Consider the following 130,309-nt stretch of genomic DNA (forward strand, 5'->3'; position numbering starts at 1 on the left):
GAAGGTGTCCCTGCCATGGCAGGGGGTGGAATGGGATGGGATTTGAGGACCCTTCCAACCCAAACCACTCTGGAATTCTGTGATCTTAAGCAGGCATCAGGACATGAACCACCAGGGTGGCCTTTCCCTGATCTTATCCAAATGTGGCTTTGAGATCTGCCTGAAAATTCAGGGGAAAAGAGGAAGTTTAATATCCCCATTATCCAACAGTGCAGAGGCAATGCAGCCCCTCTGTGCCATTCCCAGGGGGGAATCCCTTATTGATCTAATGAAAACAGTGCATAATGATCCCCAACAGCAAGGAGCTCCAGTCAGAGAAAAATTCCAGCTGGAAATTGTTGGTTTTCTCAGCTTTTACAGAGATGGGGCAACTCAGAGGCGTTTTAAAAGATTTTATTCCATTATCAGTCTCGATGAATAGTGAGACTCAAGAGATGCAAAACTCAGTGCCATTCCATCAGAAGCCAACCCATTTCCTGGTCACAATACCTTATAAATGTTTTTCAGCCTATTAGCTTTTGCCACACAATGTGCTAATGCTTCTAACACCAATCACCTGTATTTTTACCCCACATGGTCCTACTACAATGCATCTTTCACAGTTCTAATTCTCTAATATATCTGGTTTTTTTGCAAAACCATCTATTGAACCTTGTTGAATCTTGTTTCTAGTTCAGTCTCTCTCTCAGCAATGTCATCTCTACTCCATGGCCTTCCTAAGCCAGCACACCTCATCTCAGAGTTTGCACACAGGTGTACAAGGCTGTGTGAGCTTTCTGTCAGCTTTCGAGAATCCTTTACAAATCCATTTCCCACGGAAATGAGGTGCACATTTTCAAGGGAAGGGGATGAATCCCAAGGATGGGATGAAGGCTCTGGCAGGCAGAGCCTTGCAGCCCCACCTGGATCTCAGAGGGAGAGTCTGTGTGGAACCACCAGCTGTGCTCACACATCAAAACTGCTGCCCTGAAACCTGGGATGTGTGTTTGCCATGGGAAACCATCCTACATAGGATCACAGGTTTGGGTTGGAAGGGATCTCAAAGCTCACCCCATCCCACCCCTTTTCCATGGCAGGGACACCTCCCACTGTCCCAGGGTGCCCCAATGTCCAGCCTGGCCTTGGGCACTGCCAGGGATCCAGGGGCAGCCACAGCTGCTCTGGCAATCCCAGCCCAGCCAGGAATTCCCAATTCCCAATCTCCCATCCATCCCTGCCCTCTGGCAGTGGGAGCCATTCCCTGGCTCCTGTCCCTCCATCCCTTGTCCCCAGTCCCTCTCCAGCTCTCCTGGAGCCCCTTCAGGCCCTGCCAGGGGCTCTGAGCTCTCCCTGGAGCCTTCTCCTCTCCAGGTGAGCACCCCCAGCTCTCCCAGCCTGGCTCCAGCCCCTGGAGCCTCTGAGGGACAAATCTACACAACCATTTCTTTTTCCATATTCTATTTCCATATTCCATTTCCCTAACACTTCTCCTGGCCCCCCACAGCAGACACCAGGATGTCACCCCACACTTTGACCCATGGGTTTGTAAAGAAGGGGCTGTGTCCACCCAGCTGGGGTTCCATTGATCACTGAGCCACATCTCTGTTTGCCCAGTGACCCAAAATACCAAATTATCCCATCTTAATCCAGCAGAACACGGGCCCAGGGAATACATTTGTAACACTTTCACTTAATTTATTCACACAATCAGATTAGTACATGAATGTGTGCTGAGCCCTGTCTCTGTTACTGTCCAGGGATATTTCTCCCTGCATCTGGATGTCTGACAGTTTGTTTACATTATCACAGACATGAATAACTTAAATTATTTGGCTTAGCATCCTGAACAGCCTCTATTTTAGCCACCTGCAGTGGCAGCTCCCAGTGAATTTTAATAAGCCATTAACAATGTGTGCAGGATTTGTTGTTGTCAGCAGGAGGATGAGGGCACAGATATTTCCTGAGGGCTACAAAAGGATTAATAATTTCTTTTCCTGTAGAGCTGAGCTGCCTGGCAAGGTGGGTCATCCCCAGAGCACAGACCTTTCCCTGACTCCTGGGGGAATGTCTGGGCCAGGGGAAGTTCAGGTTGGATTTCAGGAAAGGTTCCACTATTCCAGAGGGTGCTGGCACTGCCCAGGCTCCCCAGGGAATGGGCACATTCCCAAGGCTGCCAGAGCTCCAGGGGTGTTTGGACAGCACTGCCAGGGATGCCCAGGGTAGGATTTGGGGTGCAGGGCCAGGAGCTGCCCTGGATGATCCCTGTGGGTCCCTCAGGATTTTCCCTGAGAATATCTCAGGGTGTTCTGTGGTTCCATGACCACCCTGGCAGGGTGGCAGGGGCTGTGCTGTCACCTCTCAGCTTATTCTCTTCAAGGAAACTCCTTAAAAAGAAAAGGGATCATGTGTGACAGGGGTTCTTGGATGAGGGAAGAGATGAGGATCTGACTCCATGTTTCAGAAGGCTGATTTATTATTTTATTATATATATTATATTAAAACTATACTAAAAGAATAGAAGAAAAGTTTCATCAGAAGGCCAGCTAAGAATAGAAAGGAATGATAACAAAGGTTTGTGGCTCGGACAGAGAGTCTGAGCCAGCTGAGTGTGATTGGCCGTTAATTAAAAACAACCACATGAGACCAATCCCAGATGCCCCTGTTGCATTCCACAGCAGCAGATAACCATTGGTTACATTTTGTCCCTGAGGCCTCTCAGCTTCTCAAGAGGAAAAATCCTAAGGAAAGGATTTTCCGTAAAAGATGTCTGTGACAATCATGGTCACTGCCCAGTTCTTTCCCATCCTCCTGCAGGTTCCTCTCCAGCCTTGCTCTTGTTGCCCACAATCAGCTGTCTGGAATTCCCTGGTTTGGAGCTGAAGCATCCAAGCCATCATGTGAGCGCCACTGGGGCTCTGCCAGGAACTGCATTTCCAGCAGCTCTGGGGCTCCTCAGGGCCCTGCTGCAGCCTTGGGAGCAGCTTTGTTCCAAACCCCTCTGTGCAGGAGGGTTTGTGGCCATGGGGAGCCCACATGTGCTGGTGGCTGAGTGCCCTGAGGTGTTACCTGCTCAAAAAGAGAGAAAAGCTACTCCAGGTGCTCAGGGCTGGCTTGGGACCAGGTTTGTGCTGGTCCCAAATGAAGGAAAGGCATCAGGAGCACATCCCTGTGCTCAGGATGGAGCAGAACTCCCCCTTCCCAGGCAGCTGCCTCTCCCCCAAAAGCAAAAATCATGGGCAGCTCCCACATCCTGCAGATCCTGGGACACCCAGCAGCCCCCAGCTCTGGGGGGTGAACAGGGGCCCAGCACCAATGACAGGGCAGCCCAGGCCCTCCTGCTCCCTTCCCTGCTCTGCTCTGCTCTGCTCTGCTCTGTGTGGAGCTGGAGTCAGGAGGGAAATGGCTCCAGGGTCCTCCCAGGGGGACACTGCGGAGTGACACAGCATGTGGGGGTGGTGGGAAGGGTTTTGGGAGTTTGGGTTCTTCATCCCATCTGATGGGCTCCGGGAGAAGCCACAAAAATCATCAGAGGCCCAGAGATCCTCTGCTCTGGAGCCAGGCTGGGAGAGCTGGGGGTGCTCATCTGGAGAGGAGAAGCTCCAGGGGCAGCTCAGAGCCCCTGGCAGCATTCCCTGTTCCTGAGAAACTGGGAAAGCCTCAGGCACTGGGAATATTGCTGGGAAGAGGGGAAAATCCCCACTGTGGGTGAGGAGGGTGAGGAGGTGGCAGCAGCCTTCAGCAGGGGCAGCTGCCCTGGCAGAGCACAGGAGTCCTGGCGGCTCCAGGGAGGGATGCTGCAGCTCTCTCCTCACATACAGAGCACAACATTGGAGACTTTGGGATTTTTTTCAGTTTTATTTGGGGGGGATTTTTGGTTTGGGGGTGATGAGCCAAGCAGTTGGTGTTGGGGTAAGGCCTGGGGAGCTCCAGGCTCTGGAGAGCCCTGAATTCCTGCTCTGACACCCCAAACCCTTCTTTTCTTCAAGGCAGCATCTTCCTCATCACTGGTGCCATAAAACAACCTGCTCCAAGTGTGTGCTGAGGGTCTGTGGAAATCTGGGCTGTGGGATGTGCTGCCACATCCAATGGGAGGATTTTGGGGTGTAAATGGGAGGATTTTGGGGTGTAAATGGATTCAAACTGCCAGAGGCCAAGGTTAGATGGGAGATTGGGAAGGAATTCCTGGCTCTGAGGGTGGGCAGGCCCTGGCCCAGGGTGCCCAGAGAAGCTGTGGCTGTCCCTGGATCCCTGGAACTGCCCAAGGCCAGGTTGGACAGGGCTTGGAGCAGCCTGGGACAGTGGAAGGTGTCCCTGCCATGGCAGGGGTGGCACTGGATGAGTTTTGAGGTCCCTCCCAACCCAAACCATTCCAGGATTCTACAGGCTGGGATGGCAGAATTTGTCTCATGGCCAGATCAGGCAGCAGCAGACCTGAAGGATGGGATTTCAAACAGAAAGGCATTTTTGAGAAAAAAGGGATTTTATTAGAACATTTCCCAAGGGAAGTTTTCACCAGAGCCCGGGGACTGTGACCAGCACGTGCAGAAATGGCCCCTCCAGCTCTCCCCAAGCCCAGCAGCTCCCAAAAACCTTTCACAACCAAATCCTGAACTTGAGCACAGCCAGCCCTCAACCTCACTCCTCCCACCACCCTGCTGAGCACAGAGCAGCATCCCAGCAGGAACAACACCCACCTGGGCACAGGTGGCACCCAAGGGACCCCATCCATCGTGCCAGGGGTGTGAGACACAGCCCCCCGTGGCTGTGCCAGGCTGGAGGAGAGGCAGGAGGCTCGGATGGGGCAGCTAAAACGGGATTTGCGCACTCTCTCCTATTTTTGCAGTGCTTTAGTCACAGCAACACGTCCTCCCTGGATATTTTTATCTGCTGCAGTTGGGAAGAGCATCCTCGGGAATGCGGCTCCTTACGCAACATCCCCTGCACGCTGCCAGCCCCAGCCCCTGCTGCTCTGGCTCCTCGGGTTCAGCTTTTCTGCTTTTCAGGTTCTGTGCTGCTTCAGTGTGTGGGGCTGAGGGGATATTAGGGGGTGGTGAGCTCTTTTCATAGAGTAGGGAGACAAAACAAGTCCTGCTCTAGCTGGGCACCGAGGACAAATTGTTGCGTGGTGATTTCAGGGTTTACCTCAGAACCTCGGGTCCCTCCCCTGATGATTCCATCCCAGGTGTGTCAGTCACCTCTCCTTTCCCCTCCCAGCACTGTCTGTCAGTCCTGGCATTCCAGAAGGGCACTGAGTGATTGGCAGAGTCACAGGATGCCCTCTACCCCTGGGGGGCATTGGGCCATCCAGGTGTCCTTTGTCCCTTTGTCCCTCCCCTCCTGTCCCTGCTTGGTGCCTCCCTGCCCCTTCCCTGCCCCTCTCCCCGGGGTTCAAAGGAGCAGCAGCCACGGGCTCAGGGAGCTCTGTTGGAGCTGGTGCTGCATTCAGAGGCCTGAGGGCCAGAATAAAGCTCAGGATCCAAACCCTCCATCAGAACTGACTCCTTTCCTTCACCAGCACCTTAAAGCTTCTCCACAGAGGGAAACCCCAGGAGCAGCCCCTGTTATGGGGGGAAGCTCCATCCCAGCAGCACCAGAGCTCCTGCAGGCCTGGACCTGTCCCCACGTGCTCAGCTGCAGCACCCAGGCAGGCAAAAGTGTCTGTGGGGTGAAACACCACACACCCAGGCAGGCAAAAGTGTCTGTGGGGTGAAACACCACACACCCAGGCAGGCAAAAGTGTCTGTGGGGTGAAACACCACACACCCAGCCAGGCAAAAGTGTCCCTGGGGTGAAACACCACACACCCAGGCAGCCAAAAGTGTCCCTGGGGTGAAACACCACAGTGCTGCTGTTTGGTTCAACACCAAGATAAGCTCAGGCACGTCCTCTCTGGCTATATTGGTGATATTCCAGTAATACTGTTAATATTTGTTATGAATATATACCAAGATATTGGTAATATTCATAACAAATGATCCAAATCTCAGGCCCAAGAGCACAAACAACGTGGGCTGAAGAGAGAAAAACAAGAAGGATGGAACTTGATGGGCTAAAGCTGGAATTGGACAATTGTGGTCATTAATTGTTGTGGGGGTCCCCAGGATGAGGTGAGAGATGAGAATTGACTCCAAGTTCTCAGAAGGCTGATATATTATATATTATATAATATTATATAATATTATATAATATTATATAATATTATATTATATTATATTATATTATATTATATTATATTATATTATATTATATTATATTATATTATATTATATTATATTATATTATATTATATTATATTATATTATATTATATTACATTACATTATATCATATCACATTATATTATATCATATCATATTATAATGGTATACTAAAAATACCCTAAAGAAAGAGAAAGGAGACATCAGAAGGCTAGAAAAGAAATGTTAATAAAAACCCTATGACTGACAAGAGTTCTGACACAGCTGGACGGGGATTGGTCATTAATTAAAAACAATTCACACTGAACCAATCAAAGATGCACCTGTTGGTAAGCAACCTCCAAACCACAATCCAAGCAATCAGGTAATTATTGTTTGCATTTCTTTTCTGAGGCTTCTCAGGGGCAAAATCCTGGCAAAGGAATTTTTCACAAAATATGACAGTGACAGACAATGAACTGCAAGGTGCAAATGGAGCAGAACTGATCCCAGGGAGAGACCCCGTGCCCGGCCGTGCATTTTGGGGCCATTTTGGTTCATCTTGGGTGCAGGCCTGGCTGGGCTCTGGTGCTGCCCAAGGTGGATGCATGGAGGAGATGCTTTGAATCAATCCCTGCTTTACTCTGGAACTCCATCCAGCCTCTGCTCTAGGGCAGCCTGCACAAGGCATCAGCTCCCTGTCCTGGGAGGGGATGTGGGAGCTCAGGGAGAGCCTGGGGAGAGCCAGGAGCATTTATTTTGTGGCCTCACTGCTCTGGGTCAGAGGAAGGAAACACCTTCCTGGTGTTTGTGACCTTTGGAATTTGAGCTGTTTGCCCCTGCAGAGGTGGTTTTGGAGGGGAGCTTGGCAGGAATGGCAGGACTTGGCAGGAATCAGCCTCCACACGGATGGAGAAGGAGCCACCGCTCCCTGAGAATTTCCCTGCACTTATAAAAGCCCTGGGAATGCTGGCAGAGCCACCTCTGACTTCAGCCTGACTTTGGCTTCCCCTCCTGCCCTTCCAGAGCATCCCTGGAGGTGGCACCTCCTGCTGGGCCCCTTCCCTTTCCCTGTCACCACATTTAAAAGCTTTGTTGGGAAGGGACCGGCTGAGCTGCCTCCGAGGCAGGATCAGGTTGAGCAGCCCATGGAAGTGCAAAATGTGGTTTTTAAGAATTAAAACCACCAGCAGTGGGGCCTCTGACTTATTCCTCTGCCTGGAGATTAAAGCTTCCTGGGGCTTCTTGAAATTTTGCCATGAAAAGTAATAATTTCTCCTATAAATACAATGAGTCAGTGATGCCTGGGAATTGTTGTGTGGAAGAGCTTTCTTCCAGAGTCATCCTCTATTAAAAAGGCAAATGTCTTGTTTATTCCTTACTTGGATAAAGGTTTTTCTTTACCATTTATTATTTCCTGTGAGTCAGGGCACCTTGTAAGGTTGTCTCATTCTCCAGCTGGTTATTTATATATACAAGGGGTAGATAATGCCAACCATTAATTGGGAATTAAGGAATTGTATTCAGTCCTTTCTTGCTGCACAAAGGAAGAAGCACAGCTGTAATGAGCACCAGGAGAGAAGTTCCTCACCAGGGCTATTCAGGGCTAAAGAAACATCCTTAAAAATTGAATTAATGGCCTGTTTTGAAGGCCAGTGTAAAGGTGATTGAAGCCATTTCAGGCAGAGCCTGGTGCCACACAGAGCCTTCCCAGACCTTAGAAAATATTTTCAAAATACAGATTAAAGAGAGTAACTTATGAAGCTTTTTCAAAACCATTAATCCTCTGCAGGAAGCATGGGATGTAACAAATGTCCACATCCCTGGAAGTGCCCAAGGCCAGGCTGGATGGGGCTTGGAGCAACCTGGGATGGTGGAAAGTGTCCCTGCCATGGCAGGGGGTGGGACTGTGTGGGTTTTAAGGTCCCTTCCAAACCATTTTGGGATTCTATGAAAGCTTTTCCATTTTTGCTCTGTTTAGATAAACAGTGAGGCTCCCCTTAGCTTGTAGGAATTTTTTCCACAGCCAGGCAGCATTTGCAGTATGGGGGCATCTGTCAAAAATGATTCATTCCTTCCCCTCCTCTCTCCACTGGTATTTTCCTCTCAGCCATAATAATAATAATAATACTCATTTTTCTCTCTTAATCTTCCTCACACTTCAGTGTTTGGGGTGTTCCTTGCCCCAGGGGGGGATTGGTGAGCAGAGAGAGGGGTGCCCCTCGCAGGGAGGGAGACCAAGAGCGTGGCATGGGGACATGCCTGACAGCCACCTCCTCTGCAGGGCACAGAGCCATGGAACCTTGGAATGGTTTGGGCTGGAAGGGACCTGAAATCCCATCCCACTCCACCCCTGCCATGTCAGGGACACCTTCAACCATCCCAGGCTGCTCCAAGCCCTGTCCAGCCTGGCCTTGGGCACTGCCAGGGATCCAGGGGCAGCCACAGCTGCTCTGGGCACCCTGTGCCAGTGAGGTGACACCGCCAGCCTGGCACTGCCTCCAGCTCTGTGTGACCAGGCAGGATGTCCCCAAACCAGCACAAGACCAGCACAGAGCTCCTCTGTTATTATCACCTGGACATTTACAGAAAAATGCTCTGAGAGCTGGATTTCCTCTGCTCTGGAGCCAGGCTGGGAGAGCTGGGGGTGCTCACCTGGAGAGGAGAAGGCTCCAGGGAGAGCTCAGAGCCCCTGGCAGGGCCTGAAGGGGCTCCAGGAGAGCTGGAGAGAGACTGGGGACAAGGGATGGAGGGACAGGAGCCAGGGAATGGCTCCCAGTGCCAGAGGGCAGGGATGGGTGGGAGATTGGGAATTGGGAATTCCTGGCTGGGCTGGGATTGCCAGAGCAGCTGTGGCTGCCCCTGGATCCCTGGCAGTGCCCAAGGCCAGGCTGGACAGGGCTTGGAGCAGCCTGGGATGGTGGAAGGTGCCCCTGCCATGGCAAGGGTAGGATGGGATGGACTTTAAGGTCCTTTTCCAATCCCAACCACTCCAGCTGTGGAATCCACATCCCCAGACCCCCTCAGCCATGGAGGGCTCAGGGAAGCAGCTGCTGAGCAGATATAAATAGGGAGCTTTTGGCTCCTGTTTCCAAGTGCACAAGGCAGAGCTGGCTTTGCTCCGCTCGGGCGGTGCTAAATTTTCCCGAGCTCAGTGACAGAGAAGACAATGGGGAAGAAAGATCTCAGGCGTTGGGATCCTATTCTCTGCTCATTCCCTGTGCCCACCTCCTTCTCCTCCCACCCCTGGGCACAGATGGAGCTGCAGCATCCTCCAAGGGTTGGGAGGGACAGGGAGCTGGGAATCCACTTCTCCTGCCTGCGCTGCCCTCTCGGACAGGGCACGCTCCTGTGAGAAATAGCTACTCACTTTTGTGAAAAATGCATATTTTATGATTGGCTTTTCACAAATATTCAAATGAATATTATATGTGTTGTGTTAGAAAGTGATGCTGTGTTAATTCTCTTAAGTAGTGTGTTAAATATAGTTAAGTTATAACAAAATGTTAAAATAGAAACTATGCTATGTAGGATACTTTTTTTAAAGAAAGGACTTGCAGTGAGACAGCAGCCACAGGACACCTGAATCTTTCAGAGAAAGAGAATTCATTGCTCCATTATCAGGAGAAATGAACTTCTGCCTGCTCAGGCAGGATTCAGAGGAAGAAGTTGACACTGCTCAGACAGAATCCTGTGTTTCAATGGAATTTCTGCATCATGGATGAGCTGTATGAATATGCAACAGGCTGTTGTTTTTAAGGGTTAATCCTCTGGTAACGTGGGGCCTTTTTCGGGCTTATTTTGCCCAGAAAAGGTACCCGGACTGTCCATAACTCTTTGTTTCTATTGTCTCATATTGTCCTAATCCTAATTGTCCAAATTATTATTACTCTAATTATGTTACTATTTTTATAACCATTTTATTTCTATTAAACTTTTACAATTTTAAAAACGAGCGATTGGCATTTTTCACAGGATCCATGGGGGCCATCGCTGCTGAGCTGCCCCAGCGCCGGCGCTGCTCCATCCTTGACAGGAACACTCCTGTGTCACAGACTTATTTTATGGAAAATCCTTTCATTAGGATCTTTTCTCCTGAGAAGCTGGGAAGCTTCAGCTTCTCCATGTTTTGCTGCTTTGGAATGTGATTTGGAGAATTGCTTACCCAGCATGTGAAATTGCTTTTACTTGCTGACCAATGACAGCCACCTGTGTTGAGGCTGTGAGAAGTCACAAGGTTTTATTGTCATTCCTTTCTTTTCTATTCCTTGCTAGCCTTCTGATGAAATAATTTCTTCTATTCTTTTAGTACAGTTTTAATATATCCTTTTGTTTTTATATAATATATATCATAAAATACTAAATCAGCCTTCTGAAACATGGAGTCGAGATTCTTGTCTCTTCCCTCGTTGGGGTTGCTTGCAAACTCAAAACTCCTGCTCGGCCCGGGCCCCCTTGCTTTAGGCCTTTCTTTTTCTTATAATAAATACTGAAATCACTTTAGTACCAAGGGCCTGCTCTTGTTTTTAGCAGATCCAATCCCTGAGCCACCAGAGATCACTCACTGGGAGAAGGGTCGGTGTCACTACAGGACACGAAACACAAGCGCACACGCTGCTGCTCTCAAGGTGCAAAAAAGGGGAGTTCATTTTCTGACCCCAACATTTATAGTTTTCCAAAAGTGACAGTGGATTGGAGGGTGACAGTGCCACCTCTCCAATGACACTGGACAAACCAACAGCCCATCAAATCTCTCCTCCTCCATAAAAGAATGCAAAACAAGAAGTTATTCACCCAAAGTGTGTGAGAAAGTTTGTTACAAGAATGTAAACATCAGAAGGCTTAGAAAATCTTAAAAAGTCAGAGTGACAGGGCCCTCATTCCCTTTGTGTTCATTGCTGGAGACATTCCCAGCCCAGGGTCCACTGTCAGAACCCAGGAAATTCCTCTGGCTGCCCTGGAGGGCTCGAGCCCCTGCCTGGGGGCTCAGAGACCCTGGCACAGGGCCCAAGACCCCAGTGCCTTTGATTTAGCCCTTGGAAAAAACAATTACCAACCTTTATATGAAGAATTACAAGTCAAGAGTGTTTAAGTAGAATAATAGTTTATCACAGGGTGAAAAATAGATTTTGGGGGTTTTTAGAAATGGGGTTCAGGAGGCAAGATGGAGGAATCTGGGCTTGTCCAGCCTTTCTCCTCCTCCTTCTTCTTGGCCTCCATCTTGTGGGTGATGTTGGCATTTTTGGATTGGTTTAAGGTAGAAGCTCCCTGTCTAACATAGGTGATAGGTACTGGGAAGTTATGGTAAATGATGTACACGTAGTTCTTAGTATAAAAAGCTAACACCACCCCAAGGGTGGTCACTGTGTCTCAACCTGACCTGCTGGACAGATCTCAGCAGGTCAGAGAAGGAATGGTAGAGATAAGAAATAATAAACAACCTTGAGAATGAGAACAGAAGCATCCTGACTCCTTCTTCGACAGCAGGGCTGAGAAAAGAGACTTGTACCCATCTCAGAGTCACTGTGACCAGCAGAGATTCTGAGAGCCCACCACCCCTCCATTCTTAAATGGACACTGCTGCCATTCCAGAGCATCCTTCCTCAAATCCCCAAATCCCTTCCCTTCTCCAGCCTCCCATCAGCAGCTGCTGCTCGTTTTGGTGCCCACTGCAGATGGGATCATTTGATCTCCAGATTTCTCAGTGCAGCCAAGTCGGAGCTTGCAATTTCCTTTCAGCTGAATTAAGTTCCTGCATGATTTTCAATTCACTCCTCCTTTGTGGGGGATGAATAGAGAAGGGTGTTCTCTGTCAAAGAAGGTTTATTAAAATGCAAATAAACCTCAAGCTGAAGGTCCATTTCCACTGAAAATCACTTACATCAACAGGGAATATTAAATTTGGTCACAAGAACTGGGAAGCAGAATAAGGAGGGAACAAAGCATCTCTCCCACTATGAGACTTTTATCTGTGGCTTAAGGCATCACCCCAACTCCAGGCAGCCAGAGCTGGCATTTCCCATGGCAGGTGTCCTTCCTGCCTTCTTGGAAAAGTTCAGGCCAGGTCAGCCACTTTTGAGGAAGAAATAAAAGCTGCAGGGGGGGTGGGGTGGACAAGTCCATGGGTGAGGACTCTTGGGAGAATTGCTAAATTCAAGCAGTGGCACCTTCTCCATCCATGGCTAAAGCTGCCCAGAATGGCACCCAACAGGCTGAGCAGGGTGTGAATGGCCATGGATTGCCCTCCAGGGAGACTGGAGGGAGCTGCTGGTGATGAGGAGGAGGAAAAGGGGGAGGAAGTCACCTGTGAGCTCAGAGGGGAGCAGATTCCCAGCTTTCCTCCTCCTCCCAAGTGCAGCAGCACCTCTGGCCGAGGTCACATCTCACCAGGGGCCATCAGTGATGCTCCTGGAGCAGCTCCCACCTCCCACCTCCCACCAAAGTGCCTGGAAAGGGACTGGGGACAAGAGCCTGAGGGGACAGGACACAGGGAATGGCTCCCAGTGCCAGAGGGCAGGGATGGATGGGAGATTGGGAACTGGGAATTCCTGGCTGGGAGGGTGGGCAGGCCCTGGCACAGGGTGCCCAGAGCAGCTGTGGCTGCCCCTGGATCCCAGGTTGGACAGGGCTTGGAGCAGCCTGGGACAGTGGAAGGTGTCCCTGCCATGGCAGGGGTGGCACTGGATGAGTTTTAAGATCCCTTCCAACCCAAACCACTCCATGGCTTTATGATTCTATGAATCATGGCACACAGACCCAATTCCTGCCATCCCAGGTGGGCACTGCCCAAAATAACCCCCTCAAATCTTCCCAGCACCCAGTCCTGGAGGATCCACAGGGAAGAGAGAAGGGAGCACATCCTGGGGGGGGTGAGCCCTGCTCTCTGCTGGGGATCCAGCACAATCCCTGCCTGCAGGGCATCCCCAGCTCTGCCAGACCCCAGGGACCTGTGGCACTTTTTGATTGATGTCCCTGTGGCCATCTGCAGCCAGGGAGGCCAAAGCCGTGACCAGAATCCATCCAGGTTGCCATGGCAGCAGGAACAAAAAAAAAAAATAAATAAAAACAAGAAAGGAGGAAAAAAACATGTCTTAGGTATGGGAGAAGGAATCTCCAGCAAAATAAAAAGCCAAGATGATCTCAGTGCCAGCACAGACCTGGTGGAAGCTCCTGTGGAAGAGGGAGGTGTGGTGGCACAGGGATGGATGATGGATGGATGCAGAGCAGCCGTGGGAGGAGGAGGAGGAGGAAGGAGGGTGCAGCATTACCAGTTTGTCACTCTCCTTCAGGGAGGAAAAAAAGCCCTTTAGAGCCTTATGGGATGTCTGGATCAGGTGGAGGCCCTGCCACAGCCCAGACACTCAAAAAAAAATTCCCTTTTTTACAGATAGAAATGCTGCAGTGTTTCCCTTTTCTTTCCCAATTGCTCGTGCCTCACCCTGGCTCTGGGCATCCAGTGATTGAAAGATCCCATCAAAGCAGATTTGTTCCTTACCTGGGCTTCTCCAAGGTCTAAAAGGACTAGACTGACTCATTTTAATTCCCTCCATTTTCTTTTTTTGGTTCATTTTTCCAGTTGTGTTCCCCACGCCCCTCTCTGCTCACAGCAGTTCTGCACTAAGACACAAAATCATGGAATTACAGGGAATGGTTTGGGTGGGAAGGGACCTTAAAGATCATCCCATTCCACCCCTGCCATGGGCAGGGACACCTTCCACCATCCCAGGCTGCTCCAAGCCCTGTCCAGCCTGGCCTTGGGCACTGCCAGGGATCCAGGGGCAGCCACAGCTTCTCTGGGCAAAGAAGTGCACAGACCTTTCATTTTCCTGGCATTTTAGCAGCCTTTTCACATGGACTGGTTGTGGGTGAAGTCTCCACACAAATTATGCCCTTTTTGATTTGCTGGAAAGAGCCTTTGGAGTTTCTTCCCAAAAAATCAAAGCCAAAAGCAGGGAGGAAGAATAAAAATCTTCCAAAAAGTGTCCAGCAAATCCCACAGAGCATTGACGTCCTGGTGTCCACATTTTCCTTTTTCCATGGTCCAGACCTTGCTTCCCCCTCATCTCCTTTGTGCTGGAGAGCTGCCTCAGCTCCAGCACAGCAAAGGCAGCCAGGAAAAAAAGGGAAAGGTTTTTCTGGGAGTGGGTTTGGTCCCTGGATCAGGGGACTGGCAGGTGCCATTCCCTTGGCAGTACCCCAGGGAAGGAGTCCCACAGCTCCTCTCTCCTAAAATCCTGCTGGATCCACCGTGATACAGAGAGGGTGCAGCGAGGTGATCACAGAAAATGGCCCAGAGGATGGATCCTTCATCCTTCCCACATCCTCTCCTCTTCACCTGCCCCAACATCTCCTTTCCCCATGTCTAAGCCAGATGGGATGCACCTCTTCCATCCCTGAGCCCTTTAGGATGGATGCTTCAGTGCTAGACCCCCTGCACATGCAAGGAATGTGCCTGTGGTTGGCACGAACACCCCAAAGGATTTCCCACTTTTTTTTTGGAATTAACCTTGGCATTGGGACAGCAGGAGGCAGCAGCGGTGTGTGGGAGGAGTAGCCTTGGCTATCCATGGATGGACAATGGATTCATCCCAGGATGTTTCCACTGCCACCTGGGACGAGATCAAATCACAAAACCCCGAATATCTCAATGTGCCAGTTTCTCTCTGTTTTGCCCTTTTATTGAGATTTAAAACTCTGCTGTGCCAGCCAGAGGTGAGTCTGCATGAGGAGTGGGCAGTGAGGAATGGGAACAAGCCTGGTTTGCTTCTCTCACATCTCCTCAGAGCTTCCACCACCACCCCCTTGATTCATATGAGCGTGTCACTGCAGGCAGCTGGGAACACCCACGCCAGGGATCCGTGCTGGGAACGGGGGGAGACACCTTGGGAAGCAGAGATTCCTCTGGGAAGGGTCAGGGACAGCCATCCCAGCCAGGGCTGGCGCATGGGCTCCACCTCCCCATCCCTATGGGGCAGCTGAAGGATTTGGGAAGAGTGTAAGTGCTGCTGGGCTTCCCACAGCCTGCAGGTTAGGAGCTTTTACCCAAGTCTCAAGCTGCACCAAGGGAAATACAGGCTGGATATCAGGAAAAAGTTTTTTACAGAAAGGGTGATAAAGTTCTGGAATGTTCTGCCCAGGGAGGTGGTGGAGTCCCCATCCCTGGGTGTGTTTAACAAAGCCTGGATGTGGCACTGGGTGCCAGGGCTGAGCTGTTGGGGCTGGGTTGGACTCCATGATCCTGAAGGTCTCTCCCAACCCAGTGATTCTGTCAATTCTGTCAATTTTGTGAATATAGAAGGGTTGGTCCTGTCATTGCCTCTGGCACAGTCTGGCCACCACTGTGGCTTCAGGTCAGGTCAACTTTTGTCTGCCAGGACCTCACATGTGGCCACCAGACCTGAGTGGATCTGAGGCTGTGACCCCAGGGAGAGGGATACCTCTCACAGCACCTGGCCAGGACATGCCCTCTCTTCACCCTTGTTTGCTTTTTGGTGAGAATCCTGTTCCCATGCTGGAGATCCTGGAAAAGAAATCCCAGTGGCACCAGCAGCAGGAAACCCAGGCCAGGCTGGAGCAACCTGGGCTGGTGGAAGGGCAGTGGGTTGGGACTGGATGATCTTGAAGGTCCCTTCCAACCCAAAACATTCCAGGATTCCATGAGGCTCACCTTGAGGAATGGTGGCACCTTCTGCTCTCTTGGAAGGACATTCCCAGCCTCTGGTGAAGGCTCTGCAGCAGGGGAGTGTCCTGGAGCCTGAGCATCTCCTGAAGGCCACTTGGAGCAACAGAAAAACTCACCCCATGGGAATCATCCCAACCATCTCATCCCCAGGTCACCATGAAGCCACCCACACCTGGGCAAGTCTCCCAGGCTCCCTTCCCAAGCCCCTGTCACAGAATCACAGAATTCACAGAATTCACAGAATCACAGAATTCACAGAACCACAGAATCACAGAATCACAGAATCACAGAATCACAGAATGATGAGGTTGGAAGAGACCTCTGAGATCACTGAGTCCCTCCTGTGCCCTCACACCTCAACTATAGCACCCAGTGCCATGGCCAGTCTTCTTTTAAACACATCCAGAGATGGTGATTCCACCACCTCCCAGGGAAGAACATTCCAGTACTTTATTACTCTTTCAGTGAAAAATTTCTTCCTAATATCCAACCTATCCCTTCCCTGATGCTGCTTGAGGCTGTGTCCTCTGGTTCTGTCAGAGACCAACCCCACCTGTCTGCAGCCTCCCTTCAGGAAGGTGTAGAGAGCAATAAGGGCACCCCTGAGCCTCCTTTTCTCCAGGCTGAGCACCCCCAGCTCCCTCAGGGATTCCTCACAGGGTTTGTGTTCCCAGCCCCTCTCCAGCCTCCTTGTCCCCTCTGGATGTGCTCAGTGTCCCAAGGTCCTTCCCAAGCTGAGGGCCCAGAGCTGGGCACAGCACTCAGGGTTTGGCCTCACCAGTGCCAAGGACAGGGGCACAATGACCTCCCTGCTCCTGCTGGCCACACCATTCCTGACCCAGGCCAGGAGCCATTGCCCTTCTTGGCCACCAGGGCACTCTGCTGGCTCATGTCCAGCTGGCTGTGACCAGCATCCCCAGGTCCCTTTGTGCCTGGGCACTGTCCAGCCACACCATCCCCAGCTTGTAACCTTGTAGGGGATTTTTGTGGCCAAAATGTGGAACTCAGCACTTAGATATAATAAACTTCATCCTGTTGGACTCCACCCATCCATCCCTGCCTGATTTCAGCTCTCTGATTTAGGAAGAGATGCTGGAGCCCTTGGACAGAGGCACCACTCAGGGCTGTCCCACACCTGGGAGGGAGCCCCTAAAACACTCCTGGGGTGTCCTCCCTGCGGGCTGGCTCTCCAAGCTCACCCAGAGCTGCCACCCGCACAGGCAGCTTTTCCAGAAGCCCAGATTTTGTGGATTTAGTGGTTTATTTTGTGGATGTAGTGGTTTATTTTGTGGTTATTTCGAGCAGATGGACACTGGCACCGGTTTCATGAGTCTCCCTTCACACGTAACCACAGCAGGTGCTGAACAGCTGCTCTGAGCACCTCCAGCTCATTCCCAACATAAACCCCAAAGTGCACAGGGGAAGCAGATTGACTCCCAAAGTTATGCAAAGCATCTAACCTGGAGACAATTTTCCCCTGTAATTAGAGGAATGTTAAACACCGTTACATAATGGCTGCAGATTCCAGGTCAGATCCTCCATACGTCACGGAAGCATGGAGTGTTTTGACATTTATGGGAATGCTTCTTATTTTTAGTTAGTTTGGTTGCCATGGCAGCGAGAAGAAATCTGCACCAGCCTCAGCCATACATTAGATTTGAGCCTCCCACTTGGTACATCCAAAAAAGTTTTCAGCTGCTCTCCTCCAAAGTTCTCAGCCAGAAGCTGGGAGGAGTGGAAGGAGGCTTGGAAAGAAAATATCCCACTCCATCCATTAATGGGAAAGCTGCTCCTGAAGGCCTCTCTAACATCTGGGTGACTCATCAGCAGATCCACTTTAATTGTTCTATTTAGATATAATTTAGAGTTCAGAATTTAAAACTTTATCATTTAGATTTTATTTTAAGAGATGTCTGTACTGCAGAGGTTAGGAGATCATTTTGAATGAGCAACTTTCTGCTCAAAAGAAGCAGAAATTGGCTGAAAATGGGAATATCAGAGAATCCCAGAATGGTTTAGGTTGCAAGGACCTTCAAGCTCATCTCATTCCACCCCCTGCCATGGCAGGGACACCTCCCACTATCCCAGATTTCTCCAAACCCTGTCCAACCTGACCTTGGACACTTCCAGAGCAGGTCAAACAAGCCTTGAGTTGTTTGTGAAGCCAATAAATTTTGGACAAAGCTTCTTTTTCAATGCAGAAGACACAGGGAATTTCCCACCTGCAGCACATCTGAACCACCAAGTGTTCCAGCTGAGTCTTTGGGCAGCAGGGAAAGGAGGAGACAAACTGGCTGTGGGAGGAAGGACAGATTTTTCTGGTGGGATGAATTTAATGTTGCTGTTCTCCAAAATGAGTCACAAGCTGGAGAAGTGGGGCATTAATCCCAGAGGGGATGAGTAAGTGGGCAGGCTGGTCAAAGGAGCATCACAATTTAGACTTGAAGCTCTGCTCTTCCCCTCTATTAGCAATGGATTCTGCTCTGTTTTGATAAAAATCAGAAATTTTCCACCAGCTCCTGGGAGTAAGAAAAAATAATGACTTTAAAATAAATGATGTCACCCTTGAAAGTAAGCAGCACGTTGAGATGTAGAGATTTTTTTTTCAGTACATCTCACTCTGAGGCATCATTTGAGCTTTAACTTCTCTTCCAGTCAGACATGCCCAGATCCTGGCACCTCGCCAGCCTGGCTCATATTGATGGAGCAATTTTGCCACCTTATTTTCAGAAGTGATTTCCAGAGATGTTTTTGGGCAGCATTATCCCCTACCAACGCCCACGGTCACAGCTGGAACTCCCCAGGGAAAAAACAATCTCCTCTGGCACTGGGGGTTTATCCCTACCCTGTGCTACCACTTCAGTGCTGGATTTAATAAGCAAAGTTTGTGCTTGATGCCTTGAGAAAGCTGCCCTAGAGCAGAGGCTGGATGGAGTTCCAGAATAAAGCAGGGATTGATTCAAAGCATCTCCTCCATGCATCCACCTTGGGCAGCACCAGAGCCCAGCCAGGCCTGCACCCAAGATGAACCAAAACGGCCCCAAAATGCACGGCCGGGCACGGGGTCTGTCCCTGGGATCAGTTCTGCTCCATTTGCACCTTGCAGTTCATTGTCCCATTCCAGCTTTAGCCCCTGCAGTCCCACCCTGCTTGTTTTTCTCTCTCCAGCCCACGGGGTTTGTGCTCTGGGGCTGAGGTTTGGATCATTTGTCCTTGGTGCCCAGCTGGAGCAGGAATTGTTTTGTCTCCCTGCTCTGTGCTCAGAGCTCACCATCCTCTCATATGAAGCCCAGACCCTCACACTAAAGCAGCACAGAATGTGAAAAATATAAAATCTAAAACCTGAGGCATCATGCTCAGCAATTGTAATTAAAGTCTGACAGAGGATAAAACCCTTAAATATTTCAATCAGTTCCACAGTTAATGTTGCCATTAGGGTTTCTCAGGATCCTGTGACAGAGCAAGGAGCAGCCTTGGACACCTCCACAGCTTCTTGGGAAGGGTTGGAGCAGTCATGAACCCTTTGTTGTTTCACACCCACTCCGTGTGGGTGGTGATGAACAACTCTGCTGGTGTTGCTCATCAGCCAAGCAAGCCCTGAGTGTCTGGGGAGAGAGAGAGGGAAGCAGAGAAATCCCTGAATCATGGAATGGTTTGGGTTAGAAGGGACCTTAAAGATCATCCCATCCCACCCCTTTTCCATGGCAGGGACACCTCCCACTGTCCCAGGGTGTCCCAGTGTCCAGCCTGGCCTTGGGCACTGCCAGGGATCCAGGGGCAGCCACAGCTGCTCTGGCAATCCCAGCCCAGCCAGGAATTCCCAGTTCCCAATGTCCCACCCATCCCTGCCCTCTGGCACTGGGAGCCATTCCCTGGCTCCTGTCCCTCCATCCCTTGTCCCCAGTCTCTCTCCAGCTCCCCTGGAGCCCCTTCAGGCCCTGCCAGGGGCTCTGAGCTCTCCCTGGAGCCTTCTCCTCTCCAGGTGAGCACCCCCAGCTCTCCCAGCCTGGCTCCAGAGCCCTTGGAGCAGCTCTGTGGCTCTTCTGGACTCATTCCAGCAGTTCCAGATTCTCCTTGTGCTGAGCCTCTTTGTCTTCCTCCTACACAACAGGAAAAATTCTGAGTGTTTTGCCATTGGGAAGCTTTCCTTTAACTTCCACAATCCCTCTAACCCCAGGAAACCTCAGCACTCTCCCAGGAGCTCCCTGCCAGCAGTGAGGCAGCAGAGCTGGCATTGCCTTCAGCCTGCAGCAGCCCAGAGTGGTGGGAAGGAACCTGTCCTGGGTAAAGGGAAACTGATTCTGGAGAACTGGGCATCAAAATGGTCAAAAAATGCTCAAAAACTGCAAGGTCTGGCTACAGGCACAAAGCATTTCCTGGATCCTTCATGTTTGTGACACTGACATTGGGCAAAGATGCCCAAGTCAATCATCCACAAAAATCTGGCACTTTTCCTTGCAAGGAGGAGACTCAGAAAGAAATGGGAAGGGTTTCCAGCTTTCTGAGCTCCTGAAATGGAGCTTGGAGCAAATGATGTCACCAGCAGAAGCTCTGGAGGTTGTTCTGGGAGGCAGCTCCTGCCAGAGCCCTGGGAGCCCTGGAACCTTTCCAGGCATGGTGCCAGCATTCCTGACCATGCTCTTGGCACCAGAGAGCAGAGTGACCTCAGCTCCTGTCCTGCTGCCAGGAGCTGTCCCCAGGACAGGGAAATCAGGATGTGCTGAGAGCTCTGGGTGAGCTGAGGGAGCAGGATGAGCTCAGGGATGCTGATTTCAAGGTCGTGCACACAGGGACTCACAAACGAGGATTGCTCCTGTCAGCCAAGGGCTCATCCTCTCAAAATGATGGAGGAGGAGGAGGAGGAGGGTGTATTGGTTGCTGACAGGATGAATTATGAGCTGCCAATGTCTTGGAGTCATAAAAAGGCAGCTCCAAGCTCTGGCTGCATCTGCTGAGACGTCCCCAGGGGGCACAGGGAGAGGGTTCCAGCACAAGGAGTTCTACAGGAACAGCAGAGATCCTGTGTGGGACCTCCAGGCACAAGAGGAAACACATTCCCAGTGCCTGAAGCAGGTTTCCCACGTGGCAGTGGAAGATCTGCTTGCATCAGACACCTGAGGCCTCTCTGGAAAGGTTCTGGTGCTCCCAAGCCTCTCCTCTGAGGAGCTCTGAGCCTTTGTCCACTCTCTGATTTATCTCCTCAAGGTGTTCTGGGCATGGGATGAATAAAGAGACTGCAGAGTTGTTGTCTTGGTTCATTCCTCTTTTATTTATGAGCTCTAGCCCAGCTCAGATATTTATTACCATTCACCAAGAGGATCCAACAGCACTTATAGAGTCTAAATTACTTTAATTTATCTCAGCCCAGCGGTGGCTTCCACACTCTCCAGGGCAGAGGTTGGTTACAACAGGAGATGCACCAACAGCAGGAGATGGAGGAACTTCTACAGCAGGAAAATCCAGGATAATTTTCATCAGGGAAAGGGTGGTCAAGCATTAGAAGGGACCCCTGGGGTGGTTTGGAGTCCCCATCCCTGGAGGTGTCCAAGGAATCACTGGAGGTGGCACATTGTATTTGTGGGGACCCAGATGAAGGCAGGAATGATGAATCTGACTCCATGTTCTCAGAAGGATAATTTATTATTTTATGATACAATATTATATAAAAGAATACTAAACTATACAACACTAAAGAATACAGAAAGGATACTTACAGAAGGCTAAAAAGATAACAATGAAAACTCCTGACTCTCTCCAGAGTCCTGACACAGCTTGGCCCTGATTGGCCAAAGAGTGAAAACAATTCACAGAAAAACAATGAAACAATCACCTGTTGGATAAACAATCTCCAAACACACTCCATATGTGAACACAAAACAGGAGAAGCAAATGAGATAAGAAGTTGTTTTCCTTTTTCCCTGAGGCTTCTCAGCTTCCCAGGAGAAAATCCTGGGCAAAGGGATTTTTCCAGAAAATGAGACTGCCACAGTGGCACTGAGTGCTCTGGGCTGGGGACAAGGTGGGGACCAAGGCTGGACTCGATGATCCCAAAGATCTTTTCCAACCTCACAGATTCCATGGCTCTGTGTGAAGGTGAGAGCCACAGGAGAAAAGCAGGAGCCAGCTGAGAGAACAAGACAATTTCCCCACCCTTTAACTGACCCCAGCCACATCAGACAGACAAATGCTGAAGCTGGGTCAAGTAATTATTGCAGGTCCAGAGCTGTGCAGCTCTCAGGGCAGTGACAAGTGTGACAGGGACTGTGTGACAGCTGTAAATAAAGCATAGCCAGAGTGTGAGCAGCACTCAAGCTGCAGTGCCAGGAAGAAAGCAGCTCCATGTTCATGACCAAGGGTTGCTTCCAAAGGCACTGGCTGTGCTCCTCTCTCTGCCCATTTCCATGAGCAGCAGCATCACTCCAGCAGAAACGGCAATCCCAGACCTGCCAGGGTGAAAAATGGCCACAGGAAACAAGAGGCAAACGAGGAATGATGGTTTTATTTCAGCAAAAGGGCAGCTCCAGGAGGGAGAGCAGGGGGAAAAAAAAATGAGCAGCTCAGAGCAGAGACACCAACAGGGAGCAAATGAGGAATGTTCAGCAGAGTCCAGGGGAAGCCACGGTCAATACAGAGCCTGAGGAAGCAGAAAGGGAAGAACAAAGCACACCAGAGTGGAAAAGAGAAGCTCCCAGGAAATCCTTTTCTCCTTATCACTTGTCCTCCTTGTCAGGCTGAGAAATGGTGGTGCCTTCCTCGGGCATCTGGGCTTTTGGGCTTCCCCCCTGCCTGAATATCAGTGTGGGAGCTGGGAATTGCAGGTGCTCCTGGAATGCCAGGACCTGCCTGGCCCCACTGCAGAGGGGAAGGAGCCCCTCAGAGTGCCCTGACAAGCAGGGGACTCACAGCCCTGGGTGCCCCCAGGATTTTGCCATTCTCACACCATGGAAATGGGTGCCATGGGCAGGGACACCTTCCATTATCCCAGGTGCTCCAAACCCCATCCAGCCTGGCCTGGAACACTTCCAGGGATCCAGGAGCAGCCACAGCTTCTCTGAGAATCCCATCCCAGCCCCTCCCCACCCTCACAGCCAGGAATTCCCAGTTCCCAATCTCCCATCCATCCCTGCCCTCTGGCAGTGGGAGCCATTCCCTGGCTCCTGTCCCTCCACGCTTGTCCCCAGTCCCTCTCCAGCTCTCCTGGAGCCCTTCAGGCCCTGCCAGGGGCTCTGAGCTCTCCCTGGAGCCTTCTCCTCTCCAGGTGAGCGCCCCCAGCTCTCCCAGCCTGGCTCCAGAGCCCTTGGAGCATCTCCATGGCCTTCTCTGGATTTGCTCCAGCAGCTCCAGGTCCTTCTAACATTTGGGTCCAAGAGCTGGACCCAACCCAAAGCCATCACAGAGGGCACAGAGCATCTGGGGCACCAACGGCCTGCCGAGATCTGTGCACAGCGAGAGGGAAATAGGAGATAACACAGCGGCATCCCAAGCAATCCCATTTTTCCATTGGCTGAGCAGGACCCGCTGTGCCGCTCTGTTGCCAGGAGAGTTTAAGACCTCAGCCGACCTTGGGAGCGAGCAGGGCGGAGAGGCAAAGCCCCGGGAGCTCCTCGGGGCCGCTGTCCCCGCTCTCCAGTGGCGGAGCGCGTCCCCACGGGGGCGTCCCAGGCTCAGGGACCGCGTCCCGCTGCCCACGCCGGGCATCACCGCAGGGCACCGGGCACCGCTCTGCTGCCATCCCCCGAGAGCCGCGGCACCGCCAGCGCCGCAGGGCACCGGGCACCGCTCCGCTGCCATCCCCCGGCATCACCGCAGGGCACCGGGCACCGCTCCGCTGCCATCCCCCGGCATCACCGCAGGGCACCGGGCACCGTTCCGCTGCCATCCCCGGAGAGCCGCGGCACCGCCAGCGCCGCACACGTGCGGCCACTCCAGTCAGTACAACTACACCCTCACGACCGCATCCGTCAGCGGGTCCCTTGCACTCCCAAAGTCACCTCGTGAGGGCAGAGGGGAAAGCGCAGGAGCGCCCCAGGATCCCGGGGAGGGGATGCTGCGGGCACTGCGGAGCGGGAGGGCGGGAGCCGCGGGGCTGTGGTGTCGCTTCCCGGGAGCCGGGGAAGGGAAGATGAGCGGGAAGAGCAGCGGGAAAAGCGGCGGCAGGCCCGGAACCGCCGCTCTCCCTCACGGACCCCGCAGCGGCGCCGCAGCCCCGAGCGCAGCCCCCGCAGCGGCGCCGCGGGGCGGGCCCGCTGGATGACGGACGGGAGGATCAGCCAATGGCAGCTCGCAGCGCACCCCCGCGCCGGCGGGCGGGCCAATGGCGGGGCGGGGGGGCGGGGCCCGGCGGCGCGCGCGGCGGCGGGCGGCGGGCGGGCGGCAGTCGGCGCCGAGGCGCGGTGCGGTGCGGGTCGCTCCTCGGGCTCCTGCCGCGGCCGCCGGAGCCGCGCCGCCGCCCTCCTCCTTCCCTCCCCTATGGAAGAGATGGAAGAGGAGCTGAAATGCCCGGTGTGCGGCTCCTTTTACCGGGAGCCCATCATCCTGCCCTGCTCGCACAACCTGTGCCAGGCGTGCGCCCGCAACATCCTGGTGCAGACGCCCGACTCGGAGTCTCCGCAGAGCCGCCGCGCCTCGGGCTCGGCCGTCTCCGACTATGACTACCTGGACCTGGACAAGATGAGCCTCTACAGCGAGGCGGACAGCGGCTACGGCTCCTACGGGGGCTTCGCCAGCGCTCCCACCACGCCGTGCCAGAAGTCCCCGAACGGGGTCCGCGTGTTCCCGCCGGCCGCGCCGCCTCCTCCCGCCGCGCTGGCGCCGCCGCCGCCGCCGCGCAACGCGTGCCTGACGTGCCCGCAGTGCCACCGCAGCCTGGTGCTGGACGAGCGCGGGCTGCGGGGCTTCCCCCGCAACCGCCTGCTCGAGGGCGTCATCGACCGCTACCAGCAGGGCAGGGCGGCGGCCCTGCGCTGCCAGCTCTGCGAGAAGGCGCCCAAGGAGGCGGCCGTGATGTGCGAGCAGTGCGACGTGTTCTACTGCGACCCGTGCCGCCTGCGGTGCCACCCGCCGCGGGGACCGCTGGCCAAGCACCGCCTGGTGCCGCCGGCCCAGGGCCGCGTCAGCCGCCGGCTTAGCCCCCGCAAGATCTCCACCTGCACCGACCATGAGCTGGAGAATCACAGCATGTACTGCGTGCAGTGCAAGAGCCCCGTGTGCTACCAGTGCCTGGAGGAGGGCAAGCACTCCAGCCACGAGGTCAAGGCGCTGGGAGCCATGTGGAAGCTGCACAAGGTGAGCCCCGGCTTGTGCCAGCAGCCCCAGCCGAGCCGCCTTGTGCCACAGGTTCCATCTCCCCCGGCTGGCAGGGTGGGAGCACCCTCGGCTATTCCATCCTCGGCCATTCCATCCTCGGCCATTCCATCCTCGGCCATTCCCATCCTCGGCCATCCTCATCCTCGGCCATCCCATCCTCGGCCATTCCCATCTTCAGCCATTCCCATCTTCATCCATCCCATCCTCGGCCATCCCATCCTCGGCCATCCCATCCTCGGCCATTCTCATCCTCGGCCATTCCATCCTCGGCCATTCCCATCCCCTGCCATTCCCATCCCCGGCCATTCCCATCCTCGGCCATTCCCATCCTCGGCCATTCCCATCTTCGGCCATCCTCATCCTCTCCCGTCCCGTGTTGCCCCCTTGGCATCGTGCAGATGATGCTCTCCTGATGCGGGTCCCCAAATCTGGCCGTGCCAGCTGCCCCAAAGGAGCTGGCAGCGTCCCTCGGGGGTGGCTCGGGGACATCTGCGCCGCAGGGCTGGGAAAGCAACAGGAGCGATGGTTTGGGGACGAGGAGGAGGAGGAGGGAGGCGTGAAATGCACCGTGGGAGCGGGGAGCCGCGGGGTGCCACCTCCTGCCGCACTCGGAGTCACCGGGAGGAGGAGGAGGAGGAGGAGGAGGCGGAGGAGGAGGAGGGGTGGCAGCGGGCAGCCGGGAGCTGTCCCTGAATACTGATCAGCTGCACTCGCTCCCCACGCGTCCCTGCTGGAGGAGAGGGTCCCGGAGCCTGAGGCAGGGATGTGGCCATCATCATCTTCAGCTCCATCCATCCTCTGCCTCCCGCCCTCCCTGCTCGCAGCAGGGACCGAGGGCACTGGGGCAGAAGTGAGCGGGACACGGGCGGACAGGGATGGGCGTCATTCCTTGGATGAACATCGCCGTAATTGGCCCCCGCTCCAGCAGATGGGAGCAGGTGGGGGGGACCTGTGACAAGGAGCTGGGGAGGGTGTGACCTCCCGGTGGGAGGGACTGGGCTGGGCTGCTTTCAAGAAATATTTCAGGATGCTCTGGCAGGATGCAGATCTCTGGGATGGAGCTCTGCACCCCCAGTTGGGTCAGTGGGTGCATGCAGGGACAGGGTGTCACTTGTCACAGTGCCCTTAAAAGGGGGGTAAGCACCTTGTGCTGTGGGGAGAAGGTTTGATCGTCCCTGGGAAATGGGAATGGGAATTTCCTGACCCCTTTTGCTGGGAGCAGGAGCAGCTCCTCTCTGGATTTTCAGAGCTCTTGTGCAGATGTGCCAGAGCAGTTTGGTGCCCTTGTCCCCATGCATGGGGTGCAATCCCTGATCCCAGAGTGCTGGCACTGCTGTGGGATGGTCAGGGTGGCACAGGTGACTGGGGAGCTGCTGGCAGGAGGCAGAGGATGGAGCCAGGCTCTTTGTGGAGTGGAGCAGGGGGAGGAGAAGCAACAGGCAGAGTTTGGAACTCAGGGAATTCCACCTGGAGAGCTTTACTGCTCAAGCCAGGTTGGAAAGGGCTTGGAGCAGCCTGGTCTGGTCTGGTGGGAGGTGTCTGCCCATGGCAGAGGGGTTGGAATGAAATGAGCTTTAGCTTTTCCTTCCAAATCCCTTTTCCCGGGGGAGAGCTTTAGCCAAGTGCTGTTTCATTGATGTAACTGACAGATGAGGATAATGTAACATTATTTCAAATGATGATCTTGGACGGTGGAGCCTCATCTGTCTTGAGAGCTGTGTTTCTGCAGGGGTTCACTGCTATTACCTGGTGTTAGTTTGCTTTTTAGGGGAGGGGAAGAGTCTGTGGAGTTAAATGTGGTGCTAAGGAATAATTGAAGGAGTGATTTCAGGGCTAGAGAGCTCAGATTGTTACTTGAGATGCCATCTAACAAAATCAGGGGAAAAGCTTATTTACCTTAATTTTTGTCACACACACACACAAAAAAAAACAAAACAAAAAACCCAACAAAAAACCACAAACAAACCAGAGCCAATACCCATGATTTCCAAGGCTGATCTTGGTTGGGACTGGGCATTAGGAACCCAACCACCTGTGGTTTGGAGTGGTGATCCTCTTGCAGAAGTGTCTGGTGGTGCCATTTTTTGAGAGCACAGTCGCTTGGTGGTGGGACAGATTTGCTGAAGGTGTGACTGTCCCTTTTTGCCTGAGCTATTCTCTGTGATGGGCAGTGTAATGATACCTACAGCTCACAGGAGGAAATTGTGGAATGTTTGGATTGGAAAGGGCCTTAAATCCCATCCAGCTCCATCCCCTGCTATTCACAGGGATGCTTTCACTGTCCCAGGTTGCTCCAAGCCCCATCCAGGCTGGCCTTGGACACTTTCAGGGATCCAGGGGCGGCCACAGCTGCTCTGGGCACCCTGTGCCAACCCCTCACCACCCTCACAGCCAAGAATTCCTTCCCAATATCCCACCCAAATCAACTCTCTTTTAATTAACACCCATCAGGCAGCTCCTGAGTTCTCTTGCACCATTCCAGCACCTCTTGGTGTGAATGTTCTTTGGGATGCTCTTCCCTTCTGGCCCAGGAGGGCTGGGATTGTCCCCAGAGCCTGTGGGTGCCTGGATGAGCTGTGGTTCCTGAAAGCAGCTCTGTTCATGCCCCAGTAGGTGATTGCCAGACCCAGGGCAATCAATCCCTGCTAATTGCAGCGTGCCCTCCATTGGAACCAAATCCAAAGGGTTTTGCACAGCCCTCTTTGGGAGCTGCCCCAATTTCCCCTTTCCTCCCTGGAGGTTCTCTGGGATGATCATTGACAATAATCTCTGCTGAGGCACAATCAATTGTCATTCAGGGAGCTGGGCTTTCTAAGCTGGACACAGATTGTGGCAAATCCTCTCTGCCCCTGTCTTCCTCTCACTTGTTGGGAGCAGGGTGAATATTCAGAGAAACACAGAGGGAAATGGGTTTTTAATCTGAATTGTCCCAGTTTTGCACAGATATTGCAGCTGTCTGGGTTTTTATCCTGACGAGCTGGAATGCTGCTTGGCATGCCAGGAGCAGGAGCACAAGATGGAGCTGAATCATTTATTCCTCACACATCTGAGTCCCTCTTCTGCTGGAAATGTGTGCAGAGTGCAGGCTCAGCAGCTGGATGGTGTTTTTATGGATGGATGGATGCATGGATGGATGCTTGTGTACAAATACAAACAGGCTGGGAGGGATCTCAGTAATGCCTTGTGCAGGCTGCCCTAGAGCAGAGGCTGGGTGGAGTTCCAGAATAAAGCAGGGATTGATTCAAAGCATCTCCTCCATGCATCCACCTTGGGCAGCACAAGAGCCCAGCCAGGGCTGCACCCAAGATGAACCAAAATGGCCCCAAAATGCATGGCCAGGCACGGGGTCTGTCCCTGGATCAGTTCTGCTCCATTTGCATCTTGCAGTTCATTGTCCCATTCCAGCTTTAGCCCCTGCAGTCCCACCCTGCTTGTTTTTCTCTCTCCAGCCCACGGGGTTTGTGCTCTGGGGCTGAGGTTTGGATCATTTGTCCTTGGTGCCCAGCTGGAGCAGGAATTGTTTTGTCTCCCTGCTCTGTGCACAGAGCTCAGCATCCCCTGATATGGAGCCCAGACCCACCCACTAAAGCAGCACAGAATGTGAAAAATAGAAAAGCTAAACCTGAGGCATCATCACTGTCTCCCACCGCCCTGAAATCCCAGCCAGTTGATCCAACTTGGTCCTAAAATCATTTTACTCTTTCTGGTGCAGGTTAAAAAGGTCTCCCAGAAAAAGATTCTGGTAGCAGATTTTAAGCAGGTTTGAAAGTGTTCTGTGCTGGGAAATGGAGAGACAGTGATGCAGAGCAGTTCTTCCTGCCTGTCTCTCAAATACTGAGGTGTTGCCCATCACTCTTGTGTCTGGCTCTGCTCTTGGCTCGTGGCTGGACAATCCCTGGGGGTGGCACAGGCTGGGCACCTCCCAGGGTGTGGGACACAGCTGCCAGGGGCTGCTTTTTGCTTTTTTTGCCTTTGCCATCCATGCCCCAACTGCAGCAAAGGTGAGCCTGGATTTGCCATGCGCTAAAAAGAAGCTGAAGAGGTCAGGGGTGCCATGGTGAAAAGTTTCTGCTGGTTTTGGGCAGTGCAGGAAGAAACTTCCCTCTGCTTTGGGCTGGGATCTTCTCTCTGCTCTCATCCACGTTCCTTTTGCTTTCTGCATCCAGGGAAGGGCAGCAGAGCTGGTGGAGGCTCTGGAGCACAAGTCCTGTGAGGAGTGAGGTGAAATCCCCATCCCTGGAGGGGTTTAAAATCCCTGTGGATGTGGCACTTGGGGACATGGATCAGTGGTGGCCTTGGCAGTGCTGGGGGAATGTTGGACTCATGGTCTTAAAGGGATTTTCCAACCTAAATGATTCCAAGATTCTGATTTGGGACCACTCTCTCCTTGAGGAGCTCAGGCAGCATGTCCAGGTCCTCTGGGAGAGAAGCAGAAACAAATCTTGGCTTTAGTGGAAGGAAAATGTGGCATTCACATTCCCTGAAAAAATCCCTTCACCCAGGGTTTTTCTCCTGGGAAGCTGAGAAGCCTCAGAGAAAAAGGAAAACAAATTCTTATCTCATTTGCTTCTCCTGTGTTGTGCTCACATATGGAATGTGTTTGGAGATTGTTTATCCACAGGGGATTGTCTCATTGGTTTCCTGTGAATTGTTTTTACTCTTTGGCCAATCAGTGCCAAGCTGTGTTGGGACTCAGTCACAAGTTTTCATTATTAGTTTTTTAGCATTGAGTAAATATCCTTTCTGTATTCTTTAGTATAGTATAATATAGTATTCTTTAATATAATATAGTATTACAAAATTATAATATAGTATTATAATGATATAGTTTATATTATTATAGTATTATAATAATATAATTTATATCATTATATTATTATAGTAATATAATTTATATTTCTATTATTATAGTATTATAAAATAATAAATGAGCCTTCTGAGAACATGGAGTCAGATTCATCATTCCTCCCTGCCACAGGGGACCCTGCAGGTACAAAAGGAACACAAAGCTCTCAGTTTTAATTTTACATGAGATTTAACTGCCCAGGCTGAAGACACAAACTGTCCTTGGATTGCAAATCCCTGCAGATTGCAGCAGAGCTCAGCCCTGGGAATTTCCATCCCTCACCGAGTGGGATCAGCAGTGATGCTCAGCAGGCACAGGTGACACCTCATTGGCACAGGTGACACCTGGGCTCAGCTCCTCCTGCCCCAGCACAGATGCAATGAGGGATGCAGGTGATTCCTATTAAGAGCCAAAAATCCCACACTGGGACTTAATTCCTGCTGGTTTGGGTATATGGGGAGAAGCAGGGGTGGGAAACACTGCAAGGGCCCCTCAGTTTGTGCCCAGGGGCCACCAGAGCCAGAACAGGGATGAGCAGAGAGGATTTTTCCTTTTTTCACTTGCCAGGGCTCTGTGTTGGCTGCCAGAGGAACTTTGGAGGGGAGATTTGGACACTGGGAATGTGCTGCCCTTGTGTCCATGGCAATTCCTGCTCCCACAGCACTTGGGGAAGTATGCAGGGAGTTGCTGCAGGACCAAGATCTGTTTGCACTTGCAAAGTAAAATATTTGCTGTTTAAAGAGAAGCAGGGAAAATCCTTAATGCTTCCCAAGCCTTGGTGTGGTGGCCTTCCTATCCCACCACCCTTTTTTCCATCTGCAGCAGCAGGATCCATCCTCTCCTTCTCCAGCAGTGCCCAAATGCCCTTCCCACCTCCTCTATCCTCCTGTGGCCAAATCCAGATGGTGCCAAACTGCCTGAGAGGCTTTGAAGTCAGAAAAAGCCAAGAAATGCCAGGATCTGGAGCAAAAATGTGATGAGGAGAGGCTGAGGGAGCTGGGCAGGGGCTGAGCCTGCAGCAAAGGAGGCTCAGGGGCCCTTGTGGCTCTGCACAGCTCCTGCCAGGAGGGCACAGCCGGGGGGGTCGGGCTCTGCTCCAGGGAACAGGGACAGGACAGCAGAAACTGTCACAGACACATTTTCTGGAAAATCCTTTTGCTAGGATCTTTTCTCCTGAGAAGCTGGGAAGCTTTGGCTTCTCCATGTTTTGCTGTTTTGGAGTGTGATTTGGAGAGTTGCTTACCCAGCATGTGAAATTGTTTTTACTTGCTGACCAACGACAGCCACCTGTGTTGAGGCTGTGAGCAGTCACAAGATTTTATTATTCATTCTTTTTTAGCCTTCTGATGTCTCTTTTCTCTATTCTTTAATATAGTTTTACTATGTCATTTTCTTTTAATATGTATCATAAAATACTAAATCAGCCTTCTGAAACATGGAATCGAGATTCTCATCTCTTCCCTTGTTGGGTTGACTACAAATTCCACAGGAAACCCTCTTAGGCTGCTCCAGGGCAGGTTCAGGTTGGATATTTGGGAATATTTCCTCATGGAAAGGGTGGTTAGGCACTGGATAAAGCTTCCCAAGGGAGTGCTGGAGTCCCCATCCCTGGAGGGACTTAAAAGCTGTGTGGGTGTGACACTTGGGGACATGGGGGCTTATTCATGATTTAAAAGTCTTTTCCAGCCTGAATGATGCTGTGATTTCCACCAGCCTGTGCCTGCCCAGCATCCAGAGGTGGTGCTGGTGATCCTGTTCATTTATTTGGATAAAAGCTTTCTTTTATATATATAATATATAAGAGTCAGGTGGCTCTTGGCTTAGCACTCCCTGCAGTTGATGGAGTCAGGAGCAGCCCCAGAGCCCCTGTAAATCAAAGGTGGTGTGGTACAGCAAGTTCTCCAGGGGTTTGTGGAGCCCAGGAGACAGGAGGTGACTTCTGGGTTATCTGCAGATGGAAATGGGCCCAGGGTCATCTCAGAGTGAGTGGAAATCACCGCAGCTTTTATTCCCTTCCAGTGGGAAGGTTAGATTAGAATATGAGGAACAAATTGTTCCCTGGGAGGGCAGTGAGGCCCTGGCACAGGGTGCCCAGAGCAGCTGTGGCTGCCCCTGGATCCCTGGAGGTGTCCAAGGCCAGGCTGGACAGGGCTTGGAGGCACCTGGGACAGTGGGAGGTGTCCCTGCCATGGAAAAGGGGTGGAATGAGATGGTCTTTGAGTTTCCTTCCAACCCAAACCACTCCATGATTCTGTGTCCAAAAATACACAGATCTGACAGAGCAGAGCTCTGTTCCACCATCTGCCTCAGGCTCTCCACAGGCTCTGAACCACCTCCATGAGCAGATTGAGCTCTGGTGGGGTCCATCTTCATCTGTAAATATCCAACCTTTTCCTTTCTCTCCCATCTTTTTTCTTCTCTTGGCCAATTGATGAATGAAGGACCCTCCTGGCTGGATTTTTCTGCATTTACTGTAGGAGCACCTCAGCTGAGATGGGGGAAATTAACCCAGGGACTGGTTCTTGTCTCTCTTTCAAGGAAATTTCTGCAGTATCCATACCCAGAAATTCCCCTGTTAAGGTTTTTATTGACTCAGAGATGGGGTAACTGAGAGGTGCTTTAAAAATTTTTATTCCATTTTCAGTCTCATGTGAAGGGTGAGACAATACAGATGTTATAATTACCACCATTATAATTAGAAGCTCTTTTCTAATTACAATGCATTATAAGTGTTTCTTGGCTTACATTACTTGAGAAGTAAAATATATAAGGAAACTTTAACCAAAAAGCAGCTAAACAAGAACAAGTTTGTATACAATTGCATACTATGTCAGCCTCCTATCAAGCTTTAAGAACTCTCTACAAATTCATTTCCCACAACCACATCCCTAGCCTGGAAAAACAGAATGAGGAAGCAGAGCAAACACTGTGCCTGGTGTTAAATAAATCACTCGAGAGTGTGGAAAGGCTTTGCTGTTCATTAATCAGGTTTCACAGGATGCTTTCCAGGAGCTGGCATTGCTGCATGGTGGATTTTTGTTGGGAAAATGTTCTCCAGAGGCTTTGGGGCTGCTCTGCATTGCTCATTCCTGCTCCTCTAAATAATCCAGCACCCAGAAGTTTTGGCTTTTAAAGGGAAAACTTTGCTTGGTGTCACAGAATTCCAAAATGGGTTGGGTTGGAAGGGACCTTCAGGATCATCCCATCCCAAATTCTGCCATGGCAGGGACACCTCCCACTGTCCCAGGGTGCTTCAAGCTCTGTCCATCCTGGCCTGGGACACTGCCAGGGGCAGCCACAGCTTCTCTGGGTACCCTCTGGGCTTCCCCACCCTCCCAGCTAAGAATTCCTATCCCATCTAAATCTTTCCTGGTTTTTCTTCTTGCCACAACCCTTTTCCCTATGACCACAAATTCATTTTTGGAGTCCTGCTGTGCACTTTCTAGCAATCCAGCACATAGCACTGGGAGATATTTCCCTTTCCTGAACTTGGAAGGAACTTCCAGCAGCCTTTGATTAACTCGTGTTGCTCACACAAATTCATTTATTTCAGAGTGCCTTCAAATTGCATTGCTCTTCTCAGCTCTATGAAAGAGTAATTAAAGAAAAATGTGCCTGAAACATAACAACTCTCAAAGCTGCTCTTTTGTCAGCCTTGGTCTTTGTTTTGTTTGTTCTTGGGATGAGGCATTTTACCTGGTAAATTGGCTTATAAATGTCAGCTCATTCCCTGTTCATTCAGCTCGTCCTGCTGGCATGAATTGGATAAATTTCTATTTAGAGCAGGCACATGAGGCACAGAGAGCTGGGGTTATAAATCTCTGGTGACCCTGGCTCAGGTGAAGTCCTGGAAGGAGAGGCAGAGGCTGTGGTGGAATTGCTGTGAGGAGTAAAAGCTCTCAGGGTGAGTCTCTCCAATCCAGTTGTAGCTGGAAAGAGCAGGGATGGTTTGGGGTCTGGGACCACCACTGAGGGTCACAAATGGGAAATGTACTAAACTCTTCAAAAGGGAGACAAATAAACAGAAATGAAGCCCAGCTCTCGCCCATTCCAGTGGCACCTCCCTGATTAATGCAGGAAGGAGAGCAGAGCTGAGAACAGCAGGGCAGAGAATTCACCTTGCCTCTGTTGAAAGGAAAATTTTGTTTGCAGCCTGAACCAGCTCATATTTTGCTTTCATAGTTGGATTCAGCTTTGGGGACAGCCTGACCTGGAGCTGGCTGGAAAAGCTCAGCAGAGGCTCTGATCAGGGCAGAATTTCTGAGCAGAAAAAACAAGACCCAAGTTCAGCTGGAAATTTTCTTGAGCAGCAGAGGGGTGGCTGTGAGGGTGATGCCAACCTCAAACACCATATGCACAGCATGGATTGAGGTTAGGGCCACGTTTTTATATTTAATTAGCCATTAAATTCCCCATGTCACAGAAATAGAGGGCTGTTAACAGGAGCCTGCTCCGTTCTGTAGCAGCAGAAATTGCCCTGGGAGGGATCTGGCAGTTGAGGGATTTCCCATCAGTGTTAATTACCCTTTCCCCTTTACTACCCTTATAGGAATTGATGGGTTTAGGGGAAAAAAAAAAAAAAGCTGGAATTGGATGTGAATAAGGCATGCATGGATGCTGCCTGGAGGGCTGAGGGCTGGAGCCACAGTTGCCATTCCCAAGGGGAGTGGGTTGGATCTGCAGCTGGCATGGATGAAGGGAGCACAGATCCATGGAAGCAGCTGCAGCAGCCACTGGAGTGGAAGATCACATTTGTGACTTCCAGTGCCTCCTGAAAATCCCAGGAGATCTCCTGTGGAGATGCCAGCCTGGCTGCCCACACTGGGGCTGCTGCTTCCTGCTTGGTGTAAAGCCAAAATACGTGGGAAATATCAGTTAAATTATTTGCACCAGCCCCAAAAATTTGTGAAATATCTTTCAACCAGTGATCCTTTTTTTTTCTTTTTGGTCTCCAAATGTACAAATTTAATTTGTATTAAATTCTGTCGTTTTTCCCTTGCTCCTGGCCTCTCTGGATTTGCATGGTCAGTTCAGTTCCCTTCTTGTTGCAGTTCCCTGTGGCAGGATTGGGGTGTTCCTGTGTGAATTAATACTGGGTTATGGCCTTGCCTTCAGCTCAGTGCTGCTTCCATGGCATCATTCCTGACAGCCTGTGCTGTGGAGCTGCTTCCCACCTGCAGCTCTTGAGGTTTTCCCTGGTGAAATCCCTCTGTTTTCCCAGATAACCACTGTCCCTCCAGTCAAGATGTATTAATTCACTGGCTCTGTTAACTTCACCATGTTCCTTCTCCCTGCTTCCTTTTCCTGGAAGTGCCCAAGGCCAGGTTGGACAGCGCTTGGAGCAGCCTGGTCCAGGGGAAGGTGTCCTTGCCCATGGCAGGGGGTGGAACAAGATGGGATTTAAGGTCCTTTCCAACCCAAACAATCTGGATTCTGTGATTCCCTGGGTCTCTGCTGTGCCTGTGGGATTCCTGCTTGGGAAGGACCTTTCTGCCTGCAGAGGCAAACTCAGAGATCTGAATTTGATCCCCCTTTCAGAGCAGATTTCTGTGATTCTGTGCTTTGCTTTCTCTGTCAGGGGATGCAAAGCTGGCAGAAGGGGGGTGGGTTGTGTCAAGCTTTGAAATGGATTTTTCCTAACAAGGCACATTTATTGATTTCCAGACACAGACTCTGCTTTGGGAGCAGAGTTCCCTCTGTTCCCTCTCTGGCAGGGCTGTTTCACCCACATCACCCAGGGATCCAGGCTGGAGCAGGGGAGGACAGGCAGGGAATTGTGGCAGCATTTCCCTGAGGATGCTGGAAAGGGAAGGGCTGGGCTGGAGATCAGCAAATCCCAAAGGATTTGCTTTGTCCTCCTGGGCAAATAATTGCACAAACCCCCTGTGTGTTGTCTCCCAGGAAATGTGTGTTTGGCACCAGTGCCATTCCTCCAACCCAGCAGCAATTATGGTGGGAATTCATAACAGAACATGTGGAGATAAAGTGGGAATTTCCAAAATTGTGAGAGCTCGGTGAAATCCCATCAAGGACACAGCGGGAGCATCAGCCTCCCTCCCTCCCTCCCTGGGAAAGCACTTCCAGCCTTGCTCAGACAAGGATTGAAGTCACAGAGATTTGAGGGCATGACTGAAATGCTTTCTCATGTTGGGACGTCTGAGATGATAAATTGGGAGAGCCCTTGATGTGCAAACAATGCTGGATTAACGAGGTGCTGGGTGAGGCTGGTGCTGTCCCTTGGCTTGGTGACAGATGCCACCATTCCCTGGGTGGCACAGCACTCATTCTTTGGCAGGGTACAATGTTATCATGGGGATTTGTACTAAGTGAAAGAATTTACTCATTTTCTGGAAAAGGGGGGAACGAGACATGGGGTTAGACATTAACTTGGGGTAGAAATCAATTTGAGATTTAGATGAGGTGTGCTGGTTTCACTTGTTTAGTCTATGGCTTGCTCACATTGGTGCCTTGTGCAGGCTGCCCTAGAGCAGAGGCTGGATGGAGTTCCAGAATAAAGCAGGGATTGATTCAAAGCATCTCCTCCATGCATCCACCTTGGGCAGCACCAGAGCCCAGCCAGGCCTGCACCCAAGATGAACCAAAATGGCCCCAAAATGCACGGCCGGGCACGGGGTCTGTCCCTGGGATCAGTTCTGCTCCATTTGCACCTTGCAGTTCATTGTCCCATTCCAGCTTTAGCCTCTGCAGTCCCACCCTGCTTGTTTTTCTCTCTCCAGCCCACGGGGTTTGTGCTCTTGGGCTGAGATTTGGATCATTTGTCCTTGGTGCCCAGCTGGAGCAGGAATTGTTTTGTCTCCCTGCTCTGTGCACAGAGCTCAGCATCCCCTGACATGGAGCCCAGACCCACCCACTAAAGCAGCACAGAATGTGAAAAATAGAAAAGCTAAACCTGAGGCATCAGCACAGATGAAGTGTGCTGTGTGTTTAACTTTAGTCTGTGAGCTTGCTGTGCAGAAGCAGAGGTGTAGAACAAGCTTCAGCCTCCACAGCACACGCTCTGCAGCTCAGCCCTGCTGTGTGAGGGAGCAGTGACAGCACCTCTGATTGTCCCCATGTCCCTTCCCTGCTGCTCCTTTGTAGCTCAGCCAGCTCCTTCTTTCTTGTGCCATTTCTGCTCTTTGTGGGGCTGTTCCCTCGGAGGAGCAACTGTGCTGTGTTGCTGTCATACTTCTTGAAAAATCTCTTCGCTAGGATTTTGTCTCTTGGGAGGCTGAGAAGCTTTAGAGAAAAATGAAAACAATAATAATCTGATTTGGGTTTTTTTGTGTTTTGTTTTTTTGGAATGTAGTTTGGACATTGTTTACTAACTGGTCATTGTTTCATTAGTTTCATGTAATTTGTTTTAACTTAATGACCAATCACAGTCCAGCTGTGTCGGGACTCGAGAAGGAGTCATGAGTTTCATTATTATCTTTGTGGGCTTCTATCTGTATCCTTTCTCTATTCTTTAGTATGGTTTTAGTATAATATAATATAATATAATATATAATATAATCAAAAAATAATAAATTAACCTTCTAAGAACACGAAGTCAGATTCATCTTTCCTTCCAACAACAGAAACCCCAGAAAACACCACAGTGGTGGCTCCTGTCACGCTGTCACACCAAACCCACACAGCCCAGGCGTGGCTGAGCCTGTGCTGCCTCCATCCTGCACCAACACCTCTCCCATCCTGACGTTCTGTTCCCAGGAAATGAGGACCTCAGAGGGCATTTGCTGAGGTCTGTGCTGCCAGCAGCCCACACCTTGGTGAATCAGAGAGCTTAGACACAGTTTCTCACCTCTGAGATGATTTCTCACGTCCCACGGAGCACAGCAGTTAGAATTCATGAATATATGATTTTTTTTTTTCATTTGTCTTGGTTTGGAAAGCCAGGTGCCTGCTAAGGAAGGCAGGAGCCTCCTCTGAAATGGAAAATGTGAACCCCCCCCCAATGCCCCCAATTATTATAGATTTGAAATTAAGGGGCTCTCAGGCAAAAATATGGAAGCAGGAATAACAGTTCTTTAATAGGGAAGAAAATAAAAGGATAAAATAAACAATGCAGTGAACTAAACCAACACTGCCAGAGTCAGAACCCAGCCTGACACCCTGTGGGTCAGGGTGCTGGCAGCAGCCCCACTGGAATTGTGGCTCAGCCCTCCTGCAGTGCCAGGGGTGGCTCTGCTGGAGCAGGGATCCTGGAGAAGGGTGGAGTCTTCCTCTGCAGATCCAGGGGAAGGAGAGGCAGCTGCTGTTCCTCTGGGCAATCCAGTGCAGAAGCCGTGCTGGTGTTCCAGAATCTCCAGATTATATCCAGGCAGGAATGCTTGGCTCCTCCCTCTGGGCTCACATCTCCCAATGGGATGCTGTAGTTCTTATCAGCCATGCAGGGACATTCCATGGCTGTTATCAGCAGGTGTCTCCCTGTGGAAAAGATAAGGAAAAACTGCCCAATGGACAGAGGACAACTGCCACACAGATGGCAAATAGAAAACAATTTGCTTGGCAATCCAGGACACCATTTTAAATGCTGCCCTCTGGCAGTGGATGCTGTACCTTCCCCCTGCCCTGAGGACAGATGGAGGGATGGAGGGGCAGAGAAGGATGGACAGCCCAGATGGAGGGACAGGGAGGTCACATCTGCTGGGCTTGGTGCTGGGAGCCTTGCTGTGCTCCTGGAGCTGTGGCCAGATAATCCATCTGTGGTTTGGGCTCTGCACTGATCTCCTGCCATGGTGCCAGGCTGTCAGATGGACAAGGACAGGCCACAGGCAGCTCCAGAGAGGATCTTGGCTCCATTCCTGCCTGGCAGGTGCTTTGCCTATGTCTCTACCAAGCTGCCAGCTGAGCACTGCCTGTTGCAGGGGGTTTCTGGCTCCTCTTGCCATGCTGTGCTGTTGGATGGTGGCTGGTTGGCCTGGGATGGGATTCCTGGATGAGCTGGGAGTGCTAGAAAGGTGCCAGGAGAAAAGAGGAGGCTCAGGGGGGACCTTGTGGCTCTGCACAGCTCCTGCCAGGAGGGCACAGCCGGGGGGGTCGGGCTCTGCTCCAGGGAACAGGGACAGGAGCAGAGGGAAGGGCCTCAGGCTGGGCCAGGGCAGGTTTAAATTGGATATTTGGGAAAATTTCTTCATGGAAAGTGTGGTCAGGTGTGAGAAACACTCACATCAGGTATTGGAAGGAGCCGCCTGGGGAGGTTTGGGTTCCCCACCTCTGGAGGCGCCCAAGGAATTCCTGGAGGTGGCGCTCAGAGCTCTGGGCTGGGGACAAGGTGGGGATCAGGCGCAGCTTGGACTCCATGGGCTGGGAGATCTTCTCCAGCCTCAGGGATTCTGGGATCCTCTGGGATGTCTCATCATGGTGGGAAGCCTGAAGGAACTGCAAGGTGGAAAGGTGGGAGAAGGAAAGGGCAAAGGAAATGGGATCCTACCCCATTCGCCATCCCCACCTCGCAGGGCTCCAGCACCTGCAGAGGCTTCAGGGGCAGAGATTCTGCTCAGTTTGTTCCAAACTGGGCTGGACTGGGCTTGGAGCAACCTGCTCTGGTGGAAGGTGGCCTCAGTCATGAGCTCTGAGCTGGGGAGCACCTCCTGCCATTGTGGGATGGTTCTGCAGCTGAGGGGGAAAACTGGGATTGCTTTTATGGTGTGGTGGTGTTTGCAGGAGTCTCAGGATGAGGGAAGAGATGAGAAATCTTGACTCCATGTTTCAGAAGGCTGATTTATTGTTTTATGATAAATATTATATTAAAAGAAAATGATATATTAAAACTGTACTAAAGAATGGAAGAAAGGATTTCATCAGAAGGTTAGAAAGGAAAGGAATGGAATGATAATAAAATCTTCTGACTGACCAGAGTCTGAGACAGCTGGACTGTGATTGGTAATCAAGGAGAAACAACTCAAACAGACCAATCACAGATGCCCCTGTTGCATTCCACAGTATTGATTTCCTATTCCTCTGAGGCTTCTCAGCTTCTCAGGAGAAAAAAATCTTGTCCAAAAGATTTTTCATAAAATATGTCTGTAGCATTATGGAGCTGTTGCAGTTCCTGGGATGGTCTGGGGTCTGACAGAGGCAGTGACAGGAGGGTGGTGCTGCACCAGGTCATTAGTGGCAATTAGCACAGATTGCCTCCCAGGGACCTTGTGCACTCAGCATTTGGCACCTGGGTTTATCTCCTGCTACATCTAAAGGAGAGACAAGGAATAATTGATGGCAGGGCTGTATGTGGTGGCTAAACCCCTTCCTGCCATATGCCAGATTTGGCTTCAGCAAGGCTGAAATTGTGGAATTCTCATGAATCACAGCAGGTCCCAGAGCTCTGGCGTTCACCAGCCTGACAGTGACCCCGGGAGGGACGGACAGACTCTGTGACAGGGCCTGTTGTGATGGTTTTAAACTAAAAGAGGATTGATTCAACTTAATTTAAGGACAAAATTATTTCTTGTGAGGGTGGTGAGGCACTGGAGCAAAGAAGCTGTGGCTGCCCCATCCCTGGAAGTGTCCAAGGCCAGGCTGGACAGGGCTTGGAGCAACCTGGGATGGTGGGAAGAGTCCCTGCCATGGCAGGGGTGGGATGGGATGAGCTTCAAAGCCCCTTCCCACCCAAACCATTCTGGGATTTATTCAGAGTTAACATCAGGTAGGTCATGGCTCAGTTCCCTCCCAGCAGTGTGTTACACACAAGAAAATAAGTGTAACTTAAACCAGCCAGTGGGGTTTGTATTTATGCAGTGGGATTTGTATTTATGCAGCCCTTCCTGAAGGGGTCACATCCCAGCAGGGCTCCTGATCCCAGGAAAAAGCTACTTTCCTTGTACATGCCCCAAAATACAGCTATTTAAAATTAAATATATTACCTTATTAAAGTATTAGAATTAATTATATCTAATATTATTATATAAGAAATATTTTATAATATATAATAACATATAATATAAATATGTAATAATATATCAGAATATAATAATTAATTATATTCTGATATATTATACATTATGTTATATAATTATAGAATAATAAATATTTTACAGTATGTAGTATTATATAACATGTTCTATAATATGTAATATATAACATAACATGTTCTATAATATAACATTCATATAAATATATAATTATATATAATATATAATATGATTATAATATATTATTATTATATTATAATATTATATACATTTTATGTTATATTATAATTATATAACATATTATATATTGCATGAAATATAATAATAATTGTGTAATTATTATATTATTTATAATATATTTTTTACTTTTTATTTTATTTTTATTTTATTTTTTAATTTTTAATTTAATATAACAAAGCTTATGGGGCCAACACCATCACCTGGTGATGGCACGTGCTGCATGTGGAGTTCAGGGGGGCTGTGCTGCTTTAGCCTGATTCCAGCTCCACTATAAAACATGACCAGTTCCTAAATGTACTTCCTAGGGATCCAGAGCAGTGTTTTGTGCCTAATCTCCATCTCTGGGAAAAGCTTTTAACCTTGGTGAAACACTGATGAAATCAGTAATTCTTATTTTATTGCAGCCATTTGGTTTAAGCAGATTACTTGGTTTGGGGTCTCCGGGTTGATTTGCAGTTCCAGTTTGAAGGAGCCAGGAGATCTCTTGAGTACAAATAAAGTCACAAATGGGTGTCCAGGGTGGGATTTAAGGCCTGATTCTGCCTCCTGCATTTCTCCTGGCTGTCAGGAATATCTGTGGCAACTTGAAGTGATTGATTCCTTCAGCATGAGGTTGGTGGAGTTGGACTCTGAGCATTTCTGTGGGGTTGGGAGGTAATTTATGTAACACTTTATGTAACAGCTTGCTGCCTTCACCACTTTGCATGTGCACAAATCCATCAGCCAAGCTCTTCCTGGAGGAGAATATTTCAAAAGCAGGTGGTCTTGGTGGCTGCACAGCCCTGCAGCAAAAAATAGGTGTTTATTCTGAGGCAGGGGTGATGTAGAGATGCTGATTTTGGATGCCTGTGTTCCCACTGGTAGATATTATGGTCTGGAGTGAAATACATGAGACGTTGCTGGCACTAGAGGGGATATGGAGATAATCCAAGGCTGGGAGAGCTGGGAATGTTCCCCTGGAGAGGAGAAGACTCCAGGGAGAGCTCAGAGAGCCTAAAGGGGCTCCAGGAGAGCTGGAGAGGTTTGGTATTTTCAGGGTCCCCAGGATGAAAGAGGAATTGAGAATCTGACTCTGTGTTCTCAGAAGGCTTATATTATATTATATTATATTATTATATTATATTATATTATATTATATTATATTATATTATATTATATTATATTATATACTAAAGAATAGAGAAAGGACACATCAGAAGGCTTAATAAGATAATAATTAAAAACTCATGACTGACCCCTCAGAGTCCTGACACAGCTGGACTGTGATTGGTCATTAAGTAAAAACAATTCACATGAAACCAATCAAACAATGACCTGTTAGATAAACAATCTCCAAACCACATTCCAAAGCAGCAGAACACAGGAGATGAAAATGAGATAATGTTGTTATTCATTTTTCTCTGAGGCTTCTCATCTTCCCAGGAGTTGAAATCCTGGCCAAGGGATTTTTCCAGAAAATGTGACAGTGACAGAGAGGGACTGGGGACAAGGCATGGAGGGACAGGAGCCAGGGAATGGCTCCCACTGCCAGAGGGCAGGGATGGATGGGAGATTGGGAACTGGGAATTCCTGGCTGGGAGGGTGGTGGGGCCCTGGCAGAGGCTGCACAGAGAATCCCTGGCTGTCCCTGGATCCCTGGAAGTGTCCAAGGCCTCTGTAGGGCAGGAAGGTCCCTCCTTGGTGGCTCTCCACGCTGGAAGTGACAGTGACAGCTCAGAACTCATGGAGCTCTTGGCTCCTGGTGCTGCTCCCCGTGCAGGGAATGGTTTTGGTGCTGTGCTGGGAGCCCCTGCCCTGGGCTTGAGAGAAAGATGGGAAGGACAGGCCTGGGCAAGCCTTGCTTAACGAGCTGCTTCTCCTTTGTGCGTTCAAAACTGGCTGTAAGTTTAATTGGAAACATCTTTTATTTAAAGCAAAGCCTCCAAGGGAAATGAACAGGCTCTGGCACTTCTGGGATTCAGCCCTCACCTTGGAAAAGCCAAATAGAAAAAGGAAAAAGCCACTGGAATCTTGGGATTTTTGCTAGTCAGAATGACTTTGAGATACGTACAAGTCTCTTTCCTCAGCTTGGCAGCTGAAGAAGCAGTCAGGATTCTTCTGTTCTTTTTCTCAAGGTTGTTTATTATTTCTTATCTATAACATCCTTTCTTTGACTTGCTGAGGTCTGTCTGGCAGGTCGGGTTGGGGCACACTGATCACCCTTGGGGTGGTGTTGGCTTTTTATACTAAAAACTGCGTGTACATTTTTTATAATAACTTCTCAATACTTATGACTTATGTTCGACAGTGAGCTTCTACCTTAAACTAATCTAAAAGTGCCAGCATCACTCAGAAGATGGAGGCTAGGAAGAAGAAAGAAGGAGGACAGGGTACGCTTAAATTCTTCTATTTTGGGACTTTGAGCTTCTATTCTAAAAACTTCAAAAATCTATTTTTCACTTTGTGACTAACTATTAAAACTAACTATTATTCTACTTAAACTCTTTTAACTTGTAATTTTTCATATAAAGTTGGTAGTTTGCTGTATGGGTCAAAATCAAAGTCTCGGGCATCTTGGGCTCTGTGCCAAGGTCTCTGAGCCCCTTGGAAGGGGCTCGAGCTATCTGGGACAGGTAGAGAGATGTCTTGGCTTCTGACACTGGAAAAAGCCCAAACTTCACATTTTGGGGTTAAATTGAGAGCCCTGGTTCTCTGTGAGATTTGTGTGCAGACCCTTTGTCCCTGTGAGGAGCCAGCAGAGCCTCCTGGCAGTGCCAGCGCTCCCAGGCTGGAGGCGAAGGCACAAGGGCTGGGTGGGACAGACAGGACAAAGGGCACCCATGGGACAAACCCAGGCTTGTCCTGTGCCTCTGGAGTGTCACTGCAGTGGGTCATGGCAGGGACACTCAGGCTGACCACCTGGGAGCTAATTAAAATCAGGGCTAATGAGCTCAGGCTCACTGGGCTAATCCTCCTGTGCAGTGGACATCCCACACAAGGGACAAGAGGAAACAGCCTCCAAATGCACCAGGAGAGGTTTAGGCTGGATAATAGGAGAAATTTTTACCCAAAAAGGGCTGTTCAGTCACAGCACAGCTGCCCAGGGCAGTGCTGGAGTCCCCATCCCTGGAGGGATTTAAAAGCCACGTGGATGTGGCACTTGGGGACATGGAGCAGTGGTGGCCTTGGCATCCTCAGCACTGTGAAAAATGCCAATCACTTGGTTTTCAAATTTTAAAAGTTTAATAATAATGAAATGGTTATAAAAATAGCAATATAATAAGAGTAATAATAATTTGGACAATTTGGATTAGGACAATATGAGACAACAGAAACAAAGAGTTACAGACAGTCCGGGTGCCTTTTCTGGGCAAAATAAGCCCAAAAAAGGACCCACATTAGCAGAGGATTAACCCTTAAAAACAACAGCCTGTTGCATATTCGTACAGCTCATCCATGATGCATAAATTCCATTCCAACACAGGATTCTGTCTGGGCAGTGTCAGCTTCTTCCTCTGAATCCTGATAGTGTCTCCAATCCTGAGCAGGCAGAAGAAGTTCATTTCTCCTGATAATGGAGCAATAAATTCTCTTTCTCTGAAAGATTCAGGTGTCCTGTAGCTGCTGTCTCGCTGCCAGTCCTTTCTTTAAAAAAGTATCCTACATAGCATAGTTTCTATTTTAATATTATGTTATAACCTAAAACTATATTTAACACACTACTTAAGAGAATTAATACAGCATCACTTTCTAACATAACACATATAATATTCATTTGAATATTTGCAAAGAGCCAATCATAAAATATGCCTTTTTCACAAGCACCATGTTGTCTTAGACCTGTATCTGTGGCTTCTTTCCTCCTTAGCCTGGTTTTTCTTTCTTTTTTTTCTTGAAAGCACTTTCCCCTAAAAAAACCCCACACCTATTACTGAGGTAAATGTGAATTATCCCCCTGCTCCCATCCCCTGGTATTTCCTGAGTTCTTCATTTCTCCATAAATGCTCATGAATGATTCAGTGAGCCCAGCACTGGCTTCCCTGGTGACACCAGGGTGGATTTCTCTGCTCCAGCGGTTCAGATTCCCTCCAGTTGTGGGGATGGAACCCCCTCACTCCTCTGTAGAAACACTGACAAGTTATTCATTACTTCCTAATTAGCCAGACATCCCCTCTTATTAAAGATTAATTTTTTTAAAGGCAGTCATTATCTGAGCTCTTCCAAGGGTTATTGATTTATTCTTCTTCCTTTTTTATTAATGGATCTACAACCTCCTCATCATCCATCCAGTGCAATGGTTCCCCTGCCTCTCATCCTCCTTTCCCTACACCATTAATGTAGGAAATAGATTTGTAGAAAATTTTAAAAGTTTGATAGAAGGTTTATATAGTATGTATTTGTATGTAAATTTTGAGATAAGAAATGGTAACTTAGAAATGATACGGAATAGGATAGACATTGTTGAGAGAAATTGAATTAGAAATAAGTTTGAAAAGGTGGTTTTAAAAAAAAGATTATATATTTTGGAGAAATAGAATTATGAAAGATGTATTGTAGTAGGACTTAGGAAAAGTAATTTTAGATAATTAACTTTAAAGCATTTACAACATAGTGTAGCTAAAGCTTATGGGCCAAGAAATGCTTATAGTATATTATAATTGGGAAATAGTTGGTTTCTGATAGTAATAACATAAATTATAACATCTGTATTATCTCAGCCTTCACATGAGACTGAAAATGGAATAAAAGTTTTTAAACACCTCTCAGTTACCCCATCTGTGGGTCAGAACAGGGAATAATCCAACACATTCCCAGTCGCCTGCTGCCTTCAGTGCTTTTCTCACTCAGAGCCTCTCTCTGGGCTTTATTTTCCTTGGGAATCTCAGTTTGGGTTCCCAAGGGGCCACTTCCAAACATCTGCTGAGCTTGAGGGAGTGGGATTTCCAAAGAGAACTTGGGTTTGTTTTCCTGTGGCCATTCTGGGGGAGGAAAAGGTTGTGAAATTCCTCCTGTGCCCAGTCTGCTCCCTGTCTCAGGTGGGATTTCTGTTTATTCTCAGTCTGGGAATGAGATGCTTTCCCACCTCTGTAAATCCAGCTCTCTCCATGTTTTGGAGCCCCTGTAACCCAGGCTGCCTTTTTGGGTATCTGCAGCACCAAATCTGCAATCTGGTTGCTGTCACATTTTGGGATTAATCCCAAATTCAGCCCTTTCCAACCTGGGATGCTGGCATCCAGCTGCAGGGGCTCAGAGCCCAGTGCCTGGAGGAAGGAGTTAACAGAGAAGAAAAGCTGAATTACTGTGTTTTTCCTGTGGTTTCCTGCATTTGAGGGGAGATCTGAGCTTCCTAGGTGTGTTTTCCTGGCAGCATCCACCCAACCCAGCCATGGTGAGTGGTGCATTCCCAGTGCTCCAGTATCCATGGTGATGGGAAGGATTTCTGAAGAGCTGCTCTAAAGGAAATGTGAAATCTGCTCCTTGGACCTTCCCTTCAGTCTCTTGCAGAGCAGGACTGTGTGAAGCCCAAGGGCTCTGGGTTGTCCTGCTCAGCTTTGTCCCCTCTGAAACCACAGTGGGTGACAAGGTGGGAGCAGCTCTGCTCAGGCAAAAATGTTCCTGGCAGGAAAAACCTCTTTCTTTTTTTCAGTCACACAGCTTTGGTCATAAAAAACTTCACATTAGGAGGGACCTCAGAGCTCAACCTTCTGCCCAGAAGCAGCAGCAGTAATTGAAGGAGAGTTTTCCAGAGTGATTTGGGTTGGAAGGGACCTCAGATCCCATCCATTCCCACCCCAGCCATGGCAGGGACACCTCCCACCATCCCAGGCTGCTCAAAACCCCAGTGTCCAACCTGGCCTTGGGCACTGCCAGGGATCCAGGGGCAGCCACAGCTGCTCTGGCAATTCCATCCCAGCCAGGAATTCCCAATGTCCCATCCATCCCTGCCCTCTGGCAGTGGGAGCCATTCCCTGTGTCCTGTCAACTCTGCTGCTGAGATCTCCACATCTTTCAGGCTGCCTGGAATCTTCCAGACTGCATTTGTCCTTGCTGAAAGCACAGATCCAAGGTGATGCTCTCCAGGGAGCATTTCCCATCCTGTTGGAAGGGGAAGAAATGCAGCAGAAAGACCAGGTGATCCATATTTTCCTCCTCCTTCCTGCTGCTGTGTGAATCCAGCATTGTGATTAAAAGCAGCATCAAATTGGTGATAATTAGCTGATGAGCAGAGCAGAGATGCTGCAGTGGCTGTGAGTCAGGTGGGCAGAGCTGCTGGTTCCTGGAGATGTGAGGGTGAGCTCAGGGATGCTGCTGGGGATGCTCAGGTCCCTTAAATGTGTTTTGCTGTTGGCTCTGGGCATCCTGGTTACAGCAAGAGTTTGAATGAGAGGTGTGGGATTTTAGGCAGCTCTTCAAAATGCAATTTATTACATCTAAGACATTACAGCAGTCCAGGGTTGTGAGTGGCAGAGCCTGTGCCCACAGCTGTCAGCTCCAGCTGCAGGCAGGCCTGCAGTCCTGCATCCCTCATTCAGGCTCTTACTAATGGCACCCCATGTTGGGCGCCACAGCAAGAGCCTGAATGAGGGACATGGGACTCCAGGGGCTCTCCAAAATGCAGTTTATTGTATCCAAGGTGTCACAGCAGCCCAGGGTCGTGGGTGACAGAGCTGTGCCCACAGCTGTCAGCTCCAGCTGCAGGCAGGCCTGCAGTCCTGCATCCCTCATTCAGGCTCTTACTAATGGCACCCCACGTTGGGCGCCACAGCAAGAGCCTGAATGAGGGACATGGGACTCCAGGGGCTCTCCCAAATGCAGTTTATTTATTCCATCCAAGGTGTCACAGCAGCCCAGGGTCGTGGGTGACAGAGCTGTGCCCACAGCTGTCAGCTCCAGCTGCAGGCAGGCCTGGACACCCTTAGTTTAGGTTATAAATGCTTTTTTTTTTTTTTACTGAGAATCTTAATACAGTAGAACCAATCTATCCTTTAACTTTTATTTATAGCCCATCATAACTACTGTAATAACCATATTCATGTTACTGTTCTCCAGTCACTAAAAGTTAGTACATTACAGTTTAAGCTAAAAGTTGTTTTTCAGTTTTTTTGCAGTGGAAAATTCTGAAACCCTTTTTCTACTTGCAACATCAGCAAGCTTGTTTGCTTGTGTTATTTTTCTGCTTAGTAAAAACATCTTGTTTGGGGTGGGTTTATCCTTTGCTCTAATTCATAAAAACCCCTTCTAACTAACAGACCCTTTGCCTCCTTGGTTATCCAGTGAGACTGGCTCGGCAATTCTTTTTTTCTATATCAAAACTTGCTTCTATCTCTATTCCTTCTTCAGATTTTACATTCAAAAATTCTTCTGCTAGGCACACATATCTGTGAGACTTTCTTGTCAAACTTTCATCCTTCCCAACAGGTCACCCAGAACATCTCAGGAGGTTTAAGGTGTCACTTCTGTGCTCCTCAGGCACTCACCATGGAGCACCAGAGCTTTAAAGCGGTGGCCAGAGCAATGTTGAGTGAAACACCAAAAATGATGTTTTAAGAGAACCCACATGCTCCTAAAAATGTGTCAGACAAGCAGAGGGAGGGGCTTGCTGTGTGTTTGGAGGTCAGGGACACCTTCCACTATCCCAGGTGGCTCCAAGCCCTGTCCAGCCTGGTCCTGGACACTTCCAGGGATCTGGGCACCCTCTGCCAGGGCTTCCCCACCCTCCCAGGGGAAAATTTCTTCCATGTATCGAACGTAAATCTCTCTTCTTTCAGCTGAAATCCATTCTACCTTGTCCTGTCCCTCCATCCCTTGTCCCCAGTCCCTCTCCAGCTCTTTTGGAGCCCCTTCAGGCCCTGGAGAGGGCTCTGAGGTTTCCCTGGAGCCCTCTCCAGCCTGGACACCCCCAGCTCTCCCAGCCTTCATGGTCACCACCCAGCCACTCACAGCCAGGGGATGTGTTCCTTCCCCTTCTTGCCACAGTGATTGCTCACAACTGGAGAATCCAATACAATTTGCATTTCTAAGGAATTAAATGTCAAAGCAAAGTCAAGATGCTGGCAAGCTGTCAAGGCTGTTTGTGGCTGAGCCTGATTCCAGTGCCCAGATGGTAATTAAAGCTGTAGGACAAGACAAAAGAATGGTCAGGACACTCCCTGCAGGAAGAGGAATTGCCCCACAGGGCTCTCAGCCCTGGGTTAGGGCCAGGACTGGGGAAAAAAATCATTGTTTATGCACTTAATCAGGTTTAAATTCAATGTAATCAGATTTCAAGACTTAATGCAATAATGGGATGGCAGAGCTGAAGTGTGAGTAGCCACTGGAGTGGGATTGGAGCAGATGGAGCAGAATTTTAAGGCAGGAAGCACCAGATCTGCAGGGTGCACATTCCTGGGTACTGGGCAGTGCCTGGACCACAAACACTGCCTGGATGGAGATGGAGGAGAAGCTGCTTGGTGCTCACAGGCACTGGTGACCGCATCTGTGTATTCCTGTGCTAATTCTACCCCAAAGCCTGGGTGTGCCAATCCCCTGACAGCTTCATGGCCTTGCTTTGACCTTTATCCTGTACAGGACGCAGCTCTTGACCCATGAGATCATAACCCAAGTCTTTGCTTCCATGTTTTCTTCATCCTCCATGGAGAAGAGCTGCGTCTGAGGAGAGAGTGTTTGCCTGCTGGGACTTCCCTCACCACTCACAGCAACATCCTCCAGACTTTTTGGAGCAAGAAGATGCAGCAGTGATTTGTGTCCTTCAAACACAGCAGGAACCAACCCTTTCCCCAGCACTGACCTGGTTTGGGAGTGGTTTGGGTAGGGAGTGGTTTAGGTTGGAAAAAATGGTTTGGGTTGGAAGTGGGTTAGATTGGAAGTGGTTTAGGTTGGAAGAAGTGGTTTGGGTTGGAAGTGATTTGGGTTACAAGTGGTTTAGGATAGAATTGGTTTAGCTTGGAAGAAGTGTTTTGGGTTGGAAGTGGTTTAGATTGGGAATAGTTTAGGTTGGAAGAGGTTTAGGTTGGGAGTGGTTTAGGTTGGAAGAATTGGTTTGGGTTGGAATTTGTTTACGTTGGAAGAATTGGTTTGGGTTGGGAATGGTTTGGGTTGGAAGAATTGGTTTGGGTTGGAAGAAGTGGTTTAGGTTGGAATTAGTTTAGGTTGAGAGTGGTTTGGGTTGGAAGAAGTAGTTTAGGTTGGAAGTGGTTTATTTCAGAAGTGATTTAGGCTGGAAGTGGTTTGGGTTGGGAGTGGGTTAGGTTGGATGTGGTTTGGGTTAGAATTGGTTTAGTTTGGAAGTGGTTTTGGTTGGGAATGGTTTGGGTTGGAATTGGTTTTGGTGGAACTGGTTTGGGTTGGAAGAAATGGTTTACGTTGGGAGTGGTTTAGATTTGGAGTGGTTCAGGTTGGAAGAAGTGGTTTGGGTTGGTGTGGTTTGGGCTGGAAGTGATTTAGATGGGAAGTGGTTTAGCTTGGAAGAAGTGGTTTGGGTTGGAAGAAGTGGTTTAGGATGGAATTGGTTTAGGTTGAGAGTGGTTTGGGTTGGAAGAAGTGGTTTGGGTTGGGAGTGGTTTAGTTTGGATGTGGTTTAGGTTGGACGTGATTTGGGTTGGAATTGGTTTCGTTTGGAAGTGGTTTGGGTTGGGAATGGTTTGGGTTGGGAGTGGTTTAGTTTGGAAGTGGTTTCTGGTTGGAATAGGTTTTGGTGGAAGTGGTTTGGGTTGGAAGAAGTGGTTTGGGTTGGAAGTGGTTTATTTCAGAAGTGATTTAGGCTGGAAGTGGTTTGGGTTGGGAGTGGTTCGTTTGGATGTGGTTTAGGTTAGATGTGGTTTGGGTTAGAATTGGTTTAGTTTGGAAGTGGTTTGGGTGTCACAGACATATTTTATGAAAAATCTTTTCATTAGGATCTGTTCTGCTGAGAAGCTGAGAGGCCTCAGAAACAAAATGTAAACAATGATTATCTGCTGCTGTGGAATGCAACAGGGGCATCTTTGATTGGTCTCATGTGGTTGTTTTTAATTAATGGCCAATCACAGTCCAGCTGTCCTGGACTCTCTGGTCAGTCACAAGATTTTATTATCATTTCATTCCTTTCTATTCTTAGCCAGCCTTCTGATGAAATCCTTTCTTCTATTCTTTTAGTACAGTTTTAATATAATATATATCATAAAATAATTAATCAGCCTTCTGAAACATGGAGTCAAGATTCTCGTCTCTTCCCTCATCCTGGGACCCCTGTGAACACCAGCACAGTTTGCATTGGGAGTGGTTTAGGCTGGACGTGGCTTTTGGTTGGAATTGGTTTTGGCAGAAGTGGTTTGTATTGGAAGAAGTGGTTTGGGTTAGAATTGGTTCAGGTTGGGAGTGGTTTAGGCTGGGAGTGGTTTAGGTTGGAAGTGGTTTAGATTAAAATTGGTTTAATTTGGAAGTGGCTGAAAGCTCCTTGACCTTCTCTGGCAGTCATTCCCCTGGTGCTCATTTGTCCTGCATAAATAAGAGCATTTCACAGCAATCCCTGAGGAGCTCATTTCCTTCTGGATGAGCTCAAACCCTCAGGCCTGAAGCAGAAGGGAGGTCAAGTGGAGCAGTGGTTTTTTAGGGAGATGACAGCAGGTTGCTGAGGAAGAGAGAGGAGTTTGCTGCCTCCAGGATATAATTAAGGATGGCCATGACACCATCATTGCTTCACATCCTACTTTTCATGTTGTGGGACTCCTTGGGAAGAGCTGAGGTGCTGGACCATGGCTCAGTGTTCCTGAGCATCCTGTGAAAGTCTGCTTTGGTGTTTGTCATGGACAGAGGCTGCTCTGTCCCTAAATATTTTTGGGGTTTTGGGTTGTTTTGTTGTTTTTTGTTTGGTTGGGGTTTTTTTGTTGTTGTTGTTTTTGTCTCTTAATTCTAAAACTGGTGGGAATTCATAGCTGGAAACACAGAATGGTTTGGGTTGGAAGGGATCTTCAAGCCCATCCCATTCCAACCCTCTGCCTGTGGCAGGGACACCTCCCACTGAACCCCGGGTTGCTCCAAGCCCTGTCCAGCCTGGCCTTGGGCACTGCCAGGGAACCAGGGGCAGCCACAGCTGCTCTGGAAATTCTATTCCAGGCCCTCCCCACCCTCAGAGGGAGGAATTCCTTCCAAATATCCCATCTAAACCTCCTCTCTGTGTGAATCCTCTGTTGAGGAAGTCAGTGCCCAGCAAATACCAGGAGTAATATTGCTCATTAGTGCCAGGTAATCAAGGCAATGGATGCAGTTATGAGCAGCCTCAGGAAGCAGAGTTCAGCTTCTGGAGGAGGCCAGAAGGAGCTGGCTCCTCAAGGAAGATCTCCCCCATCTCAGGCAGCCACGGAAAGAGCATTCCTGTTGTTCTTAAGAAGCAACAAATTCATTGCAGAGCCTTAATTAGAGAGAAAGGCCCTTAATGGAGCCAGAGCTGCATTTCCTGAGCAGGCTGCTTAGCTGCTAATCCCCCCACAGCTGATCCCTGCTCCTTGTGGCATTTTCCCTTCACTCCTAAGCCTCAGAGCCCTGGATTCCCCTCACCACGGGGCAGCAGACAGAAGGGAATGGGTATTAAAGACTCAGCTGTGCTGTCCTGAGCTCCAGGGTCAGCTCCAGGTGTTCCATTGGTTCCCCCAGCGCTGCCCTCTGAGGTGCAGAGATCACATCTCCCTCTAGGTCACCCTAGGTCCACAATTTCCTCCCAACATGGGCCCAGTAGCTCTCAGTAACCCCCAGTCGGGATCCATTCACACCCACTATAATCCAGTGTGATTGTGGGCACTCCCAGTATGATTCCAGTCACTTGCAGTCTAATCCCAGTTGCTCCCAGTCAATCCCATCATGATTCCAGTCACCCTCATTGTGACCCCAGTCTACCCCAGCATGGGGCCAGCTGTTCCCAGTGTGGCTCCAGTCACCCCAGTATGGTTACAGACACTCCCAGTATGGTCCCAGTAGAACCCAGTTGCCCCTTCCATAGTCCCAGTCACTCTCCATATGATCCCAGTCCCTCCCAGCATCATCCCAATCACTCCAAGTTCTTCCCAGCATGGTCCCAGTTGTTCCCAGTGTGATTTCAGTCACCCCAGTATGGTTACAGACACTCCCAGTATATCCCAGTTGCTACCAGTGTGTCTGTAGTCATGTAGTGGAGTGGCTCCCACAAAAAAATCCCAATCAGTCATCTCCAGGGCCATCCCAGGGCACAGCAGAGAGGGATTTGCCTCTGCAGGAGGTTTGGAATTAAATAAGGGGCAGTGGAGAAGCCTGAACAAAAGGAAACGGGATCAGAAGGACCTGGAGCTGCTGGCGCAAATCCAGGGGAGGCCACAGAGCTGCTCCAAGGGCTGGAGCCAGGCTGGGAGAGCTGGGAAGGTTCCCCTGGAGAGGAGAAGGCTCCAGGGAGAGCTCAGAGCCCCTGGCAGGGCCTGAAGGGGCTCCAGGAGAGCTGGAGAGGGACTGGGGACAAGGCATGGAGGGACAGGAGCCAGGGAATGGCTCCCAGTGCCAGAGGGCAGGGATGGGTGGGAGATTGGGAATTGGGAATTCCTGGCTGGGAGGGTGGGGAGGAGCTGGGATGGAATTCCCAGAGCAGCTGTGGCTGCCCCTGGATCCCTGCAGTGCCCAAGGCCAGGCCCCTGCAGGATCCCAGGACACAAGGACCAGCCCTTAGCAAAGTTGGGGCTCTTCTTGCCAGGGCTCAGCTCCCCAAAAAAGCCAGACTCAACATGGATTTGGAATTGTCCTGATTCTGCACCCTGATGTCTGTGCAGGGCTGCAGCACCTCCTCTCAGGGACACAGCCTAGAACATGGAGAGTGAACCTCATCACCAGCTCACTCAACAAGTGCATATTTGGAGTTTTTACTTTCTGTCCTTACCTCGTTTCCCCTCTCTGCGCCTGTGGGAGAGCAGCAGCTCCTGCTTGAGTTTTTCTCAGCATCCCTGTAACAGATCCTGCAGTTCTGCCTGTGCTTTCAAAGGGACCCCTGTCAGGTGCTGGCAGGGAAAAGCTAAGATCATTTTCTGTTGATCATTAATGAAGCAAGCCAGGAATTAATTGGACAAAATCAAAGGGCTGTAGCGAGGTGCTTACACTTCTTCTCCCCAAAAATCAAAGCAAAGACTGGATCCTGTATCAAAGCAAGGACAGAGAATCTTTAATACATCCTCACAGCCAGGAGCAGCCCAGGACATCCCATAACTCTGGTATTTGTTCAGCCCAAATACCAAGGGCAGCCAAGAAAGTCACATCAGCAATCCACACTGAGTGTCCCTGAGAGCAAAACTGGCCTTGCTCAGCTTCAGCCAACCTGGAAGTTGGACTTGATGATCTTGGAGGTCTCTTCCAACCTTTTAATGCTTCTAGGATTCATCAAGGAATCCTCCTAGAGCAGCCCTTTTCCAGGGGATGAGCTAAAATGAGGCTGATCCCACTGCAGTGCGTGAGGTGGGGAGGGTCACTGCAGCTCTGATGGAATCTGGTAACTTCACCTGGTGTCTCCATGGGTTTGGAAGGCTGGCGTCTCACAGGCCACTTGGGTTTGTGTTTTCTGCTGGGGAATTCACAGAATCACTGGGTTGGGAGAGACCTTCAAGATCATCGGGTCCAACCCAGCCCCAACAGCTCAACTCAACCCTGGCACCCAGTGCCACATCCAGGCTTTGTTAAACACACCCAGGGATGGGGACTCCACCACCTCCCTGGGCAGAACATTCCAGAACTTTGTCACTTTTTCTGTGAAAAACTTCTTCCTAATATCCAACCTATTATCTCAACCTGTTATATCAACCAAAATATCAACCACAGCTTGAGGCTGTGTCCTTTGGTTGTGTCAGTGCTGCCTGGAGAAGGAGCCCAACCCCACGAGGGTTTTGCATGACTGGTTATTGTATTTGTGGGGATCCCTGTGGTAGGGAGGAAGGAATGATGAATCTGACTCCCTGTTCTCAGAAGGCTCATTTATTATTTTATGGTACTATATTATATTAAAGGATACTAAACTAAACTATACTAAAGAATACAGAAAGGATACAGACAGAAGGCTAAAAAGATAATAATGAAAACTTGTGACTCTTTCCAGAGTCTCAACACAGCTTGACCCTGATTGGCCAAAGAGTCAAAACAACTCCCAGCAGAATCCAATGAAACAATCACCTGTGGGTAAACAATCTCCAAACACATTCCAAAGCAGCAAAACACAGGAGAAGCAAATGAGATAAGGATTGTTTTCCTTTTTCTCTGAGGCTTCTCAGTTTCCCAGGAGAACTTCCTGGGTGAAGGGGTTTTTCCAGGGAATGTGAATGTGACACCTGGTTTGCCCCTCAAAGAAATGGGATCAGAGAGCAGGGATGCTGGAATTTGTTTTTTTTTTTCTCCCAGATCCTGCTGAGGAATCACTGCAGGCTGCAGGGCAGCAGCTGGCCTGGCCTGGGAGCCAGGGGATGGCAGGTCCAAGTGAGCACAAGGATTCACAGCAGGAACAAAACACTTTAAACACTTTTGCTGTTCCATTTCAGCAGCGCGTGACCGGTCCCTGAGCATCCCAGGGATTCCAGCCAGGCCTTCACCCACATGGCTCCTGGCAGGAGGGCTGCAGCCCAGATTTGTTCTTTCACAGCTCTGACATAACTGTTTTGTGCCTCAGAATCCATGCCAAAAGAAGAATTGCTGGGTTTTACCCTCCTGCTTCCAGCAGTGTCCCCAGTGCAGGGCTTGGCGACCAAATAATTTTTAAAAGATTAAAAGTCTCCTTTCAGGGATGACCCCCCAAACCTGGGGGCTAGTCAGGGTGTGGGGTGAGGGCCTCTTGGCTGCCAGCTGGCCTAGGCAGGTACAGATGGATGGCAGACACTGCCACTGCTGCAGGATTGTCACTGTCACCAGGCTGAATAAAGCCCTAAACCCAGCATGGCCTGGGAGCAGGCAGAGCACCGAGCCTGCCCAGGGCCAGGGGACCCCACATGGGAGGCAGTGAAAGGCTTGCAGTAAGGTCATGCTTGAAAAGAATCTATCCTTGTTTTATTTGCAGGCTGGAGCTTTTGAATCAGTTGTGCCTGCTGAGGGAACACAGTGCCCCTGTGTTTGCCTGAACAAAGCCAGGCCAGGGTTATCTGTGCAGCCCAGGGACAGCACACGGGGCTGGGGCTCCAGCTCTGCCAGCACCACCACACAGGCAGCTCAGGCCACCCTCAGGTGGGAGAAATTTTGGAAAGAATTCTATTTATTTTTAATAAATTTTTACAATTTATCTTTCTACATAGGCAGGAAGGGTGAGTTGGGCTCGCATCTTCACTGCATGGTTCAGAAGGTCCCAAGACTCCTTTTAAGGATTTATTCACCAATAAAACACTGCCAAAAAGGATATTTATGTTTTTGACCCAATCCTTAAATATTTCACCTTATGGACCCCTGCTATAGTGTGACCTTTCTTAGCCACTCATGTTATGGCACACAAACCCACAGTGCTGCATTCTAAACTCCTTGTTCACTTCTGGAACTACTTTTATTTTTATATCTTAAACTCTAAACTTTCTTCTTTTAAACTTTAAACTATAAATCCATTCTCACTTCTAGCACCTCAGTTTGAAGCTTTTTCCAAGGCTTTATGGAGCTGCTCCAGGGGCTTGTTCCACCTGAGGATTTACATTTCATCTCCCTCCTGCACACCCCAGATTCCCTGGGGGAGCTGCAGTGAAGGAGGAGAACCAAGGCCCCTGTGGAAGGCAGCAAGGGAGTGGGATCCATGCCTAAAAATTCCTTTTTCTCCTACAGTTTGTACTCAGGCTTGTGCTCACAAACCTGCCTCTGTCTGTGTGTCTTTCTCATGACAATTGTAGGCTCTTCCTTGAGTTGTTGTTTGATTTGCAGCTTTCTGGCAGGCTGGGATATTGTATTTGTGGGGTGGCCCTTGGCAGGAAGGAATGATGAATCTGACTCCATGTTCTCAAAATGCTCATTTATTATTTTATGATGCTATATTATATTAAAGAATGCTAAACCAAACTATACTGAAGGATACAGAAAGGATACTTACAGAAGGCTAAAAAGATCATAATGAAAACTCCTGACTCCAGAGTCACAACACAGCTTGGCACTGATTGGTTATCAAATCAAAACAATTCACATGAAACCAATGAAACAATCACCTGTTGGATAAACAATCTCCAACCACATTCCAAAGCAGCAAAACATGGGAGAAGCAAATGAGACAATTATTGTTTTCCTTTTTCTCTGAGGCTTCTCAGCTTCCCAGGAGAGAAATCCTAGGAAAAAGGGATTTTTCAGAAAATATGACTGCCACACTGGGATCACATCTTCTTGTGGAAAACCAGGGAAACCTGAGCTGGAGCTGTGTCAAATGCTCAGCAACAGGGACAATTCAGGGACAATTCAGACCCTGTTCCTGTCACCTGCTTTGGCTCAGTGACAGATATTTGCAGCTGAGATTGGAGAATCACAGCATCAAGGAGTGGCTTGGGTTGGATAGGATGTTCAGGACCACCTCATTCCATCCCACTTCTGTGGCATTCACATTCTCTGGAAAAATCCTTTTGCCCAGGATTTTTCTCCTGGGAAGCTGAGAAGCCTCAGAGAAAAGGAAAACAACACTTATTTCATTTACTGCTCCTGTGTTTTGCTGCTTTGGAATGTGTTTGGAGATTGTTTACCCACAGGTGATTGTTTCATTGGTTTCATGTGAGTTGTTTTGACTCTTTGGCCAATCAGGGTCAAGCTGTGTTGAGACTCTGGAAAGAGTCACAAGTTTTCATTGTTATCTTTTTAGCCTTCTGTCTGTATCTTTTCTGTATTCTTTAGTATAGTTTAGTATTCTTTAATATAATATAGTATTATAAAATAATAAATGAGCCTTCTGAGAACATGGAGTCAGATTCATCATTCCTGCCTTCATTGGGGCACCGCACAAATCCAATAAACTTCCACCTAGTCCAGGTTGCTGCAAGCCCCATCCAACCTTGAGCTGGAGAGGGACTGGGGACAAGGGATGGAGGGACAGGACCCAGGGAATGGCTCCCAGTGCCAGAGGACAGGGATGGATGGGATTTTGGGAACTGGGAATTCCTGGCTGGGAGGGTGGTGTCATTATAGGACACAAAATAAACCAACGCAGACACGCAACTCTCTAAGGTAAAAAAGAGGGAAGTTTAATTTTTGACTCTAACATTTATAGATTTCTAAAAGTGACAGTGGATTGGAGGATGACAGTGCTACCTCTCCAATGACACTGGACAAACCAAGAGTCTATCAATTTTCTCTTCTTCTATAAAAGAGTGCGAAACAGTTACTTACATAAAGGGTGTAAAAAAGTTGGTTATAATAATGTAAACATCAGAAGGCTTAAAAAAAAACAACAAGGCAACAGTGGTGAAGGGCTGGGATGGAATTCCAGAGCAGCTGTGACTGCCCCTGGATCCCTGGCAGTGTCCAAGGCCAGGCCCCTGCAGGATCCCAGGACATGGCAGTGTCTGACCCCTCAAGTCTCAAGGGGCAGGCTCAGCCCAGGCTGCAGCTCTTGGTTTCTTTCCAGAGGCAGCCTTGAATCCAGAAGTCAGGCACTGGAGCCAAAAGCCAATTAGCAGCAGTTTAGCTTCATCAACTTCCTGACTGAATGCGAGTTTTAATTAAACATCCCATTTTAATTAGGCAGCCATCACGTACAGGGAGCTGGCCTCAAGACTCAAAGGCTACAGGTCCTGTGCCTTAATTTAAAGCAAGACTCACATGAGTTCAGCTCCAGCATCTGTGACAGCTCCTGATCCTTTGGAGGGCAGGAGAACAGCTGGGAACAGCTCCTGCCCTGCCATGGGGTTCTGTGGTGGTGTTCAATGAGGGAAGAGATGAGAATCCTGACTCCATGTTTCAGAAGTTTATGATTTTATTATATATATTATATTAAAAGAAAATTATATATTAAAATTTACTAAAAGAATAAGAAAGGATTTCATCAGAAGGCTTGCAAGGAAAGGAAGGAATGGAATGATAACAAAATCTTGTGACTGACCAAAGAGTCCGAGCCAGCTGGACTGTGATTGGCCATTAATTAAAAACAACCACATGAGACCAATCACAGGTGCACCTGTTGCATTCCACAGCAGCAGGTAATTCTTGTTTGCATTTTGTTCCTGAGGCCTCTCAGCTTCTCAGGAGGAAAGATCCTAGCAAAAGGATTTTTCATAAAATATTATAGCGACAGTGTTCCTCTCCTCTTGTGCTTCCAGAGGAGGAGCTGGCTGGGAGGTGACTTGGCTGGAAGGAGAGAAGAGGCAGGAGCTGCTTGGGGTGTCAGGGCAGGTCCTGGGCTCTTGCTGTGATGCCAGGAGCTCTTTTGGGGTGAGTTTTGCTGAGTTTGGTGTTGGTGACAGCAGCTGAACGTGAGCCCAGGTGGGCAAGAAGGCCAAGGGCACTTGGCTTGTACCAGGCACAGTGTGGCCACAGGAGCAGGGCAGTGCCTGTCCCCTGTGCTGGCACTGCTGAGGCACCTCCAGCCCTGGGGCAGCTTTGGGCCCCTCAAGGGAAGGGTCTGGAACCCCAGGAGAGGCTGAGGGAGCTGGGCAGGGGCTGCAGAATCCCTGAGGGAGCTGGGCAGGGGCTCAGCCTGGAGCAAAGGAGGCTCAGGGGCCCTTGTGGCTCTGCACAGCTCCTGCCAGGAGGGCACAGCCGGGGGGGTCGGGCTCTGCTCCAAGGAACAGGGACAGGACAAGGGGAAACCATCTCAGGTTGCTCCAGGGCAGGTTCATGTTGGATATTTGGGAAAATTTCTTCATGGAAAGGGTGGTTAGGCACTGGAAAAAGCTTCCCAAGGCAGTGGTGGAGTCCCCATCCCTGGAGGGATTTAAAAGCCACATGGATGTGGCACTTGGGGACACGGAACAGTGGTGGCCTTGGCAGTGCTGGGGAACATTTGGACACCACGATCTCAGAGAGCTTTTCCAGCTTTAACAAATCTGGGATTTTATGGTCCTGCCTGGTGCCAGAGCCTGCAAACAAGCTGGGTTTGAAATGGGACCGAGTTCCTCAGCCCTGCTGGTGTCCAACACCAGTGAAGTGAGGCTGGTCCAGATGGAGCTGTCACACCCATCCAGCACCCAGGGCCTCCAAAAATAACCAGCCCAGCTCCCTCCTGTTGTATCTGCAGGATCCCTCATGGCAGGCAGGAATGATGAATCTGACTCCATGTTCTCAGAAGGCTCATTTATTATTTTATAATACTATATTATATTAAAGAATACTAAACTATACTATACTAAAGAATACAGAAAGGATACTTATACAATGCTAAAAATATAATAATGAAAACTCCTGACTCTTTCCAGAGCCCCAACACAGCTTGGCCCTGATTGGTCATTAAGTGAAAACAATTCACAGCAGAAACCAATGAAACAATCACCTGTGGATAAACAATCTCCAAACACATTCCACACCTGAGCACAACACAGGAGAAGCAAATGAGATAAGAATTTGTTTTCCTTTTTCCCTGAGGCTTCTCAGCTTCCCAGGAGAAAGTCCTGGGTGAAGGGATTTTTTAGAAAATGTGAATGTGACACCTCCTCACCTCCAAGTCAGCATGCATGAGCTCCACCACTGGCAGCTGGGTTGTAGAGGAGGAAAACCAGAGCACTTCTGCTAATGCAGCGTTCACATGATGATGCTTTTCTCTGTTTCTTGGAGCCTGCTCAGCTCTCCTGAGCCCTCAGCTATTGTATTTGTAGAGAAATGTCCTGATGAAAGTAGGAACGATGAATCTGACTCCATGTTCTCAGAAGGCTCATTTATTACTTTATAATAATTATATTAAAGAATATTATCATTTATATTAAATAATATTATATTTATTTTATATTAAAGAATATTATAACATATTAAATAGTAATAAATTTATATATTATATTATAATATTAAGGAATACTATACTAAAGAATACAGAAAGGATATTTACTGAGTTCTAAAAAGATAATAATAAAAACTGGTGACTCTTTCCAGAATCTTGGCCCTAATTGGACAAAGAGTGAAAACAACTCATAGCAGAATCCAATGAAACAATCACCTGTGGGTAAACAATCTCCAAACACATTCCACATGTGAGCACAACACAGGAGAAGAAAATGAGATAAGGATTGTTTTCCTTTTTCTCTGAGGCTTCTCAGTTTCCCAGGAGAAATTCCTGGGTGAAGGGGTTTTTCCAGGGAATGTGAATGCAACCCTCAGCCTTCTGCACCGGCTGCTCCCATCCCTGTGCTGGGACAAGGGGGAACCAGAGAGTGACAGAAATGCCTTTGTCAGCCTGCCTGGGAAGGAGGAGGCTTATGGAGCTATTAGTGAGCACAAAGAGAGGACAGATTCTCTCCTAAGTGCTCTGGGGACAGAAAGATTTAAATGCTTAGCTCCCATTAATGCTGATGTGAATCACAGAGGTCTCTTCTTACTGCCTTGGACTGAGAGCATTGAGAAAAGAGGGCAGCTTTCCACAAAGAATTAATTCCCTTGATTTTATGGCAGCGGGAAATGGGATTTTTCTTCATTTCACACTCATTAATTTCACTGCCTGTGCTGGTTGAGGGTTGGGCTCAGCTCCACTCCAGCCCCCTGGGTAACCCTATGGATGGTGTCCCCAGAGCAGGGTTCCTGACCCCAAAAAGCCACAACGATTTTGTTGTCACATGGAGATGCAAAGTGCAGCACCCCCCCAGGTTGCCAGAAATATTCACAGTTATTTGAATGTATCACACAATATTCCTCTTGTGGAGGAATAAAGTGCCTAAAGGAGCTTCAGGAGAGCTGCAGAGGTGTTGAGTTTGTGAGGTCCCCAGGACAAGGTGAGGGATGAGGAATCTGACTCCAACTTCTCAGAAGGCTGATTTATTATTTTATGATACATTACATTATATAATATATATTATAGATACATTACATTATATAATATATATTATATTATAGAAATATATTTCTATAATATATTTATAATTATACATATTAATAATATATAATATATATTATGATAATTTTTAATATAATATATTATATTTAATTATATATTATATATTTAATTTTTATATTTAATTTTTATGATTTTTTTAATTATTTTATATTAATTAATTTTATATAATTAATTTTGTATATTATATTATATTATACTAAAGAAAGAGAAGAATACAGTAAGAAAGCTTAACAAGAATGAATAATAAAAACTCATGACTGACTCCTCAGAGTCCAACACAGCTGATGGTGATTGGTCATTAAATAAAAAAAAATTCACATGAAACCAATCAAACAATGATCACAATCTCCAAACCACATTCCATTAGCAGCAAACACAGGAGAAGCAAATCAGATAATTCTTGTTTTCATTCTTTTCTGAGGCTTCTCAGCTTCCCAGGAGAAGAAATCCCGGTGAAGGGATTTTTCAGACAATATGACAGTGAGGGACAGAGAGGGACTTGGGACAAGGGATGAAGTGACAGGACAAGGGGGAATGGCTCCACTCTGGGAGACCCATCTGGAGATGGGAATGAAGCTCCTGCTGGTGAAAAGCCAAACCTTGGAGCTCCTGTGTGCAGTGAGCAGCCAGTGCCCACCCATGTTTAGGAACTGTCCTGAAAATTCTGGGATAATTACACTTTTCAGAGTAGATAATGCTCTTCCCTCACTTGCCCTGGAGCAGAGGGAAGGGCTGAGCTGAGACAGGGGTGCAGTGAGCCCACAGGCAGGGATGCTCTGAGCTCCTGGAGCATCTTTTTGTGGGGGCTCCAAGCTTGCTGCACCAGGGGACCTGCTGTGTGCAAGGCTGGTAGGTTGCCTGGGGTGAAGGAACCTCCATGGACAAACACACACAGGCACCACAGAGCTCTTAGGAAATTTTAAGCCCACTTTTAAAAAGCTTTCCCATCAGGAAAGCCTCAAAGAATTATGATCTAAAGATACCCTTTATGAAATTCATGTTAATGGGAAAAAAAACCTTTTAAAGACATTAAAGGGAAAAAAAAAACCTAAACCCAATATACTGCAATTTTAATGAGGAGCTTGTAAACACAACCAACCCCTGCTGATTTTTTCCATTAATTGCCTGTGTTATCAGGGAGCTGAGCCCTGCAGCAACACAGCTCTCAGCAAAACACCTTGCTGGGCTTGGGGCATCTCCCCAAACCCAGGAGGGCTGAGGAAGGTGATGGAGGCTCTGCAAGAGGCAGGGCTGGGTTGTCCCTGCAGCAGGGCCCTGACCTTGCCTGGGGAGGGAGGAGGGATGGGGGAACTGCTGAGCTGAGTTAGCAATCCCATTTCTATTAGAGATGCATTCCCTGATTAGCTCCACATCCTAAGGATAAATTACAAAGGAAATGCAGGAAGCACTCGGGTGAGATTAAAGCCTCCCAGGGAAGCAGCAGCGAGGTCATTTTCTGGGCCATTATTTCTGGGCCATTAAAGGGTTGCCACGGCTCTCCTCAGTAGCAGAGCAGGGTTTTGCTCTTGATTTCAACCCAGAAAGAGCAGAGCCCTTCTCTGTTGTATTTGTGGGGTGCCCCATGGCAGGAAGGAATGATGAATCCGACTCCATGTTCTCAGAAGGCTCATTCATTATTTTAAGATATTGTATGTATTAAAATATTTGTGTTATTATATGTAAATATATTTATATAAATATAAACTATTTATATAAATGTGTTGAATATTTATTTATTATATATAGACATATTTAAGATGTTATATTATATTATATTATATTATATTATATTATATTATATTATATTATATTATATTATATTATATTATATTATATTATATTATATTATATTATATTATATTATATTATACTAAAGAATACAGAAAGGATACTTAAGAAGGCTAAAAAGATAATAATGAAAATTCCTGACTCTTTCTAGAACCTCCACACAGTTTGACCTTGATTGGTCATTAAGTCAAAACAATTCACATTAAACCAATGAAACAATCACCTGTTGGATAAACAATCTCCAAACACATTCCACATGAGCAAAACACAGGAGAAGCAAATGAAATAATTATTGTTTTCCTTTTTCTTTGAGGCTCCTCAGCTTCCCAGGAGCAAAATCCTGAGCAAAGGGATTTTTCCAGAAAATGTGAATGTGACATTTCTCCCCTCTCCCATCTCCCACAGTGGCATCCAGGAGGGCACAGCACTGCTGGGAAGGGGTGCCAGCCCAGTGCCCACACCCTGATCCCTGGAAGGATGGGCACAGCAGATTTTTGGAGATTTGGGCACATCAGCCACCATCCCAGCACCTTTCTGTGTCTGCCTCAAAGAAACATCACCCCCCAAAACCCACAGGGTGTCTGCAGCCAATTTGCAGCCCACAAAAGAGGCAAAATGTCTCCCAGAGGAAAATTGCTGAGGGTGATTTGGGCAGCTCTTGAGATAATCCACACACTGCTGTGATGGCAGAAGGGGGAGATTGGGAAGATTCCTGAGTGAGTATTCAGAAAGAGCCATGGAAATGAAAAAGAAAAAGCATTTGATGAACATAATGATTGTTATTACCACGTTCTGTGGCTCAGGGTCAGGGCTGTGGGAGTGTTCCCACTCCAAAGGGAGAAGGAGCAGTCATTATTTTGCAGGAAAACCTTTTACCTTCTGTTGGATAATGTTTTTTTCTGACCCAGAGATGGGGTAACTGAGAGGTGTTTTAAAACTTTTATTCCATTTTCAGTCTCATGTGAAGGGTGGGGCAATACAGATGTTATAATTCACACCATCACAATCACAACTATTTCCTAATTACAATACATTATAAGTGTTTCTTGGTCTATCAGCTTTTGTCACACCATGCTGTAAATGCCTTAAAGCCAATTATCTAAAATTACCCCTCGTGGGTCCCACTACAATACATCTTTCATAATTCTATTTCTCCAAAATACCTAACCTTATTTACAAACCCACCCTTTAAAACTTATTTCTAGTTCCATTTCTCTCTCAACAATCCCCATCCTATTCCATAACATTTCTAAATCAACATTTCTTATCTCAAAGTTTACATACAGATACACACTATATAAACTTTCTGTCAAGCTTTAAGAATTTTCTAGAAATCCATCTCCCCCAATCTTCACACTGAATATCTGCTTCCCAAAGCCAGGGTGTGCTGGTTCACCCTCCTTTTCCTCTCCTTGCTCTCAGGCACACCTTGGTGGGATGCTGGAGGCAGTGCTGGGCTGCAGCCCATCCCCAGCCCAAATCCCACACAATCCTATCTCTTTGTTGAAAACCATGATGGGCCCATTCCAGATAAAATGAAATTTTCATGTGGTCTCTTACATCTTGTGGGTGTCCAGTCCATCAGCTGCATTGCAGGAGCTCTGATCTGGGTGTGGTGGGAGAATCTGCCCACATTTCCACAGCTTGCCTGTAAGCAGGGCAGGGTCTGTGAGGATAACTGAAGTTGTGCATGTTGCTTTTGGTTTCCCCTTGTTTTTCCCTTGTTTCCATGGGTTTTCCTGATTGTTACAAGCTCTGTTTCTGCATGTTAGTTCCATGACTTAGAGTGCTTGAGAGGGACCTCAGTGGAGTCAATTCTGCTTGTATTGGGGAATGGATGAGTCCTGGACGTGGAAATGACCTTGCTCTTTGTTTTCCCTGCAGAGCCAGCTCTCCCAGGCCCTGAATGGATTGTCAGACAGAGCCAAGGAGGCAAAGGAATTCCTGGTCCAGCTCCGCAACATGGTGCAGCAAATCCAGGTACTGAGTCTGAACTGAGGCTGAGGAACTGCCCCTTCCCACCAGGATGAGCCATCCCCATCCCTCTTCCCAAGCTGGGTTGGGTGGGTGCTCTCCCAGAGGAACTTCATTTTCCATATTGCCCCCCTGAACCCTCCCCAAAACTGCTGATTGTGGAGGTAACAGCAGAGTCCTGAGCCCTTCCCATCTCTGCCAAGGGTGGATCCAAACCTGATCCTCACCTGCCACTGATGCCTCAGGTTTGAGCTTTTGTATTTTTCACATTCTGTGCTGCTTTAGTGGGTGGGTCTGGGCTCCATGTCAGGGGATGGTTCTGATGCTGTGCAGTTCTGAGCTCTGTGCACAGAGCAGGGAGACAAAACAATTCCTGCTCCAGCTGGGCACCAAGGCCAAATGATCCAAACCTCAGCCCAAGAGCACAAACCCCGTGGGCTGGAGAGAGAAAAACAAGCAGAGTGGGACTGCAGGGGCTAAAGCTGGAATGGGACAATGAACTGCAAGGTGCAAATGGAGCAGAACTGATCCCAGGGACAGACCCCGTGCCTGGCCGTGCATTTTGGGGCCATTTTGGTTCATCTTGGGTGCAGCCCTGGCTGGGCTCTGGTGCTGCCCAAGGTGGATCCATGGAAGAGATGCTTTGAATCAATCCCTGCTTTATTCTGGAACTCCATCCAGCCTCTGCTCTAGGGCAGCCTGCACAAGGCACCAATGTGAGCAAGCCATAGACTAAACAAGTGAAACCAGCACACCTCATCTAAATCCCAAATTGATTTCTACCCCAAGTTAATGTCTAACCCCATGTCTCGTTCCCCCCTTTTCTAGAAAATGAGTAAATTCTTTTACTTAGTACAAATCCCCATGATAACATTGTACCCTGCCAAAGAATGAGTGCTGTGCCACCCAGGGAATGGTGGCATCTGTCACCAAGCCAAGGGACAGCACCAGCCTCACCCAGCACCTCGTTAATCCAGCATTGTTTGCACATCAAGGGCTCTCCCAGTTTATCATCTCAGATGTCCCCACATAAGAAAGCATTTCAGTCATGCCCTCAAATCTCTGTGACTTCAATCCTTGTCTGAGCAAGGCTGGAAGTGCTTTCCCAGGGAGGGAGGGAGGGAGGGAGGCTGATGCTCCCGCTGTGTCCTTGATGGGATTTCACCCAGCTCTCACAATTTTGGAAATTCCCACTTTATCTCCACATGTTCTGTTATGAATTCCCACCTGCCCAAAGTGGATCTATTGAGGAGATCCTTTGAATAAATCCCTGCTTTATTCTTTAGCTCCATCCAGCCTCTGTCCTAGCTCAGCCTTCTCAAGCCATCCCCACCTCCACATTTTCCACCCTCCCAGGCCCTGCAGATCCCACATCCAACACTGTGGATTCATGGCTGGCAGTGATGCAGCTGCACGTGCAAAAACGACCCCTGTGGCACCATTTGAAAGTAAAACCCAGTTTTGAAGCTGGCCTGGGTTTGTTCCCTGGGCTGTGACTCCCTCTGTGCCCCACAGGAGAACAGCGTGGAGTTCGAGGCCTGCCTGGTGGCGCAGTGCGACGCCCTCATCGATGCCCTCAACAGGAGGAAAGCCCAGCTGCTGTCCCGGGTCAACAAGGAGCACGAGCACAAGCTGAAGGTGAGCCTGGCTGGCCAGAGAGCTCCCTGCAGGCCTGGCACTGGGTGGGGATGAGGACCGGGATGCTGTTTTTTGGGGAGGTCGCTCCTTTTCCACGTGAATTCCATCTCGCTGCAGGTGCCCAGCCCGCTCACAGCACGTCCCTGACAAAGTGCTGCTTCCTCCAGGTGGTTCCCACCGAGCTGTTGGGTTCATTTCTAGTCCTTAGGTCAGCAGAACCACGTGTACGGCATGGAAAATTACTTTGTTCATCTCACATGTTGCTTCCAAGCTTCTGGAATGTTCCTGCAGGATCTGCTTGTAGCTTCTGCTGAAGTCCTGAGCCACTTGGTGTCATGAGTTGTCACCAGGAGCAGGATTGGCTCTGATTTCTCTGCTGTCATGGCCTCGGGGTGGTGGTGGCACTGAGGTTTGTGGTGTGGGGGAGCAGAGGTGCAGCTCAGTGGGAGCTGTGGGAAGGGGCTCCTGGTTTGTGTCATTCCCACCACACCACATCTTTCCAGCTGATGTGGGGCTGGGAAGGGAAGCAAAGGACCAGATCTCACCTGGGAGCAGTGGAACAGGTGCAGCCAAGCTCAGAATTGTTGGACAGGGGAGTTGTACCCTGGCCATCAGTGATGGAGTCCAGCTGAGGGATGTCACACCCACATTTAGGATTCCTCTTCCGAGGTCATTTCAGTGTCCTGCCTTCTGTGTCTCTTGGCCTTGCTTTGGGCCACCCAGGAGGCTGCCAGAGGGATTCCTGGAGCTGCCTAAAACCAGGGTGAAGGCCACCAGTCCTCTCTGCATGCAGACCATGGGCAGCACGAGGACATTTCCACGGGGACAGGGACAATGGCAGCTTTGTGGGACCATCAGTGCTCATTGCCAGCAACAAAGCACAGCCCCAACAGCCACAGCACAGAGGGACCCCCAGTGCCTGGTGGGCTCCCTGTCCCTCATCCCCTTCAGGGCATGCTTAATTAAACTCTCACAAAGCCAGGCAGCACAAAGCAATTTCCCTGCTCAGCACAACCCACAGAGGCCTTTGGCTGAGGGAATGGATCTGCATCCCACTGTTTGCTCCTGGCCATGGATCTGCATCCCCCTGCTTGTTCCATCCATGGATCTGCATCCCCCTGCTTGTTCCATCCATGGATCTGCATCCCACTGCTTGTTCCATCCATGGATCTGCATCCCCCTGCTTGTTCCATCCATGGATCTGCATCCCACTGCTTGTTCCATCCATGGATCTGCATCCCACTGCTTGCTCCTGGCCATGGATCTGCATCCCACTGTTTGCTCCTGGCCATGGATCTGCATCCCACTGTTTGCTCCTGTCCATGGATCTGCATCTCACTGCTTGTTCCATCCATGGATCTGCATCCCACTGCTTGTTCCATCCATGGATCTGCATCCCACTGTTTGCTCCTGGCCATGGATCTGCATCTCCCTGCTTGTTCCATCCATGGATCTGCATCTCACTGCTTGTTCCATCCATGGATCTGCATCCCCCTGCTTGTTCCATCCATGGATCTGCATCCCACTGCTTGTTCCATCCATGGATCTGCATCCCACTGTTTGCTCCTGGCCATGGATCTGCATCTCCCTGCTTGTTCCATCCATGGATCTGCATCCCACTGCTTGTTCCATCCATGGATCTGCATCCCACTGTTTGCTCCTGGCCATGGATCTGCATCCCACTGTTTGCTCCTGGCCATGGATCTGCATCCCACTGTTTGCTCCTGTCCATGGATCTGCATCCCACTGCTTGTCCTGTCCTGTCCTGTCCATGGATCTGCATCCCACTGCTTGTTCCATCCATGGATCTGCATCCCACTGTTTGCTCCTGGCCATGGATCTGCATCCCACTGTTTGCTCCTGTCCATGGATCTGCATCCCACTGTTTGCTCCTGTCCATGGATCTGCATCCCCCTGCTTGTTCCATCCATGGATCTGCATCCCACTGTTTGCTCCTGTCCATGGATCTGCATCCCACTACTTGTTCTGTCCATGGATCTGCATCTCACTGCTTGTCCTGTCCATGGATCTGCATCTCACTGCTTGTCCTGTCCTGTCCTGTCCATGGATCTGCATCCCACTGTTTGCTCCTGTCCATGGATCTGCATCCCACTACTTGTTCTGTCCATGGATCTGCATCTCACTGCCTGTCCTGTCCTGTCCTGTCCATGGATCTGCATCCCACTGTTTGTTTCTGTCCATGCATCTGCATCCCAGTCCTTATCCTGTCCCATCCATGGATCTGCATCCCACTGCTTGTTCCCATCCATGGATCTGCGTCCCACTGCTTGTTCCCATCCATGGATCTGCGTCCCACTGTTTGTTCTGTCCATGGATCTCCATCCCACTGCTTGTTCTCTCCATGGATGTCCATCCCACTGCTTGCTCCTGTCCATGGATCTCCATCCCACCCCCATCCACCCTCATTATCAGCTGGGCTTTGTCATTGGCCAGGCCTGGTCCTTAAAACAAGAAACAGCCCCTGGGTTTGTGACTGGACTCCCAAATTAGCCCTGGAGCTCCTCAGCTCCACGTGCTGTGGGGAGGGCAGGAAGGGCTCTCTGCTGCCCTGGCAGATGTGGCACCCGAGCCTCATCCAGGTAGAATCAGAATCATGGAATGGTTTGGGTTGGAAGGGATTTTAAAGCCCATCTTATTCCAACCCCTGCCATGGCAGGGACACCTCCCACCGTCCCAGGCTGCTCCAAGCCCTGTCCAACCTGGCCTTGGACATTCCAGGGATCCAGGGGCAGCCACAGCTGCTCTGGGCACCCTGTGCCAGGGCCTGCCCTCCCAGCCAGGAATTCCTTCCTCATGGCTCATTAAACTTGCCCCTGGAGTGGGTGAAGCTGCAGTGATTTTCACTCACTCTGAGGTGACCCAGGGCCCATTTCCATCTGCAGAGAAGCAGGAGGTCACCTCCTGGGCTGTGCTTTGGTGGAGCTGTGAGCAGGGAGAGTCCTGCAGGGCTGTGGGGTCTGTCCTGGCCAGTGTTCCCATCAGCACAGGACACTTTGGCCACTTGGGATGGGACCTTTCCCACAGGAGGCCTCTCCTGGGTGTCCCTTTCTCACTGTCCTGTCCTGGAGCATCTCCCCCCTGGGAGATGAGTGCCCAGGGAGCCTTGGCATGCCCAGTGAGCCTTGGCAGTGCCAGGGAGCCCTTCCAGGTCCCAGCTGGGATGGAGCCACCATGTCCTGGCTCCTGTCCTGGAGTCTCCCCGGGCTGCTCCTGCCCAGTTGGATTTTGGCCATCCTGGCACCGTGGGATGGAGGGAGGAGGAGAAGCACAGGGCACAGAGCCCTGGCACAGGACCACAGGCACCTCTCAGGACACGTTCCCAGCCCCAGTTCCCATCCCCATGTGGCTGGCGCCAGGATTTGGGATGGGTTTGGCTTTGGGGCTGCCCTGCTTTGCCCTGACACACATTCCATGGGGGAATCCAGCCTGGATTTGGGGTGGGTTTGGCTTTGGGGCTGTTGTTCTTTGCCCTGACACACATTCCATGGGGGAATCCAGCCTGGATTTGGGGTGGGTTTGGCTTTGGGGCTGTTCTTCTTTGCCCTGACACACATTCCATGGAGGAATCCAGCCTGGATTTGGGGTGGGTTTGGCTTTGGGGCTGTTCTTCTTTGCCCTGACACACATTCCATGGGGGAATCCAGCCTGGATTTGGGGTGGGTTTGGCTTTGGGGCTGCCCTGCTTTGCCCTGACACACATTCCATGGAGGCAGGCACAGATCCAGGCCTGACTCTGGGCCAGCACTAATTAATTTCTGCAGAGCAGGGGGAGGTCTGTGAGGACACCAGCTGGGAAGGGACATCTCCCTGCCCTTCTGCAGCCTCCCACCATGGCTGGACTCAAGGCTGAGAACCTGGGCTTTAAAAACCAACATCTGGAGGATCACTGGGGCCAGGGCAGCTGCTCCTCCTTCCTCGTGTGTCCTTCCCACTGCTGGGCCTGGTTTTCAGAGGAGCAGTGGGGTCTTTCCTGAGGGGTGGTGTCCTCCAGCACGGGCAGGTTTGTGCAGGGCACACAGAGGCTTCCCTGGAGTGTTGTCCCAGGAAGAAATCTCTCCTCAACCCACACACACACAGGCTGAGCTCTGGGTGCTCCTCCTGAAGCCCTCAGCAGCATTATGGACCATTCCAGTCCTTTTCAGGCCATGGGATGCCTTTGCTCCATGATTTCTCCAGGCTGCTGTTTGCCACATTTCCCAGGAGAGCAGATGGCAGAAAACACTCCCCAAGGCTTTCTGTCCACGGCACTGCCTCTCCAGGGGTGAAATGCTGCTCCTTCTTCAGGGTTTCAGTCAGGATTTCCCAGTGGAACTCGGTGTTCCCTGTTGGATCGGGTTCCTGGTGGTGCCAGCACAGCAGCTCTGCTTTCCCAGCTCCTCTCCCAGGCCACCATGGAAACACCCACCTGGAAAAAGCTCTGGCTCTGGGATTCTGCACACTCAGAACCTTGCCAGGGTCTGTCCTGGGGATTTTTCCAGCTGGGATTTTTCCATCTGGGTGTGCAGGTGAGCCAGGGTGAGGAGGGAGGGTCCGTGTGACATTCCATCTGTGTCCTCCATGTGACATTCCCAGCAGGACTCATCCCAGGCACTGGGAAGGTTGAGTGCCTTGAAATGTGTTATCCACCCAAGCACTTGAAAAAGGAGGAGGACACTTAAGTGGAGATGTTATTGCCTTCTAGGAGCTGTATTAAAATGAAAATGTAAATTACAGTTAATGCCATCTCAGGGAAGAAAAGCTCTTGAAAGAACTGTCCTATTTTAAGGTTGTTGTGAGCTGCTGTGAGTGCACAAAAACCCCTTTTTATAGGCTGGAATTAGCAGCCAGGTTCTGGCTGTTGCTTTATTTAGCACTTGAAGGGGGGGGAAAACGGTATTTGGTAAAAAATGACCACAGGAAAAAAAGTGTGGAGCTTCCCAAATCCCCTCAAAATCTGAGCCAGGCTGGGCTCAGTCTCTTCTCTGAGCTGACAAAGGGAAACACCCTCGAGGTGCTTCAGGGGAGATTTAGATTGGATATGAGGGAACATTTCTTCATGGGAAGGGTTTTCCAGGCCAGCAGCGGGATCACCATCCCTGGCTGTGTTCAAAACCCCCCTGGATGTGCCAGGTTTTCCTGGAAGTCCTTCCTGGCCCCCAAGGCTGCCCCTCAGCCCAGCACAGGCTCTTGCACGAGTCCAAGACTTGAGGCACCCCCAGATTTCCCTTCCAGCTCTCTCCATCAGCAAACCCTGCATTTCTGGGGTGCCAGGGAGTAGAAATCCCTCCTGCATGAGGAGAATCCCAGGATTCTGTGGCTTAAGAATCACAGGATTCAAGTGGCTTAAGGCCACATGGAAAATATTTTGGCTTTACTGTCCCCACTGGGTTTAGACCAGGCCTTCAAATGTGTGAGAGATGTTTATGTCTTATTTCTAAGACCTTTAATTTTACTGATCAAAGTGACTGATGGAATCCTTCTGCCCTGTGTGCATCCCATTTCTCCTTTAAAGCCCTACTAGATCCCAACCAAAGATCCTTTTTTTTTGCCTTAAAAGCAGTTTGGTGCTGGTGAAGGCAACTTGGATTTCTACTTTTGGCTTTTTTGCTGGAGAGATGGTGAAATTAAAATGCTGTTTTATGCCCTGCTTCTCCAGATGGGTGATGCTGGATCCCTGAGGGGATCAAAGTTTAGAGGAGGGCTGGGACAGGGCTGCAGCTTTGGATTCACCTGGAAATGGCTGCTCTGTGAGTTTGGAGTGTCTCTGCTGCTGGAGCCTATTTTTTTCTGGTCTTTGAGCACCTTAACAGAAAAAGAAAAAAGCTTTTATTATGTCTTCACCCAGCAAATGCTGTTTCCTGGAGCTGGAGCCTGGCTGGAGGCAGCAGATGGCAATTCTGCTGGAAATCCTTGGAAAGCACCAGCTCCAGCAGGGAGAGGTTCACAAATTCATTATCCTGGGCAAAGCAGACAGAGATTTAAGCTGCAAAGAAGATAAGAAGATTGCTTTAGCAATCCCATCTTTGCTGCCTTCCCAGTGGCACGTGCATTTCCCCACAGAGGGGTCGAGGTGGCTTTTCCAGGCATTCCACGTGGGATCCCCTTCCCAGCAGGCAGGGAGTGCAAATCCTGCCTCTGCCATGGTTGGTGCAGCCAGGATGAGCTCTGACAGCAGGGTTGCACCCCACAGGATTGGTTTTATCTCATGGTCTGCAGCTGGGAGACCCAAAATCCACACAGGCAAAAACCCTTCCAGGAGCAGACGAGTCCTGAGCAAGAGGGGTCACACAAAGCCCAAAAGCTGCTTTGCACCTTCTGGATCCTGTCCTGAGGGACTGAGAAGGGAAATCCAGGGGCTTGCCCTCTTTCAGGAAGGTCAGGGTGGGAGTGGGATCTCCAGGAGCTGCTGTTGGCTCTGCTTTACCCTGGCAGGGCCTGAAGGGGCTCCAGGAGAGCTGGAGAGGGACTGGGGACAAGGCATGGAGGGACAGGAGCCAGGGAATGGCTCCCAGTGCCAGAGGGCAGGGATGGGTGGGAGATTGGGAACTGGGAATTCCTGGCTGGGCTGTGGCTGCCCCTGGATCCCTGGCAGTGCCCAAGGCCAGGCTGGACAGGGCTTGGAGCAGCCTGGGATGGTGGAAGTGTCCCTGCCATGGCAGGGGTGGGATGGGATGGCTTTCAAAGATCCCTTCCCATCCAAACCATCCTGGAATTGTGTGATTCACGCCAGCAGAGCTGTTCCAGTGCACTCAAGTGTCACAAACTGGAATTGAATGAACTCTCCACTCTAACAAGAGCAGTGTTTGAGGCCAAACCCAGCCTGTGCAGGTCCAGCTCCAGCTCAGAGCCCTCCAGCATCTCCACAAGCCTCTGGACAGTGTCCAGCTCCAGAGGAGCAATATGGGAGCTCCCTCTGCTGCCCTGTGCACCCTGCACCCCTTCTTCCCCCTGCCACAGCCTGCAAGCACCAGGCTGGCATTGCTGAAAGCAGCAAGGAATGGCTGCTCCCCAAAAATCTGGAGCTGTTCTGGAGAGTGGCATTTAATGGCATTTCACACGAGCTGTGGGGTTGTCCCAGATCTCCCAGGGAACAGGGACAGGATGAAAGGGAACAGCCTCAAGATGCACCAGGGGAAGTCAAGATTAGGTATTAGGGAAAATTTCTTCATGGAAAGGTTTGTCCAGCCCTGGCACAGGTGCTCAGGATCTCCATGCCTGGAGGGATTTTAAACCCATATGGACCTAGAGACTTGAGTCAATGTGGATTCTTTGTTTTCTCTTCTTTTTTTTTTTTTTTTTTTTTTTGTTAGGATTGGGATTAAAAGCCTGAGATGGAATTTCTTGTTTGGACTCAGATGTTTATCAGTTCTTATCTATGCTACAGTCTCACAAACCCTGAGTTCTACAGTACTGTATTTTAACAAATTAAAAATGGAGCCCCATCTCTCTCTCTCTACAAGGCCTTTTAAAGATAAACTGTTTAATTAAGCAATAATATTTAAATTATTTTTACTTTTAACTTAATGACTAACTACTTGTGTCCCACAATGTGGACTTTTTTATCCAATTACACAATATTACCTAAACTTATGAAGAAGAAGGATTAGCTTCTGCTTTAAAACTTCTATCTTGTTTTATATATGTATATATTTCTACATATATATTTTTAATATATATGTATATAACTACATTATACATATATTACTACATTATATATATATTTTTTTTTTTACTACATTTTAAAACTTTAAGCTCTAAGTTTTTTACTCTGTGATATCACACACTTCTATTCAAACTCCACACCCATAATCTCAGTTCTGTCATTTAATTTTGGAAGCTTTTTCTACAGCCTCAGGTCAGTGCAGTGTTCTCTTGGGGGTCAGTTCCTGTCAGCACAGAAAGTCTGAAATTCTCAGCAATTCCCAGGGCTCCAGCAGGGCAGTGCTGGGGGGACAGTTGGCCTGGGTGGTCTTAGAGGGCTTTTCCAACCTGAAGGAATCTTTGCTTCTAAGCTGCAAGGCTGCTAATTCTTTTCTTCCTGCTAGGTGATTAAGTAGAGGTGATTAAATTTTAATTAACCAACATGTGATGGCCCCGATTGCCCTGCAGGACTCACCCCCCCTGGAAGCCCAGGTTCCCTCACTGTAATTCCTTTCCCCTGCCCATCCCTCAGACAGGAGGGCTGGCAGGAGGAGCTCTCCAGCCCAGAGTGGGGAGCAGCAGGCACTGAGCTCCCAGGAATGTTCATCTGTGGCACTCATATTTTTTGGAAAAATCCCTTTGCCCAGGATTTTTCTCCTGGGAAGCTGAGAAGCCTCAGAGAAAAAAGGAAAACAATATTATTTTATTTGCTTCTCTTGTGTTTTGCTGCTTTGGAATGTGGTTGGAGATTTTTTATCCAACATGTGATTGTTTTATTGGTTTTATGTGAATTGTTTTCACTTAATGACCAATCAAGGTCAAGCTGTGTCGAGGCTCTGGAAAGAGTAATGAGTTTTCATTAGTATCTTTCTAGCCTTCTGTAGGGCTCCTTTCTGTAGAATAGGATAGAATAGAATAGAATAGAATAGAATAGAATAGAATAGAATAGAATAGAATAGAATAGAATCGAATATATATAACAATATATAATAATATGTTATGTATTTTGTATTATATGTAATTATATATTATGTATACATAATAATATAATATTATGTGTATTATTTATATATAAAAACATATATTTATATATTTTTTTAATTTATATAAATATATATATATATATTATTTTATTATATATATTACATCATAAAATAAGAAATTAGCCTTCTAAGGACATGGAGTCAAATTCCTCATTCCTTCCTTCATCTGGGAACCCCACAAATACAATATTCATCCCTGTTTATTGCAGCTCTTCCCATCTGGCTGCAGCTGCCAAGCTCATCCTCACAGCTCATCCTTGCTGTAACACTCCACAGAGCTGCACAGCTTTGTTCAGTGCCAGTGGAGGGCTGTACACAGCTTTTTAAAGCTCTTCCAGGAGTAGAAAATAAAAAATCTTCTGTGAGCATTTGAACACATTTGTCCAAGAATAAAATCTCTCTTCCCGAGCTGCTCTGCCAGTAAAATCCTGGACCCGCAGGATGCAGTGTGAAGGAGCAGCCAGCTTCAAATAAATAAATAAAAATAATCCTTGTGTCATCCAGCCTGGACCCTCTCCTCCTTGCTGTGCTTCAGGGAAGGTCAGCAGAGCCCTGAGGCACCAGCAAACCTCACCCTTGTGCTGCTCTGCTGGGATGCTGGAATGTGATCCCTTGGGGAAGGAGCTGTGAGTGCAAGAGGTGCCTTAATGCAGAGCCTGGGCAGCCCCAGGCTGAGCTTGGATTTATTTTATTTATTTATCTCCTCTCCTTAGAGCTTCCCTTCCTCAGAGCTCATCCCCAGCCTGTGGAGAAAAAAAAAAAAAAAAAAAAGGGAATTCTGCAGCATGGTCCCTGCAGCTGCTGAGCATCTCAAACACATCCTGGGGATGGAGCTGGGGGAGGTGATGTGTTCATCCCTCTGGCAAAGAGCAGCTGCCAGGGTCACTCCTCATCCTCCTGAGTTCAGCTGCCCCAGAGCCAGCCCCATAACCTGGCTGCATGCCCAGGCTGGACAGGGCAGCTGTGGATCCATGGAAGTTGGCATTTGCTTGGCATGGAGCTCACCAGCTGCCATTTGGAAGCCGGCTTAATTAAAGGCAGGGCATGGAGCTGCCCTCCTGCTTTGAATAATTATGTGTGTTAATTATGATTTTGGGCTGAACAAAGCTTGTTAGAACAGGTTGCCCTGAGAAACTGTGGATTCCCCATCCCTGGAAGTGCCTAAGGACAGGTTGGACAGGGCTTGGAGCAACCTGAGATGGTGCAAGGGAGTGGAACAAGATTCCTTTGGGCTGGAAGGGACCTTAAAAACTTTCTGTGATTCCACACTGCTGTTGCCCAGGTTCTGAAAGGTCTGGAGCTCAGTGTGTGAGTCTGGGCCCGTCCTGGTGACCCTGGTGTCCTTCTCCCCTGCAGGTGGTGCGGGACCAGATCTCGCACTGCACGGTGAAGCTGCGCCAGACCACGGGGCTGATGGAATATTGCCTGGAGGTCATCAAGGAGAACGACCCCAGTGGCTTCCTGCAGGTCAGGCTGGGGCCTGGGGGGTGCTGCAGGGCTGGGGCTGCTCCAGGGGAAATGGCCCCATAAAATCCAGGATCTGCCTCTGATCACCTCCATGTTCACAGCAGGGCAGGAGCAGGGGTGGGGCAGGGACGTTTCTGGAGGAGACTGTTAGGAAAATTAATCCACAAACACCAGAGGTTTATGTCCAAGAAGGAGACAGAGAAGTCCTTTGGCTTTATTTGAATAAAGGGAGAGGCCATGGGGCATTCCCCTGGGATCTCTGACATTTTTGGAGGATGCAGCCTCCTTTTTATCCCAATTTCCCAGCCACATTTCCCTTCTCTCTTTCCCCATTGGCTGAGGTCCTTGAGAGGTTCAGACTCCCCAAAACACCTGATACCAGAGATTCCCCTCTAATGTATAACCCTCCTTTTAATTTTTAATTGATATGGAATTTAGGGGTTTTTCTTCCCCATTCTTTCTTTCATCTTTCAATGTCTAATTTCATTTATCAGCAAACCTAAAGTTTATTTCTAAAGGCAAATATCTTTTTCCATTCAGCAATCAGTGGAATCCTTCCCATTGTTCCTTTTATCTCCCAGTGCTGGTTTTATCAACCAGCAGACCCACAGCTTGTTTGGAAAGACAAATCTGCCATTCCTCTCAAGAGGGCTGGGGCAGGGGGTGGATGGTGCCTCTCTGGAGCAGGGATCACACCGTGCTCCTGGCTCTCCACTGAGACACCAACAGACCAGGCATTCCTGGGCTCCCTTTGCTGTGGGAAATGGATTTGTGAAGGATTCTCAAAAGCTGACAGAAAGCTCACACAGCCTTGTACACCTGTGTGCAAACTCTGAGATGAGGTGTGCTGGCTTAGGAAGGCCATGGAGTAGAGGTGACATTGCTGAGAGAGAGACTGAACTAGAAACAAGTTTCAAACTATGGCCTTGCAAAAAGACCAAATATTTTAGAGAATTAGAACTGTGAAAGATGCACTGTGGGGAAAAATAATTAGGTGATTGGGGTGAAGTATTAGCAGCATTGTGTGGCAAAAGCTAATAGGCTGAAAAACATTTTATAAGGTAATGGGTTGGCTTCTGATAGAATGGTGTTGAGTTTTACATCTCTTGTGTCTCACCCTTCTATGAGACTGATAAGGGAACAAACTCTTTTAAAACACCCCTCAGTGGCCCCATCTCTGTAAAGCTGGGGTTTTCCAACACTTCAGCCCTAAACCCTGCCATTAAATAGCACCCAGCACTCCAGGGCTCCCTCCTCCAGCCCAGCCTGCAGGGAAGAGCGATGCTGGAAACCTCGTGTGACATCCCAGCCTTCAGCCTGGGAGACAGAGGGACAGGGAGAGCAGGGTGGGGACAAGGCATGGGACACTCCCATGGCAGCTGAGGCTGCTCCTGCCCTGCAGATCTCAGATGCTCTCATCAGGAGGGTGCACATGACCGAGGATCAGTGGGGCAAGGGGACGCTCACCCCCCGCATGACCACGGACTTCGACCTGAACCTGGACAATGCCCCTCTGCTCCAGTCCATCCACCAGCTGGACTTCGTGCAGATGAAAGGTAAGGATCTTTCCAGTGCCTTCCTGCCTGGGTTTGGAAAGCCAGGGGTCTGCAAAGGAAGGCAGGAGGCAGGAACCTCCCCTGAAATGGAAAATGTAGAACCCCTCCCTCTGAATTGCTATAAATTTGAAATTAGAGGGCTCTCAGGAAAAAATATGGAAGCAGGGATAACAGTTCTTTATTAGGGAAGAAAATAAAAGGGTAAAATAAACAATGCAGTGACCAAACCAACAGTGCCAGAGTCAGAGCCCAGCCTGACACCCTGTGGGTCAGGGTGCTGGCAGCAGAACCATTGGAATTGTGGCTCAGCCCTCCTGCAGTGCCAGGGGTGGCTCTGCTGGAGCAGGGATCCTGGAGAAGGGTGGAGTCTTCCTCTGCAGATCCAGGGGAAGGAGAGGCAGCTGCTGCTCCTCTGGGCAATCCAGTGCAGAAGCTGTGCTGGTGTTCCAGAATCTCCAGATTATATCCAGGCAGGAATGCTTGGCTCCTCCCTCTGGGCTCACATCTCCCAATGGGATGCTGTAGTTCTTATCAGCCATGCAGGGACATTCCATGGCTGTTATCAGCAGGTGTCTCCCCAGAGGGAGGATTAGGTGTGGAAGAGATAAGGAAAAACTGCCCAATGAACAGAAGACAACACAGATGGCAAATAGAAAACAATTTGCTTGGCAATCCAGGACACTTCCCAAAGCTCAGCTCTGCTCCTGCTGGGAGCTGCCAGGCAGCTCATGCCAGGGGAAGGGCAGAAAAGGAGAGTTTCTCACCTCCTGTGAGAAGTGAATTTGTAGAGAATTCTCAAAGCTTAACAGAAGGCTGACATCTGTATGGAAACTTTGAGGTGAGAAATGCTGACTTAGAAATGCTATAGAATAAGACAAAGATTGTTAAGAGAAAAATAGAACTAAAAACAAGTTTCAAAGGATGGCTTTGCAAATTAAACTAATTAAACTAAATACTTTGGAGAACTATGAAAGGTGTATTGTAGTAGGACCCACAAGGGGTAATTTTAGATAATTGGCTTTAAGGCATTTACAGCATGGTGTGACAAAAGCTGATAGACCAAGAAACACTTAGAGTGTATTGTAATTAGGAAATAGTTGTCTTGTGATTGTGATGGTGTGAATTATAACATCTGTATTGCCCCACCCTTTTCATGAGACTGAAAATGGAATAAAAGTTTTAAAAGGTCTCTCAGTTACCCCATCTCTGGGTCAGAAAAGGGCCTAATCCAACAACCTCCCAGCAGAACTGGGCACCCCAGACTGAGTTGTGCCCATTTCTGTGGGTTTTGCATCCCTGGGCCAACCATCTGCTTCCCTGTCTTGGATCCCTGGGCATCTGTGTGCCAGAGCAGGGTGCCAGGGGTTTGGCTTTGCCTGGAAAACCCCTCCTACTGCATTAAAAATTTACTAGTGCATTAAAAAGTGCTCTGACAAAGTTGTCAGTGCATTGAAAAGTGCTCTGCAGGTTGGGACCTCTCTTTTGAGGGCAGCACAAGGTTTTTGCCAAACCTCCCCTCACATCCCCGCGCTCAGCAGCATCTGTCACAGAGCAGATGTCCCTGCAAACAGAGCCAGGTCACCTAGCCTGTGCTCTGCCCTCCCTCCCTCCCCTCCCTGTTGATTTAGATCATCATTTTGGCTTTCTGTTCTATTCTATTCTATTCCAGTTCTATTTTTCTCTATTTCCTTGCTGTTCCCCATTCCCTCTGTGCTCCTTCTCCTGTCCCACCAAGGGCTGCTGCAGCCCATGAGGAATGAGGGGTTTGGGAAGCCCAGGGACGCTGCCAGAGCTGCAGAGGGGCTGTGACACAGGGAGGCTCAGGAGGACACTGAGCCTGGCCTGGACCTTCAGCCACCAGCTGCAGCTCTGGCACTGCTCTTCCTCCCCACCACAGCTGCAATTCCTGGCCCAGGAGCTGTCTGCACACCCCAGGGTGTCTCAGTGGCCAGGGACAGGAAGGATGTTGGCCACACTCTGCTCTGTCACCACAAGGAGCATCCTCAGCTGATGGTGCTGGTGGCAGTGAGGAGCTGCCCGTGCTGGCTCTTCCTTAGCCAGGCTGTTCATCTGAAATGTCAGGAATATTTTTGGATAGCAAACCCAGGGAGGGCTGGATTGCTGTTTCACATCCCTGTGTTCCTGCCCTCCCTTCCTGCAATTTAGCCCAGAGGGTTATTTTTAATTAATAAGAGCAAATCTGCTGCTGGTTCAGCTGCTCACCCTCCTCTTATCAAATCCCTCCTCCTCCTCCTCCCAGCTCACTCTGGCTGTGGAAATCAGTTGTTGGTTTTGTAGACTTGCAGGAGGTTGGGTTTGCATCCCAAATCTGTATCACAGCACCAGGGGAGGGAGGACAGCACCTGAGGCCTCCACAAAGAGCAGTCCCAAGGCATCCCACACCCTCTGCCAGCCTGGAGGATGCAGCCCGGGAGGTGGAGGAGTCACAGAGGGTGAAAATGCTGAGCAAATCCAGCTTTTTCCCAGGCATCCATGGCTCCTCCCCATCTTGTCTGGCTTCTCCATGTCTGCTTCCAGTGGCTCTTGTCACTTTGGGCAGTGAGGATGAGGATGGTGGACGAGCAGCTCTTTGAGAGGTGTGTCAGGGGACATCTCCCTGTCACTCTTCCTGTGCTTTTCAGAGCAGGAGCGGGCTGTGGGACATGTGGAGATGCCCAAACACAGCAGGAAAATCCCTGGCAGTCCTTTCTGCCCCCTGTGCAGCTGATGGCAGCCAAAGTGGGTGCTAAGCCCCCCAGTTTTGTTGCAGTGAATTTATTGAAGGGAAGAGCAGGGCTGTAGATAAGCCCAGAACCTGGGGGAGAATTGTCCCAGGTTTGGGACTGGCTGCATGAAAGGTCCAGGCAGCTCAAAACAGACGCTTTGTGCTGCCATAATTCCCCAAAATCAATTAGAAAATGGGAATAAAGCAGAAAAGCTTCACCAGGCTGGCAGGGGGGAGGAATTCAGTGGGAGAAAAATCCTTTCTGCTTCCTCCCCTGCCCCTGGAGCTGCCTCCCCTCCCCCAGGGTCGCACTAATTGCACTAATTGGTGATTAGTCTCGTCCCCAGTGCCGGCCCCGCCGATCCTGCAGCTGGAGGAGTGCTGCACCCACAACAACAGCGCCACCCTGTCCTGGAAGCAGCCCCCGCTGTCCACCGTGCAGGTGGAGGGATACATCCTGGAGCTGGACGATGGCAACGGCGGCCAGTTCAGGGTACGCGTCCGGGATCTGGGGGCTCTGCCTCCAGGGACTCCTGCCATGGGATTTGGGGGGATGTTCTGCCTCCAGGGACTCCTGCCATGGGATTTGGGGGGATGTTCTGCCTCCAGGGACTCCTGCCATGGGATTTGGGAAGGATGTTCTGCCTCCAGGGATTCCTGCCATGGGATTTATGGGGGTATTCTGCCTCCAGGGATTCCTGCCATGGGATTTATGGGGGTGTTCTGCCTCCAGGGATTCCTGCCATGGGATTTATGGGGGTATTCTGCCTCCAGGGATTCCTGCCATGGGATTTATGGGGGTGTTCTGCCTCCAGGGATTCCTGCCATGGGATTTATGGGGGTATTCTGCCTCCAGGGATTCCCTGCCAAATTATTTGGGGGATGTTCTGCCCCCAGGGATTCCCTGCCAAATTATCTGGGGGGATGTTCTGCCTCCAGGGATTCCCTGCCATGGGATTTGGGAAGGATGTTCTGCCTCCAGGGATTCCCTGCCATGGGATTTATGGGGATGTTCTGCCTCCAGGGATTCCCTGCCATGGGACTTATGGGGGTGTTCTGCCTCCAGGGATTCCCTGCCACAGGCTTTGGGGGATGTTCTGCCCCCAGGGATTCCCTGCCAAATTATCTGGGGGGATGTTCTGCCTCCAGGGATTCCCTGCCATGGGATTTGGGAAGGATGTTGTGCCTCCAGGGATTCCCTGCCATGGGATTTGGGAAGGATGTTGTGCCTCCAGGGATTCCCTGCCACAGGGTTTGGAGGGATGTTCTGCCTCCTGAGATTCCCTGCCAGAGGGTTTATGGGGATGTTCTGCCTCCAGGGATTCCCTGCCACAGAATTTGGGAAGGATGTTCTGCCTCCAGGGATTCCCTGCCACAGGATTTGTTCTCATATTTCTTTTTAGGTCCCCTTTTCCCTGCTGGGTTGCCCAGGGAAGCAGATGGTGCAGACACACTGTGGGGTTTGGGGGTTCAGGGTGATTTGAGGGGGTGCAAATGCCTTTCCAGTGGCCACCTTGACTTGGAAACTCAAAGTTTGAAGCTCTTGTTACCCAGAGCAGCTGTGGCTGCCCCTGAATCCCTGGCAGTGCCCAAGGCCAGGTTGGACAGGGCTTGGAGCAGCCTGGGATGGTGGAAGGTGGAACAAGATGGTTTTTAAGGTCCCTTCCAACCCGAACCATTCCTTAAAGTCCATCTTTTTAGGCTGCTGAATATTTCATGCAAGGCATGCTAATTGCCATGAAAGCCTCATGGTTTGCCAGCTGCCAGCAAGCAGAGGTGTTTAAGGCCTGAGGGCTTTTAAATTGCTGTAATTACACAATTAAAATATGATTTTTCTCTGATCCAACACGCCAATAATTATTCTGGCGTGTTCACATCCACGGAGAGCAGGCACAGGACCAGCCCATTGCACTCTGAACTTCCCCACAGTGAGCTCAGGCACTGCCAGAGCAGAGCTGAGGCAAAGGAGAGGTGACAGGGGCGGCACCTGGAGGGAGGGGAGCAGCAGGATGGGTGTGGGGAGAACAAGGTCAGTGCTTGCTGCTGCCAATATTCATGGCCAATCTCCCACCCATCCCTGCCCTCTGGCACTGGGAGCCATTCCCTGGCTCCTGTCCCTCCATCCCTTGTCCCCAGTCCCTCTCCAGCTCTCCTGGAGCCCCTTCAGGCTCTGGAAGGGGCTCTGAGCTCTCCCTGGAGCCTTTTCTTCTCCCAGCCTGGCTCCAGCCCTCGGAGCAGCTCCATGGCTCCTCTGGACTCTCTCCAGCAGCTCCACATCCTCCTGGTGTTGCACCTCAGATCTGGGGGCAGAGCTCCAGGCTGGGATCCCAGCTGAGCAGAGCAGAGGGGCAGAACCCCCCTCAGCTCCTGCAGGTGCTGCAGCCCAGGGAACAAACCCCATCTGGCTCAGCCTCAGCCCTCCCCAGCCCCCCAGGGATGCCCCATGGGGAATCCTGTGCCCCCCAAGGTGTGCCAGGCTGTTCCCTGTGCTGGTGCTCACAGGGGGCCCAGGAAGAGGGGAGAGATGAGGATCTGACTCCATGTTTCAGAAGGCTGATTCACTATATATTATATTATATATTATATTATATATATTATATATATTATATATAATATTTATATTTATATAATATATTTAATATAGTAAATATATAAATAAAAATATATTATATTATATTATATTATATTATATTATATTATATTATATTATATTATATTATATTATATTATAAATATATATTATTTATATTTATATTATATATTATATATTATATAATATATATAATATATATTATAGTATATTATAGTATATTATATTATTTATAGTATATTAATTAATTAATATATTATATGAAAAGAAAATGATATATTAAAACCATACTAAAAGAATAGAAGAAAGGATTTCATCAGAAGGCTTCAAAGGAAGGGAATGGAATGATAATAAAATCTTGTGACTCTCAGAGAGTCTGAGACAGCTGGACTGTGATTGGCCATTAATTAAAAACAACCACATGAGCCCAATCCCAGATGCCCCTGTTGCATCCCACAGCAGCAGATAACCATTGTTTGCATTTTGTTCCTGAGGCCTCTCAGCTTCTCAGGACAAAAACTCCTAGGGAAAGGATTTTTCATGAAAGATGTCAGCGCCATTCCCCATCCCTGGCACTGACAGGAGCCTTTTCTTGCAGGAGGTGTACGTGGGCAAGGAGACCATGTGCACAGTGGATGGGCTGCACTTCAACAGCACCTACAGTGCCCGAGTCAAGGCCTTCAACAAGTCAGGAGTCAGCCCCTACAGCAAGACCCTGGTGCTGCAGACTTCCGAGGGTAAGGAACAGCCTGGACGCGGCTCAGGAGAGCCCAGCCCAGCTCCTGCAGCCCTCCCTGAGCCACCCCTGCAGCAGCACCAGCACTGACCTGGGGCACAGCTGGGGCAGGAGCCTCCAGCAGAGCCAGGAGCTCCCTCTCAGCCTTTGCCTGTGGCCTCTGGGCAGGCACGGGGGGGAGTGTGGAGTGCAGGGACACGCAAGGTCTGGAAATGATTGGGATCTGACTCCAGGATTCAGAGTGCTGAACAATTGCTGTATTAAGCTATTCTATATTACTAATACTAATATATATATAGTTATTCTATATTACAGAATAGTATTAGTAATATAGAATATATATTCTATATTACTAATACTATTATTAATACTATACTAAATGACATACTAAACAGATACCATACTAAAGAAAACTATACTGAAGTTTTGTATTATTCTATACTAAAGAAAAACCCATGACTGTCTGAGCCAGCCAGGACACAGCTTGGAGTGATTGGTTAATTAACATAAACAACCATCACCAGAGTCCAATTACCAAATCCCTTCAGGTAAACACTCTTCCTGACACATTCCACACCTGCAAAAACAACAGGAGCAGTGAATAGAGATAAGAATTGTTTTCCTCTTCTTCCCTGAGGTTTCCCAGGACAGGTCCTTGGGAAGTTGTGCCTGCTGCTCTCTGTGAAGAGAGGTGTTTAAATTTGGGGAGATGTGAAAGGGAAAGCTTCCACAAAAGGGAAGCTCAGATGTTTCCACTGGGCCCATTTAAAGCAAAGCACTGCCAGCATTGCTCCTGAGGGCTGTGCTTGGCTGCACAACGCCATAAGCACAGGATCCAGGCCTGGCAGGACAGCACAGGGAGCAGAGGGGCCATGGAGCAGTGTTTTGGTGTCCTGCTGTCCTTCCAGAGCCAGGGAAGCACAGGAGCCCTGCAGCATCATCTGCATCGCCCCCACACCCACTCAGAATATTAAACAATCCCTTGCAGGCTGCAGGGGGATCTCCCTGCCTGGCTTTAAGTACATTTGTCACACCAGGCACTTAATCCATTGTGGAAAATTGGTTTATTCCTGACGTGCAGGTGGAGAGTGGCAGGGCTGGCTCCGAGGTGGGAGTGGGGAGCTGCAGCTGTGGAGGAAGGGATCAGCCCCACCAGCACGTCTGCTGCCCCACAGCCAGGCACAAAACCCTTCTTTGGGAGCTCTCCACGCTTGCTGCAATCCCTTTTCCTTGCTCTCAGACGAAAATCTCTCTTTTCCAAACCGTGTGAGGGTTTTTCACAGCAGCATCCAGCTGGCTGGCAGCTGGGATCAGAAGGGAGCACACACAGCTTGTGGGGCTGCTGAGGGGGTGGAAGGAAGGGGAGAGCCACAGAGCAGCCCTGGGGGCTTTCAGCAAGGAGAAAAATGGGATTTTTGCTGAAGAAATAGAAGACAAAAGCAGAGCAAGCTTGTTTCTCTTAGAGCAATAAAGCTAGTTTCTCTTGCTGCCTGCAGATCACCCTTCCAGTTTGGAAAGGGCAGGTCAGCAAGGAATGGGATTCATTCAGAGCTAGAGCAGACAGCAAAACTGTGACAAACTTCTGACAGGAGAGGCAGGCAGGTCACAGCACAGCACAGAGGCCTTGGCACATCTGTCAGAGACGCCTCAGTGCCTGTTTGCAAACTGAGCACCAGCAGCAAAGGAGCTGCAGAAGTTCCTCTGGAGATCCAGGGAGGGGACAAGCTGCATCCAGCCCCGTGCCAGGCTGGCCAGGATTGCTCCCAAAGCCTGAAGGTCAACAGCTCCCACTCCAGCCTCAGCAGGAGACAGCAGAGCTTTGACTTCTCATCTCCTTCGTGCCTCACACGACACATTTCAGGCACAATTTCCTCATCAAAACCAGCTGGGCTTTAAGTTGTCCCAGCCAGGAGTTCACAGGGTCCTCTCTATGATCTTCCCAGCTTTGATTTCCTCTCAGAGGTGTTCTCACCTTGAGCCAAGCTCCAAAATACAAAGGAATCTGGGAGAAAAGAGCTGCTTGTGGCCCCAGCAGGGCTGTGCTCGGGCTGTGCCACCAAGGAGAAGTTCCATCTCCTTGGCTGCATTCATTCAGCCTTTTCACTTGAATGAGCTCTTGCATTTGTTATTCCAGCACAAAAAAAAAAAAGGCAGGGAGAGAAAGTCAAACGGGCCTGGAGCATTTTGTGCTCTTAGAGGCTGCCTGAGCTCTTTTGGATTGAAAGGGAAATAAATCACATCTGTGTGTGCAGCTTCCGGATATCCCAGTGACTGTGAATGGAGCACATCACAGCCCTGGCTTAGGCTTTTATTCCTGCCTTTTACAGCACCATCAGCCCTTCTTAAGAGCTATTTTGTCTGAAGTAGGCTTAGCTTTTCCCTTCAGCCAAGCTCTGCAGCTTCCTGCAAAGTGGTTGTGTGGGAAGAGAGGACAAAAAAGGGACAGGCTCGATGTGAAGAGAGAATCTCTCTGAACGTGGCTGGGAGGAACTCTGGTATTGAAGAGCTGGTTTGTAGCTCTGGCCCATGAGATGTTCATCTGCAGCCTGTGCAAGGGAACTGAAGCCTTTCTTCTGCTTTCTGTGAGCAGAGGGTAGTGGGGAGCAAAAGGTCTTGCAGGGTTCAGCATCTGAAGAGAACCAGGATGAGAAGAAGGGGACGTGTCTGGGGCTCTGCAGGTGCTGCCTCTGTCAACAGCCACAGCAGCCAGGTGGAAAATCCCATGGGAAGGCAGGAATCTGCAGCAGGAGCATCTTCCCAGCCCATGGGAGAGGCACCTTCTGCTCAGCCCCGAGGAAGCTATGGCAGGTCACCCTTCAGAGCTGGTTCTTGGTGCCAGCAGCAGGACAAGGTGGTTCCTGGCTGGGAGAAGGTCTGAGCTCCTGAGCCCTTCCCCTGTGCTGGGGCTTCCCAGGGGTGAAGATCCCTGTCACCAGCACGGCCAAGGGGCAGCAAGGGTGGAAGGTGCCATCCTTCCCTTGGACTGTGTCCCCTCCTGAGCTGCTTTGGGGCTGTTCCACGCAATCCCTGGGAGTGTCTCTTGCTCTGTCACATCTTAGCCCAAGGCTCTGCCTTAACCTCTGTTTCTCCAGCACCTGAATGAAGCTCAGCTGTGTGCTGGGAAGTGAGTCTGGAAGAAAAAGGTGACCCAGGGCACAGACATGGCCCAAAGCTTGGCTGGTGGCAGCCCTGCTTGGCTGCCCTGGGGTCTCTCCCAGCCTCCTCCTCCTCCTCCCTGAGCTGGGCAGCCCTGCTCTCCTGGTTTTCCCTCATCCAGCAGATTTCCCTGCCTCTGGCCAGACTCCTGCTGACCTCTTTCCATGCTCTGGATGTCAGGATGAAGGACCAGCTCACTCCAGGTGGAGATGGAGAAATGGAGCTCAGCAGTGCCTCTCAGGCTTCTCTCCAGGCACAGAGCTTCCTCCTCCCTTCCCCAGCCAAGCCAAGCACCAGAACCTTTTCTTTCAAGCCCAGCTCCTCATCTGGAGCCCAACTTTAAATTCCTGACCATCCATGGAGTGACCCTGAGCAGCAAGCAGGGCTTTTTAACCAGCAGCTTTTGGAAAGGGTGAGCAATCCCAGGGGGATCAGCCCCAGGGAGCTACAGGGATGTGAGGGGCTGATAGGGAGAGCCATGAGCACAGCTACTCGTGATAGTAGCTCCTCTCACTCTTGGTAGGGTTAGAAGCTAAACTAATAAACAAACTTTGAGCTCTGTTTATTGGCTGTTGTGCAATAATTTATCTCCTCTGACCCCACTGACCCCCTTTGCTTCCACAGCCTGGGCCACAGCAGCAGCGAGTTGCAGAAGTTACAACCCACCATGCAAAGAAATGTTCCCTTTTTATCTGTTTTAACAATTCCCAGCTCAATCCATACTCACAGCAGAGCTGGGAAGGCTGGGGGATGCAGTGTGAGCGTGTGGATGGTGGATTCTACATTTTCATGTTAACACAATCCTGGAAGAGGTTAGGGAAGAAACTGTGGGAGGTGACTGTGGTAGCAGGGAACAGAGACCAATGACCCAAGAGGTTCCCTCTGCTCTGACGTTTTTGCTGTGAATGCCACAGGTTAAATTCTTGCTGTAAGGCTCAGATGTGTTTTGACAGGTACAAAGGGATACCAAGAACACAACCTCCCGAACAACCCTTGAGTAAGGTGGGTGCTTGGTGGTTCTTAGGGTGATGGAGCTTAGCACAGCCCTGCAAAATGTCACCAGCTGGGTTTGCCACCCCTGGGAAAAGGTTTGGGATGTGTTAAAGCACGATGGGACGTGTGCATGGTAACCTGTGAATTCTTTTAGGTGCATTACTGTGAAGAGATGCAGAACCCTCCCCCCTTTACAGAAAACCAGTTGAATTTGTCACGGGGACACTTTGGAAGATGAACATGTTTTCCTTGCTGTCAGGCTGCCCTGAAGGGTCTCTCTGGGCTGCCCAGCACCTGTCACAGGAGCAGGCTCTGTGCTCTGCCCTGAGCTGGGGCTGGGGCTGGGGAGTGACAGATCCCCAGAGGCACAGGGATCTCTCAGAGCTGTTTTCTGCTCTCTGCCCAGCAGAGAGCCCATGTCTGATGTGCAGTTTGCCTTGATCTTACGTTTAGACACGCAGTCAGAAGAGCAGACCCTCCCTTTTCCAGTGCCTTTGGAAAGATCGCAGCTTCGTAGAATGAGTCCTTTCTCCTCCACCCTTAACCTGCAACCCAGCTTCTCGGGGAGATCCTACTTTGAGCTAAGATCTTCGGCCCACCAGCTGAGCTTGCATTCTTCCTTACAGTCCCTGAATTCAGCCGGTGAGCTGAGCGCCTCTGGCCTTGCCTCTTGGTCTGTGCTTCTGGGCATCTCCAAACTCTCTGTTTGTTCTGTTCTGTCGTGTTTGTTTTTGCCATGACATGCAGATGGCAGTGGGAATTCTTTCTGTTTGTCAGTGGCCTGCTCCTGCCGCCCAGGGGGGTCAGTGGTGTGCTTCTCCTGGGGTGTTTCAGGTGTGGGCTGATGGAGCAGCACAGTCATTCCTTACCTGGGTGCTGCTCTTGGCGAGGCTGAGCCCTTTGGTGATCATAAATCCCTGAATGGTTTGGGTTAGAAGGGACCTTAAAGCTCATCCACTTCCAACCTCCTGATATGGGCAGGGACACTTTCCTCTGGAAGATTCCTCATTTCTGGTTTGTGTTGAGCTTGTGTCAAGGGTTAATCAGAAAAGACATTCCCTGGGTGAAACCTGTGGGAATATCCCCATGCTTTCCTTTCTGAGCACAACCAGGAAACGCAGCCTCTGCTGGGAGATTTGGTCTGTGAAATGAGTTTGGTTGATTAAATCTAGACCCCTCTTAGGAAAGAAGCAAGTCTGGATGCAGGCTCTGGCTTGTTGCTCAGAGAGACTGAGGACTCCCCATCCCTGGAAGTGTCTGTCCCAGGCCAGGTTGGAGCAGCCTGGGATAGTGGAAGGTGTCCCTGCCCACAGCAGGGGTGTGGAATGAGGTGATTTGTGTCCCCTCCAACCCAAACCAGTTTGGGATTCTGTGATTCCAGCTCACAGCCCGACTTAGGGCCTGGAGACGTGGGCTCTTTTCTGCTCAGCTTTGAGCACTGGGCTCAGCTTTTCCAAACCCAGATGTGCCCATCCCAAAGCCCTGCTTCCTGCAGAGCAGAGGACACCACCCCTGTGATGCCTCTGTGGCCTGGCAGCCCCACACGAGCTCAGATCCGTGTGCCCGGAATCGCGGGCTGTGCTGGGATGGAGGCAGGTCAGGCAGAGTGAGGGATGGATTTGGGCAGCCAGAAAGGAGCCACAGGCACAGGCATCTCTCAGAGCTGTTTTCTAACCAATCTTTGCACATCTTCTGTTGCTAAAGATCCTGGGCCCTGATTCTTCCACCACTCTGGATGTACACCACTCCAAAGGCGTTCATTCCCGGCTTGCTCCGGTGGAAGCCCTGGAAGAATGGGGGCCCCCGATTGTTTGATTTCCATCCCATAACACGGAATGAGGAATGCTGCAGCATGACCCTTGCCAGAATAACCAGGGTGGGGGGAGGACCCTGCAAACTTTCTTTTCTTTGTGCTTTTTATGTTTGATTTCTCATCGTGCTGCTGTGAGCTGATGGCTTCCAACGCTGTTTTGTTACGGACGTTCCTTCCTTTGTGTCCGGGGTTCCGGGACCCTCCCGTGCTGCCCGTGAGCCAGACCCATGTGTGCACCTTGGACCTTCTGCAGCCCCACTCTGGGGTGGGGGAACAGGGAAAAACGGGGTCCTGACAGCCAAAACAGGGTCTGTGTGTCCCTCATGAGAGCTTTGGAGCACAGCGATGCGCGGAGCCCTGGAGAAGCGGTGTTGGAGTCGGGACACGGGGCAGGATTCATTAAAGCAGCCTCAGGAGGAGCCTCTTGGCACAGCACGGAGCACAAGCACAGCCAGGTGCCTTCCCACCAACACCCAGGGCAGGAGGGGGGAACCAGGCACAGAGCTGGGCAGGGGTGGCCCTAAAATCCAGCGCCCTTGGTGCGTGCTGCCCCACACAGGGCTTATGTTGGTGTCTCCTCCTGGTGAGGATGAGCTCCTGGATCAGGACAATCCCCTAGGTCAGCACAAGCCCCTAGGTCAGAACAAGCTCCTGGACCAGGACAAGCTCCTGGATCAAGACAAGCCCCTAGGTCAGGAAAAACTCCTGGAACAGGACAAGCTCCTAGTTCAGAACAAGCTCCTGGATCAGGGCAAGCTCCTGGATTAGGACAAGCTTCTAGGTAAGAAAAAACTGGATTAGGGCAAGCCCCTAGGTCAGGAAAAACTCCTGAATCAGGACAAGCCCCTAGGTCAGGACAAGCTCCTGGATCAGTCCCTGGCTCCCATGAGGTGGGAGCAGCCAGCAATCAGGCACAGGAGCATGAAGGGCACCTGACACATCCTGCCCTTGCAGCTGATGAAGGTACAGCCCTTTGGGGTCTGAGGCAGGTGCCAGCCCCTGGGGATCTCCATTCCAGCTCCATTCCACCCCAGACCCATCAGGAGCTGCCTTTTCCTCAATCCCTGTCCTTCAACAAGTGTTTTTCAGTCAGTTTAGAGAATCAGTCAGTTTAGAGAATCTTTACCAAGCAGCCAAGATACTCCACCAAGGCTAAAATTTCCTGCCTTTTTTCTGAGAAAAGCAGAATAATTTGGCATCCTGAGCAGTCAGACTTTATACAGTCCACACTCAAACTCCCAGGCTGTGTTTGCCACCCCTCTCCGTGCCCTCTGGCTTTTAATGAATCAGGCCTCCCGTGGCTGCTGGATGCTTAATTAACAATGAAATGCTCAGAGTGTTTGTCAGGAGGTTGTTGTTCCTCAGCTGTGATGTGTGAAATGTAGTATCTCTTTATAGGATGCAATTTTGACTCACAAGGATCGCCTTACTCCCAATTAGGCAAGTATCTTAATTACAATTAACTGGCACCTACTGCCTGTTGCTTCATTCTTTTTATTCTTTTTGCTTTTTTATCTTTTCTTTGGCGACTGAGCAGCGTTTCTCGCTCGTACCCTGCTTGCAGAGCACTCCTGGATGTGACAGAATCATGGAATTGTTGAGGTTGGAAAAGCCCTCTAAAACTGAGTCTAACTATTCCCCAGCACTGCCAAGGCCATGTCCCCAGCACTGAGCCATGTCCCCAAGTGCCACATCCACACAGCTTTTAAATCCCTCCAAGAATGGGAACTCCACCACTGCCCTGAACAGGTGGCAGATTTGGAGAAGTTATGGTGGCTGGATGATGTAAAGGCATTTTGGTTTTCCCCCAAATGGTTTTAAAGAGAAACCTGAGGTCAGTGCTCTGGAAATGGCCCTGTAATTGAGAACTGATTCTTCTGCTCTCCTCCTCTTTAAAATTGAAAGAGGGCAGGGTTAGGTTGGATATTTGGAAGGAATTCGGGCTGTGAGGGTAGGGAGGCCCTGGAATAGAATTCCCAGAGAAGCTGTGGCTGCCCCTGGATCCCTGGAAGTGTCCAAGGCCAGCTTGGAGCAACCTGGGCTAGTGGAAGGTGTCCCTGCCCATGGCAGTGGGTGGAACAGGATGAATTTTGAGGTTCCTTCCAACCCAAAGCACTCCATGATTCTCAGTACATATCCCTGCTCATTAAGGCACTTGAACATGGGCCAAATGCCCTGAATGCAATTAGCCCCTTTGCAGCTAATTAAAGCAAGGTGGCTGCCGCTTGCCTGTCCTCTTCAGGCTGTCTGCAGGGCCAGTCCTGCTCATTCCCCTGGGAGAAGGAGCCCACAGCCCTGTGGGATTCCCTCCTCACCCTGCACCCTCTCACAGCCCCAGCCCATCCTCGCGCCTCTCGCCCCACCTTGATGCACAATGCCAACAGATCCATGCTCTGGCTGGAGTCACAGACAAGCAGGAATGGTTTCTCCTTCTCTCTCCTACCCAACCTGACGTGCTGTTTTCTCTCCTGCATGCCTTTCCCTGGGGATGACCACAGTTGACATTAAAAAAATGGTGGCAGGTACGGCACCCCCGTGCGCAGCGCGGGGAGCGCGGGGAGCGCGGGGCGGCCGCGTGCATGGCAGCTGTCCTGTGGAACCTTCCAATAAACCAGAGTCAATCAGTCTCACACGAGTGGTTTTGTTTTTCAAGCCGCCAGAGTGTTTTGTTGGATGTGTCAGTTCACATTTTCAGCTGGAGGAAACCACCTGGGGAACCGGGCTGGTGGCTTGTGAATGACTCCCTGTCCGTCTGTCTTGTCGAGGACGTGACACTGTGTCTGTCAGATTTGCAGTAACCAAGTCCTGTGCATTTAAACCAGCAGCCCTACGGAATCCTGGAGGTTTTGGGGCATTTTCCAGCCTTCCCTTGAGTTCTTGTCTTAGGTGTGGCTCGTTGCTTGGCAGGGAGGTTTCTTTGTGTGACTCAGTGAATGAAGACCTTTGTGTGTGCTTTTGGTTCCCAAAAAACAGCCCTTAAATACACACACAGAGTTTGTCTGCTGATCCTCAGTTCCCTTCCCACACTGACCTGACTCTGCAAACTGATAACACTCGGTCCTGAGAGTAAGTTACATTCCAGGCCAGGCTGGACAGGGCTTGGAGCAACCTGGGATAGTGGAAGGTGTCCCTGCCATGGCAGGGGTTGGAATAAGATGGGCTTTAAAATCCCTTCCAACCCAAACCCTTCCACAATTCCATAATTCTGTTAGAGCCTGGAGACCTGGTGAGGATCACATCTCCTGCAAGGGCCAAATTTTAGGAGGCCTTGAGGATCCTGCAGGCTCACGAGCTGAGACATTGGCAACCATGGAGCAGCAAGAGCGAAACTCCTCCAAGTCCTGGCCATAAAACCTCAGGCACACTGGCAGCTGCAGCCACAGGAGCTCAGAGCATCCCTCCGTGGTGGAAGTTGTCCCTCCGTGGTGGAAGTTGTCCCTCCCTGGTGGAAGTTGTCCCTCCGTGGTGGAAGCTCCGTGTCCTGCATGCAGCATGCCCCGTCCGTGTCGCTCCCCGCGTCCCCGGCGCGTCCCCACCGCGCTAACCCCGTCTTGTTTGTGTGTTCCAGTTGCTTGGTTTTCTTTCGACCCCTCCTCTGCCCACGCTGACATCATCTTTTCCAATGACAACCTGACTGTCACCTGCAACAGCTACGATGACAGGGTGGTGCTGGGCAAAACGGGCTTTTCCAAAGGGCTCCACTACTGGGAGCTGTCCATCGATCGCTACGACAACCACCCCGACCCGGCCTTTGGTGTGGCTCGCATCGACGTCCTCAAGGATGCCATGCTGGGCAAGGACGACAAGGCCTGGGCCATGTACGTGGACAACAACCGCAGCTGGTTCATGCACAACAACTCCCACACCAACAGGTAGGTGGGTGGGTGTGGGGTTGCATTTTAGTTCAGTGGTTTGCTCTGTCTCACCCCTCGAAAATGTAGGGGTTATTCCAAGCCTGGGATCCTCTCCCCTGAAGTGTCATGGATCTGTAATCCCGTTGGCCCAAGGCTTCTTCCGTGCCCACTTTGGAATCTCCCTGTTAAGCTGTGGGGGGAGACCATAGACTCTCTTGGCCCTTTTCTCCCCAGGCTCTCCCTCTCTCCCCCTCCCTTCCCTTTTCTCCCTTCTCTCTCACAAACCATGCTGCTCCTGGGGGTGGGACCCCCAAAAAACCCTCATCGAATTAGCACCCTCAGAAGCTGTGTGGAGTCTCCTTGCCTGCCTGCTGCTACCAGGGAACACACAGCTTAGGGGGCCCCCAGGGATCCCCCCAAACCAACTGCATCAGGCAGGGACAGGGGCTTCCCCCCACACCACAGCCCAAAGAGCCTGTGGCTTTGAGAGTGGCACCTACAAGAGTTCACTGGGTGGGTGACATCAATCCTGGTCATCTCTGTTGGAGGATGTGCCCTTCCCCAAGTGGGAATCAAGCCCTGCCTGCTTGGTGCTGCCTTGTTCCAGTGTTCCTTCCCTGCCTGCCGCCACTTTTTCCCTGCTGACTCTTTCTGTTGGCATCCCCTTCCCAGTAACAGCCAAATCCTTGCAACTCCTGCAGCAACATTTGCCTTGATCCCTGAGCCACTGCTCGTGTTCCACGTGGGACTGGGGACTTTGTTTGGGGAGAGCCTGGGGTCACCTTCCTGCAGGCCTTTCCCTGATGGATCAGCAGGTTTTGGTGTGGCTTTGCTCCACAGTTCCACCTGCTTTCCCCCGTGGTTGTGTCGCTGTAGCTGCTCTCAGGGTGGCTTTTCCTTGGGGACATCATGGCAAGAGGAGAGCAGCTCCATGGGAGGGTAGAGGAGGAGGTTCCCAGGGAAGGATGAGCATGGCTGGGATGGGAGCAGGTCATGGCCTGGCTCCTGGGTGAGCTGTGGTGTTCACCATCATCAGTCCTTGATCTCCATGGCCTGAGCCAGGAGCACGGGGACCATTGAGCCTTTTCCTCCCACAGAACGGAGGGTGGGATCACGAAAGGCGCCACGGTGGGAGTGCTGCTGGATCTGACCAGGAGGACCCTGACCTTCTCCATCAACGAGGACCAGCAAGGGCCCGTGGCCTTTGAGAACCTGGAGGGCCTCTTCTTCCCCGCCGTCAGCCTCAACAGGAACGTGCAGGTACGGCTTGGTCGGGCTCTCTGGAGCAGGGTGTGACATTCCCAGCAGTGGGAATGGTGACCTTGCTGTCACACTGCCCCCATGCTGCTGCCGCTGCGGTGGTTGCTGCTCAGGAGCAGGAGCAGGAGAGTTCTTGGGCAGCAAGGGTGGCTTGGAAGGAGCTGATCATGCACCCTAAACCACCTGGGAGTCTCCCAAACCAGGACAGGCCTCCCTGTAGCCTCACTGCCTGCTCCAGGTTCCTCCCTCAGGACTGCTGAAGCACCAGGGTTCTCCAGCCCTCCTTGGGGTGGGGTTTGATAACTCTTTTGTGATGCTCCCTCACAAGAGCCTCACCAGCTCCTACAGCTGTCCCAGGTCCTGGATGGGAGCATCACCAGGGAGAGGGGCACCTTTCAAAGCCTGTTTGCCTCTGGGACATTTCAAACCCCTCTTCTCTCCCTCTCTCCCAAGCTCTCAGCTCTCCTGAACATCCCCAAGCGGTGCCACCATTCCGGTATTTCCATCTTTCCTTTCTCTTCTCACTGATCACATCCCCGCTCTCCTCTGTCCCAGGGAATCCTGCACACCCTGGCTTTGGCACATCCCCCCTGGCACTGCCTGCACCCCAACCCTGCACAATGCCCAGGCACATCCAGGGACACAGGATGGATCATCTCAGGGTGCCCAGCATTTTGGCAGGGTCTTCTACAGTGGGTGTCAGACCTGGAGAGGGACTTTGGAACACAGCCTGGAGTGACAGGATAAGGGAGAATGGCTTCCCAAAGGGCAGGAGGAGATGGGATATTGGGAAGAAATTCTTCCCTGTGAGGGTGGAAGGCCCTGGAATAGAATTCCCAGAGCAGCTGTGGCTGCCCCTGGACCCCTGGAAGTGTCCAAGGCCAGGCTGGACAGGGCTTGGAGCAGCCTGGGACAGTGGAAGGTGTCCCTGCCATGGAGGGGTGGAATGAGATGAGCTTTGAGGTCACTTCCAACCCAAACCATTCTAGGATTTTAGGATCACCTCTGTGCAAGGGCAGAGGCACCAAGTGGCCTCTGTGAATCAGGGATCCATGGATTAGGACATGCTCTGCTGTGTCCATCAGGATCATTGTGAATCAGGGATCCATGGATTAGGACATGCTCTGCTGTGTCCATCAGGATCCAGGGCTTGCTGCACTGTCACCAAGGCAGTGACAATTTTCCAGCAGCACTGGGACAAAGGTGTGTTGGGACCATCCCAAACTTTGGGAGCATCCTTGCCAAATTTTCCCACCCTAAGGGTCTCACTGGCAGGGGAGTCTGTCTGGCTTGGAGAAATGTTTAATTAGGAAACGCTAACGAAGCCCATGTTGTCTGTGCTGGGTTTAGAGGTGCTGTAGTAATTTGGTGTGGTAAAAGCATCCTGCTGAGTGCTGGGTTTAACTCCTACCCCAGTCCTCTACACAGCCATAAGGGACAAGGCATCTCTGGAGCCCCTTGGCTTTGTGAGTTCCCTGGGCAAGGCAGTGCCTAAATCCCCTGACAGCACAGAAATCCCTAGGGATGCTGATCAAAGGCTGCTAATTAAGCCAAGTCATTTATTATGCTTTTTCAGAGGTATATGCCTGATTGAAAACAACTCTAATTAGGAGGGAAATCTCTGTATTTTAGACAGTTTTCTGCAAATCTGTATCTGAAGGGAGAAATGCTGCTGCTGCTGCTGCTGCTGCTGCTGCAATAAAAGGAGGAATTGTGCTCTCCTTCCAGATGAAAGCATTTGTGGAGGGAGCTGAATTTCACCAGTGCCTGTGTGAGCATGGCCCTGCCCCAACATCCTGATGCTGCTCAGCTCTCCCACCACAAAGCTCCCTGCTCCCACCAGCAAAGAGCCATATCCCCTCCACCGTCCCTGTCCCCTCTCTGTCCCCATCCCCACTCAGCCCAGGGGCTTCTCCAAGATCTCCTCTAATGTCTTCACTGTCCTTCAGGTCCCCCCATCCCCTTTGTCCATCTCACCTGCACAAAGACCCAGCTCCTGCCATGTCCCACCTCTCTGGCAGCCAGCTGTGGGATTTCTACACAGCCAGCTGGGAATACTTGGAGCTTGCTACCAGCAGTCCCAGCTCACTCCAGCAGCACAGAAAAGTGAGGAACAAGCCAGATGGAGCCACTGCCACACTTCTGGGGACACCCGCATCTCCAGTCACATCCTGCCTGTCCACAGTGCTGCTCCTGCCCTCTCTGGGGACAATGTGCCAGCTGCCATGCTATGAGCTGTCCCAGCAGGCACCCTGGGACACAGCTGAGCCCCGTGTCTGTCCTTGCAGGTGACGCTGCACACCGGGCTGCCCGTGCCCGAGTTCTACGCTTCGCGCTCGGCCATGCCCTGAGGATGCTCCCGGAGCCGGCTGCCTCTTCCCGGGGTGAGAGGAGCCAGCCCGTTCCCTCCTGCAGGACAAGGCCAGGTCCCTGCCCAGCTGCTGGGTGCCTGCCCAGCTGCCAGGTCCCTGCCCAGCTGCTGGGTCCCTGCTCGGCCTCTGGCTGGAGATGAGGAAGGAATCAGGAAGGAAGATCCCGGCTTTGGGCCGCCTCTGCTCTCCGGCCTCTGCGCTGTCCCGTGTGTGTGCGCTTTGCTCTTTAGCTCTCCTTGGCTGATGAAGTACCTAGGTAGCCTGAGCTGTTCTCCTGTGTCTGCTTTTAGGTTTGGTTTTCCTAATTTGAGTTGGGGTTTTGGGGGAGGGGGCAGTTCTGTCTCGCTTTCCCCGCCCGTGGGGGCAGCCCGAGGGGCCCCACCACGGGAACGCTTCCGCCCACGCCAGCCTGGTTACTTTGCAGGATTATTTCTTTCCCCTGTGGCCTTTCTTGCAGAGCACCCTCGGTCATGTGTCGAGGTGGGTCCTGGATTACCAGTCAGTCTCCATGTCCTTACCAAAACACCCCACTCTGTGCTGTGTCCCCCTGGGGCATCTGTGCGGGGCAGGGGGTGGCCATCCTGTCCCCAGGTGCTCCAGGTGCTGGCAGGCCCTTGGTTGGGTGCTGAATGCCCACGGGGGGCTCTCCAGGGGCCCCCCACACCTCGGTGCACAGCCATAGACCGGAGAGCCCTCACCCGGCTCTTTGGAGATTAGTGTTTATTTTTTTATAGTTGCCATATAACGCCTAGCCTTAAATTCAACTGATAGTGTCCTTCCAATCACCGGAGAATTCATTCTGCAGCGAGGGTCTGACAGAGAGCCCGGGGGCGGGGATGGGATGGGGAGGAAGGAGAGCTGGCCACAGCCCCGCACTCAGGAACGCGCGCCTGCTGCCGGCAGCAGTTCCCGCCGGCCGCCGTCCCCTGCTCGACTTTCTGGTAATCCAGAGGCAGGAGAGGAACAGTGCCAGCCCCGTACGGAGCCGAGAGCGCCTGCATGCGCTGTCCCCTCGCTTCGCTTCGCTGTCCCCGCGGAGCCGGGACGGGCAGCGGGATCGCTCCCAGCCCGGCTCCGGGCGGGATGCGACGGGAGCGCCGGCCCAGCAGAAAGACAAATGTAAATAGCCCATTCCCTCCCAGCCTGCCCTCCTCTAGGACAGCCCCTTGTTGCTCTAGCATTAGGTTTTCCTAATTTATTGGATGGGTGCTATCTCGTTGACTCCCGCCGAGGAGTTCCTCCCAGCTGCCCGAGCCGTGTTGCGGGACAACGCCGGGCAGCTCCCGGGTGGATTCCTGAGGAGCCCCCGTGGCCGGCTCACCCGGGGCTCCTCTCTCAGCCTAAGTCATCCCCCGTTCTTTAGGGTGTCCATGGTGCTTCTTAGAGTCCCAGTGATTGTAAGACGTCGTCCCCCCGTTGCGCGATGGTAGCCGCACACAGCCGCTGTACTGACGACAATGTCATGTTTGCCGTTCTAATAAAGGACTTTTACCAGAGAAGGGCAGAGCTTCCAGAGCGTCTCTGTGCTTCACTTCCCATCTCATGGCCCTGGTGCACATCCCTCACTGTCCTTGGCCAGAGGCAGCAGCAGAGGTCACACAGAACTCAGTCAATGGGAGGGAGGGAGGGGGCCATGGGAGCTGCTGGAGGAAGGAATTCTTGGCTGTGAGGGTGGGAGGCCCTGGCACTGCTTGGCCAGAGAAGCCTCTGCATCCCTGGAAGGAGGGAGGAATGAGCAAGGCTGGATACAGAGCACCATCTCCCCAGGGAGATGAAATAGAGGCAGAATTCAAAGGGATCAATGGAGGGGGAGCCATTTCCAAGGGAACAGCATGGAGGGTTCTCCCAGGGCCGTGAGAAGGACTCGCTGCTGGGATATCAGTGCCTGCTCTGTTTTCCCAGAGTGGCTCAGGAGAGGTTTTCAATGTGCAGCCTCTGAGCTCATCACGGGCTCGAGTCCAGGGCTAAAGAAGAAAATGCTAATGCATGAAGTGCATCTCAGAAGGATGCTTGTTCCTTCCAGAGTGGGAATGTGCCAGGAACACCGGAGATACAGGAAACTGCATCTTCCCTGCAGCATGTAAAACCAGCCTGAAAGTCATGTACAGCACAGGGAACAGCCCAGGGCCAGAGCATCTGTGGCAGTGGGACAAGGGGGAATGGTTTTATACTGACAGAGGAGAGATTTAGATGAGGTATTGGGAAGAAATTCTTCCTTGTGAGGGTGGTGAGGCCCTGGCACAGCGTGCCCTGTAGCTGCCCCATTCCTGGAAGTGTCCAAGGCCAGGCTGGACAGGGCCTGGAGCAACCTGGGACAGTGGAAGGTGTCCCTGCCCATGGCAGGGGGTGGAACTAGATGATCTTTAAGCTCTTTTCCAACCCAAACCATTCCATGATTCTGTGAGTCTGTTACTCTCTGGGTGGAAGCCTGTGCATGGATCTAATCTAATCTAATCCTGCCCTCCGGCACTGCAAAGCCATTTCCTCATCCTGTCACTCCAGGTCTTCCTCCAAAGTCCCTCTCCAGCTCTCCTGGAGCCCCTTCAGGCCCTGCAAGGGGCTCTGAGCTCTCCCTGGAGCTTTCGCCATTCCAGGGGAACATTCCCAGGTCTCCCAGCCTGGCTCCAGCCCTTGGAGCAGCTCCAGGGCCTCCTCTGGACTTTCTCCAGCAGCTCCACATCCTCCTGGTGCCGGACCCCAGGGCTCGATGCAGCACTGCAGGTGGGGTCTCACCTGAGTGAGGCAGAGCAGCTCAATCCCATTTCCTTGCCTTGCTGCCCACCCTGCTGGGGATGAGGCCAGGACAGAGAAAACAGCCTGGAAAGCCTGGCTGGAGGAGGAGGAGGAGGATAAGGAGGATGGGGAGGAGAAAGTGTTGCGTTGGAAGCTCATATCGGATATTTTTGCCCTTGGGAGGAACCGGAGGCAGGGCAGGGCAGGGTCCTGCGGCAGCCACGGTGCGGGAGGCAGCCGGGAAGAGCCCGGAGCGGGGGAAAGCGACCCCACACCATTTCCAGAGGGATTGCGGGCAGGCAGAGAACTGTGAGGAGCCGAGGTTAAAGGGAGGGGGCCGGGAAATGCTGCGGGGGAGGGCGGGGGACAGTCGGGCAGGAAGGGGCCGTGACACCGCAGAGAACCGTGACACAGGGGTGGGACCGTGACACGGGGGGGAAGCCGTGACGCGAGGGTGGATCGCGACACGGGGGGACACATCACGACCCTTTCCGGGTTTTCCCGTCACCTTCCTCGTACGTGCTCCAGCAGAGGCTCCCCGCGGGCGGGGCCATGCGTGGGGCGGTCCCGGCCGGGGGCGGTCGCTCCGTGGGAAGCGCTGGGGGCGGTGGCCGCGCCGGGACCGCTCCGCTCCGCCCGGGGACTCCGGCTCTGCCCCGGCCCCCTCCTCTGCACCGAGACACCCCCTTTGCACATCCCCCCACGGGCCCCCGTTTGCGCATCCCTCTGAGACCCCCAGCATCCCCCCCGCTTTGCAGACCCCTCTGTGCCCCGGCGAATTCCGCCTGTCTTTCGCACACCCCTCTGTCCATACCCGGGGTCCCCCTCCCTTGGCACATTCCTCTGTGACCCTGGGGCTCCCCTCTTTGCACAGCCCTCGGTGACCCAGCCAAGGGGCAGTCCCCGGGACACCCCCCGGCCACATTCCTGGAGTCCCCCCTTTGCACTTCCCTCCGTCCATCCTCGGGGTCCCCCCTTTGCACCCCGCTCTGTCCATCCCCGGGATTCCTCCTTTTGCACCCCACTCCGTCCAATCTCCGGGATTCCTCCTTTTGCACCCCGCTCTGTCCAATCCTCGGGATTCCCCCCTTTGCACCCCCCTCTGTCCATCTGTCCCTCCTCGGGGTCCCCCCTTTGCTCCCCCGGTGGCGGCCGCTGCTCCCGCCCCACTCGTGGGCGGCCCTTGGCGGGGCCCGTCCCCATCGCCGTCCCCATCGCCGTCCCCATCCCGTCCCCTCCCGGGGCGGTGCCAGCTCGGGGCGGAGGCGGAACGCGGCGCCGGAGCCCAGCCCGTGTGTCCGTGTCCCCCCTCCCCGTGTCCCCGCAGCCCCGCCGCGATGTCGCGGCCGCTGTCGGACCAGGAGCGGCGGAAGCAGATCAGCATCCGCGGCATCGTGGGCGCCGAGAGCGTGGCCGAGCTCAAGCGCGGCTTCAACCGGCACCTGCACTTCACCCTGGTCAAGGACCGCAATGTGGCCACCCCACGCGATTACTACTTCGCCCTGGCCCACACCGTGCGGGACCACCTGGTGGGGCGCTGGATCCGCACGCAGCAGTACTACTACGAGAAGGATCCCAAGGTGGGAGCGGCGGGATACAGGGGGAGCCCCCCGTGCAGGGCGGGGTGCTGGGAACCCCCCACGGTGGTTGTGGCTGGGGTGGGAACCATGGGAACCCCGGGGATGGGAACCCTCCCTCGGCGCTGGAATAGAGGGATTGGCGGGGCTCGGTTTTCCGTGGGTTTAGGGCCGTTCCGGTAACTTTTCCGAGAGGAGGGACTGGACTTTACCAAGCGAGGCCACTGTCCTTTGCTCTGCAAAACAAACAGAGCCCGGCTTGGCCGGCAGCGGGGTGCAGGGCATGGGAACGCCGCTTGTTGTCCCGCGGCGCCGGCGTGGGTGCTGTCTACCAAAACTAACTCCAAAGCCTTCCCCGGGGAATTATTGGAAAGGCTTAAAGGCACCCGAAAGCAGCCGCAAACAGGTCTTGTTTAACACAAGTGATGCCAAGCGTGAGAGATCCGGTTTGTGCAGGAGTTGCTGTGCTGCTGCTCGTCCCGCTGGCTTGCTCCGGGCTCTGCCGGGGGGGATTAAGCCCTAATCCCCCTGCTGACACCTGGATGTCCCTGTCGGCATCAATTTCCTCCCTGGCAGCACCTCGCTGGGAGCGTGCCAGCCGCGATAGCTCAGCGCTCCCCCGTGCTGTGCAGGGGTGAGGAAAAGGAGCCTCTTGCAGGGTTTGGGGTTGGGATTCTCCCGTGCAGCCCAGGCGAGCCGGGTGCTGCCTGCCTGGAGTCGCTGCTCCCGGCTCTGCTGGAGTCAAACCAGTAAATCCCAGTGCACCCTGCCCAGCACACCCTGCCCGTGACAGGAGCGTTGGAACGAGGCGATTTGTGCTCCCTCAAACCCCAAAGCATTTTAGGAGTCCAGGATTCTATCCCACCTCCGTTCCCCGCCCGACCCCCGCAGGTCCTGGGGAGGGAAAGCTGTCGAGTCAGCGACTTCCCCCAGCCTAAATCCTTCCTTAAAACCTGCCGGTGCTGACGCCGGGGCTCGGCTTACACAAGGCCGGAGCGGCCGCATCCTGCGCCCGCCGTGTCAGCGGCAGTGTCCCCACGGCCCCATGTCCCCACGGCCACCGCCTGGCCCCGGCAGCTCGCTCGGTTTTCCGGTGGTTTGCAACCCGGAGTGACATTAGGAAACGGCTCCTCTTTGAAGTTTAACTTAGTGCTGCCACCGGTGACCGCCGTGGAGCTGTCCCCACCCTGGGACAGGGCAATGGGGCTTGTCCAAGTGGAACAGCCTGAGCAGGAGAGCAGGGCAGGGGCTGCAGGGTCCCCCAGGAGCCACAAGCTGGAATTCCTGGTGCAAACCACCCTGCTCTGTTGGAGCTGGGGTTTTTTTCCCTGTTTGTTTTTGAGATATCACACAACAGCAGCTTCTGGAGTTCAGGGGAGCTTCCTCAAGCCCTGGGCAAGGTGACCATGGGGTGCTTTTCTCTTCCAGAGGATTTATTACCTCTCCCTGGAATTCTACATGGGGCGGACGCTGCAGAACACGATGATTAACCTGGGGCTGCAGAACGCCTGTGATGAGGCTGTCTACCAGGTGAGCATCCCACCAGAGCTGAGGACATGCCCTGGGAGGGATCCTTGTTTTCCAGCTCCTGGGAATGTCCATGTTTTGCTGCACTGGCTGCAGATGGCTCCCTGAGCCACAGGGGATGGTTTAGGGAATGAAGGCTGCTCCAGAACCTGCCCTTGAATGGCCTGGAGCTGCCCAGCCTGGCTGTGTGTTCTGGGAATGCAGCAGGATCCTGGAAGGACACTGGTGGTTCTGTGGATGAGGCTGTTCATGTCCATGATCAGTGGCAGGGGGGAATAAAAGCTTGAATTAAGCCCAGCTGGGTGCTGGCACCAGGTGGCACTGGGGTGATCAGAGGGTTTTGGGTGGCTCCTTTTGTCCCCACCCTGTCACCTCTTGTGTTCAACATCATCAGATGTGGCCAGGGTGGTTGCACAAGAGCAGGAACAGCTTTTGTGCAAACACTGCAAAGGAGAGGAAGTTATTTTTAGGGGGGTTTAAATTTTTTATCCCCACTTGCTGTGATCAGGGGACATCAGGGCAGGGCAATGGACCAAAGGTCTCCACCTGAGCTCCCCAAGGAGTTTTGCATAGGCAAAACCACTTCCTCCTACAGCATCCTGGGCTGGAAAAATTAAATTTCCATGGAAAAGAGGTGTAGATGCTTCTCACCCTAAAGGGTGATGCCTGCAGCTGGGAGGAAGGGCACCTGGGTGCCTGTTCCAGAGGATGGAGGTGCTGAGGAAAAGGAACACAGCACTTGGATCTTGTCCCCAAGGGATTGGGTGCTGGGGGAGCAGGAGGGTGGCACCCAGGTGCCTTCCCCCAGGAATAGGGGTGCTGGGGGTGCAGGAATGTTCCACCTGGGGGGTTCTGGAACAGGTAGGGAGCAGGAGCCTGGTGCCTGCCCCTGCAGGGCTGCAGCCATGGAGAGAGGGAGCAGGCCTGGGAATGACCTCTCAGAGCCCTTGGAAGAGTCTGGAGCCCCAAGGGCAGCACCCTGGTTATAGTTTGGTGCTCCAAATCCCCAGATCTTGCCCAGATCTGGCAAGGTCAAGAGTGTGAATGTCCCTTTGTAAAGCCTGGTAGAATGACCTTAAACATGGGAGATGGCCCCTGCCATGGCACAGTCACAGCTGAGGGGGAGAGCAGCTGCTTTGGGTGCAAATCACAGTGTCCCACCTGCAGAGATGGGTCTTGTGGAATTGGATGCCTTTCTAGCCCTCCTGCAACCCACCTCCAAGGGATTGTGTGCCAACAATGCCCCCCCTCTGTGGGGCTGGGCACTCTGACAGCCTCCAGCCCCTCTCCTTTTTTCCATCTGTAGCTCGGGCTGGACATGGAAGAGCTGGAGGAAATCGAGGAGGATGCTGGGCTGGGCAACGGGGGTCTGGGCAGGCTGGCAGGTGAGTGACCCCCCCCAGGTGGTGGGCACATCCCTGAGGGCTTTACATCCACTGTGGGAACTTCCTAATCCTGGGGCTTATTGCTCCAGCCTTTCCAGCACAGAGCAAGGTGCTGCTGGGTGCCTGCTGGCCCCGGCTCCTGTCCCTGTGGGGCTTGTGGGTGTCCCAGGGAGAAGGATCCATCTCCCAGGGTTCCCAGCTCACTGCTCTGCTCTCTCCTGGCAGCCTGCTTCCTGGACTCCATGGCCACGCTGGGGCTGGCAGCCTACGGCTACGGCATCCGCTACGAGTACGGCATCTTCAACCAGAAGATCCGGGATGGCTGGCAGGTGTGGATGGAGATGTGTGGCCCTCACTGTCCCCTGGCACAGCTGGAACCTCACATTCACCTTCTCCCCCTTTAATTGGGGGGTACAGACACTTCCCCTCAGCTCAGAGGCTGCTGCTGTGATATTTAAAGTTTAACAGATATTTTCATGAACAAATTTAACTTCTTAACCCGGTGCAAGCTCACAGCTCCATCCCTTGTCCCCATCCTCAACACGGGCCACCCCAAGAGCTCAGGGCCACCCCAAGAGCTGCTCCATGGCTGCCTGGAGCGGGTGAGGATGGAGCAGTTGTGTTCCTCTTGAGGAAGAGGCTGGTTTGGAAATGCAACATTAGCAGTGCACTAAGAGAAACCTTGGGTTTGTCCCCATCCTCATGGAAGGCACAGACACCCCAGAGTTCAGGGTGGTACCTCCAGGCTGACCCTGCTGTGCCAAAATCTAGGTTTAGGGTGGACACACTCAGAGCATCCTCCCCTTTGCCATGAGCAGAGCCTTTCCCAGCCATCCTGGCCCAGCCATGCTGCAGTTGTGGGGGATCCCAGGGCGGGTGGCCCTGTCACTGCTGTGTGTCCCCTGGCAGGTGGAAGAGGCTGATGACTGGCTCAGGCATGGCAATCCCTGGGAGAAGGCCCGCCCTGAGTACATGCTGCCCGTGCACTTCTACGGCCGGGTGGAGCACTCTGCCTCTGGTGCCAAGTGGATTGACACCCAGGTAAGGGCTGGGGACAGGAGTGTCCCTTGCATGGCTTGTCCTGTCATTTGGGGGGCTCTCCCTGGCTGGCTGCACCCCAGGGATGAGTCCTGCAGAATCTCTGCCGGGAAGGTTGGGCTGGGATGGAAAAGGCAGTGGTGGGGCACAGTGGGGTGGAGATGGACATGGGCATGAGGAAAGATTTGGCTGCTCCACATCTGCAGCCAAGCTCTCCATCCCTGGAAGTGTCCAAGGAGCTTGGAGGATGGAGCTTGGAGGAAGCTGGTCTAGTGGGAAGTGTCCCTGCCTATGGCAGGGGATTGGAACAAGATGGACTTTAGGGTCCCTTCCAACCCGAACCATTCTGGGATTCTACAAAATACCAAAAGCAGCTCCAGCAGGAATAAATTAAACCTAAATTAAGCTGCTCCTGACCTTTACACTCTTCATGAAGCCACTCTCCATGCCCTGAGCACTTCTGGCAAACACCAGGTAGCAGGCAGAGCCAGAGATGTGTCCCCATGCAGGGGTACCAAGGACGTGCAGGGACACCAGGCTGAGCTCAGCCCTGAGCAGGAGGCTCTGTGGGATGGGAGGGCTCCAGGGGGGGCATGGGGGGGATCCCAGCCCAATTCCAGCTGTCCTGGGGATGTCACAGGTGGTGCTGGCACTGCCCTACGACACGCCCGTGCCCGGCTACATGAACAACACGGTCAACACCATGCGCCTGTGGTCAGCCCGCGCTCCCAACGACTTCAACCTGCGCGACTGTGAGTGGGAGCTGGGCAGGCTGGGGTGGGGTGGGCACAGCTGGGGGGGGTCCCACGCCCACCTCACCCTCTGCTCCTCCCCAGTCAACGTCGGGGACTACATCCAGGCCGTGCTGGACAGGAACCTGGCCGAGAACATCTCCCGGGTGCTCTACCCCAATGACAACGTGAGTCGTGGTGTTTTAGGGGGTCCTTTAGGGATGGAGGGGGAAAGGGAGCAGCTCCTCACTCCAGGATGCTGCAGAGATGTTTTTAGTTGTGTTTCAAGCTGCCTGCAGTGCTTGGATGAGGGTTGCTGCCTCTCACCAGGATGAGTCTGTTCCCCTGAGCTTTGCCCAGAGTGAGTGGGGATGAGCAGGCCCTGCTGCAGAAACGTTCCTTGAGTCTCAGAATGTAACGTGAATCAAGCTGCTGAACGCTGCTGGTGTTACCCTGGTGGCCCTTTGCAACCCTGGGACCAGAGGCTGTGCCTCAAAATTGCTGTTTGCACCCCAGCCTCTTGCTGTGGGAGTTCCTGCCAGGCTGGCACTGAAGTGTGGTGGGACACACAACCTTTCCCTAGCTGCAAACCAAGGAGCAGGAAGAAAATAAAAAAGGGAAGCTCTCCTTGCCCTGCATCCTGTTTGAGGCAGGTCCTGATGGTGTTTTTCCCATTAACCCTCCTCCAGCCTTCCCAGCTGGTGAGGAGAGCTGGAGGCACTGCAGCTCCAGCGATGAGGTTGTCTCCTGCAGCTTTTCCTTTGCATTTGATGTTTTTTGCTGCATGAATGGTGGTGAAATCCTTGTCTTGGAAATAGCCCCTATAGCTTCCCTTCCCATTATCCTGGTACCTTTCCTTGCAGCCAAAATGTTCAAACCATGGAGAGCAGGTTTTGACAATGCTCAGGTGGGATTTAACCTGTTTGTACCAGCACATCCCAAACCCTTGTCCTGGAATTTGGGAAGCAAGAAGAGCTTGGGGTTCCAAGTGATGCTGGGGGAAGCACACCCTGGGAAAACCTTCCCCCAGGAAGTGCAGTGAATCCTGCAGGAATCCTGCAGCTCCCTGCTCCTCTGCCCACAGTTCTTCGAAGGAAAGGAGCTGAGGCTGAAGCAGGAGTACTTTGTGGTGGCTGCCACCCTCCAGGACATCATCCGCCGCTTCAAAGCGTCCAAATTCGGGAGCACGGACAGCGTCCGCACCGTGTTTGATTCCTTCCCAGACCAGGTATGAGCCAGGGCTGCTCCCACCTCTGCCTTGGAGCTTGTGTCAACACCTCCCAGAGGATGCAGATGTTTGTAGGCCCTTTGTGGGGTTCCCAGTGTCCCCTCTGTGTCCCCATGTGCCACCCTGCTCTCCCAGGTTGCCATCCAGCTGAACGACACGCACCCCGCCATGGCCATCCCTGAGCTGATGAGGATTTTTGTGGACATTGAGAAGCTGCCGTGGGATAAGGTAGGGACACCCCACCTGGTCTCCTGCACCTGCACCCACCTGCCCATGGTGGAGGAACCAGTTTTGTGCCTGCTGGGAATGATGTGGAGCGGTCAGGCTGGGTTTAACTGGTGTGGACTGGGAGGAGCTGGCTGGGCTGGGCTGGGCTGTGCTGCTGGGAGTGGTGGGAGGACCAAGGGTGGGTTCTGGCACTTGAGATGTGACTGAGCACTGGCTCTTCCCTGCCAGGCCTGGGACATCACCAAAAGGACCTTTGCCTACACCAACCACACGGTGCTTCCCGAGGCCCTGGAGCGCTGGCCCGTGGACCTGGTGGAGAAGCTGCTCCCCAGGCACCTGCAGATCATCTACGAGATCAACCAGAGACACCTGGATGTGAGTGCCTGGGAGCCTGCTCTGGGCAGGGGGACAGGGATGTACTGTCAGGATGAGGGGCACGCACAAACTGGTGATGTTGGGTGTGGGGCTGGGGGATTCCAGCTGCTATTTTGGGAAGTTGATGTGTAGGAGAGCCCTTTCCCACCAGCACATTGCCATCCTGCAGTTAGTGACTGTTGGGAAGCTTCACTTGCTGCTTCAGGGACTTGAGATCTGGCATTTCTTCACTTCCTAAATTCATCCTGGGAAAGATGATGTTTGAAGTGGTTTGACCTCCTGGTCTGGCAGCAGCTTTTGCCCAAATGGCCTCACTGGCCAAGTGTGTGCCCCCAAACCCCTCTGTGTGGCAGCTTGGGGGGATCCTCCTATCCAGAGAGATCCCTGCTGAGAAAGGGCAGCCTTTGGAGGGAGTTTGCACCACCACAACAGAGCAAAAGCCACCGCTCTGCCTGGTGTCAAATGCACTGGGGACATTGCCCTGGCCCCTCCTCGTAAGCCATGGGGTGGGACACCCCTCAGTGCCACCCCCTCTCACCACCTCCCTGGCTCCCCCGGCAGCACATCGCGTCCTTGTTCCCCAATGACGTGGACCGGCTGCGGAGGATGTCCCTGATCGAGGAGGGGGACACCAAGAGGATCAACATGGCCCATCTCTGCATCGTGGGCTCCCACGCCGTCAACGGCGTGGCCAAGATCCACTCCGAGATTGTCAAGACTCAAGTGTGAGTGAGGGGAGGGAGGTGCTGATGGCTCACCCTGAGCTGGGGAGGGGTGGTGGTGCCAGGTGGGCAAGGCTGGAGCTGTGCCACCCTCGCCCCCGCAGGTTCGAGGACTTTGCGGAGCTGGAGCCGGAGAAGTTCCAGAACAAGACCAACGGGATCACCCCGCGGCGCTGGCTCCTGCTCTGCAACCCGGGGCTGGCAGAGCTCATCGCGGAGGTACCGGCACGGGGGGAGCACCCTGAGGCCACTGACCCTTCCCTGCTGAGCCCAGGGTGCCGGGGAACCTCAGCCAGTCACTTCTTCTGGGTGGTTCAGGGTCAAGGGAGGGGATTCTGCCCCTCTGCCCCGCTCAGGAGAGACCTCACCTGCAGAGCTGCCTTCAGCCCTGGGGTCTCCAACAGCAGAAGGATGTGGGGCTGCTGGAGCAAGTCCAAAGGAGGCCACGGAGATGCTCCTGACTCTGCCTGGCTGGGAGTGTTCAGCCTGGAGAAGGCTCCAGGGAGACCTTAGAGCCCCTTCAAGTGTCTAAAGAGGCTCCAGGAGAGCTGGAGAGGGACTTTGGACAAGGGATGGAATGACAGGATAAGGAGGAATGGATGTAAACTGACAGAGGACAGGGTTAGATGGGATATTGGAAAGAAATTCTTCCCTGTGAGGGTGGTGAGGCCCTGTCACAGGGTGCCCAGAGAAGCTGTGGCTGCCCCTTCCCTGGAAGTGCCCAAGGCCAGGTTGGACAGGGCTTGGAGCAACCTGAGATAGTGGAAGGTGTCCCTGCCCATGGCAGGTGGTGGAAATGGATGATGTTCAAGATCTCTTCCATCCCAAACCACCCCACCATCAGCATGTGCCCTTGCTCCTGTTGCAGAAAATCGGGGAGGACTACGTGCGGGACCTGAGCCAGCTGACCAAGCTGCACAAGTTTGTGGACGACGACCTCTTCATCCGGGAGGTGGCCAAAGTGAAGCAGGTGAGGGGCGTGGGCAGGGGGAGCAGAGAGCAGGGCTGGTGTTCCCTGGGGGCTGACGTGGTCCCTGCCCTGGCCCAGGAGAACAAGGTGAAGTTTGCGCTGTACCTGGAGAAGGAGTACAAGGTGAAGATCAACCCTTCCTCCATGTTTGACGTGCACGTGAAGAGGATCCACGAGTACAAGCGGCAGCTGATGAACTGCCTGCACATCATCACCATGTACAACCGTAAGCCACCCGAGGGGACAGGGTGCCCCGGGGCTGCAGCAGCTTCCCTGTGCCCCACATCCCACAGTGACCCTGCTGTTTTCTCCAGGAATCAGGAGGGATCCTGCGAAGCTCTTTGTGCCCAGGACAGTGATCATTGGAGGCAAGGTAAGTTGGGTCAGGGGTTTTAGAGATTTTGGAGGAAGTGTCCTGGGGTGGGATGTGGGTGCAGGTGTCTCATCTGGGGGCTACATCTCCACAACTCCCTGACAGGAGGGTGCAGCTGGCAGGGGTCAGTCTCTTCTTCTAGGGAACGAGGGACATGACAGAGGAAATGGCCTCAAGCTGTGCCAAGGGAGGTTTAGATGGGATATTAAGAAAAATTTCTTCATCAAAAGGGTGGTCAGGCATTGCCCAGGGCAGTGGTGGAGTCCTCATCCCTGGAGGAACTTGAAAGACATGTGGCTATGGCACTTGGGGACATGGGTCAGTGGTGACCTTGACAGTGCAGGGGCAATAGTTGGATTCAAGGGCTTTTCCAGCTTAAACAATTCCATGATTCCATGGTGTTAAGTCCACAAAGCTGTCCTAAAAAGCACTGATGCTTCAACCCAAGCAAGTTTGTGGGGGGTTTGGACAACCATCTGCTGTCTGTGGTCATGGAAGCCCTCAGAAATGTTGTGGTGTAACACGTGATGGGAACAGGGATGAACAGGTTGTTCCCTGGACACTGGGAGCTGGCTGTGCCTCACCTGCCCCTGGCACCAGCCCTCCTGGCTCACCTGTGGCTTTTCTCCCAGGCTGCCCCAGGATACCACATGGCTAAAATGATCATCAAGCTCATTAATGCCGTGGCTCAGGTGGTGAACAACGACCCCGTGGTGGGCAGCAAGCTGAAGGTCATCTTCCTGGAGAACTACAGGGTGTCCCTGGCAGAAAAAGGTACCTTGGCTGGGACATGCAGTGGGGAGGGGGCGTCCCTCCATCCCATGGCTCCCACCATGGGCCTTCAGCAGGAAGCAAACCCAAAGCTGGTCTGGTCATCACGAGCCCCTGGTGTGTTTTGTTGGCAGTGATCCCTGCAACCGACCTGTCGGAGCAGATCTCCACAGCGGGCACCGAGGCCTCGGGGACAGGGAACATGAAGTTCATGCTGAACGGGGCTCTGACCATCGGCACCATGGATGGAGCCAACGTGGAGATGGCCGAGGAGGCTGGAGAGGAAAACCTGTTCATCTTTGGCATGAGGGTGGAGGATGTCACGGAGCTGGACAGGAAAGGGTGAGGGCTGGGGATGCCACAGCGCTGCCACCTCAGGTCCCTGGGGCAGCACCATTTTATGGCCTCCTTCCCTCCAGGTACAATGCCCAGCTCTACTACGACCGGCTCCCCGAGCTGAAACAGGCTGTGGACCAGATTAAAAGTGGCTTCTTCTCCCCAAAAGACCCCAACCTCTTCAACGACGTGGTCAACATGCTCTTCCACCACGACAGGTGAGGTGCTGGGGTACCATCCATCCATCCCCTGGGCTTGGGACCACATTGCACAGAGATGATGCTCCTCAGGCACGGACTCTCCATGGATGGCCATTGTCACATTAATGCCTTTGGGTGCACAGCCCTTCCAAATGATTTGAGGCATCTCAAGGGCTTTCCTGGCCAGGGCACTGGTCAGCCATGGCCATTGGGATAGGAGAAATGCTTTTACTGCATTTCCCTCCTGGAGCATCCAGGGTTCTTTACCAACAAGGTCTGAGGTGAGATAATTTGGCCAGAGGTTTTGTGTTGGAGGAGGCCTGTCAGAGATGGGATTAGATCGATGTCTGGAGCCGATTTTGGGGTTCTTGGGACGCCTCTGTGTGTGTGGGGCTGGGGTCTGGCCTGGCTCTCTGCTGAGGCAGTGCCCAGACCCCTCAGCCTGGCAGAGCTGTCAATCATGGCACCTTGGTGTGTGGGGCTGTGCTAACCGAGCCTCTGATTGGCCGAGCTGACAATCAATCATACTAAGCAGCCTCTGATTGGTTGAGCAACAAGAAGTCCCGCCTAGGGGCGGGCCTATGAAAGGCTAGGGCTATAAAAGGCGCTGAGGGCATTATGGCTGATCTTGCCCTGGCGTCTTCCTTGGAGTTTCTGCCTCACCCATGCTGGAGCCCAGGAGTTGGTAGCTGTGTGGTTTTTCTGTACCTTTTCCATCTCTCTCTCTCTCTCTCTCTCTCTCCTTCTCTTAATCCTTTCATGGAGCTTTATGGGTAACATAGCATCTTAAGGTTTTAAAGGTTTCCCAGTTAAATGGGCTAAGCAAATGCTAAATAAATCCTAAGAAAATGCTGACTACTAAATTAATGCTAAATAATGCTATGATAAGTGGTTTTACATTGAATTCAACATTCTATTTACTTTGAATACAGTGATGTATTTTTTTGCCAAAATTTCCTTAATTTGCTCTGGTTTTGCAAGTAAACTTTTGTGTGGTTTTTTTACCTCTGGAGAATATCTGGTGGGGATTTCTCCTTTGCACCAGAAAAAAAAAAAAAAAAAAAGGAACCTTAAGTTTACCCCTGGATTTAAAGGTCTGGGGTATGACAACACCTGACATCAGGGCATTCCTATTTCTTCTGCTCTTGACTCCTCCTTCCTTTGCTGCTACAGGTTTAAAGTCTTTGCAGACTACGAGGCTTATGTCAAGTGCCAGGAGAAGGTCAGCGAGCTGTACCTGGTGAGTGCCAGCCTGGGGACAGGGCAGGGAGCTGTGCTGGGACACAACATTCCATCCTGGAGAGGGGACATGCTGGAGATGAGGCTGATCTCAACCCAGAGCATCCCTGGCTGAGAACCAGCCTTGGGGCCAACCCCACCCCTCTCAGGAGACTCAGGGGTGACCTTATTGCTCTCTACACCTCCCTGAAAGGTGGCTGTGCTCAGGTGGGGTTGGTTTCTTTCTCCAGGCAGCACTGACAGAACCAGAGGACACAGCCTTAAGCTGCCTCAAGGGAATTATAGGTTGGATATGAGGAAGAATGTTTTTTCCTGAAAGAGTGATAAAAATTTTTTCACTGAAAGAGTGATGAAGGCCTCCACCACTGCCCAGGGAGGTGGTGGAGTCCCCATCCCTGGGTGTGTTTAACAAAGCCTGGATGTGGCACTGGGTGCCAGGGTTGAGTTGAGCTGGGTTGGACCCCATGATTTGAAGGTCCCTCCCAACCTGCTCACTCTGTGCACTCCTTGCAGAACTCCAAGGCCTGGACCAAGATGGTGATCAGGAACATCGCGGCGGCTGGAAAGTTCTCCAGCGACCGCACCATCAAGGAGTACGCCCGGGACATCTGGCACGTGGAGCCCTCGGACCTGAAGATCCCCCCGCCCAACGAGCCCCGGGACGCGGGGCAGGACAAGACCCCCAACGGCACCGCAGCCTAGGGGGGAGGCGAGCACACACACGCTGTACAATTCCCTGCTGTCTGAGTCTCTGTGTTTGCTGCTGCTGCTGCTGCTGGCTTTCCCTAGGGGTGGGCAGGAGGGGAGGGGTTTTTATAACTCAGGTGTCGTGTGGGAAGCGAAAGCACGTCGCCCTGTTGCTTGCATTAGGTGCTGGAAATAAAAAAGTGCCGTTGGAGTCCGGAGGGGGATGTGTGCTGGAGGCTAAAATTAGGGCTGGGCTTGCTTCCACCACCTGGGTGCAGCTGGACACAGCTGGCTGGGCCCTCACAGGCACTGCTGAAGCAGGATAGGGGGTGCCAGGCCCACCAGTGTCCCGTGGGATGCTCCCAGTTGTGGCTCTGGTGGCCCAGCCCACATCAGTGTCTCCATCCCTCGAGTAACCTGCAGCATCCTGGAGGCAGAGGGTGACTTTAAAAGTTTCTTAGTAGTTTTTATTACTTACAGCAGTAAGTTCAGTGCCATGGAGGGGGGGATCCTGGAGTGGATTTGAGGGAGCATGGGATCAGTGCAGGCAGCAATTGGCATCACTTCATGTTTAAGAAATCTCTGCAACAAGATGTAATAAATCTTACACTGTGTCACTGACCCTCCTGTGCTGCGTCAGAGCCTGATTTGTGATCCCTGCAGGTGGGGCTGAGCTGGCCTTGGAGCACCTCTGCACCCAGGGCAAAGAGGAGCTGGTGTCCCCAGAGCCACCTCCCCGAGCCACCCAGGCTGAGGACAGGCTCAGGGCAGCGGGGAGTGACTTAGGTTTGGAAAGTGATGCCAGCAAACACTATGGGGAGGGGAAGGAGCAGGGGGCAGGCAGCAGGAGAGGAGGCAGCAGTGGAAGGGGAGGCCAAGGCTCATCCTGTGTGTGCCCCCCCGTTTTTGTGGAGCAGCACTTACTTCACCAGGGCAGGCAGCTCCGGGTTGAAGGAGATGTAGTCGTGGCCCAAGCCCAGCTTTTTGGGAAAGGTGATTAACTTCACCTTGGATTTGTCCTTGTAGGCTTCGAGTGCTGTCTCATAGAGCTGCCACAGGGCAGGAGCGTGGTTACTGCACCAGCAGGGACCCCAAACCCCTCCTGCTGCATGGCCATCCCCTCTCTGGCCACTTCAGCCTCCAAAGCCAGGCTCAAAGCCTGGCTGGCAGGTGCCCACCTGGTGTCCCAGCTTTGGAGGCACAACTCCATCATCTTCTGCATGCAGGATGAGGAGGGGGCAGCCCAGCACCTTCACACTGTGGGCAGCAAGCACAGCCCTGAGGACGCTCCCCAGAGCCAACAGACCCCCAGGAGCCTCCCCAGTCCCTGTGAAAATTCCCACAGCACCCTGATCTCCCCAGCACTGCCCCTCAGAGCCATCCTCACGCCCACCTGGGTGATGCCCACACTGCTTGCCCTCCTGGCATGGCAGCACCAAGCACCCCAATCACCTTAACCCCCAATTTCAAAAGCACCCGTAAACGGATTTTGGGCAGGCTCTGTGTGCTGCAAGGAACAGGGGTGCCAAAAAAAGGGAGGTGTCTTGTGGGCTTTGCTCAATAATCAAACACATTATGCAAACAAAAAGTCGCTTTTGAAGTATGAGTAAGCTGGGTAAACACAGGAGGGCAGGAATTTCAATGGGGTGACTGACACCTCTCCTCAGCCAGATGCTCCTGGCATCATTCCCACAGCCCCTGTGCCCCTTCCCACCAGGAACTCACTTCTCATCACTGGGGAAGAACATTCCTGCCCGAGCCATGGAGTCCAGGATGAGGTACTCAAAACCCGGGAACTGCCGGAAGATCTGGCAGGGAGAGAGTTTGGGGGTGCTAAACCATGGCTGGATCCAGCTGTGAGGGAGGAGAGCCAGGAATCTGGGGCTGCCAGTGCTGGGGGACCCCAGAGGCAGAGCCCCAGATTGGGCTGTCACTGCTGGGGGACCCCAGAGGCAGCCCCCAGACTCACCTTGGTGACAGGGATGTTGGCAGCCGCGTCTCGGATGTTGGTGTAGGGAGACTCCAGGACAACTCCATCAACCTGGACCCCTGAGGGCAGAGGGAGGTGGGGGTGGGCATGGCTTTGAGGGGCTGTCCCCCTGCCAGGCTGCTGCCACACTCCCCTCCCAGGCTGCAGAGGGGCCAAGATGTCCCCATGCCAGCAGGGAGGACAGAGAGGGCTCCTCATCTCACAATCAGGCCAGGGCAGGGTGACACTGCATGGGGACAGCCCATCCATGCTGGCCCTCACCTCGCTCCTCCTGCAGTTTCCTCGCTGCATTGGTGGCAATCCTGTGACAGGAGAGGTGACAGTGAGGGGGAGCAGCACGGGGGGGGACACAGCTCCCTCAGGTCCCCCTTGTTGGCTGCGTTTGGCTTTGCAGGGGCCTCCACCAAGGAGCTGCTCCAAGCCCTTGGTCCATCCCCTGGTGGCACCAGTCTGGCAGCAGTATCACAGGGCACAGGGTGGGCTCTGGTGTGTCCCATCCCGCCCCCTGCACCTACCCTGTCCCCAAGGAATGTCCCCAGAAGAGGATGCTGCTATTCCCACTCCGTGCTTTCACCCAGTCATAGAGTGCCAGGACATCTGTGTTGAAGCCAGTCTCTGAGGGGTATCCAGTGGAGTCCCCATAGCCTATGGGGGACACAGCTCAGTGTCACAACCCTGTGAGGACAGGCCCCAAGAGGGGGATCACCCAGCAAGAGGCAAGGGGACAACTGTACCTCTGTAGTCAAGAGCCAGGATGTGGAAGTCAGCAGCCCCCATCGTCTGTCAGAGCAGCACTGAGTTATGTCCTGCAGGGGCTGCACCCCAGGAGCCCCAGCATGGCCCATTCACTCTGCACAGGGTCTCTGTGGGGTCCCCGGGGCCAGCAAGAGCCTCACTCTCAGCAGGTCCCAGTGTCCCCACAGGCCACCACTTACCTTCAAGAACTGGATACGGTGTCTGGCAGCCCTGATGGGGAAAATGGGGTTAGAGCTCAGGGGGACCCCAAGGGACCCTCCCCTCCAACAGCAGTGCAGGTGAGGAACCAGGGTGACCTGATCCCAGAAGGGCAGAGCTGGATGTTGTGGGGTGGGTGGATTTTAACTTTTCCCTTTATTTTATAGGGATTCTCCTATAAGAATCAGAGACCTCTGCAGCAGCCCCGGCCCTGCAGCACTGCTGCTGCTGCTGCTGCATCGAGTTTGCTGCTTCTCACCTCAGAGCAGCCACGCTGCCCTGCTCCTGGCCCTGCAGCAGCAGCTCAGGAACTCACCTGGTGCCCCCATTGCCGTGCAGGTAGATGATCACAGGGTGGCCATCAGCAAGAGCCTCCTCGTACCAGCGCTGGTCCTTGCCCTGCGCCTCGGCCCCTCTGCTGCCTGGCACCGTGTGCCTGGGGGGACAGGGGGTCACCCTGGGGGCTCCACCAGGACACTGCTGTCCCCCATGGCTGCTGGGGATGTCCTGAGGCCATCCTGCTCACCAGATGCCAACTGTGATGCCCGGCTCGGTGGTGAGGTACAGGTTGATGGTGTTGTTCACCAGCAGCTCCGGCCGCCGAAAGTCCACGAAGAAAGGGAAGGACACTGATGGAGAAACCACAGGCATCATCCAGAATCCTCCTACCCAGCTGTTTCACACAACTATTCACACAACTATATTAACTGTTATTTGTTCTAGATTATCAAGGGCCACGCTGAGCTAGACGAGCTGAGCCCTCTGCCACCTCCTCCTCCTCCTCCCACCCGAATTCCCAGCCCCGCTGATGCTGAGCGCTGATGCTGAGCGTGCCTGGGCGTGCCGTGGCTGCAGGCAGTAATCAGGGTGGGCAGCAGCACCTAATTAGAGCTTGCAAAACACGGGCAAAATCCTTCCATGCCTCCTCTGCTAGCCCAAGGCACAGCAGGATTAACACTGTCCTGATGCCACCCCAGCACAGTGCCACCCATGTTTTGGGGGGTCTGCAGCAGCCAGCTGAAAGCCTGGGGGGGTTCTGTGAGGGTTCTCCTGGTCAGGACAGCCCCGGGATACTCACGGAAGTTCAGGTAGACGAATTTGTTGAGCAGGCTGGGGAAGAGGCGGATGAGGAAGGGCACGGAGGCGTAGGCCAGGAGCGGGGCCAGGAGCAGCGTGCGCAGCCATGGCAGCCACCAGCGCCCGGCCCTGTGAGGGAGGCACTGTCAGCTCATCCCAGCTCATCCCTACCCATCCCAAGGGATTTGGGGTGCAGCTCCCCATCCCCAATCCCAGCCAGGAAGAAGGGAAAGGTGCAGGTGAGGAATGGGGCCAGGAGCAGCGTGCGCAGCCATGGCAGCCGCCAGCGCCCGGCCCTGTGAGGGAGGCACTGTCAGCTCATCCCCACCCATCCCCGGGGATTTGGAGTGCAGCTCCCCATTTCCCATGAGGGTTGGATACAGCTACAAGGGTCTGGGGGTGGGAATTGGATCCCCACCTCCCCACATTGGTGCTGTGCTTGGCTTTTGGGGACAGAGCCGACGTGTCCGAGCAGCCCCACGGTGACACTGGGTGACACCGGCTCTGATTTGGTCCCACGCCCTCCCACGGGGTGCCTGGAGGCAGGAAGGGCAGGGAATGTGCCAGGGCTGGGAGCTGCAAGTCAAACCTGCAATTAGGAGCAACAGATGCTCTGTGACAACAGGGCCTGGCCAGGCATGGCCAGGTGTGCCTCAAGCCTGGCATCAAGAGCTCCTGCAACACTCCGGGGACAAGGAGGAAGGAAGAAAAAGGGCTTGGGGGTGATGTCCCCCAGGGCCACCAGCAACACCTCCAACAGTGCCCTGCCATTCCAGGGCTGCCCCACAGCGCTGCTCCAGCCAGGCCTCGCTGCCCCACAAGTGACCCCAAAACCCCATCAGTGACCCACAAGTGACCCCAAACCCCCTTAGCAACACATAAGTGACCTAAAACCCCATTACAGACCCTCAAGTGCCCCCCAAACCCCATAACTGACCCACAAGTGATCCCAGACCCATGGGTGACCCCAAACCCCATTAGCAACACATAAATGACCCATAAGTGACCCTAAAACTCCCTTAGTGACCCATAAGTGACCCCCAAACCCCATAAGTGACCACACAAGTGGCCCCAAACCAGCCCTTGCTGCCCCACAAGTAATCCCAGAACACCAAAACCTCTAAGTGACCCCACAAGTGACCCCAGGACACCATTAGTGACCCTAAAACCCCAGAAGTGACCCCAAACCAGCCCCAGGTGGGAAAGGAAAGCCAAGAGCTGCAGCCTTCCAAGCATCAACACCCTCTGGGTGAATGGTGATGGGGAAATCAGTCTGGGCAAGGGGGATTTGGGGCAGAGGGCTGTGATGGGAGCCAGGCACAGCTCAGCAAAGAGCAGGTCAGAAAGCACCTGGCCCATTCCCTGCCCTGGGAATGCTGCAGGACCCCAAGGAAGGACTGCCAAGGGGTGTCCCCAAGGAATGGGGACATCCCAGGATGGCAGGAGCTGTGCTGGAGGCACGGGGATCCTCAAATGCCGGTTATCCCGCAGGACATGGGGCTGGGCAGCCATGGGACAGCCGGGAGTGCCCTGGACAGGCCGGGCGGGTGGCCCGGCCACAACACCTGGGGCAGGTGGGACCGCGGGGACAGCCCCTGATGGGACAGCAGGGTGACAAGCCACAGCACAGGAGCGTGGCCACGGCACGGTGACACAGCCAGCCGGGGTCACGGTGCTGGCAGGGTGACACGGGGACACGGCCACAGTGTGGAGCCGCAAGATGAGCCGGGGACACAGCCACAGCATGGGCTGGTGCCAGCCACAGGGTGACACGGCCAGACACGGGGACACACACGGGGTCACGGCCCAGCAGCGTGACCAGGCCACGGCACGGGGACACAGAGCACGGGGCGACAGCCCCAGCGGGACAGCACGGCCACGGCACGGGGACAGAGCCGCGGCACGGGGGACAGCGCACGAGACAGCACAGGGGACACGGGACAGGGCTGGGGACGGGGACACGCGGCTCGGTGTCCCCACGGTGCCGGTACTCACCGCCCGTGCCGGGCCACGCCGAGCTTTCCCTCCGCCCGGACAATGTCGCCGCTGCCGCCGCCGCCGCTGTCGCCGTCCCCGCCGCGCCGCCGCATCGCTGTGCGCACGACAGCGCCGACAGGCCACGCCCACAGCGGGGACACGCCCACGTCACGGGGACACGGCCGTGTCACCAGGACACGCCCATGACACGCCTCGGGGACAGGGACGGCGCCACCCGCCGTGTCACCGCCCCGCCAGGGGACCGGGGGGACCCGGCCGGGCTGCAGCCCCTTGTCCCCCAGGGTCCCAGGGGGTCTCTGGCAGGGTGACATCCCCTTTTCCCCAGGGTGACATCCCCTTGTCCCGCAGGGTGACATCCCCTTGTCCCCAGGGTGCCAGGGGTCTATGGCAGGGTGACATCCCCTTGTCCCCCAGCGCTGGCCGAGGGTCTCTGGCAGGGTGACATCCCCTTGTCCCCCAGGGTGACATCCCCTTGTCCCCCAGGGCTGGCCACGTCTAGAGGGACACCATCAGGGTGGCAGTCCCCTGTCCCCCAGGGACCCCAGGAGATCTGTAGCTCTCTGTCCCCCCAGGATGGGCAGGTTTAAAGGGGACCCCAGAAAATCTGCAGCCCCCTGTGACCCAAGGCTGGGTGGGTTTAGAGGGGACCCTAGGAAATCTGCAGTCCTCTGTACCCCAAAAGAGGCCAGGGGGATCGTGTGGCCTGCAATAAGGTGACACACCAGGGAAAACAGCCTTGCCACAGGCAAGGAGCACAGAGGGAAAGCTTCCAGGTTCAAAAATAAAAATAATTTTTAAAATGGTTTAACACTGAACGTGGTGTCCCCAGGATTCAGCAGGAAGGGTGGGAACCTGCTGCTGCCTGCCCTCCCAGCTGAGCCTCCCACCTGCAGCTCTGTCAGGGTGAGTCAGCTGGGCCTTTTCAGGATGAAACCTCCCACCAGGAGAGAAATATCCCTGTTTCAGCAGAATTCCCTGTGCAAGCCTGCCAGGTGCAGGAGGATGTGCTGCTGGAAGGCACCCACAGCTGGGCCAGCCCTTCAGCACCTCACCTGTCAGTGGGGCCCACAGCAGGGACCCATAAATCATCTGTGGGAGGGCTGGGGACAAACCTTTCCCTAGAGGAGCAGCCACCCAGGCTGCCATTTGGAGCTGCTTTTATCCAAAGTCAGGCCTGTGCTGCTTTTCCTGAGTTGGAATCGTGGAATCCCAGAATGGTTTGGGTTAAAGGGGCCTTGAAGACCATCCCATCCCACCCCTTACCATGGGCAGGGACACCTTCCACCATCCCAGGCTGCTCCAAGCCCTGTCCAGCCTGGCCTTGGGCACTTCCAGGGATCCACAGCTTCTCTGGGCACCTGTGCCAGGGCTTCCCCACCCTCACAGGGAACAATTCTTTCCCAATATCTAATCTAACCCTGCCTCAGCAGCAAAATGCAAATCCAAAGACAAACAGGTCCAGCCAAAGCAGGGCTGTGGGCAGGCACAGCGTGTTCCCCACCAGCAGCTGCTGCAATGAGGTGGCACAAGCCAGCCCTGAGCTGCTCTTCCCATGCCTCAGGGGCAGGAGAACGGGGGAAATGACCAACAGACCCAGCTGGTTCCACAATCCAGAGCTTTTCCTTCCACCCCCAGTTTTCCCCCGTTCCCAGCTGCTTTCACAGGCCAGAGCTTTTCCTTCCACCCCGAATTTTTCCCTATTCCCAACTGGTTTCACAAGCCAGACCTTTTCATTGTACCCCAAATTTTTCCCCATTCCCAGCTGGTTTCACAAGCCAGAGCTTTTCCTTCCACCCCCAATATTTCCCCATTCCCAGCTGGTTTTGAAAGGCCAGAGCTTTTCCTTCCACCCCCAGTTTTCCCCCATTCCCAACTGGTTTCACAATCCAGAGCTTTTCCCTCTACCCCCATTTTTTCCCCATTCCCAACTGGTTTTACAATCCAGAGCTTTTCCCTCTACCCCCAATTTTTCCCCATTCCCAGCTGCTTTCACAGGCCAGAGCTTTTCCTTCCACCCCCAATTTCTCCATTCCCAGCTGCTTTCACAGACCAGAGCTTTTCCTTCCATCCTTGATTTTTCCCCATTCCAAGAGTGCTGGGGCTGCAGCTGGGCAGTAATTTTTCATGGGAGAGGTGATCCCCAAAAACTCCAGTGATGCCCACAGGGCTGGGCAAGGTGCCAGAGGGGTCTGGAGCTCCTGAGAGCTGGAAGGGGCTGGCACAGAGCTCTGGAAGCTCAGAGCGCTCACCAGGATGGAGCATCCACCCAAATATTTCTTGCCATAAGGACCCAGCACAGCAAACACCAGGTTTTCCTGGGCTGAAGGGAAAATCCTCGGCTGGAATGAGGCAGGATGAGGCCGGAGAGGCGGTGCTGGAAGGAGATTTGTGAGCTGGGAGCCGGACGTGGGATGGCAGCAGCGAGCCGAGGAGCGGCGGTACCACTGCGGCTGAGCGGGGCTCGCCTTTGTTTCGTGCGAAAAAAAAGCGAAGTTTGGGCTTATGTCATTCCAAACTTCTCCCGGCACCAGCTGGGAGATGGGGAGGTTCCCTCCAGCTGTTTGGTTTTGGGTTGGTTTTTGGTTTTTTTTTTGTTTTTTTTTTTTTTTCTACAGCCTCTTTTCCTTTTTCCCTTTATATTTTGCTGATGGCTCCATGGCTTTTTTTTTTATTATTATTATTTTTTAATTTTTTTTTCTGAATTTTTTTGGCTATTTGACGACCCTCTTCCCCCTGTCCTGACCGGGATGAGGGGTTCCTGCTCCCAGCAGGGCACAGCTGGAAAGACCCCAGGAATGCAGGAGCAGCTCCCCGCTCCCGCCCAGCTCCCGGACTTTTCCTCGCCCTAGAACAAAGCACCCCATTGTTCAGGGAAAATGGGAAGGAAAGCGTGACGGAGCAGCCAGAGCCAAGCCGGGAGGGTGTTCCTGCAGGAGCCGAGCACCCACGGCCTCGCACAGGGGTCACCCACCGCCTGCCCCTGATTTTGGGTGGCTCCGTGCCAGCCGCGGCTCCATCGGTGGCAATGATGTCCTGCAATCCCCGCGTTTCCCACGTGTCCCGATTTTTGTGACGTTGCTTGAGCCGAGGTTTCCTTCCTTCCGAGCTGGCTGTAAATGCCATCCTGGAGCGCAGCTGCTCGCTGGGAAGGGGGCTCCAAAAATAGGAGGTTCTGGCGCGGCTCCGTGGCTCCCCAGAAACGCAGGGAGCCCCTTTCCCCTTTTCTCCTGTGGGAAAAATGTGAAAAACGCCAAGCACTTGTTTTTCAAATTTTAAAAGTTTAATAGTAATAAAATGGTTATAAAAAATAGTAATACAATTAGAGTAATAATAATTTGGGCAATTTGAATCAGAACAATATGAGACAATGGAAACAAAGAGTTACAGACACTCCGGGTACCTTTTCTGGGCAAAATAAGCCCGAAAAAGGCCCCACGTTACCAGAGGATTAACCCTTAAAAGCAACAGCCTGTTGCATATTCATACAGCTCATCCATGATGCAGAAATTCCATTCAAACACAGGATTCTGTCTGGTCATCATCAACTTCTTCCTCTGAATCCTAACAGGGCCTTCCTTTCTCCTGATAATGGAGCAATAAATTCTCTTTCTCTGAAAGATTCAGGTGTCCTGTGGCTGCTATCCTGCTGCAAGTCCTTTCTTTAAAAAAACTATCCAACATAGCATCGTTTCTATTTTAACATTTTGTTATAACCTAAAACTATATTTAACACACTACTTAAGAGAATTAATACATCATTATTTTCTAACACAACACATACAATATTCATTTGAATACTTGCGAAAAGCCAATCATAAAATACGCATTTTTCACAAAAAAATAAAATCGGGATGCCACTGCTAACAGCTGGTCCTAAAAATGCGTCAGGAATTTGCAGCGGGACGATTCGCAGCGCTCCTGAGGCGGGGGGTTCATGTCCCTGTGGGATGGGGACATGGGGACACCGAGCGTGCTGCTGTCCCCACCGCCCGCCCGTGCACACGTGTGGCCCGTGGCTTTGTTGGGGACAGGGGGGGACTTTTCGGGGCTGTCGCTTGGATTAGAGAGGCAGGAGGAGGAGGAGGAGGAGGAGGAGGAGGAGGAGGAGGAGGAGGGGTATAAAGGTCCTGGCACTCGCCGGGCTCGCAACAAAACAAAGCACCAGATGGTTCCAACTTCAGCACAATACGCGGGGAAAAAGTGTTTGAAGCGGGGATGGAAAAGCAAATGTGGAAAGAGAGGGAGAAAGGGAAGAAAGAAAAACCCTCAGCAAGTGTCAGAGCAGAAGAAAGCGGCGGAGAAAAATGGCAAATGTTAAAAACCCAGACAAAAAGCCCTTGGCCGGCACAAAGCCACGGCTGCTGACATCTGTCCGGCAAAGGGCCCCTTCCCTCTGGTGTCACCTTGCCTCGCTGCTGTCACCGCGGGGACACGGCCACATCCCTGGACAGGGCTGTGCTGGGGACACTGTGCCATGCCCCACAGCCACAGCCCTGCCCCCGGGACAGGTGGCAGTGACATGCCAGGTGACGTGCAGCAGAGCTACCCTTAAATATTTGATTACAATATTTGATTACAATATTTTATTACAATACTTTTGGAGGTCTTTACGCTGTCACCTCACGTGTCCCAGATGTCCTCGTGTGGTGGCAAACCCACCCGTGGCTCTGCTGTGGGGTTTTAAGCCTGCTTTATGATCTGAGCGAGGTTTTTGTGCTCCCCTCCCTCCTCCTTACGAAATTTCTTGAACCCGCAGACCAGAGCCGCCTCGAAAAAGGGAAGAAGGCTAAAAAGTCACGTCGCCCCTGGCATTTTCACCAAAAAAAACCCAACAAAATAATATCATGCAATTGCTCGAGAGCGGATTGCAGCGTGGGTGGAACCCTTCATTAGCCATCAGAGAGCCCACAAGCCTTGGGGACCGCCGGTTTCCTGCGGCTCGGCTGGCGCGGAGCAGGAGCGTGGGCGGGCGGCGGCTCCGGCTCCCAGCCGGGACTGCCGGGCTGGAAATGAGGGATGGAGCTGGGATGGAGCTGGGATGGAGCTGTGGCTGCTGTGTCACCGCCCCAGGGCTCCCCTGCTCCTGCCGTGGCTCCTGGGGAAAAAGGGGTCCTTGGGTTTGTCACCCCCCCAAAGAGAGTGAGGGGCGTGGGTGGGACAGCGCGGAGCCACCACCAGAGCTGGGGCGGTGCAAGGGGTGGATGTCACAGCACAGCAGCTGTCCTGTGTCACGGTGACACAAGGAGAGTCGAGATGTTGTCCCCCAAGCCCAGGGATGGCAGGAGCTGGGGTGCCACGTCCCCAGGGTGGGGGACAGTGGGGTGACATGGTACCCGGGAATGGCAGGGAGCCAGGGTGCCACATCCCCAGGGTGGGGGACAGTGGGGTGACATGGTACCCGGGAATGGCAGGGAGCCAGGGTGCCACATCCCCAGGGTGGGGACAGCGATGTGCTGCTGTCACCTTCAGGCATGGGACAGCCCAGGCGGCGCGCCATTGTTTTTTTGGGACAATGAGGAGCTGCAGAGCCGTGTCCCCTGGGGTGCAGGACAGCGTGGAGCCGGGGTGATGCCACCTTGGGGACAGGAGAGTGGGGACTCAGGGTGATGCCACCTTGGGGGACAGGACAGTGGGGAGCCAGGGTGGTGCCACCCTGGGGGACAGGAGAGTGGGGAGCCGGGGTGGTGCCACCTTGGGGGACAGGAGAGTGGGGAGCCGGGGTGATGCCACCTTGGGGTGTAGGACAGCAAGGACTCAGTGGTGTCCACTTGGCTTGTGGGAGGATGAGAACCAGGGTGGTGTCACTGTGGGGGACAGGGCGCTGGGGAGCTGGGGTGATGCCACCCTGGGGTGCAGGACAGTTGGGTGATGCCATCTGGGGGACAGGATGGACCTGGGGTGATGCTGCTCTGGAGTGCAGGGCAGCAGGAGCCAGGGTGATGTCCCCGTGGGGTGCAGAATGATGGGAACTCAGGTGATGTCACCCTGGGGAATGGGACAGTTGGGAGCTGGGGTGATGCCACCTTGGGGAGTGCGATGGCAGGAACGGCAATGATGCCATTTGGGGGGATGGGACATTGCAGAGCCGCTCTGAGGTGTGGGGTGATGCCACCCTGGGATGCAGGACAGTGGGGATCATGGCGGTGCCACCCTGGGGGACACGACAGTGGAGAGCTGGGCTGATGTCACCCGGGGGTGCAGAACAGCAGGGAGACGGGATGATGTCCCCGGGGTGCAGGATGATGGGAACCGAGGTGATGCCACCCGGGGGATGAGCACATCGGGGACCGAGGGTGCAGGACAACGGGAAGCTGAGGTGATGCCACACTGGGGGACATGCCAGCAGGAAGCTGAGGTGATGCCACACTAGCACAGGACAGCGGGGACACGCTGGTGCCCCAGGAGTGCGGGACGCCCCAGCAGAGCCCCGCAGCCGCCCCTTGTACCGGGGGGCGTTCCCGGGCGGTGCCGCACAAAGGCCGCCGGTCCCCCCGCCCCGGGGCCGTCCCGCACCCCCGGGCCCGCCCCCGATTCTCGGCCCAATAAACGCGGCCGCATTTGAACGCGGCGCCTCCCACGGGCCCGCAACGCTCCGAGCGCTCCGCCAGCCCCGCGGCACCGGCAGCCGGTGAGGCCGGGACGGGAACGGGGGCGGCTGCGGGAACGGGGAGGAACGGAAAGGGGAAGGGAACGGGAAAGGGGCAGCAGCGAGCCCCGGTGCGGGGGCAGCGCTGAACGCCCCGGCCCCTCCTCCGCGGGCGGTGCCGGGGCCTGCCCGCCCCTTCCCGTCCCGTCCGTTCCCGGCGGGGCCGGCCGCGTGTGCGGGGCGCCGGGACGGCCGGCGGGGACCGGGAGCAGCGGCGAGGTGGGTGCCTGGGGAACGAGGGCGTCTGCAGGGCGGGGGGATGCTGCAGGGAAAGGGGGGATGCTGAAGGGTGGGATGCTGGAGGAAGGGGTGCTGGGGACGGGGTTAGGGGTAGGTTTGCTTCCTCGTAGCCGCAGGGCGGTGTCAGGGGTGGCTGTGAGTGGGTGACACCGCAAAGCTCCCAAGGTCCCCTCGGTGCTGGTGGCAGGTACTGGGAGCCACTCGCCCTCCTGCCAAGGGCGCCCCGTCCCTGCTCCCGGAGGGATGCTCCGAGCGCTGGCAGCGGGGTCTGCACCGCTCCGGCCGGGCTGAGCCCTGGGAGCAGCCGGCTGCGGCTGGAGGAATTAATAACAGCAGTTGTTTTGTCATCGGCAGAGCTCTCGTTGTCACCAGGGTGGCAGACAGCATCTGCTGTCTGGTCCCCAGCCGTGGGCCCGTCTCCCTTGGAGCATCCCTGTAGGGATGGAGCCAAAATCCAGAGCCTAGGAGCACCCAGTGCTGGGATTGTACTGGGTGCCTGGGTGACAGTTTGGGTGTATCCTGCTCCTCTTCCTCATGTGCTCCCCAAAACGGAGCTGAGGAAGGCTCTGGGCTCGTTTTCGCCGTGATTCAGCAGAGCGGGGCAGCTCCGAGCTCCGCGGGAATTCCTGAATCCCGCCTTTCCCGGGATGAATTCCCGGCTCGCTTTGTTTACTCCTGCAATAATCAGCTTTGTGCCTCCTCCACCTTGGGCTTTATCGCACCCGGGGCTCCCCGAGTCACTGCGGAGCGACTCCAGCCCGATTTGCAAAAATCAAACCAGATGGGCGCTTTGTTTTTCCTTACGGAGGGAAGGCTGGGAGTGAAAAGCCCTATTACAATGCAAATACCGGGCTGGCGTGAATATTCAAACGCTGCGCTGTTTTTGAAGCTCTTTACATAAATTTATAGTGCTTTTATAGCCAGCGCTGCTTGGCTGATCTGGGCTGGGGCTTGGTTAACAGAGTCGCTGCTCTCTGCCAACTTTGGAGGGTCTGGGGGTGTTTTTTGGGGGTGTTTTGAGGTGCAGAGGGAAAATGATGAGCGTGGTCAATGGGGAGGAGGAGCTGCCAGCTGTAAGGTTGACTCTGGTGGTGACCCTTGAAGAGCTGGGCGTGCTGTCAAGTGATTTACTGGCATTAAGGTGCTTCATTGTCCTTCTGGGTTTTGTTTTTCCCTTTGGTTTCTCGGTGGGACCCTTTGTGGGGCTGCTGCTCCAAGAGGGGCCGGGCAAAGTGAGCTGAGCTGGAAATTGTCTTGACACGGTGTGGGGATTTTGGGGTGGACGCAGGGACAGGGCACCGAGCTCTTCTCTCTGGTGACCAGTGACAGGACCCAGGGAATGTCTGGAGTGAGTCAGGTTTGGGTTGGATTGCAGGAAAGGTTCCTCCCCCCAGGTTTCCCAGGGAATGGTGACATTCCCGAGGCTGCCAGAGCTCCAGGAGTTTGGACAACACTCCAGGGATGCCCAGGGTGGGGATTTTGGGGTATCTGTGCAGGGCCTGGAGCTGGAGTCCGTGATCCCTGTGGGTCTCTTCCAGCTCAGGGAAATCTGTGATTCAGCAGAGCTGCTGATGGATGAGATGGTTCATTAGGGAAGGAGATAATGAGGGTGAGACAACCTCAGCTCTGCCTTTCCAGCAAGAGCTCCACAGTCTGCTTTTGGTGGCTGCTGGGCCTCTCAGACAACCCCCAGCACTAAAACCTGGGCTCCTGGTGGGTTTTGCCAGCTGTGTTCACATCACCCAGCTTGTCACAGGTGCAGTGGGAAGGGAAAGTTGCTTTAAAGTGGCCAAGTGTGGCCAAGAGTGTCCCCCCTCTCCAGCACAGGGGGGACACTCGGAGCAGTGACATGCCATGGAGTAGGTGCTTGTGTTCTGGAGGTGGCCACAGGATGCTGCTCTGCGGGGTAATTACTGCTAATTACCAGGCCCTCATTTGAGTCGAGGCAATCAAGAGGAGCAGTAAAAACATTTTCCTCGCTGTCTCTTGGAGGTGATGACTTCAGTGGAGGGCAGGGATAAGGGCAAGGTACCCATAGCCCTGATTAGTGATGCAGAGCATCCCTAAAATCTCCCTCTTGTGCAGCAGCAATGGTGATTTTGTATTGTCCTAGTGGAAGCCCGTGGCTGGGGGTTGACATGAAGTGACCTTCAAGGTCCCTTCCAACTCAAATAATTCTGGGGTTCTGTAATTCATACTGCTTACAAACACCCCCCCCACCCCCCCAAAAAAGTAATTGTGCTAATTGTGGTGTTTCTCCTTGCTGATGCCATTGATTGACCGATCTGTGTCTTCATTAGCTCCAGGCTAAAGTTGATATCGATTCCAGGCACTTAAATATGCGAAGCAGTAATTACTGTTTAAGCCTATATTGTTTGAGTTAAATTTAGCTGAGAATTTAGTCCTCTCAGGCCCCTACATTGTGTGCCTTGAAGGTTATCTGGCTCTCAGGAGGGGGTGGATTTAAAAGCAGGAAAGAAATGCCGGTGAAAACTTCCTCTTCTCATCATCATCCCGGAGCGCTTTGCTTCCCCGGGCTGGCAAGAAGGAGAACAGAAATGAGGAATAATGTGGTGCTGACTGTCCTAAACGTGCACTTCCCAGCTCA

General features: G+C 52.1%; 3 protein-coding genes across 11 annotated transcripts; 2 read left to right on the plus strand and 1 right to left on the minus strand.

The window, feature by feature from the left end:
* Positions 1–24,225: 24,225 nt before the first annotated feature.
* TRIM9 (tripartite motif containing 9) lies at positions 24,226–100,175 on the plus strand. 9 transcript variants are annotated; one of them, XM_066552771.1, is made up of 13 exons: positions 24,226–25,121; positions 65,743–65,838; positions 67,348–67,470; positions 77,511–77,621; positions 79,024–79,177; positions 82,238–82,395; positions 85,091–85,229; positions 89,831–90,019; positions 92,589–92,630; positions 93,689–93,712; positions 94,759–95,062; positions 96,142–96,304; positions 98,593–100,175. In XM_066552771.1, the coding sequence occupies exons 1-13, from the start codon at positions 24,306–24,308 to the stop codon at positions 98,653–98,655; spliced, it is 2,382 nt and encodes a 793-aa protein (XP_066408868.1). In that variant the 5' UTR covers positions 24,226–24,305; the 3' UTR covers positions 98,656–100,175. The 9 variants fall into 9 exon arrangements, with proteins under 9 accessions (XP_066408868.1, XP_066408869.1, XP_066408870.1 ...); XM_066552772.1 differs by having other exon boundaries at positions 82,250–82,395; XM_066552773.1 differs by lacking the exon at positions 93,689–93,712.
* Positions 100,176–101,615: 1,440 nt separating this feature from the next.
* Positions 101,616–115,417, plus strand: PYGL (glycogen phosphorylase L). Its single transcript, XM_066551999.1, has 21 exons — positions 101,616–101,718; positions 102,737–102,989; positions 104,415–104,516; positions 105,820–105,898; positions 106,124–106,227; positions 106,808–106,939; positions 107,577–107,688; positions 107,773–107,855; positions 108,752–108,895; positions 109,031–109,123; positions 109,352–109,498; positions 110,060–110,223; positions 110,325–110,439; positions 111,089–111,190; positions 111,269–111,416; positions 111,505–111,563; positions 112,196–112,337; positions 112,469–112,676; positions 112,754–112,888; positions 114,044–114,110; positions 114,623–115,417. Exons 2-21 carry the CDS (start codon positions 102,747–102,749, stop codon positions 114,809–114,811), a joined length of 2,568 nt encoding a protein of 855 aa, XP_066408096.1. The 5' UTR covers positions 101,616–101,718; positions 102,737–102,746; the 3' UTR covers positions 114,812–115,417.
* On the minus strand, positions 115,238–120,929 carry ABHD12B (abhydrolase domain containing 12B). Its single transcript, XM_066552000.1, has 13 exons — positions 120,813–120,929; positions 118,819–118,946; positions 118,267–118,369; positions 118,057–118,176; positions 117,722–117,752; positions 117,521–117,566; positions 117,302–117,431; positions 117,048–117,088; positions 116,766–116,845; positions 116,522–116,604; positions 115,975–116,053; positions 115,721–115,845; positions 115,238–115,378 (listed from the first exon to the last, which is right to left on the minus strand). Exons 1-13 carry the CDS (start codon positions 120,905–120,907, stop codon positions 115,357–115,359), a joined length of 1,083 nt encoding a protein of 360 aa, XP_066408097.1. The 5' UTR covers positions 120,908–120,929; the 3' UTR covers positions 115,238–115,356.
* Positions 120,930–130,309: the final 9,380 nt, after the last annotated feature.

The sequence above is a fragment of the Molothrus aeneus genome, chromosome 6, assembly GCF_037042795.1.
Source record: "Molothrus aeneus isolate 106 chromosome 6, BPBGC_Maene_1.0, whole genome shotgun sequence".
NCBI classification, from domain to species: Eukaryota; Metazoa; Chordata; class Aves; order Passeriformes; family Icteridae; genus Molothrus; species Molothrus aeneus.

Bases quoted from the DNA above. Each gene is read 5' to 3' on its own strand.
- TRIM9 (XM_066552771.1), top strand. From the start codon at position 24,306: ATGGAAGAGATGGAAGAGGAGCTGAAATGCCCGGTGTGCGGCTCCTTT. The intron at 92,631-93,688 runs GCAAGTATCTTA...GGATGACCACAG, and splicing joins ATCGCCTTACTCCCAATTAG to TTGACATTAAAAAAATGGTG. The intron at 93,713-94,758 runs GTACGGCACCCC...TGTGTGTTCCAG, and splicing joins CATTAAAAAAATGGTGGCAG to TTGCTTGGTTTTCTTTCGAC.
- PYGL (XM_066551999.1), top strand. From the start codon at position 102,747: ATGTCGCGGCCGCTGTCGGACCAGGAGCGGCGGAAGCAGATCAGCATC. The intron at 106,228-106,807 runs GTGTGGATGGAG...GTCCCCTGGCAG, and splicing joins AGATCCGGGATGGCTGGCAG to GTGGAAGAGGCTGATGACTG. The intron at 112,677-112,753 runs GTGAGGGCTGGG...CCTTCCCTCCAG, and splicing joins ACGGAGCTGGACAGGAAAGG to GTACAATGCCCAGCTCTACT.
- ABHD12B (XM_066552000.1), bottom strand. From the start codon at position 120,907: ATGCGGCGGCGCGGCGGGGACGGCGACAGCGGCGGCGGCGGCAGCGGC. The intron at 118,947-120,812 runs GTGAGTACCGGC...CCTCCCTCACAG, and splicing joins GGCGTGGCCCGGCACGGGCG to GGCCGGGCGCTGGTGGCTGC. The intron at 116,605-116,765 runs GTGAGTCTGGGG...TCTCCCTGCCAG, and splicing joins CCAACATCCCTGTCACCAAG to ATCTTCCGGCAGTTCCCGGG.